Source organism: Podarcis vaucheri, assembly GCF_965113315.1.
Source record: "Podarcis vaucheri genome assembly, chromosome: 17".
NCBI classification, from domain to species: Eukaryota; Metazoa; Chordata; class Lepidosauria; order Squamata; family Lacertidae; genus Podarcis; species Podarcis vaucheri.
Window position 1 is genome coordinate 40,215,486 of NC_138755.1, and position 144,179 is coordinate 40,359,664.

General features: G+C 46.0%; 1 protein-coding gene and 2 long non-coding RNA genes across 3 annotated transcripts; 2 read left to right on the forward strand and 1 right to left on the reverse strand.

The window, feature by feature from the left end:
• The first annotated feature begins 6,656 nt into the window (after nt 1–6,656).
• Nucleotides 6,657–11,369, forward strand: LOC309522712. Its single transcript, XR_014215162.1, has 3 exons — nt 6,657–6,842; nt 7,735–7,985; nt 8,836–11,369. It is a non-coding gene; the product is annotated as an uncharacterized lncRNA (long non-coding RNA).
• Nucleotides 11,370–18,281: 6,912 nt separating this feature from the next.
• On the forward strand, nt 18,282–116,145 carry TBX15 (T-box transcription factor 15). Its single transcript, XM_082206085.1, has 8 exons — nt 18,282–18,781; nt 62,159–62,372; nt 79,060–79,161; nt 82,350–82,521; nt 84,354–84,521; nt 86,693–86,757; nt 98,876–98,973; nt 113,413–116,145. The coding sequence occupies exons 1-8, from the start codon at nt 18,577–18,579 to the stop codon at nt 114,195–114,197; spliced, it is 1,809 nt and encodes a 602-aa protein (XP_082062211.1). The 5' UTR covers nt 18,282–18,576; the 3' UTR covers nt 114,198–116,145.
• LOC309522217 lies at nt 64,093–64,468 on the reverse strand. Its single transcript, XR_014214987.1, has 2 exons — nt 64,196–64,468; nt 64,093–64,154 (listed from the first exon to the last, which is right to left on the reverse strand). It is a non-coding gene; the product is annotated as an uncharacterized lncRNA (long non-coding RNA).
• Nucleotides 116,146–144,179: the final 28,034 nt, after the last annotated feature.

Below are 144,179 nucleotides of genomic sequence, written 5' to 3' on the forward strand. Positions count from 1 at the left end.
TTCCAAGAGCTCTGCGTGCTTAGACTGCTATATGAGTATACAAACTTTCGCCTTAACAAATGGAAACCTCAGCTCTGCAGATACCGACGTCACTGCCTGAGCAGTACCAACCTCTGTCTGTGCGGGAGAAAACCCCACGGAGTCCCTAAGCCATGCACAGGATCGGGCAAGCGAACTCATCTCGAGCGAGAGCCAATGTAAGGGCCGGCCCACCCATGAGGCCAAGTGGGGAGACTGGCTCAGGCGGCAGAATCCACAGGGGCAGCAAATCTCAATGTAGATCTTCACTCACCTCTTCTCCCCTAGTGGAGAGGGGTGCAGTTTTGTGGTTCCCTTCAGGTGCCAAAATGTCTTGGGGCGGCCCTGATGAATAGACATTCCCAGCCAGGAAGGGCTTTCATATCGCATCCCTGAGGTACCCTCAGGGCAGATGCCCAAGCAGAACCCTGCACGTCAGAATGGGAAGCAGACGTGCACGCCACCACCGCAGCCAAGCCGAACCTCCGATTTTGAATCTGAAGCAATATTTACCATCTCAAGGGCGGGGGCTCCATTAAGTCCAGAGTCTAAAATTATCTACTCCCGTCGCAACTCATTCCCACCCACCCCCACAAGGATTTTCACCATCAAAGGCGGAGGAACCAAACCTTTATAACTTGCTCGCCGCGCGGCAGAGCTTGGTTTGATCGCTTTAACCGCAGCGCGCCTTCGGGGCTGCAGCGAAGTTCTCCTGCGCGCCCCGGGCGCCTCCCGGTGGGATCTGCGGCGCTGGCGGGTTAAACGCGGCAGACAAGGCAAGTCGAGGCAATTGCCTGAGCTCTGGGCTTCGGAGAAAGCTGCAGTCCAGGCCTCGGCTTCCAGGGGGAAGGTTCCTTCAATTTATCACACAAACTTATTATTCCGCCCTTTCTCCCAGGGGTTTAGGGCCACATACTGGTATTTTCTCTCTTCCACCACCCAGGTTTCTCCGCAGTCAGCCTCCTCGGCAATTCTAGCAGGGCTCTCTCCACAACCCAATTCTAGCCGCTGCTTCTATTTCCCATTTTTATTCTCTCTTCCTGCGCAATTGCATATTGGCTGAACTTTATATATATATATATACTTCGACACTAAGATGGGCTTTGCACTCCTTCCTGTAGGTCCGAAATGATCCGATCCTGGAATCACCAGCTCTTAAATTTGTGCCACTCCGGCTTTTTCTTAACGAAAATGGCTGGGGGGGGGGCACCTCGAGGGTGTTACCAGCTACGTGCGCCAGGGAAATGTAGGGGGCGATGCAAGATTCCACTAAACCAGAAAAGTGGGGAAGAAAAACCTTGTTTTGTTCTAGACAGCCTTTCCTAACACGACTAGTCGCTGTTTCTCGCCACTAAAAGCGTGGAATTGTGTTGTTGGAGGGCAGGATTCTCCCGTTCTTTCGCCTGCAATGCGCTCTGCAGGGCGCGGATTGGAGTTAAAGGATGGGGACTTTAGGTTTACACTCAGTTACCCCGCAACGATCCTGTTCACGCTCGATACTAAACACGCAATCATAGTCACAGGGACACCGCGCATCTTAGAGTAAGACGGCAACAAACAAACCTGCAGTTTGCGTCTCGTTGAACTTCGTGGCGCACTGAAGACTTCCTAAATTTAAGTGGCCTGGAAGCAAGAGGATTAAAGCGAGCGTGCTTAGTTCGTACTACACACGGTTGCAAATCTAAAAACTTCGAGTGAACTGGATGAGGCTCAAAACTAGCCCGAACCTCGCCTGATTCTTTCACTGGTTTAAAGGACTGTTACTTTAAAGAGTGTGATAAGTTGCCAGACTGTAGGCAACGGCCAAACTCCAGGGATTAGGTATTAAGCGCTTTTAAATCCCATTGTTTCATTGAAATCAACTTTAGATCGCGAGTAACGTAAGCATCGGTTTATTTATTTTTTAATCCAATTTTGGTTGCTCGGCACAGATTAAGGAATTTAGGCGCTGAGCTATATATTCATCCCGCTGCCTTGAAGCAATGTGCAGAAGACAGGACAAAGACACGCGTCTTTCTGCCGCACGCGCTTTGGTCTCGGAAAGAACCAGCAGTTACAGGTAGACACAGGCTCCATCTCGGGGGAAGACCTATGAAAATGGGTGGGAACGGAGCAAAAGAAGCAGCGACTCCCGGGCATTTCGGGGAGCCTGCGCAGGAGAACCTCCTTCCGGATGGTCTCCCCAGTCTGTGCATTTGCTTGGGCAAGAAAGGGGCAAAATTAGCTGCGCAATTCTACCCTAGCAAGATCCATTGGGACTGATTTCAGAGTAATTGCGCGTAGCATTGCGCTTTGAGAGGACGATGGCTGTGCTCATAATACACCTCTAAAGCACATCCCGAAGCGCTTTCTTCCCCTCAAAGAATTCTGGGCATTGTCGTCCCACCGTTACATTTCGCAGCAACCCTGAACAAACTGCTGAACCCAGAATTCTTTGAAGGGAAGAATGGGCTTCAAAGATAGTGCATGGATGGAGAGATGGCTAGAACAGGGTGAAAGGGAAGCACCGAAAGAAACGACACAAGTTGGGCACAAGTGTCGTTAGAGGAGCGCATCAAAGTCCGTCGAGCGGCAGCCAAAGCCCCTGGAGAAACTGTTTCACTGCGATTCCTCGCAGGCGAAGGAGTGTTTCGGGGGGGAGCAGCCCAGAAGCGAGACATTCCCTGGAAGTTGTTGCGCGCCCGCGGCCAAATAGGGATACGCGGACGCGGCCAGCAGCTGCTGCTTTCTCTCGTCGGGGCGGCCTCCTTGCTGGGCTCCCGGCTCCATTTCATCCTTCTTCTGCAGTGGCGGAACAGGCGCGGACGCGGAGGGCAAGGCAGCGCCCTTTTGCGCGCCCTAGGGCCCAAAGGGGGAAGCAATCTCTCCAGCAGCTGGGAGGCGGCGGAGCTCTGCGCCTCTTGCTCCTCCAGCGCAGGGCGCGGAGAGCTCACAGGGAGATGGCGAGGCTGATCTCCCGGGCAAGGGTGCCAACTTGAATAAAATATGGGGGGGGGCAGGTAGGCCCCACCTCTACCTCCAGCACAAGAGGAGGCACACACACACACACCACTTGAATGGCAATGCCCATCAACTGGGGAGGGCTGGCCCCCTCAAATATTTTATTGGCCAGGGGGCGAAGGGACCTCGGCCCCTGGGAGTCCTGTCAAGCTAGCTGCTCCCCCAGTCAATCGGAGTAGGTGGCAGTTATTAATTTCCTGGGTAGGGGAGATCAAAGGGTCGGCACGTAAGTCTATTAATTGAGCCTGTAGGGCTGGTCCAATGGTTTTTGCTGCCTGAGGCAAAACACGTAGGGCGCGCGCGCGCGCACACACACACACACACGGATCCTATCCTCTAGGAACACATCACCCACAGTAAAACGCACGCACACACCTCACAACCGCCTTTTCACCTCTCTGGCTGCTATATAAAAATAAAATAAAAGCGCAACCATAACAAAATAACAGTTCCGCGGTCATTTTATGACGTCCCAAACCAGCTGCCTAAGGCCCCTTCCTAATGGGAGGGCCGGCTCTGTGATGTGGCGTGGCCCTCTTTTAGAGAAGACGGCGCTCTGTTGTTGCGACAGGCTTGTCAGGAGTGCAACCCTCGCTTTTGAGGGTGCCTTATTTTGAGGGCTGCCCAGCCCAAACCGTTCTTGGCATCCTCCTTCCTCCGGAGACAACGGAATGCGCCTCCAAGACGAACTGCTGGAGAATCACAGCGCCTGCTGTGGCTGCAGAGACCAAGATGCAACTGCTGCCTCCCGTGTTTGCTTTTGCTGCGTTTGCCTGCACCGAAGTGACCTGGAGCAAGCCTGGGTGGTGTGTATCGTGTGTATTCAGCCTCTCCGATGGGGGTCCAAAGGAAAGCAGAGCAACTACCTTTGGCACACCAGCTTGGCTGCAGGAGTTGCTGGAAGGAGGCGGCGTCTCCAAGGCGCCTTTGGGACTCCAGCCCCAAAACAAGGAACCAGGCGAAGGGAGCGCCAGAGCCTTGAAGCTGCCCGTGGGCACTGAGCAGCATTCAGACGTTTCCCATTGCATTTCTATATTATAGCTGCTGCTTCTACACTTGCACCCTTGCCTATACATCGCCAGGTGCGATTTTAATGGAAGATGCCACGGGTGTTTGTCTAAGAACGTAGCACATTATGATGTAAATAATGGTATTTTTTGTCGGGAAACTTACCGTATGCATCTACAGTAGTGTCTCCTAGCTCCCCTCCCTCCAATTACGTTCCCATGCTGAATGAAGAGATTTAAATAAGCCTTCATAAATGCTGAAATTTGCTGGTCTGTGCGTGCTTTTTTTTTTGGGGGGGGAGCAAATGCCAAAGACCACCAGGTGGATATCCAGGTTATGCTTCTTACTGCTACCAGCCAGAAACAAAGGCTGTGCAAGTACAGTGGTACCTCGGGTTACAGATGCTTCAGGTTACAGACTCTGCTAACCCAGAAATAGTCCCTCGGGTTAAGAACTTTGCTTCAGGATGAGAACAGAAATCACGCAGTGGCAGCAGCGGGAGGCCTCATTTGCTAAAGCGGTGCTTCAGGTTAAGAACAGTTTCAGGTTAAGAACAGACCTCCGGAACGAATTAAGTTCTTAACCCGAGGTACCACTGTACCTCCACGCTCCCAGATGTCTGGGTCACTTGGCAAGATATTCTTCTCCCCATCAGATGCCCATGTCACCCCTTTCCCTGAAGGGACAGGATACCCAAATCCTGTCTGTGAAATCACCCCAGGCCTCAAAACTGTCCAGAATTCCTTTTGCCTTCTAAAAATCCAAAGCAGCTTTTCTCTGCTCTCCTCTGCTCTATCACAAGATGCTGTGGCAAAAGGCAAAATGTTACTTTTAAAGGCTAATGAATAGACTCTGTCATTGCCAAGAATACTCAGGCCTGAGAAACGAATCTGATCTCCTTCTAGTTGCAACACATCTGAACACGCTGAAGGCAAGGCTCTCATTCCCCTTTCCTGGGAAGGGTGCCAAGAGTCCACAATAGTCCCAAGGCAGCTTTCTGTTCATGCTCAGAGGAACCTCAACATGGGGCAGGACTCCTGAGGGAGGAGAAAGGAGGAACTGGAAAGGGGTATATATGCTTGTGCACATGATTGTGAACTTCGTGCATGCTTTTTGTGACTTATCACACTTGCTCCTTCTACCAGTTCACGGGTGGTAGAAATAAAAGCCTTTTCTCCGAAACTATTCCTTGAGTTACAGATAGGTAGCCGTGTTGGTCTGCCATAGTCAAAATAAAAAAAATTCCTTCCAGTAGCACCTTAAAGACCAACTCAGTTAGTTCTTGGTATGAGCTTTCGTGTGCATGCATCTTGTGTATCTGAAGAAGTGTGCATGCACACGAAAGCTCATACCAAGAACTAACTTAGTTGGTCTTTAAGGTGCTACTGGAAGGAATTTTTTTTTTATTCCTTGAGTGTCTGTTGACTCCCACTTCCCTTTCCCGGGCGCAATATTTTTCCCACCCGAGGGCAAAGCCTCATAAGGCTACACAGTGGCGTAGCGCGGGTTGTCAGCACCCGGGGCAAGGCAAGTAATTCGCGCCCCCTAACCCGTGGATTTGCGCCCCCCACGCTACGCCACTGAGGCTACATCCCGTCAAGATCATTTCAGTCGGAAGCAGCAGCTCCATAATGGAGGCCCCTTTTTTAAAAAAATGCTGCCCGTCCTGGGCCGCCGGGTCCGTGAGGTAACCAGCCGGGGAGAAGGAAATGGCTCCGTGAGGTAGAGGCCGGAGACCTCGGCGCCTGACTCCGGCGCCCCCTCAGTCCCCACCATCCCCGGCGGCCTCGCCCAGAGTCCGCCCAGAGCCGCCGGCCTAGCAAGGCGGGAAAGCCGCGCCGGGAGCAGAGGCCGCGCGGGCCCTTCTTCCTCCTCGCCGCCATTTTGCCTGCTCCCCGCCTTCTCCTCAGGCCTCCTCCGAGGCCTCTTCCTTGCCGCCGCCGCCTGGAGGTTTCCGGGCCTCTCCGAGGGGCAGGCACAGCAAGCCGCCTCTCTGGAACCCCAGGCCTCCTGGCCGCCGCGGCCTCCCGGGGACCGGGGCCGGGTCAGAGAGAGGCCGGCGCGGCCTTGGCTCGGCAAAGGGCCGCGGCGCCAATCTCGGGGCGGCCGGCGGCGAAAGGCGGCCTTCGGGGCCTCCCTGGGCGGCGGGGGCGGCGGCTGCAATGGAGCCCCGGGAGTGTCCGGCTCGGGAGGCCGGAGAAGTTTCCTGCGGAGCTCGGCGCGCTGCGAGGGGGGAAAGCGGGGCTGGAAATGCTCCGGGGCCGGTTTTCGTGGACGTGGAAAGGGCGAGGAGAGGAGACGGATTCACATCCAGGAGGGCCATTTGAAAGCGCTTAGTGGAAGGGAGACAAGGAAGAGGCCAGTTGCTTTTTTGCCATTTTCTGCCCTGCGTCTCTGTGAAGTTTGTTAGGGTGACGCTCGAAATCCGCTTTTCCTCCCTCTTTTTTTTTTAAATAACTTGCACCGATATGTATGCACATCTTTCCTTTCTTAATATATATATATATATATATATATATATATATATATCCCCTTTTCTAGATTCACATTCATCCAAATGAATGTTTATTCAAATGCCCTCTTCGAAGGCATTTGCACGCCAGAGATTTAAATTGGTCCCCCGTCCCCCCAAAAAACCAATTGATATTGCAAAGGTAAAATGCAAACACTGGTCAGAAGACTGAATTTTGAGTTTCTCTTCCTTGGCTTTCCATCTCACAGTTTCATAACTGGTGAAACTAGCGTGAGAGAAGCGCTCTTCAGGGGTCTTGTGTGAAAATGTGTTACAGCACAATTCTTTGTGGACTTACTCAGAGGTCAATTTTAAGTTCAACAAAGTCCCTCCCCCACTCTTTAGAAAACGTCTTGAAGTTTGCAGTTCTGGAGATGCCCAACTTTTGCAGGTGATGATGCATTCCAGGTGAAATATATACTTTATTGGCATTACAGGAAAACAGCCATTTAAGGGAATGGCTAGAATCTCAGTCACAGCTCTCCATAGGCTCAAAGGGGTCAATTCTCCTCTGCCATCCTATCTTCTGCACAACTCTAGGAAATTTTAAGTGGGAGAGCTGCAGGGAGTGTGGACTGTGGAGGAAAACATGTCATTTAGGCCTTTTGATTTCAACATCAATAACTTTTGTTTATACACTTACTCTGAAGCTGTCAATTATAATTGCGTGCTCTCCTCTAGCTCAGCTGCATGGCAGTCCAACAGATCTGGACAGGATACCACCTGATTTAGCTAATCATACACTTTACTAGAGAAATATAGGTCTTTCCCATCTTCTGGTCTATAGTAGGTATAGAGTGGTGAGAGTGGAAATGTAGTCTAACTTCAGGGAGGTCAGAAGAGCTAAAAAATAAAGTGGAGAAGACGGAGTGGTGCAGGAATTCCAACAGTGCAAACCAAAGTGTTTTAACTCAGAAGTAAATCCCACTATACTCAGTGGGATTTGCCTGCTAGTAAAAATGCTTAGTCTTACAGCCCCAATCTTTTATTAAAGGAGTTTAATTACTAAAGTGAGCATCTGAAACTGATCTTTAAAATCACTTGAGGTGGAGGGAAAGAGTGTGCCTCCTCACAGATTTCTACAGCTTCTCACAAGGATAATATCTTCATGATAACAAACTGGGCCCTACATTGTTTGACCCACATCAGTTGTTTTCAATTGCTATGCTCAATAATTACTACTTTTATGCTGGCAGGTTTTTCAGAATAGGATTAATTTTCATGATTCCAATGAATTGTTACTCAGGATGGGAATGGTCTGAATCTGCAGATGCTCTACAGCGTAGACCATTTTCAGAGCCTGGAAACTTGTGCAACATGTGCAAAGGCTTGCAATGTGACACCATCATGCGTGTTTTGCATAGGTTTCTGCCTATGCAGCAGGGCTTGTAGGTCATTGGATGGAGGTCAGTTATAACTGCCTTGGGAAGATCATTCATTTGTTGTTGTTTAGTCGTTTAGTCGTGTCCGACTCTTCGTGACCCCATGGACCAGAGCACGCCAGGCACTTCTGTCCTCCACTGCCTCCCGCAGTTTGATCAAACTCATGCTGGTAGCTTCAAGAACACCATCCAACCATCTCATTCTCTGTCGTCCCCTTCTCCTTGTGCCCTCCATCTTTCCCAACATCAGGGTCTTTTCCAGGGAGTCTTCTCTTCTCATGAGGTGGCCAAAGTATTGGAGCCTCAGGTTCACGATCTGTCCTTCCAGTGAGCGCTCAGGGCTGATTTCCTTCAGAATGGAGAGGTTTGATCTTCTTGCAGTCCATGGGACTCTCAAGAGTCTCCTCCAGCACCATAATTCAAAAGCATCAATTCTTCGGCGATCAGCCTTCTTTATGGTCCAGCTCTCACTTCCATACATCACTACTGGGAAAACCATGGCTTTTACTATACAGACCTTTGTTGGCAAGGTGATGTCTCTGCTTTTTAAGATGTTGTCTAGGTTTGCCATCGCCTTTCTCCCAAGGAGCAGGCGTCTTTTAATTTCGTGACTGCTGTCACCATCTGCACTGATCATGGAGCCCAAGAAGGTAAAATCTCTCACTGCCTCCATTTCTTCCCCTTCTATTTGCCAGGAGGTGATGGGCCCAGTGGCCATGATCTTCGTTTTTTTGATGTTGAGCTTCAGACCATATTTTGCGCTCTCCTCTTTCACCCTCATTAAAAGGTTCTTTAATTCCTCCTCACTTTCTGCCATCAAGGTTGTGTCATCTGCATATCTGAGGTTGTTGATATTTCTTCCGGCAATCTTAATTCCGGCTTGGGATTCATCCAGCCCAGCCTTTCGCATGATAGGTGGCTTTTAAAAAATGCATTTAGAAATAGTTTTTCAATGGACTTAACAGTAACAACTGTACCTCACTGTTAGTCGCCTGGCCCTGTCAAAGCAAAAATGTTAAATATATTTTAGAAAATGGCCTGCTCTGTCACTCTGGTCTGTTGACATACAATGCTGCTGTTTACATGGAATGGTGAGGTTTCTTACTTCAGGACAAAAGTGCCCAAATCAGCTACAGCATTTGCTTAATTTGAAATATGGAATGAAATCTCAAACTCGGATTAAAAACAGAAATGAAATAGTACTTTCAGAATTTGAAATAATCTTTTGACAGCAACATATGAAGGGCAGCAGTCTTATGCATGTCGACTCAAAAGTAAGCCCCATTTTGTGCATTGGAGTGCAGTTCCTATAAGCATGCATAGAATCCAGCTGATAGGCCCCTTTTGCTCTGATGATGTCACATAATGAAATGAATGTGGGAATGTCTGTATATTGAGTATTTCGAGAAACTGGATACCACTTAGAATTAGTTGGCTGAATAGCATAGCAGGAGCCTTGGAATTTCTGGGGGCCAAATTGCAGGTGATACTCATTTGACTTTTGTGACTTCTGAATCCCACAACAGTAAGGGGGAATTTTTGGTGGCCCATAAACTTGGCCAAAGAACAAAAAAAAAAAAAAAAACTTTTTCTCATGCCTACTTAACCATGATCCTTCAAAGACAGATTACCCAAGAAAACATGATGGCATTCAGCCTCAAGCTTTGAAAGCAGGTGCTTTGGAAGCCAGTCTAACTAAAAATAAAAAGTGTGTTGAAAATAATGGAAGAATAAACAAAACAAAACGGCAATACGTTTGCGGGTCGTCCACTGAAAAACGCAGTGTACAAATCTTTGCTACAGGCGTCAGTGCGCAGGGAAGGGTGCTGCTGCTATCCAGACGGTGTCAGAAGTTAATGGTTACCGGTATTTTAATAAAACCGAGATGTGCAGAGCCCAAGCCGTTGAAGGCGGAGAGGGAGACGGGGCACTGTGGGGTGCAGGAGAGAGAATGCACGGAAGAGGGATCTCTCTGCCAAGAGATTTCGTGCAAATGCTGCGCTGTGCTTCCCGCCATGGAGCAGCGTTCGTCAGCTGCAACATTCTCAGAAACACTCGGTCTTAACGGGCCCACTTGGGTGGTACTTCAGCGCAAAAGCAAGGAAAGGCAGTGAATGTCTGGATCTAATGGTTTACCCAGAAGAAAATCCCACTGGTTTTAGCAGGGCTTCCTGGGATCGTAGCCTTTATCTGAACACCCTAGGGAAAGAAGGACGTGGGAGAATTGAGAGATCCAGCATCTGCGTTTGTGAAAGCAACGTGATCACCACCAGAAGTGCGAAGAAGACCGTCGCAACCATTGAAACCAAAGATGAAATTATACATTGCTGTCCCCGCCCCTTGCATGAGCTTTCTTCGCCCTCCAAAAAGCAAGGAGGACATATCCATCATTTGTTTTAAAACAACGGAAAAGAAACCAGTTCGACCTCTGCCTTCTCCCTTTATTCTTAAGAATGCAGCGCTTTGCCTAAGAGAGAAATTACTTCCCGCAAAAATTCAGCCTCAGGGTCCTGGATGCCCAGTTATCCAGCCACTATCTCAGCCGAACTCTTAGTAAATGCGTTGCAGGCGCCAGCCTCTGGGAGGTTCTCCTGCGCCAGCCCCATAGAAACGAACGTCGGTTACCCAAAGGCACCGAGGAGCAAGGGTGCTTCTGCCACTTTCTCTTGTACGCAGCTTAATTCGTTCTTCCAGATCCCCTAAACCAGAGTTCAGCGCCCCGCTGCCCTTTCTCGCTCTGCGCGACGCTGGCCTGGTCTCTCCTCTCCCCAACACTCCTTTCCATAAAAGACGCCGGGGAGACTATCCACTGCGCGGCTTTCCGCTCGAAAACCTCTAAAACTTTACTGCGGGGAAGGATTGAAGGCCTGAGGGGAACGCCGTCGAGATTTCTCACTAAGGCAGCCTGAAGCAGAGGGAGCCGTCGTTGCATTTGATCTAGTCTATAACGGAAAAGTTTCGAAAGCGCGCTGGCGAAGCCTCCGTTCGCACTCTGCGCGGCCCTTGCGCGCCACTTGTGGATCGCGGAGCTTTAGCCTGTGCGCTAGGCCCTCCGAACGAAGCAGCCCTATTGCACTCCACCCTGGCCGAGTCTCGCCTTGCTCTGCCTCCTTCCAAATCCATCCTCGCCCGCGTCTTGCCCAGCTCTCAGGCGGTGACAAAGAGGGGCCGCTTGCCTTTCGCCAGCTGCTTCCACCGGCCTTCGGTTTCGACCACGCCGGACACCCGCTCCTGCCTCCTCGGAAAGCAGGCGCACCTGCCTGCGCACACTGGGTGCCACCCGACTGCGTGGCATCTTCTCTCGCCACGGCGCAAAGCAGAGAGAGAGGTTGCCTTTGGGATGGCGCTGCAGATCGCGCGGATTTCCACCCGTGCCGATGGGGAGCTCGACACAGCTAGAGAGCAAAGTTCAACCTAGAAACAGCCCCCTCCCTCGGGAGGGGTGCGTGCAGGGGGGTAGAAAACTGCGCAAGAGGGTGGCAGTTCCCTGGCCATTGTTTAAACAACCCCCCTCCCTCACCGCTTCTCAGTTAGGAGGTGTGGCTGCTGACAACAAAACGGCCTGCGGCTGACCTCCCCTCTGCGCTTTTTACTCTTCTGCGCAACCCCCTTACCCAAAGGTTCCCTAAGCTTGAATAGGGCTGCCGGGGAGCTTGCCAAGAGGTCGGCTGTTTGTGGGTGAGGATTCAGAGCCCCTTCCCCACACGCCCAGGCGCAGAGTCCCAAAGGGCAAGCGCTCTAGCCTAAGAAAAGCAACCAAGGGCCTGTGGCACCTTGGGTACTGCGGGAGACCTTGATGAAATGGGTCGAGCCCACGAAACCCATTCAGGTCGGGTCGCAGCGCACTATCCTTTCAGGGTGTCTCGGCTGCTTTGACTGCAGGCGGAGAAACGTGAGAATCGGACGCACAAACTGCTCCAATTTGCAAGCAGTTTTAAGCGAAAGCAGCTGCATGTTAAGGCGACTCGGTCCCAGCCAGGTCCATGTAACTAATTGGCCGGAGTCGACCCAGGCTTTGATTCCGGCTGTCCAGTTAAGGAGGAAGTGGGGGGGGGGGAGAGCGGAACAAGAAAAGGCAGGCTGTCTGGTTGCCTCGAAATGAGATGAAGCTCATCGCAGCTTGGTAGGCTCTTTAACCTTTGGGCTGACGGAGACCGAATTAATGCTGCAATCCATCTTTTGGGGAAAATATGGGGAGATTCTGTTTTGGGTCTGTGGAAACAAAAGAAGCCCCCCAACATCTCTCTCCCCCCCGTCTCCCATTTCAGACAATTATGTTTGTCCACAAAAGCGGAAAGACAAAACAAACCCCGGCCAAGTCCTCACCGACGCCTGCTGTTAAACCAGAGGCGGAGGGTGATAAAATCAAAAGGGAACCTGGTGGCTCGGTTTTTCTAAGCGCCCCCCACGCCAACCCCCTTTTCTAGTAACGCACTCAATCGAAGTTCCCCCTTTCCTGGAGAAAAACAGATAAATTTATGAAGGGATAGCTAAGAGAATAATTACAGGGGAAGGCCGTTAAATTTTATTTCGAATCCCCAAAGGCAAAAGCTGACATTTTATTGCAAACATCTGGCGGGCTTAAGGAGGCTGGCATGGCAAACTCTTAATGCCGGTGTGTGTTTTAATTCGGAGCAAAAAAGCAAGCGAAGCCTCGTCAAAACACGTTCCCACTATCCCCCAACCCTATTTGTTCAGTTAACAAAAAAAAGGGGGGAGGGTTAGCAAGAAGTTCTCTTGCGCACGCCTCGCGGAGCTGCCCAGAGTGCTCTTGAGCTGGTGTGGTGGAACGGGGCGCGGGCTATTGACCAATACGGTCTACTTGGGAGTAAGCCAGCCTGAAGAAGCTCAGGCTCCTGCAGTAGATGGAAACGCCAGTCAACGCCTCCCACCCACAACCTCTTAAAATCTCACTCGCTAGCTGTCCTTAAGGGAAGCTATTCCTCGATCCCCACCCCATCCTCTCCCCACTGGGCATAATGGAACTGATCTACTTTTACGGGGCTCTTATAACGAGGACTGCCACAAAATATTATCTGCAACGCCCTTTGAACAACCCGAAGGCGCGACGCAAATAAATGCAGCATTCTTCTTCTTCCCTGCGAGTTGGGAGGGAAGGAAGAGGGCGAGAGAACCTCCATCATAACTAGCTAATAAGAAGGAGGCACTGGGCTTGGGGGTGTCCCATAAAAACTGCAGTCGGAGGCCTGCTCTTTACAGTCCTCGTAAATGCGCCCCTTTGCCAGCCGGCGCGGGGATATCAACGTGCTTGACATTCCGAGGGCAACCAGAGCAATTGGGCTGAAATTAATCTCGCCTCTTAAACTAGCACCGGGCCCGGCTCCTCCACCCCCTTTTAAAGACCATCTAATAAGGTAGTAAAGGACCATAAATCACAAGAACGCCAGCCCACCCCGCCGGCCGGCCCGGCGGAGCGCTCTGCGGCTATTGCGCAAGGTCCCCTTACTTAGCCGAGCCTGGTACAAAGCGGGGGGGGGCAACAAGTCCCCCCCTCTTCGGGATGGGCGAACTAACCCTCCCCTTTGTGGGGATGGGGTAGTTGACGGTGCTACTACTTATAAGCGTTTTAACCGGCTTTAGCGCAAAACCCTCTTCTCCCATCCGTGGTTTTTGAAGTACATTTATTGAACGGTGCGCTTCGCTGCTTCAGCTTGGTTAGGTGGAGGACGCAGCTTTCCCGGGGGCAGCCCCTGCAGGGTCTACTCTGAAGTAAGCCCTGCTAGGCACAAGGTTGAGATGGGAAACATGGATCTGCGCTGCGGCACCTCAGATCGCAGGTGCAGGCCAGTCTGATGGAATTATCCTTCGCACCAAATAAAATAAAAATGCTATGTGCCCACAGCATGCCAAGTGAAGCTCATTATGCGTGCAGCGTTTTCTTCTTGCTTTGTTTTTTTGTGGGACTCGGGAGAAGCACACAGGCAAATGAATCCATTCCTGGGGGCTCTGTGCTGGTACACAGTCCAGACCCAGGCTTACTATCTCAGGGCGAAACGGGTCTAAGGGTGCGTAAGACTGCAACTCTGGACTAGGGCTTCCAGGTTTCAAAATCTAAAGGCATTATCACTCCAGAGAACGTGAAGAGGGAGATAAAGGGAGATATAATCGCTCATCTAATGGGTCCGGGGTGTGTGTGGAGTGAGTGAGGAGCGCTGTGATAGATGTTTCTCCTTTTGCAAGCAAGAAGAAATAGAAAATCCCAGACAGCAAAGGATTCAGGTGGGGAGATGAGAGCGATTGTCAGTAAACAGCTAATTAATCCGAAATTAATCCGAAATGACCGACGGCAGTGTCTACACATAGGCCACCACCTAAAACTTGCGGGGCGGAGGGACGACCTCTGGGGTCCTCCCAATGTCCTGGAACTGACCTCCGTCCTCGCAAAGACTTTCAGGAGGCAGCCCCGCTTGTAGGATGCCGCGCAACCTCGTGGCGGTCTCAAGGCTAGTTTATGCCATAATAAACGTGTTAGGTGCCACGGAGCTCTTACTCTCACTCCCGTGTAAATGTGCTTCGGAGTGGAGGCGGATCTCTCGGAAGTTAAACAAAAGACAGAAAAACCCGAAGGAAGGACAGAGATGGGCTCGGAATCGTGACCTCGGAACAGGTCTTGTAGGTGAGCGAAGTCTAGGAGAGCGGTAGGGGAGGGGGCGGTGAGTTGTCTGCCTGGGTGGGCGCTATCTCACGCACGTTAACTTGCCATCAAATCCCATTTAATTCTATGGGATTTACTTCCGAGTAGAAGAGCTGTTCGCCCCCCGGGTTTTCCTATTCGTTCCAGATTTGCCAGCAATCACTGCGGCCCGCCTTTTCCCTCCGCGGTTGGCTGGTGGATTTTGACTGCATCGTCGGACCACTTAATTTCGGATTAATTTCTGAAGCGCGCGCGCGGAAGTAATGCGGGCAGTGGAGGTCGAGTAAATACAGTATTTGTCACCTCTGGAGCCCGAAGGTAAAATCGACTTAAATATGTTTTCCAAACTGCCAAGAAACACCAAAGGAATTTAGCGCGGTTTTGGCGTCGCCAAATCAGACTGAAAGAGGCGCAGAGTGGCCATAGTCGCTTATCTTCTTATCTTTTCGAAACACCGCGTGCAGATTATTATTATTAAAACAAAATACGCCCAGACTATTTGCACTTAGTTGGACGTCCGTAGCACAGATTCCCGAGGGCCAGTTACCTTGCAGGCCACTTGTTCTGGGACCGTGATGTGGGCGAATTAAGCGCACAGGCCATAAGGCAACATGCAAGAGTAAATGAGATTTGGTTAAACTCATTTTCATTTCTATGCTGGGTTTATCACCAGTCATTAAATGGATAGGTACTCAGTCCCGTTGGTTTCCACTTAACTTGCGTACACATCAGTGTGCTTAGGATGGGGGGCAATTAAGGAGTCTCACACAGCGCCCCCTTCCACTCGAACCCTGTTTATTTACTAGCAAATCAGTCCAGGTGACTACCATTGAATTGACTGGACCCATGTGCGTGCAAAGCATGCTCACGCAAATATAATTGGCTCCAGTGAGCCTTTACTCTCGTGTAAATGTTCTTAGGGTTGCAGCATTGAAGTGTCATGGAAATCGAAAGAACTTGCACCCAAGATTTAAAAAAAAATATTGGCAAAGTGTCACCGCCTCTTCTGAGAGCGCTTAAATTTTCCTCACAAAGCTTTCTGTTACATAAACACTATCAAAATCCGCCGGCTTTACAAGGATTAAAGGTGAGTAGATAATTCTGTCTATTTTAAAGCCAGGATTTTGGTTTTAGAAAGGGTCTCCTAGGATACGAATGAGCGGCTTAAAAAAAAGCTAGTCAAAACGTTAAAAAAATCTTCATCTCCTTTCCCCAGGTAGCTCCTATTTTCCTTCGTTTTTGTTTTAATACAAAAATGAGCTCCTCATCTATTTGCCTCCCCGGCCTCCCCAAGCATCTATTCCTCTCCGAAAGAGCCTTTGAATTGCAGAGTCCGCCCAACTACTGAGAGAATCGCACGCTCTGACGCCCGCCATTCCTTCCCCGACGCACCACGGTTGCTTTTGCGTGGAGGACCCGAGCTTTCGCCCTCCTCCGGCTGCTTTGCCGGAATTTAGCCTCCTGCAAATTTCGTGCGATTCCAAGGCTGGCGAAAGAGGGGATATGAGCGCAAAAGCTGACGAAGAAGCCCCGCTTTCTTGGCATGGTGGGTCACCATAGTCGGGGAAAGTCTAATCGAAAGAAAAAGACGGCGAGAGGGAGAGTTTGGTGCGCGCCCGCGCGTTATTTGCCGCTGTCAACTCCGAGTGGAACAGCCCGTCAAAGCCACCGCGAGGCACCGCGCCCGCCCGCGGGATACCTTACCTGATCTTCGCCAGGCTTTCCCAGCCCCCTCCCCGTCGGTTCTTCGGTCTCAGAGGACCTGAAATCCATGCGAAGAAGGAGGTTTGTGGCTTAGGCTGACTTTGGCCTCAGCAAAAGTCTGGCTCAGCCGTGCCAAGGGACCGCAATGAGACGCTGCCTAGCTTGCCCCGACGTGGCTTTCTAGGTAGCTGGCTGCCTGGATGTCGCCGCGTCCTTTCTGCCGTCCAGAGCAGCAGCCTGCGAGCGTCGGTTATGACAACTTCGCCTTTGTCTGCTATGGATGCAGGAGAGGCTTGGTGCACGATTCGCGCGCTCGGCTGCGTGCCTGCGCTCCCTGCGTCTCTTTCTCTCTCAAAACGCTGCGGGATTATTGGGCAGTTTGTTTCTCTGTTTCTGTGTCTCAACATAGACGGGCGTGTAGGGAGAATGAAATGTAGCAATAAAACAGAGTTGGACATTATAATTAAAAAATGACGTCTCCGCTTCGCTTTTGCCCGGATTTATGAACTGGGAAATTTGGTTAAAATAAAATAAAATAAAATATCTTCTCCATAAAGAGGCCGATTCCAGCCCAAACCCAAAAACCAGGCAGCCCAAGCCTCTACAAGCTTTACTGGCAAATAAATTCTGCGGGAATAATTAGGGATTAATTCGAGGGGAAATGCACAGGATCGCAGCCTGCCTTGATTTCACCGGGACAGATTTTTACTGCCGGCTCCTGTGCGTTGATTTCGTCGGGAGGCATTCCCAAGCTAGAGAGTTTAGAATCGCAGCCTTCTCGAGGTCAACTTAAAAGTGGCTGTTACCTTGGGCTAGATCCTACCCGCGTCTCTTATCGCATCCACCTTTTTGTTGCCGTTTACAGTGCTTCCTCCCCCATCCTCCCCCATCCCCAGTAAACCTCTTTGAGTCCGTGGGAATGTGGCCTGTAAGTCTTGCAGAGCGATAATCAGAATTATGCGAATGGGTTATTAGTATGGTCAATACATGCCATACATTATTAGATGTAAAGAGGCGTAGGAAATATGTTTAGGATAGGATATAGGATAGGAAACATCGAATAGTCGTCGCCGTCATACCGTGATATAGAAATGTATTGTGCCTCTGTTGATTTTTGATTCGGTCGTTGTGATTATGCATTTTGGACGTACACCTGAAAGAGTTTTCTAAGGCCGAAGGTTTTTACGGACAGTCCCTCCTCCCGTCCACACATCAACCTACCGACGTCGAAGTTTGCCTGGATTGAAACCAGTTTAAATCTCATCCAATTACGCCCAAAGAAGCTATTCGCGCGCGCACAAAACTTTGCACTCGGGCGGAATGCCGGCTCAGTTTGCTTAAACAGGACTCCGCCGTGGAACTGCCAAACCCTCATAACGGACTTCATTTTCAAGGAGATATGTATATATATTGGTTAGTACATTTTAGAAACCTCGCTGCTGCTCCCCCAACCCTCGCGACTTTAATTCGTTTGAAGGGGAAAAGGTAGCATTTGCAGAAGTGGAAAACGACCCCTCCTGCATGCGGTCGTCGGCGTTGTCGATTTTTCTCCGAGCAGCTTCGCATATTTGGGGGGGAGCGGGTGGGGGAGAATCTTATGCAAGATGCCAGGGATGAGGGTGGGTAGGTGGGGGCTAGCATCTGGGGCAGGGTGGGGGGCTGGGCGCCCTCTCGGCTTGTTTTTGGAGGGAGAGAAGGGAGAGTGGCTGCGTGCTGGCGGAGGGGAGGGAGTGTTGCTCGGCTGCCGTCCAGCAAAGGGTTAATTCCGCGCGCAGCTGCCCAGGAGGAGCCAAGCTGGGAGAAGCAGCCCGGGCGCTTGGCCCGCCCCCTCCTCATTGGCTCCGGGGCGCCGAAGTCCCTGGCCTGCGCGCCTTTCCATTGGGCAGGGGCTTTGCGGCTCTCTCCTGACAGGCGCGCACAGCCTGGCGGTGTCGTCGGGGGTGTTGGGGGGGGGAGAGAAGAAAGTTCCCCAGAAGTTTGGATCAATCAGAGGGAGGGAAAGGGGGGGGGGGAGAGAAAGGAAAGAATGAAGCGCAGCCTGCAAGCGCCGCGACTCTGAGCGGCGCCGGCGATCCGGGCGGTCGGTGGGTCGTCTGCGCTGCTCCGCGGATCCATGTAGCGTCCAGGCGGGCGCTGGGCGCTCTCACGTCGAGGCGGCCTCTCCGCTTGCCTCTTGCTGGGGCCCAGCCTCGCGAACCAGCCAGCTAGCCAGAGTCGCCCTCCCTCCGGCCAGCGCTTGGGCAGCGCTTGGGCCGCGGGACTCGCCAGGCACGCACTCACCCCGTCGGGCGGCTAAAATGAGCGAGAGGAGGCGCTCGGCAGTGGCCCTCAGCTCGCGAGCGCACGCCTTCTCCGTGGAGGCCCTCATCGGCTCGCACAAGAAGAGGAAGCTCCGCGACTGGGACGACAAAGGCCTGGATTTGTCCATGGACAGCCTCAGCCCCGACGGGCAGCTGCCGGACGCCGACGACCCCGCCCAGTGCCTGGATCTCAACGCCAACGGTGAGTGGCCTGGACGGGGTTGGCTTTGGGGAGGGGGGAGAAGGAAGGAAGGAAGGAAAGGGTCCGCGGACGCGCCTTGGGGCGGCTGGAGAGTCCTCTTGGCACGCGGAAGCCATGGCCAAATGCGAGGCCGGAGCCCCTCCAACGAGACAGGCGTTCGTTGTGGCCTGCGGAGGCTTGACCTTCCGCCGACAGGTGTTGCTGGAGGGGCCCTGGAATAATGGCCGGATTTTTGGAGGTTCCTGGTGGATACCGTTCAGGCTGCAACCGACGGATACATCTTTCGGAAAGGTTAATTTAGCACAGCCTCCCCGCAGAATGGTAGCGTTGGAAGCGACCCACAGGGCCGTCTCGTCCGATCCCCTGAAATGCAGGAATCGCCTCAATGTTGCTTGTGGTTTTTAACAGCCGTCGGGGAAACTGTATCTCTTGAACCCTGGCCCGGGCGTCCCCAGGGACTCGGCCTCCCCACTCCTTGCCTTGCCTTGCCTTCCTCTAGCTGCCAGGCAGCCCCTTCGCCACGCCAGGACAGGAATAGACCGGCTGATGGCTATTAATAGCCAAAGGCATCAAGGCAAACCTCCCCTGGCTTCGAAAGAGCGCCCCCCGAAGGGCCAAGCGGCGCTGGGTGGGCGACGCCGGCTCCTTGCCAGCTCGCCATTGCCGGGCATGGGAGAGATCTGGGAAAGGGGCGCCTCCTCGCGCGCTCCTACCGCGAACATATCCCGGGAGGGAGACTCGGGACTCCGAGCGCGGAGAAGTCGGGGGAAGTTCACTCAGGGACGCAACAGGATCAGGCCTTGGGCCCACGGGCGGGAGCTGGGCTGCGGGTCCTGCGGGAAAGAGGCGCCGCGATTGGCAACCCAGCTTGGAGACTATTTTCGTTCAAGCGGCTCCTCTCCAGAGTCCTTGGCCCGCGGAGCCCGGCAGCGAGGATGGACGGCCGGGCTCCTGCGAGGACCGGATCCGCCTCTCCTTCCCCACGGCTCCAGGGGGCTCGGTGTAGTGTTAGCAAAGACTTATCTACTTCTTCACGTCGGTTCCTCTTCCCCATCCTGGTCTTTCAGGACGCATGCCATATACTGTATCTACTATATTTATTTATAGCTGTATCTATAGCTGTATTTCTGATCCGTATACATATGAGCCTAAGCAGCCTTACTCAGAAGTAAGTCCCATGTAGTTGATGGGGCCTTACGTGTATGCGTGGGATCGCAGCCTCCACAAATAAATTACATGACATCCCAGGTGATCGTTTTGAATTTTCAGCTTTTTAACCGTTTCCCGCTTTGAGCAGTGCTGTAAATTATATTGTGTCTTCCAATGACACTATTGCGAGAAAGGGTTTAAAAACGCCATTTGATGGAAATCCGTTTATTCCCCTGTTTGGCTGTATGTGTCAAATCACTTCAGTTATAATTCGAAAGACGGTTTTTTAATTACTGTAAATATTATTTCTTAAAAAAATAAGGACTCCAAAAGTAGGAAAGAGCTGAAAATCTGTAATTTTCCAAAACGTAATTTTTTCCTGTTGCAGTAAAAGCGAAATCCATTTTCTTTGAGTTAAAACAAGTCAATTCGTGTGCCTAGAAGTATAAATACAGGCCAGAATTACCGGTGGATTGTTTCATGAAACTGCCCGCTCGAAGTCAGTCCCTTGCTGGGAGGATCGAGAGAGCGCCCGATCCAAAGTGCCGTCGAGCCTCCAGCGGGGCTTAGATTTCCACCTAGCCAAGGATCGAAGTTCTTTTGCAAGTCCTTTTCCCGCTTCCTACACTTCCCCTCAAAGCGATGATGATTAAAAAACAAAACAAAATCCCTATTCTGACCTCTTCGCTGTAGCCGAAGCCCCGTCGGGGGACAGCGAGCTTGGATTCGGCATGATTTTTGGATTTTGCCGTCCAGTCTCGGAAAAGCGCAATTCCTTGGGACGTTTTCCAGCCACTTCCTCGAGCAGTCAGTGGAGCTTTGCGCAGGAGAACTGCCCGGTCTATCAGTCTCCGAAATATAGTGGCTTTTAGTCCGATTTGCAGTCCGCGGGCCTTTCCTTCACGGGTGAATTATTTTAACTCAGTGGGATGGGACAAGGCCCGTCTCACAGCCCTGTTCCCCGAGGGCCCCCTCTGCTGTGAATCGAACTTCCCTCTCTTATTACTTCTACTTCAAGTGGGGTGATTTTGTAAAAAAATAAATAAATTGGAGGGCTCGTCTTAATTACAGATGTCTTAGTTATGCTCTGCCTCGGAAATAATTAGAGAATAACGGGTGCGGGCGGGACAGCAACTTCCTTGCTCCTCGTTATAGCCTTCCAAGTCTCCTGGAACCGCATTTAATAGCCCTTCGATAAGCGCTTCTAGGAACCGTCGGAAAGAGACCTTGCGAAGAAAGGCGTTTGGGATTCCGGAGGCGAAAATTGATTTTCTGGAGGGGCAGCGAATCCGGGAATCCAGACTTGGGTTTCGAAAGTTCTTCCACAAAGTAAAGAATATAGGGAGATCTATCTGGGGGATTCCTTCCCCACCCCTCCAAAAAAAAAAACACCCCACCGCTTTACTCCCCCCACACCTCTCGGAGGAGGGCGCGCATTGTTCAACTGTTTGCAGTCCCGTAGAAGCGATATGTTTTTCAATTTAGCAGGACCGACGGCGATCCCTGTTCCACCCCCGCTCCCAGCGGATTCGTTTCGAAGGAATCCCCCGGGCTGAGGGTCGGAAAAGGAGAATAGCGAAGGGAAACGCGAGGTCGAGGCGAGGGGCATTTGCGCAAAGCACCAAACCAGAACAGAAACAGGGACTGGCTGCAGCAAGAAGATAATAGTCACCCCAAAAAATCACAAAAGGCAAATCGTTAGGGGAAAGAGCCATTGCAACAGCCGCCTAGATCCCGAGATTATCGCGATCATGATGGACATTTATTTCTGACGCCAACAATGTGGGCGGCGGGAGGGAAGCACAGTACTTGCTTACTTAAACCAAGAATGGGGGGTGTGGCGGGGATCTCGCTGCAACGATAAAAAGCACAAGGCGAGACCTGGCTGTTGCTTTTTAACGAAACCCGCTTTATACACAAGAAGCGTGGCTGGTTTCCTCCTGTCTCTACGCAGCGGGCCACGATCTGCGCTCTGCGCCAGGCCTCAAATTCAGCGTTCATTATATTTGCAGCCGTCCTCTAAAACACCGGATCATAGTTAAAAGTTCTTAAAGAGCTTTGGTGCTGTTGCCGAGCCGCCCAACCGAAACGCGTCCTTGAAGAAACCTAAAAGACGGCTCTGACTTCGCACCCCGTCTTTTCTCCCGCTACTCCCCGTCATAATATGTATTTCTCCTCCCGCGTGGGCTTTGCCCTAGACCCGTAAGCCTGACAAGTCCTCTGTTTCTCGGCTCTTGCCGCTGCAAAACGAGCGGGGCGTTTGCGCCAAACTTGCGCCCGCCGAGAACTAACACACTCTCTCTTTCTCTCTCTCTGTGTGTGTGGCGGGGGGGGGGCACACACTGGGACGGCGGATGATCCTCTTTACCTAAAAGGGCGAGTCCAGTTTGGAAGAAGTTTGGCTGGCTCCTCGGTTTGTCTGGATTTCTGCCTAACCCAGTCTGCCAGTTTCGCCCCGGACTAGTTTAGCTGAAGCAGAAACCCTTTCGGGTAGCATGAGCCATTCGGTTAATCCGAGGCACAGCCTTGGAAAAAGAGAAAAGTGTTATTGCTTCTCGGGGTCTTTTTCCTTAAAAATAAAATAACACTGGAGAGTCTGGAGGGAATTTTTTTTTTTTTTAATATCGAGACATTTTTAAAGATTCTGACGCGCTAAGCATCTTCCCAGTCGTTCTGTACACAGCCGTCACTGCAAGAAGAGATGCCAGTAGAAACTAAGGGTTCAGGAGTCTTTTCAGAGAACAAACAAACCTGGAAGCAAAACTATATATGATCTTGCGTGTCCTTCCTTGCATTTTTCGGGGTAGTGATGGTGGGAGGGTGGGTACCGTTTTCCACAGCGATTCCACTTTCTTTTAATCTCTCAGCCACATGCCACCTATGTGATGGTGTGTTTTCCCCCGATGAGCTTACGACCTTCTCCTCCTCCTCCCGCCCTCAGCGCCGCACACGTGTCCTAGGTGCAGAGATTTTTTCACACATAGTTTATGCCCTCGACTGGTGTATGTAACGCAGTGGCGTAGCGTGGGGGGTGCAGGGGGGCCCGGCCGCACCGGGAGCAACACCTGGGGGTTAGGGTTAGGGGGCGCAAATCCACGGGTTAGGGGGCGCAAATTACTTGCCTTGCCCCGGGTGCTGACAACCCACGCTACGCCACTGATGCAACGATCTGGGTGGGTTTGGGGACACCGATCTGACAGTGGCAGTAGAACATTGAGTAGAACAGGGTCTCGTCGGCCCCTTCTAAAAGTGGGCGCGCAGGGGAAAAGTTTGTGAAAAGGAAGGAGACGTTCTTCCCGAGTCAGACTGGGATGGTGGGGCAAGTGGAGGAACAGCCCCCCTCCGGGGTCAGCCAGTGGGGGTCCTCTTCGAGAGAGAATTTAGCCCTTTTTAATTGTGGCAGCAGGAGGTCTCCACACACACCTCAGGATTTTCTTTCTCAGGGAGGAACCTGCCCCTTAGTTTAGGATCGGCTCCGATGAATCTGTGGCAATACAGCCCAAACTTACAACCCCCTTCAGGTGAGCAGTTTAGATGCTTTATAGTTGTGCAATCCTCCCCATAATTATCCCGACAGTTTCATTGAAATAATCAACGAGATTTTCTTCCAGACGCATGCAAATTACCAGGCTGCTGGAATGGAAATTGGTGCGATTTCAAACGAATCCCCAAATGCTGTGCTTATTTTCACTAAGCTCAATGAAGGTATGGCTTCGTGCTTGGCCGGCTGACTTGGAAATATCCATCTCTGGACTATGCGCCCCTAAACACATTTAGGTCAGAGGCACAAAATTTGAATCCAAGCATGTTTCCTTAACTGGGTGGATAGTTACTGCTTTCTGTGCCAAGTAACTGTTTGCTAACCTGTTTCCGAGCCCGGCAAAAGTGCCAAAATTTGAGCAGAATTATATTCCCACAACCTTCACCACGCCGTTTTGGAATAAACTCAGTTGGAGTTATTTGGCTGTGCTCGCCAGTTATATGTTGGGGGGGGTCAAAGTTGCCAGCTAGGACCTATAGTTGATCCCATCCATATTTATGGTTCTCGGGTCCCCGTGTTTTTAGTGGGTCTTGCTTCCTAGCGCCTTTGCCTAGGATTACATCTTAATCAGCCGCAGCCCAAGAAACTTCAGTTTATCTGGGTTGCAGAGCAGGCTGTGAGTTTGTTATGCACAGCTGTCCATCATAAAATGTGGACTGTGTAAATGGTGCTGGCCGTCACAGTGTGCATTAAAATAACCCCCCTAGAGGTCAGGGCAAGGCAAACGGGAAGATTTTCTTCCAATATGGTTCCCTTTTATCTCTTTTATGTTGATGATAACTCAGAGAGGGGGTTTACATAAACCAGAGAACTACCAACTAGTCCATCTGTTTTTGTTAATATAGTTTTAGTAGTTGTACTTTTAGGTCCAATAATCAGAAAGAACAGAAGAAAATTAAACTTCCTCTTCTTTGCTCAACAAAGGTTTTACTTATTTATTCATTGTGAGTTCACCCTAATTTTTTGGTTTCTTTAGTGTTCTACTTGCATTTCTCAACTTCATTGTGAAGTTGTTCGATGAAGAGGTCTTATTGCTGGGCAGCATCTCTCTGTGGCATAATGGTTTTCCTGAGAGAGCTGTAGGTCAAGTTTAATTTTATAGTTTAACCAAAAGGTCATAATGATAAAATGTCAAACAAAGGAAGTATGGTTCAAATGAATGTGTCTGCAGTCTAGCAAGAATATGGAGGCTTTTTTTTTGCCCTCAGTTTCTGAGCAGCCATTGCAAATTTTGAGATTCGCTTTGTGGCACATTTCTCCTGATTTTATTTTTTATTTTTTTAAAAAAACCAAACTTTGTAAAATTAAAAAAAATCAGCTAAGGTCTTCAGGTTTAATACAGATGGTGCAATGGAACACATAATGAAACACTGTTTAAATTTCATTGGCCCCACAGATGCATAGTAATAGTAATAGTAATAATAATAATAATAATAATAATAATAATAATAATAATAATTATACCCCGCCCATCTGGCTGGGTTTCCCCAGCCACTCTAGGAAGCTCCCAACAGAATATTAAAACATGATAAAACATGAAACATTAAAAACTTCCCTAAACAGGGCTGCCTTCAGATGTCTTCTAAAAGTCAGATAGATGTTTATTTTCTTAACATCTGATGGGACGGTGTTCCGCAGGGCGGGTGCCACTATGGAGAAGGTCTTCTGCCTGCTTCCCTGTAGCCTTACTTCTCATGGTGAGGGAACCGTCAGAAGGCCCTCGGAGCTGGATCTCAGTGATGGGGTGAATGATGGGGGTGGAGATGCTCCTTCAGGTATATGTTGTTCAACTGGAATTTTCCAAGAACAGTGATCAGGACACTGTTAAGCCATTACTTGGAGCCTGAATGGTGCCTGAATTGGTACCTGAAGCCAGTGGATGCTGGTCCACTATGGTGAATGGGGCCACCAACCTTAATCTGCCTTCAGCCAGCCCTCACCTAACTGCCTTCTTACTTACAACTGGCCTAGAGCATGGCCTTCCCACCAGCTTCCTCCTGGGTAGTCTCAGTGTTGCCCTCAGCAGGAAAGAGACAGGAGTCAAAGCTAGAACTAGGTGGCTCTGCCTCTCATTGGCTGAGCTTGCTCTTGTCATTGGCTCTTGCGCCACCTACTGTTGACATCCCTGCCTTCTGCCCTATCAGTCCCAATGGACACCAGCTCCCACAGCTGGAAGCAGAGCAATAATGGCACCCCTCTCCTCAAGGCGAGGTGCAATATACGGCAAGGCTAACCAAGGTATTCTGGTCCTGAGGCAGGAAAGTTCCACAGATACCTCTCTGCCATTCTAGCAGTAAAAATACAAGAAGAAAAAATAAGTAATGAAGAACTTGCTGCCTTTTTGCTTTGAATTTCTTGGGAAAAGTGAAACAACAACAACGTCGTCGTCTCCACCCCCACGGTCATCAGCTGTGTCTGAGGCTGTCTAATGGTAGGGTCAATCTAAGATGGCAAATTAATAAAGGGACTCAGTAGGTAATGAATGAGACTCTTAATCTCTGGGTTGTTGGTTTGAGCCCTACGCTGGGCAAATGAATGAATGAATCGGTTTATTTCAGTCACTGACCCGATTGTACGCTGGGCAAAAGATTCCTGTATTGCAGAGCGTTTGACTAAATGACCCTCGTGGTCTCTCCCAACTCTGCAATTCTATGATTTTATGAAAATAACTTTCTAAAGCATGACTATGTTTTGTAGGGTGAGGGTATAGTGAAAATGCTGTGGTTTGACTCGACTCCATATCTAAACTAGGGAGAAAACGCTTTAATCTCTTATGTAACCAATGTTTTGATTGATCTAGGCTTCAGTATCTTAAATTCTGGGGGGTTAATGCCCAGTGCCCCTAATTTTAACGCCCCCTTTCCCTATTTGACTTTCCAGTAACTGCTGCTAATATCACTGCCTTGTTCCAGAAAAGTTTAAAATAACATATACAGAAAGACCTAAAAGCGCACCATTTTATCGGCGTGAGTCTCACTTCTCCTCCAATACATGCTGTGGGCGTTCCAGGCAAAGTTGTTAGGAATTTATTTAGTGAGATTTCCAGCAGTTTGGTCTCAATCAAACCCCAAGCCACAGCATCGTAATTGGGGGGAAGAAACCTCTGGTTTGAGCACTCTCAGGGATAGGAGGGTCAGACCACTCCCTTTCCTCTGCCAAACCCAGGAATAGCTTGTGAAGACCGAGTAGCTTTTAGCTTAGCTCACATCATTGCTCCTGTTTCTGCAGATGTCACCCTCGAATCGTCGAAACAACGAACTTGCCCAATAATTTCATTATCTAGGGTCCCTGTTTGACATGCAGTCCAATCCCGAAAAGCAGCCAGTTTTATTTCAGTGTAATTAATATATAACGGCTCTCAGATTGCCTCCCTTCAACCTTTCGAAAGCCTTCTCGGCCCTGTGTGGGAGTTGTAATATAAAAGTGTGTGTGCGCTTGTGTGTAACCCTAGACGACTGTCTAAGCAATCCTCATAATACTACAAGATGTGCCCAAATTAATCTCTCTTGCTCTTCAGCCTGACACCTCAGCTTCAGCAGCTGTGGGAGGGATATTTATAAAGTTGACTGCCATTCTGCTTGGCCTCTGACTCTTCCCCTGATCCCAGGCTGGAGGCTGTTTGAGGCATAGCAGGTGGTTAGGGTGGCTGCCGAACAGTGCTCAGAGCCTATTTGTCTGTTTGTTTATTGCTCCCATGGGGAAGGGAAACAAGGAAGAATCTCCAGCACATTCGATCTGGGAAGTCAAGTTGCCCTCAGCACAGCCCCCCCCCATTGCACACCAATACCCATTTTGGGAGGCTGTAGAGGAATCAGAGCTGAAAGGACTAATTCAATTAATCAGCAGATTAGCCAATTAACTCATGAACTGCAGATCAAGGATATGTTTTAACTGGACTGTCTCCCATGATGATTAGTTAGCGCTGATGACATTATAAGGAATCTATTTGACTTCCTTGGTCTCAAGTACATTTGGCTGATTTTTCCAAAGGTTTTTTTTTATAGGTAAACATCAAACTTATGAGGAGATTGTAATAATCATTTATTAGGTTTCAAATGAAGTTGTGTTAGACGCTTAATATGAATTAAATATCCCTCATGGGCATTGAGATGCACATCTAGTTAAATGATTCGCTCAAAGTAGGGCTGATTCACATAATTTTGGCGGCTTCTTATTTTGAACAGGTTTGCTTTTTTAAAAAAATTTGGGTGACCCATTCTGGAAATAAACCCAAGGAAGGCTGAGCGAGTTAGCTTTTTACTTTCTAAAGAAACATTTAATAGTCTGGGACATATAAGGGGCTTTGTTCGGGGTTTGTACAACCGCCACACAGCGGAACATGTAATCTGGAAATAAGAATCTGGAAAAATAAGAATCTGACCATAAAGACATATAGGAGTTTAAAATATTGCTGCGGTCAGACCTCTCTTTGTCAGAACTGAATGAAATTTGAAGGCAAAGTAGCCCTTTCTGTGGGTAAGAAGCTTATTGAGTCTCAGACAGGTCCAGGGATTTATAGACTAGGTAGGACTTGCCGATCAGAAGGTCGGCGGTTCGAATCTCCGTGATGGGGTGAGCTCCTGTTGCTCGGTCCCTGCTCCTGCTAACCTAGCAGTTTGAAAGCATGTCAAAGTGCAAGTAGATAAATAGGTACCGCTCCGGTGGGAAGGTAAACGGCGTTTCCGTGCGCTGCTCTGGTTCGCCAGAAGTGGCTTAGTCATGCTGGCCACATGACCCGGAAGCTGTACGCCGGCTCCCTCGGCCAATAAAGCGAGATGAGAAAGGGGCCTAGCTTTGAATAATGCTGGGTGGGGACAGAGCCCAGGAGACCCCAGAGGTCAACCCCTGTCATTTCCTCCCTAGGGTGAAAGAGACCAGCAGCGCCTGATATATGCCGAGGGCCCCTGGAGAGGCAGCGTGGACGGGTGATTGCCAAGGAGGCAGCAGCCCTTGTGGATCCTGCTGCCCGAGGCAATAACCTCACCTTGTCTCATGGCTGAACCAGTCCTCCACAAACTCCTTCTGCATCCCTCCCAAAAGCAGAATGATTAGAAGCAGAAAGTGGAGTCCTGATTCTCTGGTTGAAAACTCAAGCTCTTAGCCACAAAACTGCACCCCTTACTTTCCGTTTCTCCTCTCCTGTCATGCTACTAATATGTGGATCTTGGTGTGTGTATCAGTTTATACAGACTCACGTTCTGTGTTTCAGAGTTCCTCTAAATCTGTCCCAAAGGTCCAGGAACAACCCAATTAGCCCTGGAATCCTTTGAAAGACATTCATTTCAGTTCACATGAATCCTGTATCTTTTTTTTGTGTGCCACACTTTAGTCTGGGGTTTGTCTGAAGTGCAAGCACACCTCTAATTCATATGTGATCAACTTATGTCATTATGAAGCCCAACATTCAATAGTAGGTTTCATATGCTTATTTCTCATGCAAAACTGCCTGAGAAGCGACCAAGTGTCACTGAAAGGATCTGAACACATTAACACCAATGCTCTGGGCATGATCCCCAACTGAGTTCTCATGCACAAGTCCCACTGAAATTAATAAAGCTCGTGGAAAAGAACAGTGATGTTCTTAGTGCAAGCCCTGCTCATTTTAATGTGAGATGTTTAGGAGAAAATGCCAGGGGAGTGAGCCTTTTGCCACTTCAGCTCCCTGCAATAGTTCCATTTCCTTTTTGCTACTTGCTACTTATATTTTCAAAGTTCTTTTGTTCAGTAACATTAGCCAATGTTCCAGTTACAGATAGGTAGCCGTGTTGGTCTGCCATAGTCAAAATAAAAAAATTCCTTCCAGTAGCACCTTAAAGACCAACTAAGTTAGTTCTTGCTATGAGCTTTCGTGTGCATGCTTTCAGTTTATCTGAAGAAGTGTGAATGCACACGAAAGCTCATACCAAGAACTAACTTAGTTGGTCTTTAAGGTGCTACTGGAAGGAATTTTTTTAATTAGCCAATGTATTTTCTTTTAAAATCAGCCAGGCCCTTCCAGACTTCTAAAATATATTTTAGATATATTTAGAAATACAAGCTCTCTAAAGGCTTGTCATTAATCTGATCTATTCTTGTTCATTAACCTAATGCATTTGATTATCTGAAGCTGGTTAAACTATCAAATAGGGAAAAGTCGGCCTGTTGGAAATGAAAATGAAACCTCCGCTCTCTGAGGCTACATTATATATATATGGAAGCAAACATTTTCTGTTGCAAATACTACCAGCCAACATCCCATGGTCATTGAAAGGACTGTCAACACCAACTACAGGAACCATTTCCCTAAATGTTAACTAACTAAGGACACAAGCAAATCATTTTCTGTCCCCTTGAAATAACTGGAAATGAAAAGTATTTAAATTTGGCCAAATTACCCCCTAAGTATTACCGTATTTTTCACTCTATAACACGCACCCGACCATAACACGCATGTAGTTTTTAGAGGAGGAAAATCCGTATGCATGCCACCCGTGGGCATTCCCTCCATAACACGCACAGACATTTCCCCTTACTTTTTAGGAGGAAAAAAGTGTGTGTTATGGTGCAAAAAATACGGTAATTCATTTTTGGCTTGTGTGCCCTGTCCTTCCTCTAAGGAACTGAGAGTGACACACATAGCTTTTTCTTCCTGCTTGATTTTCCCAGCAACCCACAGAGGTAGATTGGGCAGAGACTGTGGCTGCTACAAAATTACATGGCAGATAAACACATCTGGAGCTGCCCAGATGTGAATCGGTATAGCGGCCTAGGCATGCGCCCTGGATTTGGTCAGGTTCATTCAACTCTGACCTCTGAGTCTGGAGAATGGAGGGAGCGTGGGGAGGGGGCGGGTTTCTGTTGTGTGTCTCCAAAAGAATCTGCATCTCATTGTCCTGGGGATCCTCACTTCTAGGCCTCTGAAATTCCTTTTATATGGAGGAGAACTAGGCTGTGCATGTAGCAGAATGAGGTGTGAAGCAGGTGAGAATGTGGTTGTAGAATGCTTCCAGCAACACCACCCAGAGGGGGGCCACTTTCCCTGCTTAAAAAAACCTATAAATAATGATAATACACTGGAGTAGCCCAGGATTTTGCCTGCTAAATACCAGATTTCTATTTGCAGCGGGGTTTTATTTCTTTATCATAGTGAAGCGTTAAAAATTGTGATCCACCCCCTCCACCTGCAGTCCATTCTTCTGTTACCTCATTCTGTTGTAGATTTTTGGATTGCCATAAGGATGCAAGTAATAAGTTTTTTGTGTGTGTGTGTGGGAGAATCCTACAAATGCACTCAAGGCTGCAAGATGTGTCAACTGATGTCTTCATTTAGAAAGATTACATGCATTTTAAATACCCCCCCACCAGTTTCTGCACAATATAATTTTATTACATCTGTAGGAGCAGGAAGAAGTGGGATTCAGAAGACATTCCTGTCTGGACTGTGATTTCTAAGCAAATCCAAAGAGGTTTGATTACAAGCAAAAGTCAAAGATTGACTTACAAATCATCTATCACGGCTCCCTTTCCCCACTTGGGCCGGAGTTATTATATCAAATATCAACACAACTTGGCCTCTTCCAGAAGCGGCACCCGGTCCTATTCATATCTGTCTTTGGCGAAACTGATGTTTTTTTCAGATGGAAAAGCTGGGAGGGAGAAAAAGGAGGGGACAGCCTCAAAAACGCCACAAAATGCTTTATTACTTTGCAGCCTGTTCCTGAAACCCCCTAAAGCACTGGTTTGAGTGAGTAAGAATTTATTGCATTAGGAGTTTGAAGAGTTCGGCTCTTTAGGATTTATATTTTAGTCTTTAGGATAGTAACATTTCTCTGTCCCCGTCTTATGTTTACAGGTTTCTGTTCTGCATTAGAAAGTTTATGCTGCTTGATTGTATTCATATTTCTAAGGGTTTGAAACAGCTTACAGTGTAAAACAATTACCACTACTTGTTTTCAGTTGCAAGTTTTCCAATATAGGCCTGCTTCCATAGGTTACTGTAGAATTTGTGCTGGGTTCTCTATTAAGCTGCAAAAACTACAGATTAAGATGAATTTAAGTCGATTCACATTTTTTTCATTTTGTCTGTCTATATGCATGCATAAGTGGTCTTGTGCTAGAATGCAGTATATCGAACTATACCAATGTTTTTCTAATTCTAGTAAATATTTTGGAAGTTGCCACAGTGCAAAGGAAAGGACCGGTTCCATTAGTATCCAAAATGGATTTTTAAAATAAAATAAAATAAAATGTTTTTAGTGCAGATTGCATTCTGGAGTTTATTTTTTAATGTAAGCCAGATAAGTACACCGATTGTGAATTTGAATTTGTGATTTGAATTGGATCATGAATTTTTGTCATTTCTTGACCCCACTCAAATGGCTGCAGAGAGAATATGGCCTTTGGACTGCTATCCATAATCAAACAAGACATGCTTTTACAGAATAATAGAACATATGGTAGTCAACAAGCTGGCACATTTAATACGTAAATTATGTTGTATCTATATTCCTTGGGACCTAGCAATTAACTCAAAGTATATGAAATTATGTTAAGTCAATTCACATGATTAAAAAAAAAAATCACCCCCAAGAGTTGTCTCCAGCTTAGGCTCCATCCACACTTTACATTTAAACAATTATCATGACTTTCTCCGAAGTTTCCTGGGAACTGTAGTTTGTCAAGGACACTGAGAGCTGTTAGGAGACCCCTATTTTCCCCACAGAGCTACAGATCCCAGATTTACCTGGGAACAAGGATTGACTGTAGTTCTTGGAATAAGGGTTTCCTAACAACTCAGTGGACTTAACAAACTCCATTTCCCTGGATTCTTCAGGGGAAGCCACAACTATTTAAACCGGTATAATACTACTTTAAATGTATAGTGCAGATTGTGCCCATCATATTCAGTACAGACCCATTGAAATCAATGGACAACTTACTTAAGTGTATTGATTTCAGTGGTTCTCAGGTAGACTAGATCCAACCCTAAGCACACAATTAAATCCAAATTCTGGCCATGCAGTAAAGCATCCAAACATTTTATTTTATTTTGTGCACTTGATGTAAGGTGGGGTTTTTTAAAAAATAATAATCACCTAATAATAAAATAAATGTCTCCATCTCACAACCAAATCAATGTTTTGCATGTAAGTCGTGATTTTATGAATTTGTGCAATTGCATGGAAATTAATCTGGCCACAAGATGGAGCAAACAGTATCTAGAAGTCTGTGAGGTGAGTAGAAAAAAATTAAGGACCCACCATCGCAAGCACTTAATGTCTCTGTGGGGCAATCAGATATCCCTATTGCATGCAACTATCTTCTCGTAAACCATTACTGGGTTGTGTGTGAATTAGCCCCAGCTCACTCCGCAGCTTGCCTGTCTCATATCATCCTTTCTTTCAGTTGTTTAAATTTGTAGCATGCTACTTTTCAAGGGTTTTGGCAGATAGCAGAACTTAAGTATAGACATAAGGATAACTTCTTGGTGGATTGATCACTTTGCAGTTGTAGGAAATAGATCTCATAGTCAGCTTGCAGCTTACGAATGTTGCAAGATAAGAAATACCTGTGTGCGGCTTTTCGGTCAATGGTCCACAAGTTGTGTCAAGCATCATTGTGGTCCATTTTGCCTTCCATCCTGTCAGCATTTGCCACCTGAGTTCGCTATTAGAAGCAACAATACTATGCTTTATATTGCCTTAAGATAATAATAGAAAATAATAGATAACCCGAAGGACATTGGAATAATAATTAGAAGACAATTTACTAAACGTGAGGGGGTTGGGAAACCCAATCAAAAGAAGATGTATCACCTCGTATGTAAACACCATGAAACTACACATTGCCTTCGAAGATAATAATAATTAAGCAACATTTATATTATTTTCTGGGAACGAAACCCGGCATTCTGGGTTCTGGCCAATAAAATGCCTATTTAATTTCCTACCCAATTAATTTTTTACTGGAGGAATGATCTGTTTTTCAAGCAGCCCGACAGAACAGTGTTTTATGGCATACATTTTCACAGGTCTCTGGAAGAGTCTCTGATTCATCATAGGCTCCTCCTGCTGGGGGGGGGGCATCATTTTTGCAGTTTTCCTTTCCCTCTCCTGTAGCCTCCAGTGCTATCCCACCCCCAGGATGTTCCAGAAGCTCCCCATCACACTCTGAAGTTGCTTTTGCAGAGGGAAGGCGGATTCTGCAACAATAACCTCTCCCTTCCTCCAGTATCCTGTTACTGGAACTTCACTCATAGGAAGCCTGGGTACAGCCCACAGATGCAGTTTTTCCAGACTTGATCACTGAAACTCTCTGCCCATGGAGTCTGGAAAAGCTACATTTGGGTTTATTTCTTTTTAATCAGAACTTATAATGAATCCAGATTCTGGGCATGTAAGCATATTTAGCTGGCATAAGCTGTGTTGGAGTCAGTGGTGCTTTCCTCTGAGTGAACATGCATCCATGCCCTTCTTCAGCCAACCAAAATGCACTTTTTTTTGCATTTTTAACAAAGCTCTTCCAAGGAACTTTTCTCCTTTCAAAATAATTGCCCCTTTCTTCTAAATTGCTACAACTGCTTGCCTGCCTTTCATTACTATGTGGTGTGTGCTTGTGTGGAGGGGAAGACTGCATTGCGGCGTAGAATGACAAAACCTAACCAACATCCCAGACATCTACGGAGAAGTGCAAAGTGTGTTTGTGTGTAGAGTTTCTGCCCTCCCTCAACATCCTGCCTGTTATAACTATAAAATTATTTCTAGAATAGATTTCTATATAAAACCAGGAGTGGACCAATGTGAGCTCTTGTTATTTATAAGTAAATGTTCACCTTTATTACGGAAACATTTTTTCCAGCTACCACAACTTGTAAACCAACTGGGGGCTTGCCTCATGAAGAAAAAATGGGGGACGTAGATTCTTAATTCCCTCTCAATTTCTGCATTGCTCTGCTCCTTCAGCTCCTAAGCCTTCTCTTTATTTAATTATTAACAGGGTTATCTAGTAGACCAGGGATCAGCAAGGTTTACCTCACCTGGGCTGGTTCACTCCAGTGGAGATCCCTCCGTGGGCCGGATCGTGTGTGTGAGTGCGCATGCTCGCAATTTCTGGCATCTGCGTCTGCGCAGACGTGATTTCTGGCTTCTGCGTATGCACAGATGCGATTTCTGGTGCCATGGAAGTGAGCCCATGTGCTGCACCGCACCAGTTTAGTGCAGCAGGCGGGGACTTGCCGAGTGGGTAGCTCAGTTTGGGGGCAGCTCGGGGGCCTGTTAAATGACCCCAATGGGCCGCTTGTGGCCCATGGGCCTTAGGTTGCCGACTCGTGTGGTCTCTCTTGTCTGGATTGCTCATCCATGCAAAATGTTCCCTGCACATAGAAAACCATCCCTTTATTTGTTTATAAATTAAAATAATTAGATACTGCCTGCTATGCAGGCATCTCAAGGTGGCATACATTAATGTCATTAAAACACAATACAAAACACAATTGCATTTAGAAAACACAATACAGATAAATAAAGAAGCAGTCAGTGAATGTTCTAAGAATGTCTGCAATGCCTGTTGTCAGTAGCCAGCAAAGGCTGTTCTTGAAGTTGTTGTTGTTGTTGTTGCTGTTATTGTTATTGTTTTGCATGCACTGGAATTGTATGCTGGCACATGACTTATCTCTAGGGGGAGACTATTCTACTGGCACAGAAAAGACCTTTTCCTAGCTTAGAGAGAAGGCCAAGCCAGTCCTCTTTCCTCTTGCCATGCAAGTTTTTACTGTACAGAAAAGGATATTGATAAGCTGGAATGTGTGCAGAGGATGATAAAGGATCTGAAAACCAGGCTTTATGAGGAACAGTTGAGGGAGTTGGGCATGTTTAGTCTGGAGAAGAGTTGATATGAAAGCCATCTTCCAATATCTGAAGGGCTGTCACATGGAGCAAGCTTGTTTTCTCTTGCTCCAAAGGGAAGAACATCATGACAGTAAGAGCTGTAAGAGCTGTCCAGTAGTGGTATCAGTTTCCTTGGAAGGTGAGGGTTTTCACTGTAGGGTTTAAGATGGGTTGGGTGGCCATTTGTCAGGGATACCTTAATTGTAGGGGGTGGAGCTAGATGATCCCGTGGGGTCCCTTCCAACTCCACTGTTCTCTGCTTCTATGTGAAGCTCCCCCATGTAGTTGTGCAAGCTAGATGCAGGTAGGCTACCTCAGGAAGAACTAGGCATTAACAAGTCTGGAGGGAGAAGCAGATAACAAGAGTTTTGAAGAGAACTGAGTGGAAGAAAGTAGAGCGTCTGATCAATATACTCTGAGCCTGTTCATCCCTGGTCTTGCTGGTATTCTTGCTTGCTGATTGGTGAGGAGACCATTCTTTGCTGCAGGAGAGGTAGAGTTAAGTATTCCATGCTGTTTTCACATTCAGTTTTCACACTGGAGTCTGCTTTCATTCAGCATTGCTAGGAATATCATCAGCATAATAAACCATGCAAATAGGTCTGTTGGCTGTTTCTGAATGTTGGTTTCAACTCTACTGATTCACTTAGTGGGGAGAATGTCTTTTCTGACCGTTTCTAATTAGCAGTGTGTATCCTAAAAGGTAAAACTGAAATGGGTATGAGCATTCGGTACTGTGTGTAATTAGCCACTGCCCATCCCCACTACAGGGTGACCTCCCGTTGCTTGGTCCCTGCTCCTGCCAACCTAGCAGTTCGAAAGCACATCAAAGTGCAAGTAAATAAATAGGTACCACTCCGGCGGGAAGGTAAACAGCATTTCCGTGTGCTGCTCTGGTTTGCCAGAAGCGGCTTAGTCATGCTGGCCACATGACCCGGAAGCTGTACACCGGCTCCCTCGGCCAATAAAGCAAGATGAGTGCCGCAACCCCAGAGTCGGCCACGACTGGACCTAATGGTCAGGGGTCCCTTTACCTTTTATAATGTGATTGCTTTTGGCAGTCTCCTGCTAGCTAAGACTAATAAGGGAAAATTTTGTGCCCCTAACAGTTTTGTGCCTGGGGCAACTGTCCTTGTGGCCCTCCCATGTTACACCACTGGTTACTTGTTCTTCTGACCTGTCAGCTGCTATCTTTCAGAATTGGATTCCTGCCTCCCTTAGTTCATCTTGCCTGTCTCTTGTCCCTTGACTGCCATCTCTCAGACTTGATCTGTGCCTGCACTTGACCACACTTCTCTCCTCTTTTGCCTCACACTGACACCCAGCACCCCATTGGACCTGATCCCCGTCTATTTGCAAGACTGACTCCACTGTGCCCTGGCAGCACTGCATAACTCATTTCTCATTCTCTATGTGTCTTTAGCTTGGCAGTTCAGGTGCATGTGGTGCACTGAGCTCTCCAGCACCAGTTTTATTACAGCGAAGCTTCGCAATATTTTAAACAGGCACAATAACTAGAGTTTTACTCGCAAGTGCTATTAAAGTAAGAAATGAAATAGTCCATGCCTATGTGTCTGACAGATCTGGAAAATTATTAAAATAAGTCATTAAAACAACACATGGGTCTAAATTCTTAAAGCACTTTTAGTTCATTCTATAAGTAGAAATAGCAATCAAAAGGTTTTGGGGTAGGGATTTTCTGTGTGCTAATCTTTCCAGGATATGCAAAAGAATTCTTTTCTGTTTGGCATCAAACAGCTTGGCCAATGCTTCATTCCTCCCAGTTGTACCTCTGTTGTTTCACTCTTTGCATTTCTTTTCTTCTACACTGGGTTCAACAGGACTGGTCTTTATAATGCTTACACAATTCTGAGTGGGTGGTAGGAAGCCTGGGTTCCTAACTCATCTCCATGTACAATTCTGTAATGAAACGTAATAAAATAATAATAAACCAAAGTTAGAAGGTAACAGATTGCACAAGTTTCCAAATAAAGGCTTGAATAACCCATTTTAGTTACAAACTCAGCACTCAGCGTTTTAAGCTATAGTCGCTAATGTTTCTCTCATTTAGTGATTAGTCATGAATTTAAAGTTATGTATACAATGTGTTGTATCACTTCTCTAAATAAGGGACGTCTCTGGAAAATAGGGACACTTTGAGGGTCTGACACATACAAATCCTGGGCAAAAATCCTGACCAGCCAGCCCACCCCCCCCCCCCAGCTACAGCTCTGCCTAACACTGTTTTTTTTGTGTGTGTCACCCTTCACAGTCACAAGAATATCTAATCTGATCCAGTCAGCCTTCCAAATATATTTAGGAATGTGCTTCAGTTTTGGGGTGTGTGTGTGTGTGTGTGTGTGTGTGTGTGAATCCTTTGAATGGCCAGCCTTTTAATAAAACCGTAACAAGGTTATAGGCACAAAGATCCCAGTGAGAATTTCTCTTTTGCTCGACTCATTCAAATGAGTGGGCTCTGTGCAAAAACCTTGTTATTTCCATACGATTTGCAAAGCAGAACTTCCCACCTGCTGATTTTGGTCTTTTTGCTGCCACCAGTAACAAGTTCTCCTTTGCCGGATAACTTCGCAAGATCGTTCAAAAAATGGTTGTGCCAGTGTGGCTGATGGCAGTACAAATGAAAAGTAAATCGTGTGTGTGCCTTTTCTAATTGCTTGTGAAAGTGTTTCACATTCAGATAGGCCATGGAGGAGGAGTCTGGAAGGGCACGAACTAAAAGTTAGAAAACACAGGGTTGTAAAAATATGTTTCTTTGTGAGAAAGCAGTTTTTAAAATAGTTATGTTAGAGCAAACCCTTCACCCTTCTGACACCTTTAAGTTTTCCCCCACTGGGCAAATAGCAGCCATGGGATCCACTTAGATCAGGGAAGAGTTAAATCCATCTTTCTGCAGCCCAGTCCAACCTGCCTCATAAAACTACAGTTAACTCAACCCACCCAACCAATAGGAGGCACATAATATTGCCTAAGGGACGTGGGTGGCGCTGTGGGTTAAACCACAGAGCCTAGGACTTGCCGATCAGAAGGTGGGTGGTTCGAATCCCTGCGACGGGGTGAGCTCCCGTTGCTCAGTCCCTGCTCCTGCCAACCTAGCAGTTCGAAAGCACATAAAAGTGCAAATAGATGAATAGGTACTGCTCTGGCGTTTCCGTGCGCTGCTCTGGTTCGCCAGAAGCGGCTTAGTCCTGCTGGCCACATGACTACATGAGCTGTACGCCGGCTCCCTCGGCCAATAAAGCGAGATGAGTGCCACAACCCCAGAGTCGGTCATGACTGGGCCTAATGGTCAGGGGTCCCTTTACCTTTAATCTTGCCTACTTTGATGCTTCCTGTCTCTGCTGCTTTTATAATACTACAGTAGCCGTCACACTAAGTTATTCTCGGACAAAAAGTCTGCAGTAACATTTCGTTGCAGGAGGTTGTACTAGACGGCTCTCAGAATCACTTCCCATTCCTACAGCTCTATGAAAAGCTGCACATTTTAACAGTGTTTGGAACGTGTGGTGTCACTGAATCCACAAAGGTCTGCATTGGCATAAAACTTCTTCAGACTAGATCCCATTGACAGGAGGAAATGCAACAACAACAACAAGAAGAAGAGTTTGGATTTGATATCCCGCTTTATCACTACCCGAAGGAGTATCAAAGCAGCTAACAATCTCCTTTCCCTTCCTCCCCCACAACAAACACTCTGTGAGGTGAGTGAGGATGAGAGACTTCAGAGAAGTGTGACTAACCCAAGGTCACCCAGCAGCTGCAGGTGGAGGAGCGGAGACGCGAACCCGGTTCCCCAGATTACGAGACTACCGCTCTTAACCACTACACCACACTGGCTCTCTAAGCTTGTGGTCTTCTGAAGAACCCAGGAAATTTCCTTTTGGCCTCTCCCCTTGCTACCTGCCCCCACCTGCACCACTATTTAATGCACGAACAACGGAGAACTGAGAGGAAGTTATGATGTGTTCTGCATCTCTCTCCAGGTTAGGAACAGGGAAAGGTTAAATGACGACGAGATTTGAATGGCAGCAAGCCATCAATTTTGGCTCCTAGGGTTCTTTTCTGTCCTAGCAGTTGTAGCTATTTTATGTGGCGTGCCATTTCAGCAGCACAGAGAGAGACGCTGGCACTGATCTTTAACACATGTGGAAAATACGGCTAGGGAGTGAAGCGTATGGAAAACATATTAATCTTTTTACAACCAGAAGATCCATGTTTGCTTCTTTGCACTCCTCTTGCTGCTTTTGACTCCACTGCACATTTGGAAGCTCACCCCTCCCCTCCACTGTGAAATAAACAAGAGACAAGGGGCCCAATCCACCAAGAAGCTCTTGCCCGACTATTGTTCATTTTCGATGGATTTTGTTTGTTTGCACAGGAGAACTTCCTGGATGATCGTACTCATTCGTATTGTTGAAATGGATCAGAGCAGCATAAGAGGACAGTACAAACATAAACAGCATCGCCAACCCAGATTTACCCCAATTGCATGATTGGCTTGCATTAAAAGAAAAACAACAACCAGAATAACACTGTAAAATGGGCATGGTTAATATGAGTCTTCAGGAAATATAGTGCTTGCATAGTACCCAGGAAGGTTAAAACATCTCTATGTAAGATTTTGGTCTTAAAATGGTTAGATTTTTCACAAAATTATGACCTGGAAATGTTGAGGAAGATGCGTCTTGCTGTGAATTTTTGCTAAAAATATTTCCAGTGAGGTCTTTCTGTAATTTGGGAAACATTTCTTTCCTACTCTGGATTCTCTGATCTGATGCCCGGACACATGAGCAGCTGGGCTGTAAGCGAGAAGCTTCACATTATCCTAACACCCAGTGGGATTTGATAAGACTGATCGGGCAATCCTATAAATGTCTACTCAGAAGTATGTCCCATTGACTTCAGTAAGACTTAGTCCTAGGGGAAATTGTAGTAACTTACTTAGGAGCAAGCCCGAGCTGAGCTTGAGCTTGCTAGTCCTTGATTCTGGTAGGATCGCTCCATATCCCAATCTCAACACCAAATATATCAGATTGTACTGAATAAGAAGAGTCCAGGATACATTTTGCAATGCAAGTGGGAAACGACCATTTCATTTCTAAAGGAGAGTATGTGCAAAGGAAATTATCCAAAAATAAACCAGGGCTATTCACATCAGTGCTGGAAATAGGCTGGAACTAAGGGGGTGGAACCTTGTCCATTACAGTTTGTAAAATCAGGTAGGACTGGACATTTGGATCTTGAAGGTGGCTAATGCCTCTGGGAGTGAAGGTATGAACCCTGATAGCTTGAAGAAACTTAATTCCTATCTCCTGGTTTCTGATAACTACCCCAGCATTTGGGGGCAAGCTATTGGAGTGTGTGGTTCTTCTCAGCTCCAGGTAGTCTGTGATATTGCAGGTGGTTTTGATCCATTCCAGTTCAGCTTCATGCCTGGTTTTGGGATGGAAGCAGCCTTGGCCACCCTGATGAATGACTAGCCCAGCGGAATGGATTTGGGAGAGTGCCACCCTGCTAATTCCCCTGGACTTCTCAGTGGCTTTCTTTATCACCAAGCCTAGTATCTCTCCAGAGCTGGTTCCAGTTTTTGAGGATTTGAAGTCTCAGAATGTGGTGCTATTGCTCTCCAGGTTCCTTTCTGTCTCCCTTCTACATGAAACAGCTTGGGAAACTCGACTGGAGGTTTGGGCTGATGTGAGGATGATGTCTGCTTCTCTGCTTGTTACTGAGCTGTGTTCTGATTTTTTGCTGTTGTAGATATGCATTGAATTTTGGTATTTGTGGATTATTTTTTACCGGCTTCTTTGAAATAAAAAACCTGTTACAACTGTATTAATTGTACTCTGCCTTGGCACCTCTGTCATTGCTCCATTCGGTGAGAGGTGACATAAAAACATTCTAAGCACATAAGTAAATGAATGAATAAATGAATAAATGTCTTTCTGAAGTGGATTTGTTTCTCTTTCTGATCTTTGCTCATTTCCGAGCACAGTTCAAAGTGTTGGCGCTGACCTTTAAAGCCCTAAACGGCCTCAGCCCAGTATACCTGAAGGAGCGTCTCCACCCCCATTGTTCTGCCCGGACACTGAGATCAAGCACTTAGGGCCTTGTGGTGGTTCCCTCCCTGCGAGAAGTGAGGCTACAGGGAACCAGGTACAGGGCCTTCTCGGTAGTGGCTCCCGCAAAAAGGGGAAGTTCCTGGATTCCTTGGGGTCAGCATTTTAACCAAGGCCTTATCCACACTTTCTTTTGTCTCACTGCTTCCCCTGCCTGGGGAAACTGCTCTTTAGTGCTCAGCCAGAGAAAACAGTGATTTGGGATTCCCCCAGTGGCCATTTCTTCTGATCTATGGCTAGAGTGGGGTTTCCCTTGGAAAGGAGCAGGGCAAGGGGAAAACTGCTCAGACCCATGCTTTCTAAGCGTGGCGCAAGCGGAAGTGTAGACGAGCCCTAAAGTGGCAAAGGATTTGGGAATCCTTTTGCCCAAGGGACAGATGACAAAACATTCAACCAAATGTGCTAGAAAACCTAAGCAAGCAGGGAATGACTTTGAATTCCCAAATCTACTATTTAACTGTGCAGTTCAACAGCAGGCAAAATCAGAATGACTAAAAGAGGAACGTAAATTCTGCCAGCTATTATGAAAGCAATAAGCTGTTCTAGCACTTTTAAAGTATTTTTCTTCTTCTGGGCAACATTTAATTGAAGGATGGGTAAAAAAAAATATTGCAATAATGGGGCAGTTCCATTAGTTCCATAATAATAATAATAATAATAATAATAATAATAATAATAATAATAAAAAAAAAAAATTCAACCAGTTTTATAGAAAAGTAATAGCTGGCATGATTGATCAGAGATTTATCCTCCTGATAGGCTGAGGGATATAGCGAATTCTAGCCAATACTTCCCATTGACACAACAGCAGAAGCATGCAATGTAAAGAGACCTGTAGGCCCAGAAAGAGTTTGCATAGCTGGAGAATTCACCTTGTTAAGGACCTTTCCCGCCAGAGCTCAAAGCTGCTTCTAGCATTGTCTTGGCTCCTGCAGGTATTTTTGGCGCACAGTCTTGCCTCATGTAGCTTTATGAGTTGGCTCTTTCCTTAGGCAGGAGAAAGTGGCTTGGCTCAGGCGGTGGTGCAGCGGTCTAAATCACAGTGCCTAGGACTTGCCGATTGGAAGGTTGGTGGTTCGAATCCCCACGACGGGGTGAGCTCCCATTGCTCGGTCCCTGCTCCTGCCAACCTAGCAGTTCAAAAGCACATCAAAGTGCAAGTAGATAAATAGGTACCGCTCCGGCGGGAAGGTAAACGGCATTTCCGTGCGCTGCTCTGGCTCGCCAGAAGTGGCTTAGTCATGCTGGCCACGTGACCCGGAAGCTGTATGCCGGCTCCCTCGGCCAGTAAAGCGAGATGAGCGCCGCAACCCCAGAGTCATCCACGACTGGACCTAATGATCAGGGGTCCCTTTACCTTTAAGGAGTGATACATTATCAATTTATTATATATGCTGTATATATTTATCAATGCAGGGATTTCTTGCCATTTGGATTTTATGCCCAGGCACCAACATTCCTGCTTTTGGGCTGCAGCAGAGCTCATGGGACTCTGAGAATCCCAACGATAATTTGTTGGCGAAGCAACAGCCTGCGACCTAGGGGAGTATTTCCTGTGCTCCTTGCGTGCTCCTGGCATGAGCTCACGTGTATGCAAAAGCCATCATGAGTCACAGATTCCCATAGTAAAATGTTTGTTTTCAAGGTTAAATTTATACTGGGTGTACCACTATAAGCAGTTAAAATTACACTGTGGCCTTAAAATGTTTTTAGTAGAATTAACCTCCATTTAGCTAACGTACCTGAAGCGTTTTAAGAAGAAAATGCATATTTAAACCCCACGCCGAGGGGTCAGCTATGTACCAAGCCGGTTGAGTTTGCCCATGCCTTCCTCTCTGATTGCCCTGTTATTATTTTGCTAGTTCTCCCTTATCTCCCCTCTCTTATAGCTCAACACATCCCTGTCTATGACCCTCCAGTGCCACCGCCCTGAAGCAGAGGCGCCATGTTGCCCCCAAAATTGAGGTGTCCCAGCATGTACTTGATTCAGAGTGGGCCCCTCCCTCTCCCCTGTGATGACCTTTTATTCCCTCCCTTGTTCCCTATGTAGATCTTTATCCAGTGCCGGATTTACATATAAGCTAAAGAAGCGATAGCTTAGGGCACCACTCTCTTGGGGGCCCCCAAAAAAATTTAAAGGAAAAAACCTGGATGTACATTTCCAAAATATAAGATAAAAAACAAATAAAATAAAACCTACGTACAGCAACAGTGTTTTGTGTTGTGTAGGCTCCTATAATGTAAGTAATGCTCATTTTTATATACAGTGGTATCTCTACTTATGTACTTATGTACGTATCCTACGGGATACATACGCGGCAAACCTGGAAGTATTTTTCTGGGTTTCGTCGTGTGCGCATGCGCAGAAGTGGTCTACCACCATGTGTGCATGCGCAGAAACTTTCCTCCGGTTGCAGAAACCTCGGGGTCCAACCGGAGCTCTGGAACAGATCCCGTCTGCAAATGGGATGCATAGGGTGCCTACATTCTGCATGGACTGGTTGCATGCCAAGATGTGCAAATGGCTTTAGATACCTCTTTGGTCCATAAATTACCATATAGCATATATTCAACACACAAAACAGTGACAATTTGTTGTTGACAAGGACAGCTGGACATATAAAGGGCCCCATTACCTTCAGTACGTTTCTGAGCATGATTCAAAGTGTTGGTGCTGACCTTTAAAGCCCTAAACGGCCTCGGTCCTGTATACCTGAAGGAGCGTCTCCACCCCCATCGTTCTGCCTGGACACTGAGATCCAGCGCCGAGGGCCTTCTGGCGGTTCCCTCATTGCGAGAAGTGAGGCTACAGGGAACCAGAAAGAGGGCCTTCTCAGTAGTGGCGCCCACCCTGTGGAACGCTCTCCCATCAGATGTCAAAGAGATAAATAATTACCTGACATTCAGAAGACATCTTAAGGCAACCCTGTTTAGGGAAGTTTTTAATATGTAACGCTGTACTGTTTTTAAGACTGATTGGGAGCCGCCCAGAGTGGCTGGGGAAACTCAGCCAAATGGGCAGGGTATAAATAATAAATTATTATTATTATTATTATTATTATTATTATTATTATTATTATTATTATTATAGTTTAGGGCCTCATCAAACCTATACCCGTCCCTGTCTTTATCCCACTCCCTTGCTCCTAATGTAGGTCTTCAGTCACCCCTTCTTCCCTGGCAGGATGTGTGTGCTATTTTGTGGTTCGCCTCAGGTGCCCAAGTGTCTTGGGCTGGCCCTGATTCAGGTTCCCCCAATGTATCCATAGTTTCTACTCTCTAAAATATAACAGGGATGCTGGTGGCGCTGTGGGTTTAACCACAGAGCCTACGGCTTGCTGATCAGAAGGTCGGCAGTTCAAATCCCCACGACAGGGTGAGCTCCCATTGCTTGGTCCCTGCTCCTGCCAACCTAGCAGTTCGAAAGCACATCAAAGTGCAAGTAGATAAATAGGTACCACTCCGGGGGGAAGGCAAACGGCCTTTCCGTGTGCTGCTCTGGTTTGCCAGAAGTGGCTTAGCCATGCTGGCCACATGACCCGGAAGCTGTACGCCGGCTCCCTCGGCCAATAAAGCGAGATGAGTGCCGCAACCCCAGAGTCAGCCACGATTGGACCTAATGGTCAGGGGTCCCTTTACCTTTAAAATATAACAAGCTGGAAAATGGAGGCTCTCTCCCAGCCACTGAGAGGCCAGGCCATTGGAAATATGTCTTGCCCTTCTAGGACAGGAAATTCATCTTGTGCTCCTCAAATGAGGCAGTCAGATTAGGCTTTATTAACCTAGGACAAGGATTCAAAATTCTCCAGTTTCCCTTTTGTCCATTCCGCATGTGATTCTCACTTATCCAAGTGACCCCAGGGTGTGTGTATTTTCTATTGGCTGGAGCAGAATCACAATTTCCTCTTTCGAGCGTCCAGTGCAACTGATATTTATAGACTTTTTCCTTTCCTCTTCCTGCTGAGCAGCCTCCCAGCTCAGTACTTTGAAGTGTCATCTATGTTTACCCACTTTTTATTGCATGTTATGGCTAACCCCTGCTGCTGCTCCTTTTTTTAAACCTGAGCCAAAACCAGTTTCTGGAGGCTGCAGTTGGAATTGTTATGAGAATATACTGCCCGGCAGATTTCAGACAACAGACTTTGCACCTGTTCGCCCAGTCAGGCTGAAAGCACCTGAAATTTAATGTCACCGCCCTGTGTTACCGGTAAATGTATATGGTAATTTCTTAATTTGGCCTGTACCTCCAAGGAAAAATGACTCCTTTGTGTAAGTGATGAACTATTTTATATTTGAAGCACAAATTAGGGAAGCTTGCATTAATACATGAAGTAAATGAACTCTCTCTTCATCTTGGCCTTTTCTTCTCCAAACCAAGATCTGCAAGGCTCTTGACAAATGCTTTTAAGATTGCACATGGCTACTATATATATTTCAATGCTGGTGATCATAGAATCATAGAATTGTTGAGTTGGAAGGGACTGCAAGGATAATCTAATCCAACTACCTGCAAAGCAGGAATCTTTCGTCCAACGTGGGACTTGTACCCATGACTCCGAGATTAAGAGTCGCATGCTGTACCAGCTGAGCTATCTCTCAGGGGTAATCCGTCTAGTGATTTCATTGTGGTTTCGTTGTCCTATTTATACTGCCCTGGGGCCTTTGGGTAGGGCTGCCGTACGTCTGGAATTTTTTGCACATATATGTGATCCGTCCATCAGAAATAGCGTCCATGCGTAATTTCCGAAAATCGGCAAAACTGTCCAGGGAAACACGGGCATGTGGATATGGTGAATTTCCTAATAAATAGCTCAAAAACTTTGTTTGTTTGTTTGTTGCAAAAGAAGCTCAACAACCCTAGCAAAAAGAAAAAAGGAACGGTCACTTCTGGAAATATGGCAACCCTACCTTTGGGCGACCCCTTCATGGATCACTGCCTTGCTGTGGCGAAGGGGCTTGAATAACTCAGAGAAGCTATGAGCTATGCCGTGCAGGGCACCCATGATGGACAGGTCATAGTGGAGAGTTTTGACCAAATGTGATCCACCTGGAGCAGGAATCGGCAAGCCACTCCAGTATCCCTGCCAAGAAAACTCCATGAACAAAGACAACAGGCATATAAAAGTTATGACACTGGAAGATGAGCCCCTCAGGTTGGAAGGCGTCCAACATGCTACTGAGGAAGAGCGGAGGACAAGTACAAGTAGATTCAGAGCTGATGGAGCAGCCGGGCCAAAGCCGAAAGGACGCTCAGTTGCGGATATGCCTGGAAACGAAAGGAAAGTCCAATGCTGTAAAGAAAAATATGGAGGGCACAAGGAGAAGGGGATGACAGAGGACGAGATGGTTGGACAGTGTTCTCAAAGCTACCAGCATGAGTTTGACCAAACTGCGGGAGGCAGTGGAAGACAGGAGTGCCTGGCGTGCTCTGGTCCAGGGGGTCACGAAGAGGCGGACACGCCTAGACGACTAAACAACAACAACAAACCTTTGGGCGAAGGGGAGGCAATATATCTCACAAATAAATAACTGGTTGGGTGGAAGCCGAGGAGCTCAACCGTAGGAGGAGCCAATGCAAAGGACTGGCGGATCCAGCTAATTCTGTTATTGCCCCCATCCTCCTCCCTCCTGAGTTTTGCAAGGGCAAAACTGAGACTGAAGAGGAGGAGGCAGATTGCCAGGGCAGCTTGCTGGACTGGTTGTCAGAAAGGAGGCAGGTGGCTTTGGAGGTTGCTGGGACAGTGCCCCACTTGCCCTAAATGGGCTGGCCTCCACGGATAGTTCACGCTGGACTTCCCTATGTGTCCCGGGAGACTGTTGTCTTTTCGGTGCCACGTCAAGCCTTTTGATTTGCTCAGGTATTTCGATACCGTTTATTTTATTGGTAGAGATTTTAAGTGGGTTTAACATCGGCGTTGTCACATATTGCTCTGCTGTTTCATCGTTTTCATGAGATGTTTGTGACGTTAGTTTCAGAACGCTGTGGAAATCCTTTAACCCTGAGAGTTAGAGAGGAAGGTACAAATGTTTGTGCCCCCCTCCAAAGATTTAGGAAGGTCTTGGGGACCCTCCCACCCCCCACTGCTAAATGAGTAGGAGCTGTGCCTGTCTGGATCTATGGATCTCTCTACAGTGCTGAGTGGAGGGGCCCCATAATAATAATAATAATAATAATTTTGAGAAGATTCATAAAAAAGCAACTGTAACACAAGGAATTATTGTGAAAATAATAGGGTTTTTTTTGTGTGTGGGGGGGCAATTTTGTCCTTTCTCAGGACACCATATTATTGAAGTCCATACCTGCTCTTTGGATCCATGGGGTGTGTCCCCCAAAACAGACCTCAATGCTGGGTCCAGCTGCCACTCCCATCTCGCAGACAGTATGCAGCCAATATAGCCACCATGCCTAGCAGACACTGATATTCTTTTCCTCCTTGAATTAGGCCTTTGAGATTTAGGGACACCATAGCTGTTCTTTCAGTTTTGCACAAGCCTATTAACAATCACTGTTCAACTTTCTTTTCTTTTTTTGGGGGGGCAGCAGTGGCATCTAAATTGTGTGGCTCTGCTTCCGTATCCTTATGCAGCTGCTGTTCCTACCAATGGGGCTTGGGCAGGAGAAAATAAGTGGTCCCTGCTAGAATCATAGAATCATAGAGTTGGAAGAGACCACAAGGGCCATCGAGTCTGCCAAGCAGGAAACACCATCAGAGCACTCCTGACATATGGTTGTCAAGCCTCTGCTTAAAGACTACCCTGCCAAGCAGGAAACATCATCAGAGCACTCCTGACATATGGTTGTCAAGCCTCTGCTTAAAGACCTCCAAAGTAGGAGACTCCTTGGCAGCAAATTCCACTGTCGAACAGCTCTTACTGTCAGGAAGTTCTTCCTAATGTTTAGGTGGAATCTTCTTTCTTGTTGTTTGGATCCATTGCTCCGTGTCCGCTTCTCTGGAGCAGCAGAAAACAACCTTTCTCCCTCCTCTATGTGACATCCTTTTATATATTGGAACATGGCTATCATATCACCCCTTAACCTCCTCTTCTCCAGGCTGCCCCCTCTGACCTTTGCACAGGGAGAACAGCTAATCAGCCACAAAGAAACACACACACACACACACACACACACACGAAAACCCTTTTTTGCTCCTTCTTCAACTGCTGCCCTGCTAGCTCTAGATGCTTTCTTCCCTAGTAAAATAATAAAAACAAGTCCTCACAATGCGCTCATGGGATTATTTAACTCTTGCAGTTCCACTTGGGTAAACATCAACGCCTAAAAACTGAGTCTGGCCAGGTGCTGTTGATCAGATAAAGGATCTTGGTCTCCACTGCAAAGGCTTTGGGTGGTCACCTTGCTCTGCTCATGCCCCACATGGCTCTCTGGGTAAAAGAGCAAAGGAAGGTGTTTTTGAGCACTGCTGTAGGACTTCCACCATCTCTTTTTCCTGTGGGGGCAAGAGAGGGAGGGAAGTAGGGAGGAAGGGAGCGAGAGAAGCATGAGGCAGAGATCTGTTGCACAGGCAGGAAGCTCGCTGCTTGCTGCTAAGAGTCATATCCTCCAAGAACTCCACATTCCCAAGTGGCAGGAATAGGGGATACTTTGGGAGAAGCCCTTTGAGGTTCAGAGCCGGAGTCTTGGTGGGAAGAAATGTGTTCGAAAGTGGCAGGAACTCCTCCAAAGAGGAAATCACTTCTGATCGCCAGTCTGAAGCTGGTAATTTAATAGGGAAACTCCGCATCTCCTATTGGGTTGGCGTTACTTGCTTGTGTATTGATTTTTTCCACCCCACACCCCCGTGAGCCATTCAAAAAAAAATGCACAAGGATATTGAAAGCAGAAACTTCTGGTGTACGGTTTGGATGAAAGGGAAAAGGGAGGTGGGCGAGTGGATGGGGGGGGGGAATGTGGTGTGTGTGCCCACATCAACTTTTGCTGGAAAAGTCACGTCAAGCCTATAAACACTGCAAGATGCAGAGAAGCCAAGTGCCCTGCTGTGTCTCCTCTGGTCTTTCCATCTGCGCCTGCCGGAGGAGGAGGAGGAGGAGGAGGAGGAAGAGAGGGCAACACGGGCAAGAGCAGAACCCACTTCTCTCGGAAAGATAAAGCAAACTGACAAAGCAGCCAAACCCACAGCTGGGTGCAAAGTCAAAAATCTCCTGCCTATAGAAAACAGAATGAAAATTGAAACACCGCTCCCTTCCCCATTAATAACATTATTTGTTTTGCAATTGTTGTAAGAAAAAACTACTCCTTTCCCTTATGGGGTACCCAAGAACCTGTATAGAGTCCTTAAGTGGATCCCCTATTGGTAAGAGAAAATAACAGAGGCCAACCAGAGAATACTGAGAAGCAAAGCGGCTAGTAAGCCTGATCTTTATTAAACTGTTGCAACAGGGTCCTCACTCACCACACGCAGAGAACCCAGAACAATGGTGTGCAAGCTCTTATATAGACTTTTGAAGTTGCCCCCCTTGTAACCCCCCCAAAAAACATCATACATACATCACAGAAGGAGGCAGTCTACAGCAGAAATCCTGTCTGCCAGGATACCTAATGATGGTCACTGATTGCCTTTACCTGGGCAGCCTGGCCATTCTTTTGTGATGGTTAATACTTTTAATTCCTGAATTCGGGTCATGGACTCACCCTATTCATGCACAAATATGCCCTTAAGACAGGATTTGTGAGTAGAGAGACAATGGGGAGTCTTTCCCGTTTCCTTCCTCACTGAAGAGGAATATATTTCTCCTGTACTATTTCAGACATGTGGTTTATATACTCACAGTGTATATGTGTTTGCCTTGTAAATTTATGAACATGTATTTTATATCTGAGACCTTAGAATTCTTATAACACAATTTTATTGATTCCACTGACACTTTGAACAGTTTGGGGACCGCCAATACCTGTAGGAGTCACAGGAGCCAACTCCTAGGGCCCAAGGTTTCTTTAGCCCCCCAATAAAATATTTTAGGGGGCTGCCCCACTCAAAGTTGATGGGCATTGCCATTCAAATGGTGTGCATGTGGAATGTCTTGTAATCGATTATGCAGGGTGCCACTTACCTGCCCCCCCAATATTTTATTCAAGTTGGCACCCCCGGTAGGAGTGCTGCTTCTTAGTCTGGCTTGCCTGTGTCTTAAGTTCTTCAGAGGAGGCTTCTAGTTGGGTAAACTTCATTAGGTGACAATGTGGGACAGAGTCTTCTCTGGAGTGGCACGACCTCTGTAGGAGACCTTTCCATTAGGGGCGTGTGGGTCTGGAGCCAAGACAACAATCATGTAAGCAGCAGGACAACACACATTTATTTCCCCAGGCATTTTAAAATCCAAAATTGATCAGACTGTGATCTAATCTCATCTAATATCTAATCTAATATGCTCTAGTCTGTTCTGCTTTTGTGCTTTGTAATGGCCTCTGTAGTTTTCATGGGTGGTGCTCCCCCCCCCCCCCCGTGGTCTTATATTGGATTTGTTTGTTTCATTTTTCTCCACCTTTGCATGCTGCAGGGGTATCTCTGTAGATGAAGGGCCATTTAGAAGCCTGCTTTTGCTCCTTTAAGGCTGCCACCTTGCATAAACTTACCTTGGTAAAAGACCCACTCCGTCTAGCAGGCCATATATACTTTCATGTAAGCAAAAATAGGCTTGTGCCGCAGATTTTTCACCAGGTCAAAAGCCCTTTAATTGAGAGAAATGTTTTGCAGTGGTCCCAATAGCTATACTTTAAACAGGTTGCCACTCAGAATAACTTAAATAAATTGCCACCCAACGCCTTTGTGTGAAATAATATAAATAATATACTTCTCACTGCCCAAGTCACCATTGTTCCTGATGTTCAGGAGTGGAGGAACCTTCTGAAAAGCAAGCAGCTACTGTATATGTATACAGATCACCTATAAGCCATAGTCTTCATCTTCCAAAATCACAGATATGAAGTTCTAGGCTTTTAAAAATAGCCTCCACTTTGGGCATTGACGGATTGTGTGATTCCACCAGGGGGCAGTGGTGGCCACCAACTCAGATGGCTTTAAAAGAGGATTAGACAAATTCATGGCGGGGAAGGCTGCCAACAAAGGTCCGTATAGTTAAAGCTATGGTTTCCCCAGTAGTGATGTATGGAAGTGAGAGCTGGACCATAAAGAAGGCTGATCGCCAAAGAATTGATGCTTTTGAATTCTGGTGCTGGAGGAGACTCTTGAGAGTCCCATGGGCTGCAAGAAGATCAAACCTCTCCATTCTGAAGGAAATCAGCCCTGAGTGCTCACTGGAAGGACAGATCCTGAAGCTGAGGCTCCAAGACTTTGGCCACCTCAGGAGAAGAGAAGACTCCCTGGAAAAGACCCTGATGTTGGGAAAGATGGAGGGCACAAGGAGAAGGGGACGACAGAGGACGAGATGGTGGGACAGTGTTCTCGAAGCTACCAGCATGAGTTTGACCAAACTACGGGATGCAGTGGAAGACAGAGGTGCCTGGTGTGCTCTGGTCCAGGAGGTCACGAAGAGTCGGACATGACTAAACGACTAAACAACAACAAGGCTGCCAATGGCTTCTACCCACAATGGATAGGTGCTGCCTCCACCTTAGGAGGTAGCATGTTCCTGACCACCAGTTGTTGAGAATACACAAGTAGAAAAAGTGCCGTTGCACTCAGGTCCTGCCTGCAAGCATCCCATGGGCGTTGGCCATTGTAAGAGAAGAAGGCTGGACTGGATGGGCTGCTGGCCTGACTCTTCTTGTATACTTATGCCCTCCAGATGTTTGGAATGGCAACTCTCAGCCCCAGCCAGCACATCCATGCTGGAGGGTACCAGGTTGGGAAGGCTGTAGTAAGGCATGGTGAAAGGTGAAAGGGTAAAAGGGACAGGGGTGGCGCTGTGGTGTAAACCACTGAGCCTCTTGGGCTTGCTGATCAGAAGGTCAGTGGTTCGAATCCCCGCGACGGGGTGAGTTCCCATTGCTCGGTCCTAGCTCCTGCCAACCTAGCAGTTTGAAAGCACGCCAGTGCAAGTAGATAAATAGGTACCGCTGTGGTGGAAAGGTAAACGGCATTTCCATATGCTCTGGCTTCCGTCACAGTGTTCTGTTGTGCCAGAAGTGGTTTAGTCATGCTGGCCACACGACCCAGAAATCTGTCTGTGGACAAACAGCAGCTCCCTCTGCCTGAAAGCAGAGATGAGTGCCGCACCCCATAGCCACCTTTGACTGGACTTAACCATCCAGGGATCCTTTACCTTTACCTTTAATAAGGCATAAGTCTCCATCATAGTAAGATGGCTCAGGCTTGAGCCATGGCACCCAATGGACCTTTGCTTGTTGGAACTACCTTTGGTAATTCCAAGCAGAGACAAACAACTTGGTTCCACCTTGGTCCCAGTTTTTGCATTCATAGCTGTATTAAGTATCCGATAAAGTTGTGGCCAGTTTAATTCCCACACCCACCTCTCGCTGCCATTCTGCAATGCTAGAGCTTGCAGTCATGGCAGCTATACAAATCAAAACAGTGCAGTCGATGGCAAACTGAGAGATACCTTAAGGGATTTCCAGTCGTTTGTGTTGAAATTTTGCCCACTATGTGTTTGATAGCTTGGAATTTTTAAGGGTAGCATATGAAGTTGTTCCAGCTGTAGAAATTTACTTGGGGTGTGTGTGTGTTTGAGTTTGATGGCAGTTTCCTTCACCCCACCCCCCTTTTAACTTGCTCGGTTTGAAGAAGGAAGAATTTCCCCTGGGATTTGATTGATACGGATTTGGCAGCTGTAAATTGCTCACAGCGTGCTGCAAACCCTGTCCTGCAAGGTCTGTTCAGTTCCATTGAGATTTCATGGTTGGGGAAAGGAAGCTTTGTAAGAGAACAGAGCAGATGTGTCTTTCAGCTGGCTCACGCCTGTGCCTTTTGCAGCAAGCCTTTTCCTGGACTGCATCGATCTCCTGGCAAGCTTGTAGAAAAGATGGCTCTGAAGAATCATATTGAGGATGAACTTTTAACTTGGGGTGTGGGTGGGAATCCAGAGTGCTACAGAAGTGTTAATGCAAGCAGATTCAGTGTTAGAAAACTTCCCAACAGTAGTTGCTCAGAACAGTTGTCCAGAATCTCAATACTCCCCTAGTGGCAATTTTTTAATACATATCTTTACAAGCACAACATTGTGTCGAAGAGTTGAAAGGGAGCTTGTTGTGACTGCAATTTGAAACTCTTTCAAGGCATTGCAGTATTTTGCAGAAGGTCATGCAAGGGCATTGGTAATACATTGTTGTGTGTGACATGAGAGAAACAGCTAGATTTGTAAGATGGTGATGTCCCCGTGATGTGAAATGCAACTGTAGGGGCTAATATCTTTGCTAATAGAACTTGCAAAGCAACCAACACCAAGTTGTGCTCTTGAGTGGGGAGATCATCCCTTTGTGCTTTTGGCATGTGTGTGTGGTGGGAAGGCACTGGTAGTTGAGGTGAACAATCCTTGTCACAATTGTCTTGTCAGCATGTGAGTTGTGGGTTCAGGCTACAGATGCAACACTTTCAGAGCAACCCACCCCCTTTAAATTACACTAGTTGTAGCTGCAATCCTGCTGTGGCAGCAGGGAAAGCTGGACAAATTCAGTGAAGATGAAGGAAGTGTCTTGCTTCAAAGCCACTTCCATCCTGCAGAGGAGGCAGGATTGTGGGCATCAAGGCCCCACCACCCGCACGGAGGCTGGAGCCCAACCCCCGCGCGATTGGGGGAATCCCCGGTTGCGTCACCCCCTGGCCAGCCAATCGGCTGGTTTGGGGGGCGTGGCCCGCCCGATTTAAACGCAGGCGCGGCCAGGGATTTCCCGTATGATTTTTTCCACTTGGCAAATTGGCACCAGCCACTTGGTTTTCACCTACCTCGTAGCAAATTGTCACAACTTTCTTAGTATTGGCGGTTAGGCAGTGGTATTGGTATTGTTCTATAGATGGAAGAGGGGAGGAAGCGCCATTACCTGCCCCGCATACTGAAGGGTAGTCCGATAAAGCAGTGTTCCCCAACCTTGGGCCTCCAGCTGTTTTTGGACTACAATTCCCATCATCCTTGACCGCTGGTCTTGCTAGCGAGGGATGATGGGAGTTGTAGTCCAAAAACAGCTGGAGGCCCAAGGTTGGGGAACACTGCGATAAAGGATTCCGGGGGGCGTGGCCCTGTTTGAAGCCTGTGGAGGTGAGGGCCTAAGGCACGCCCCCAAGCAGTGACCCCGGGGGAGTTCCTAGTTGATGTGCATCAGCAGGACTCCGCCTACTGGTGGTTAACCTTTCCTGGACTTCAAGCGGACTGGCTGAAGCCGGATAGTCTGTTAGGACCAATGCCTAAGCCAATACTGCTCATCACTTGTAACCAGTAAAGTTGTGGCCATATTTAGCCCATTTACCTTAAATAATTGTGTCATGTGTCTTTATTTCCACTGGGGGGAGGACGGGAACTTGCCACTCAATGGTGGGTGCAAGAACTGGTTTGCTCCTTTTTTAAAGGTCGTTTTCATTTTGCTATGTATTATATGTACACAGGTTAAAATAAAGTATGTAGAGTTTAAAAAATCAGGTCCAAGCAGTACCTTAACAGTTATACTGTAGGAGCTTCACTGGTTACCAGTTTATTTTGTGGTGCTGGTTTTTACTTGCAAAGCCTTGACTGGCCTGAGCCCAGAATGGCTGAAGGCTCATCTCCCCCCATGTGCAGATCTGTGACGTCCAGCTGTGGTATGGTACAACTTATACTGCATTTTAGCCCGAAGGTTTCCCCAAAAGTGGTGAACAACCTCAATATTAATACAAAAGAAACACACAAGGAAAGTATGATACATAAAAGACAACAATCAAAACCACATAAAATGGCAGCTGGATTTTCTTTTTCTTTTTTTGAAATCATTTTTATTTGGTTTTACACGTACAAAGTTATACACAAATAAAAAACGAAAAACATATCCATATAAAGAGATTCTTTCGAATCTCCAGACTTACTCCCATCTCCTCCATGGAGTCGCCTTTTAAACATTTATTACTGCATATTCTTCCATACTCCAATTTTTATACCAAATCATATCATCCATGGGAATTGTTACATTACAAGTGAGATCAAAATCCTGCTAATGTTTCTATCTACTTACAGTGGTCTCCTAAACAACTTGTAAAATTTTTCCCATTCTTTTAGTTATTATCCTCTTGATTTCTGAGTTTTCCAGTCAGTTTTGCCATCTCTGCATAGTCCACCAGCGTGGTTTGCCATTCCTCTCTGGTAGGGACTTTGTCTTCTTTCCATCTCTGGGCAAGTAACATCTGGGCGGATGTTGTTCTGTACATAAAACGTCTTTTCTGTTTCTTTGGGATGTTGGCACCTGTAATTCCCAATAGAATAGCTTCTGGTTTCTTAACAAAGATTATTTTAAGCATTTTTTTCATTTCATTATATATCATCTCCCAGAAAGCTTTTATTACCTTACAAGTCCACCACATATGATAAAAGGTCCCAAGGAAGGAGCTTCATAGCAAAAGCAGCCTTTTAACACCCTTTCATTTCTGACATCTAGACTAAATGTGATCCATCTGGAGAAGGAACTGGCAAACCACTCCAGTATTTTGCCAAGAAAACTCCATGGACATAAAAAAGGAGAAGCTTTGAGAAGAAAGTGAGAGTTTCCAAGGCATGCTCTGGTTCATGGGGTCATGGAGAGTCGAACACGACTAAGACGACTAAACAACAAATTTCTGATACAGGGGCTGGTTGGATGAGGAAGACTGGTGGGAGCCACTTGCCTCAGGGAGGGAACAGAAGATGATGGCTTAGAGACTGGATCATGGTGGTGGGACACAGAAGAGCAGTCTGGGGAAGGGGCAAGCTGGGAGGTGCTAGAAGCAGGGGGGTTGAGCAGTCAAGTAGGGTCAAGAGGAGGTGGTCTTCCAGTACAGGGTTAGAGGCTGAGAGTCACAGTATGAGTGAAGACTCAGACAGAGAGAAGTCAGAAGTTGACCCTGCTAAACAGCAGCAGGACAATCCCAGTCTTGCTGGCTCTCCTTTCCCTCTGACACTCTACTCAAGAAGTGTCCTGAACATTGCTGAGCAATGGGCCATACAGGCCCAGAGCTTGCCCCCTCGATGCAGCCTTTGTCCGCTTGGGAGGAATCAAAAGAGGACCTACTATGTTGTTATTTTCTGTTAATGAAAAGCTAATTGTGTTCCATGTCTCCCGTGCTTCCCTGCCCTGTGCTTGACCTGGGCTCACTTGACAGCTCCTTGACATCTGGCAGACTTGGAGAACGAGAGACTCCTGTGCTCTCCTATATTACTCAATCCTGGCGCATCACTGAGGGACTTGCTTTAAGTACCTGAGTGGAAAAGACTGACTGGCTAGCAGCTGGTGGAGAGACATGCAGCTGCTCCCTCCCTTGGATGACTCCTCTTGCAGAAGCCAGATCGCCCTCAACCATAGAGCCATTTTCTGTTTTGGTCTTGCATTGATAGGATTCATTCCCACTCAAGATCTTCTAGATCTTCAGATTCTTGAATCATTTACTAAGATTTTTTTCTTTTGAGCCAGGCTTTTAGCCTTCATAATTTTGAGAGTTCTGCTGGCTTTGCATCATTCTTCCTGCTGTTAAGATAATGCTGCTGATTCCATTTGCCTTTTGCTTTGGGCTGTTTTAATGGGGTTTGGTTTTTCTCCTTGTTGGCCATATTATTATCCACTTTGAATGCTCATTTGAGCTGAAAAGCAAAAGATAAATCCTAAAACCAATTAATAAAAAGCCCTTGCCCGAAGGCTGACTATCTAGGCAAAGATGAGATGCAGGAAAGCACAGGAAGAGATAATGGGAAACAGGAAGTAATGGGAAATTAAAGTTGTGTGCAGTTGTAATGCTTTCAGTAGGCTTTCCTCCTTACCATTATGGAACCTTTATAATTGCTGCTGGAATTGTTGGCATCTGTCAAACCATCATAAGAGTGGAAAATAATGACAAGTTGAGGGAAGTTCCCTCATTTCCTTTATGGAAACATTAAGTTGCCAAATGCCAGGCCACAGAATTAATCTTATCTCCATCCTTGTCTTTGGCAGATGATGGAGGTGGAAGCAGGAGAAGCGATCAACCTTCCACAACGTAGTCTCTTCCAAATGCTTTGAACCACAGCTTCCACCAGCCCCAACCAATATGACTGTGCTGGCTGAGGCTGATGGGAACTGTAGTCCAAAAGATCTGGAAGAAACCAGGTTGGTGGAAGGCTGACCTATCGGTAGAGCCAGGGGTTGTTTGAAAGGACAGATACCAAAGTGCAGGAGCCAACTTTCAGTTCATCTGTAGGGTTTTTGCTTTTTTTTGAGCTTTCACTTATTGATTGAACTGGTTTTTGGCAGCTGTAAATGGCACGCTGCGAAGCCTCTCCGAAGAGATGCCTTCAGCTCCACTGAAGACTTTGAAACCACCCTTCCCCCAAGAGGGACTTTTGGCAAGGGAGAAACACGCTCTGTGCCACTAGACACCTGTTGTGAGGCATATTGCAGTGTGCTCAACATATGTGCCCAGCTGAGGGCTGGCAAAGTGGGAGGGTGGGAAAGGCTCTTTTGACTTCCTATGGGGATTGACATCTGTGTGCATTTAATTCTGTGTGGAGGGCTTGTGCCCTTATTTTGGATGAAGGTTTGCATTGGGAATTCAGTGTAAATTTAACACATGAAGTGCCGTGGGCTTTGCCCTAATACTGCACGGGTTCATGCATCTATAGGAGCCCAAAAGTGTTAGAATGCATAATGTACACATTAGAACAGCCTATATAGAGGGAAGTCTATGTCTTTGACCCAACTGACAGAAATCATTTGTTGAATTCCTTTTCTCATGAGAAACAATATTGGAGTCCATTCTTTCTTAGGCAGAGAGGTTGCTTAAAAATCCAGAATAATTAGGTGATGTTTCATCAGCAGAACATTTTCTGTCAAATGACAAACAAAATTCATTTTGCCTTCTCGAACCCCATGACTTGAAAACAGCTTTTGATAGCAGTTTTTAAGCAAACAACTGTGTAGTATATTTCAGTCACACCCATGTCTGCCTGTGTCTTGTTCAGTCTTCTCTGATCATAGGTTTACTACGGAAAGCTGCTGTTACAAATGAAAACTATTTGATAAATTAGATGTGGCTGAATCATGGCAGTCTTGAGCACATTATAGCTGTGCCTAAGAGATTAAGCTACAAATGAGGGAATCCCCAGCGGAAACTCCATTCATTCTCCCATGAACTTGTAAGGCTGGCATTAGGCAGGCTATAACCTCTCCGTCTTAGTCTCCATTCACAATAATCCTGACCTACCAGCCTGAGCTATTGCAAAGGTTATGGCCTTATAAGCTATCTGAAGTGTTTTGACAATCCAAACAAGTCAGGTGAGTGGCACATAAACCCAACAGAATGCAAAAAGAGAGCAACCAGATCTCCAAAGTGCCAGCGATGGAGGTTTATTGTAGGTTTCTTTCTTCAAATGCAGACTTTGAGCTTCTGAACCAGGCTCCTTTTGGAGCCAGATGGGCAACACGCAGAGTTTGTGTGATCTGCTTCAGAAAGTCTAGGCTTATGGACTGTGCAGAATTAGACAAGATGACTGGAAGGATTCAAAACCTGCAGGATCAGAGATTCTCAAAGGACTGGAGTAAATATGTGAACTATCTGAAAAGCAATTGTAATCAACAGATCACGCTAGTAGGACTGCAAGAAGTTTTGTAAGGAGGACTATGTGAAATATTGCAGAGAAAAGTACGAAGAGAACTATTAGTGAAGGACTATTAAAAGTAATAGTGAAATTAATGAAATGCAGATTAAGTGATAAAGGTTGAAAAATCTTCAGATGTGATTGATGGAAGTCCAAAACACTGAATAAGATGAGAAAATATGTTGTATTTTTTGGGGGGGGAATTTTATGTAAAAATTAATAAAAATATATTTTAAAAAAGAAAGAAGTCTAGGCTTGCTCCTCAGGAAGAAACTTTAGTTCCGAAATGTGTTGAGGTACAATAAACATTAACGGTGTCACTTTTGAGAACTAGCTTCTAACTTTTTGCATTCTTTGTGAAATGTTTTGAATGCTCTATGTCAGGCATGACCAACTCCCAAGAGACTGTGATCTACTCCCAGTATAAAAAAACTGGCAGTGATCTACCCATTGTCTTTGGAGAGGGGGGAGCATGCGGGGGGTGGGTGGATTGCATTGTTGAGCTTTCTGGGGGGAGGATTAGACAGAGGGTTTTTTTAGCTTTCCCCCCATAACTTTTTGTACATGATAAGGATCTACCGGTAGATCGCGATCTACTGGTTGGACATCCCTGCTCTATATAAAAGACAAGTACTATTATTTGGAAGTAAGGCCCACTCTAATCCTTGGGACATCTTCCTTTTTAAATAATAATAATTTTTTAAATTAAGGTTTATAGAGAAAAATACAAAACTTAATATCTTTCCCCTTTTAAAAAACCAAACCAAGGCTTTTATCTAGATACAATAAATACACAAAAAGGGAGGGAGGGAGAGAAAAAATAGAGAAAGAGGAAGAAAGAATGAAGAGTAGAAAAGAGGTTAAAAGAGAAACATAGAAAAATAAGATTGGGAAAATAAAGAACTTCCTATTCTTCATTTGTCCACTATATAAAAACAATATTCACTTTCTATAAACAAACATTATCTTCAATCCTCAAATCCATATATCATCATTTCTTTTTCTTTTTCATGCAAAAAGTCTATGTGAGCTTTCCAGTCTTTAACAAATGTTAAGGAAAATGACCTTTCTCTGATTAAACATGCCAATTTCACTTTTGGGGAAGTTTTTAGTGTGTGACATCTTAGTGTATTTTTGGCCTTTGTGGAAGCTGCCCAGAGTGGCTGGGGAAACCCAGCCAGATGGGCAAGGTACAAATAATAAATTATTATAATATTATTATTATTTTGAAAACTAGCTTCTCATTTTTTGCATTCTTTGTGAAGTGTTTTGAACACTCTATATAAAAGCCAAGTAATATTCTCTAATCCCTGGGACATCTTTCAATTGGTATGAACTGCTTACATTTCCTGCACTTGTGACTCCAATATATTCTGTATGAGAGTCATGCATTTTGGTTGCTTGTATATTTGTATTCTTGTTATAGTGACACGGATAATGCTTGTTAGATGGTTTGTTCTCATGTTTTTCAACACGATCAATAGTTAAGTTAATGAAACATATTAAGCATGCAATATGGGATGGTGTCCTTGATAAATCAGATTTTTGTTTAATGTGTACAAATTCTCTAGGCTGGTGCAAAATCATTTCCTTGCAATATCAATACATTGCTGGAGTTTTCACTTCCTATCTGTGCAAACAACCAATAAAAGGAAAGAAAACTGAATACTGCTTGCCTGTTTTTATTTATAAGTAAAAGGACTGGAGGCTTAACGTTTTATCAAAATGAAAATCCTAGGGAGTGGCCAGTGATATTGCTTAGAGCATATCCTATTTTATTTATTATACTTGCATACCATCCAATAATACTTTCAGCACAGTTTACAAGTATAAAACAATGTACTCCACCTTTCGGTTCACAAGGCAACTCACAATAATAAAAAAGGAAACTGCAAGACAAATGTGGAAAAGATCACATCAAGAAGTAGCAAATAGCACTATAATGGAATCCAATAACATTGTGGAGAGAGAGTGTCACATTATGCCAAATGCTGGGCAAAATAAAACTATCTCTTATGGCTCACTTGGAAGCCTTAATAGAGGGAAGCAGCTGGGCATCTCTGGAAAAGGGATTTACCAACCAGGGGGCCATGACCAAGAGGGCCCTGTGCTGCCTTCCAGCTCACCAAACCTCAGAAGGCCATGGAAATATTCACAACATGGCCATGGCCTCCACAAACATTCGGTGTTTGCAGAGCAGTTTTTGAAAATGGTTGGGCACAAGCCATTTCTTTCGTTCAGCCCCATTGTTCTGTTTCCCCCTCCTTTGTTAGCCAGACTTTTATATCCCAAGACCCCTGTAAAAATCTAGGTGTCCCTTGAAATACCAATTACTTTCCCAATAATTCTTCCCATATGTTCACCATCCTTCCTCCTGCAGCTTTAGTGCAATGTGGTTATTTTCTCAAGGAAAAAAAAAATCATTGTTCCAGAAATTATAATAGAGGAACAAATAACATATATTTGCAAAGAAAGCTCTGCCAAAAAAAACCCAAAACCAAAAGCAACACCCATTATTTCTAAGATACTAAAAAGAAGAAAAACAAGCGTCTTGTCTAAAAATACCTAACTGCAAGAGCAACATATGTGGCAGGACATATGAGTAACCAGAACATTATTTCTCTGGTGTTGAGTGAATTTTCTTTCTTTCTTTTCCTCCCATCTCCAGTTGGAGTGCTCCATTATTGTGCATCCTGAATACATTTCTTGCTATTTATATTTTATATTGTGGGCAATTTCATACAGCTGCTTTAAAACTTAACGAAAATTCCAGATGTCATGTTAGGAATAGAAAACCAGAAACCAGATTGTAAATCACAACAATAGCATGCATATAATAAAAGAGATGCCGTTTCACTCGTCTTTCTTTATTTTATTTATTTAAAAAATCCTTATGCTGACTTTTCTTTATGCCTTCCTTCTGTGGGGAATTTTAGAAACTGATAGTTTGATCTGGTGCGCTCTCTCGTTTGTTTAGATTCAGAGCAGAGTACGGGTTCAGACACTGAAGCATTGGCTGAGAGGACATCCTGCTCTTTTGACACGCACTCTGACCTCACATCCAGCGGCCCCATCTCTCAACCCCCTCCTACCTCATCCATGGAGGAGATCCAGGTGGAATTGCAGTGTGCTGACCTCTGGAAAAGGTTCCATGATATTGGCACAGAAATGATCATCACTAAAGCAGGCAGGTAAGATGAAGGCCTCCCCTCAGCACAAGACTCTGAGCTTCAATGTGAAATTGACCTGATGAAATAGAAAGGTTGTCACGGTATCGTCTGTGCTTTGTCACAAACTCATTTCCCAAGACTGACAAGGGTTGAGGCTTGGAACGGGACTTTCCCCTTACTATAATATCCATGCCTTAGCTTTACATCCATGCTGCTCTGGAGGCAGCCCTGCCTGGCAGTAAGTTTCACAACAGAGATACAGCGGAACCTCAGTTTTCGAACGTAATCCGTTCCGGAAGACTGTTTGAAAAACTGAAAGCGGAAGCCTCAATTCAACAGGGAAACTCTAAACCAGGCATAGGCAAACTCGGCCCTCCAGATGTTTTGGGACCACAACTCCCATCATCCCTGACCACTGGTCCTGTTAGCTAAGGATGATGGGAGTTGTAGTCCCAAAACATCTGGAGGGCCAAGTTTGCCTATGCCTGCTCTAAACAGAAGCTGCATCGCACATTTGGGTTCCGAAAAACGTTTGAAAACCGGAGCATTTACTTCCAGGTTTTCAGAGTTTGGGAACCGAAATGGAGCCATTTGAGAACCGAGGTTTGACTGTATGTAGGAAATATGAGCCATCATTGTACACAAAACCTTTCATATTTCATCTCTTAATCCTAGCTATGGCCATACCAAAGCAACTGTTGCCATATGGGTACATGTTTAGGTGTGTATGCCTGTATATGTATGTGTATTTTCATTCAAAGGGTGATCGTTAAAAAGAATAACACTAAATAATAATATTAATAATAATAATAATTTTGTACTTCCTGCCATCTGTAGATCTCTGGGCAGCTCACAGCCTAAAAACACAAGATAAAAACAAAAAAAGCATAATAAGAACAAGAGCAAAACAATAAGCTGCTCCATCCAAAAATATATATTATTAGTACTGGTGCCTTACCACTGGCCAGCATGAAACCTTTAGTGCTGATTTTAAAGCATTTCCAATGGTAATCTATATATGCAAATACCAAAAAACTCACGACATTTGGAAGCTTATAGAACTTCAGTGTTAAAATAATAATATTAAAAGATCCATTAAAGGCAATTGGGTGGTGATACCTTCAGAGGCACCCAATGGTCTGTTATCTTTCAAACTGGCGTTGCATATTCCAGCCAGTTCCCATTTTAATTCCAATTAATTTTCATTTTTGCAAATAATCAGCACCTTGGACAGAGAAAGGACTCGCCAGGCTGTAATAGTGTTCAGTCACTTAACAGGAAGGAAAGTTGGGGAGAAGAGATTCAGCCTCTTTCCCCCCCCACTGTTTGATTTCCGCTATCTTTTTTCTTTGCTCTCCTTTAATTCCCTGAATTTCATAATAGGAACCAAGGGTAAGATATGTTTGTGGCCTGTATTATGGTCCACGTGACACTGAGCTACTGCTCTAGATGAACCCAATGGGTTTGGAGAAGTTTCAACAATCTAATCTTAGAAGCCAATTCTTACCTGTCTCAAGGCTCTCCTTTTCCCCATGAGTACAGGTAATAATCTAGCTTCTGTCATTTGTTTTAGACCGTACATGGTTCCTAATTACACAGATCACTGGAAACAAACAATGGATGTTTGGTAGCCGCTGTTCTCATGTTTACGGAATCATATCACATTCAGTGAGGAAATACTCCTTCGACTCAGTTGTAGGTTTGCAAATAATAATAATAATAATAATAATAATAATAATAATAATAATAATAATATCTTTATTGTCATTGCCCCCTCTCGGGGACAACGAAATTACTTGGCTGCTCCATCCACCCAGGTAGGGCACTCCACACAAAATCAAAACAACTATAAAAACACTAATTAAAACAATACAGTATAATACAGCAAGGAAGATTAGATGACTTTCAAAGTCCAGGCTTCCCATTCAGGGCCGAGATCGCTCTGGAGAAGAAGCTGTTCTTAAGACGGCTCGTTCTTGTCTTCATCGTCCTGTATCTCCGTCCCGACGGCAGGAGCTCGAAGAGACAGTGACCAGGATGTGATGGATCTTTTACTATGTCCAGTGCCTTCCTATGGCACCTTGTGGCATAAATCTGCTCTAAGGTGGAGAGTGGGCAGCCAAATAGGCTTTAAGAGGTGACTCTGTGCCTGTTTGCTGGCAGAGGGCTTTATGGGATATGCAGATGCTTCAAGCTATCTGAACTATACATTTAAAACAGCATCATACCACTCAGGGCAGTTTGTTAAGGGTGCTGTGAGCTGTTAGGACGCTCCCTATTCCATCCTAGAGCTACAATCCCTCAAGTGGTTTAACAATCAATCCCTTTTCCCAGGGAACTTCTCAACTGTGCTTTTAAAAAAGATGTTGATTTATTTAAACAGCATGACAAATAACACCTAAAAAAATCCCCAACTATATAAGCAATGGGAATGGAGAAAAACAAAACGTGATTCTATATATTCCACTATGAAGCCTATATGCAGGACATCAGGTTCTTAACTTGTTGTGTAAAAAAGTGACCGCTTTGAGGTTTGTTTTTTTTTACAATCAAGTGATATATAACTTTTTTGAAATCACTAAATACAGTATGTACTGGGCAGGGTCTCTTTTAAAATGAAATTGAGCATCAGTGGCTCAGTGAAGCAAAAAAAGTATGTTCTGGTTAAATATAAAGATGAATTAGTATGATCTAGAGAGAGATAATTTCCCTCCTCCCTCTCTTACCCCAAATAAATTGACTGACGGTACATTCAGGACATTTCTCAGCCACACAGGTTTGTTGTGAAGATGGAACAAAAGGGGACAGAGGCTGACATTTACACCCCCACTCTGAGCTCATGGCAGAAATGGTAGAATAGAAATGTCATGGTGTGACTTTAAGCTTAGGGAATTCGTTGCAGCATTTTGGTCTGTCTTTAAAACCTTCACCTCCTGGTCCAATGAGTCTGATCTACACATAAAAGCAAGCTGTTGCACATGTGTGCAATGGATGTGGGTTTTGGGGAGTGCATCTGAATGCAGTTTCATGATGCTCACCCAGGTTCCATTGAATTAGCCGAATGAAACTTTGAGTGTGTCTTGTGTGTAGATGCACATCGCCCTATTGAGTTGCTAGTTGTTGCACAAGACCTACCCACCCAAGACTTGGGGACCTCCCGATGTTTCCGTATAAGAGGCTGTGTTATATTATTGTTGAACGGTGATTTTGGAGTGTGTTATAGTGGCTGCTGTTCTTTTGATTATGATTAAGAATTCCAGTTTAGGAATTTTAATGTCCTTTCCTGTTTGTCTTTGGGATATTGTTGTACGTTGTTGTTTTGTTACTTTGGTTTTCTTTTTTTTCCTAATGAAGAGTAGTCTCTAAATGAGATGAGATATGTAATACTTGAGTACAGGTAGGGTTGTATGAGGCCCTACTCTTTTAAACTCTTTTAACTGCATACTTGTGCTGTGTCCCATTCTGCTAGTCTGGAATGTTTGTGTGTGCTGGGAGCAAAGCCATTGCACGGAACTTGCGCAGTTTTTTCTGTAGACTGCTCACACTGGCTGCATGGAGGTTACCCTGTCTTAGCCTGAAAATCTTAACCAATTGACATCTATGGCAAATCTCCCATGACTTCACTTAGGCCAGGTTTTTTAAAAAACCTGGTTTCCCATCCTTTGAACTATGATTGCAGCTGGCTCCATTCTCCCCTCAGAAATCTGTACTGCAGTGCTTTAAAGTCTCTTGGGATTCTGTATAGTGGCGATCCCAGGCTCCGGGACCAGCTGGCTCCTAGCAGCCCCTTTTGTTGTCCTGCAACTGATGCTTTCTGCATCCACGAAACTCTTTGGCATCTTACCCACTTTCAGGCAAGGCAGGCCTGATGGATTTGTAGGACTTGTTGCATTACTTAGGTTGTATCTCTTGCCGTTTGTAGACACTTTGCAGACACAGGTCTCTGAGCAGGGGAGCTGCTCCTGCGTAGGGAGAGAGGAAATCGGTACCCAAGACTCCATTATGCTTACATGCCATTTCTGTTTCTTATTTCTCGGGTAAAACATTCATGTGAAATGAAGTATTGGAGTCAGGGATTTAGGTTTGATGAGGCCCTAAGCAACTGAAGGTAATGGGACCCTTTATATGCCCAGCTGTCTTTTGTCAACAACAAATTGTCGCTATTTTTTGTGTTGGATATATGCTACATGGTAATTTATGGACCTAATAGGTATCTAAAGCCATTTGCACATAACAAATAGGAGCCTACACAACACAAAACACTGTTGCCGTATGTAGGTTTTATTTTATTTGTTTTTTTATCTTATATTTTGAAAATGCACATCCAGGTTTTTTTCCTTTAAATTTTTTGGGGGGCCCTATAGCTTGTTTAGCTTATACGTAAATCCGGCACTGATTGGAGGGCTCATTTTGGCAAAGCAAATTTCATGAAAACCTCCCAGCCCCAGCAAAATGCATCCAAGGAGCCCCTCACACTGCTGGAGGCCAGTGGAGAAACATTTGTGCACCATCCTGGCATGGGTAATATAAGGGTCTAAACCACTGAGCCCCTTGGGCTTGCCGATCGTAAGGTCAGCGGTTCGAATCCACGCAACAGGGTGAGCTCCTGTTGCTCTGTCTCAGCTTCTGCCAACCTAGCAGTTTGAAAGCACACCAGTGCAAGAAGATAAATAGGTACCACTCCGGCGGGAAGGTAAATGGAGTTTCCATGTGCTCCGGTTTCCGTCACGGTGTCCCGTTGCACCAGAAGCAGTTTAGTCATGCTGGCCACACAACCCGGAAAGCTGTCTGTGGACAAATGCCGGCTCCCTCGACTTGAAAGTGAGATGAGCACCGCAACCCCAGAGTCGTCTTTGGCTGGACTTTACTGTTCAGGGGTCCTTTACCTTTTACCATTTAAAATCTGACAATATTAGGGGCTAACACCACTGAGGACCTGCTGAGGTGTCCACCCCACGCCTGGGCAGCAGCTGCATCTTCCACTAGTTCCCTTGTGCCCCTTGAATTCGACTGGACTTAACCATCCAGGGTTCCCTCACCTTTACCTTTTACCTAGGTAGTCTGAGTTTGAAGTCCGCAAACAATTCTTCTCCCATGAAGGGGTCCTTTGAGCCATGCCTTGACACATGGAGCTATCTGTAGGCAGACGTCCAATGCAGTTACACTGCCCCACTGTAAGGATTTTGGACAGCTGTAAAAGGTTCAGAAAAGGACCACTAATATTATTAAGGGGGCTGGAAAAATTCCTCTATGAGAAAAGGTTATAATGCCCTGGGCTTTTCAGTTTATAAAAAAGGGAAGATTGCTCACATCACTGTGTATAGAGAAAATGGGTAGAGATAAAAACACACTGGAGCTAAGGGTGGGAAGTCAACTTCTAAGGATATATTAAATTGGAAATTAATTTTAATTTTAGAATTGTTAATCTGATATTTGCTAAATTTGTTAATCTGTTTATTTTTTAAAAAAAATAAAAAATTAATTGGCAGAGAGAGAGAGAGAATAGAGAGAAGTCTTTCTCCCTCTTGCTTAATTCTTTTTTAAAAAAATAAAATTTTATTAGATTTTCCACAGTGATAACACAAACCACAAAGCAAAATGATACACAAAAACAGAAAAAAGAAGAAAGGAAAAAAGGAAAAAAAGGGGGGAAACAATAAACAGATAAACAATCACAACAAACTTAATTCTTCACAAATCCAAGCTTTTAAACATCCTGGTTGACTTCCTCAAGTCCCTCCCTTCTGAGTTTCCTTGTAATTAAAGGTAACAGCTTTCCAATATCATTATTAAACTAAAACAATTTCCAATTATAGTCCAACTTATTCACTTTTCTTAACATTCTAAATCCCATTTATTTAATTATAACTTAATTTAATCCTAGGCCTATTTGTTTCTTTCAAGTAATTTCTAATTTTTTGTAATACAATATTTATTCAAATAGTCCTTGAATTTCCTCCAGTCCTCTTGAAACTCCTCTTCTTTCTGGTTGCGGATTCTTCCAGTCAGGTCAGCTAGCTCCAAAAAGTCCATCACCTTTCCTCTTGCTTAATTCTAGCAGCTAGGTCATTCAATAAAGCTGAAAGTGAGACATTGAGGAGAGACAAAATAAAGCGCTTCTTCACAACAGATCGTGGTTAAGATATGGAAATCGTTGCCGCAAGATATAGTTAAGTTGGACAGCTTCAAAAGGCACATTAATGGAGAATAAAACTATCAGTGCCATGATGTCTATATATTACAGTGCTGGAGGATTTTCAGCTGGGCTGCCTCTCATGGCTGAGACCTGTCTGACTCTGCAACCTTCAGTCTTGCTTCACCTTGTCTATTAGGGCTGCTTCTGGATCAGGCCCCGGAAACCTGATACAGCCTTTAGCTGTTCCCCAGCCTCCTCTCTCCAATTAGGGAGACCTTGGCTGTAAATTGCAACTTCCTCTACCCATTTGACTTGGCAGGTTTAACAAGCCGGTGTGGTGGAAATGAGGCAAGGCCCCCAAGCCACTCCATAGTAATTTATCTTGCCTAAAGACTATGTCCGGCTATGAAGCTAACCTCATCAAATAGACAAATCCTCTCCCTCAATATGGGGTTTTGGAAAGGTTCCTCTTCTCTCTCCCCCCCCCCGACAGTTTTATGCTCTTAGCTTTAACTACCCAGAGCCTTTCTGGCCACAGCAAGATTTCCTTGTGCTCCTGCGAATGCTGCTTAAAAAGGAAGGAAGCTGCAAATGCCGCCAGATACCTCATGCTTAAAAAATGCAGACTTTAAGGTGATGAAATGGAAGAAGCGACAGCTAGGTGGAGCAATAGATCGCAAATGTTCCACGGACAATTCCTTGTGTGCCATTCTGAACTGGTTTGGAAAGAACTTTTCCACAGTGCTTATTTCCAACCCACAACCAACCATTTTTAAAGAGCCCAATAGAAAAGACTATTGTGATCAATAGAATGGGAAGAAATTCTGGTGCTGGAGGAGACTCTTGAGAGTCCCATGGACTGCAAGAAGATCAAACCTCTCCATTCTGAAGGAAATCAGCCCCGAGTGCTCACTGGAAGGACAGATCCTGAAGCTGAGGCTCCAAGACTTTGGCCACCTCATGAGAAGAGAAGACTCCCTGGAAAAGACCCTGGTGTTGGGAAAGATGGAGGGCACAAGGAGAAGGGGATGAGATGGTTGGACAGTGTTCTCGAAGCTACCAGCATGAGTTTGACCAAACTGCGGGAGGCAGTGGAAGACAGGAGTGCCTGGTGTGCTCTGGTCCAGGGGGTCACGAAGAGTTGGACATGACTAAACGACTAAATAACAACAACAAATTGTGATCAATGACATCAGAACATATCATTATGTCCTTTAATCATGTCCTTTAAAACTAGTACTGCACATTTTTGGGGGGATAGGGGTCTATACACCTGGTGAAAAAGTGATTTGGAGTGTGGCAAACTTTTTCCTGAACCCCACTCAAATGGTTTGCTGACGACGGTGTTTTGCATCTGTTTCCTGTTATTTGCTGTCCCAATCAGCTATGGCTTCAGTGCATTGGAAACCCCCAGCCACCTTCCCTCTTTAAATACTGAGGTCAGGCGTGCCAACTTGAATAAAATATTTTTTTGAGTGGGCAGGTAAGCCACACCCCCATAATTGATTACGTGATGTGGCACGCACACACTATTTGAATGGCAATGCCCATCAATTTTTGGGCTCCCCGGCCCCCTCAAATATTTTGGGGGGGCAAAGGGACTTGGGCCCCTATGAGTTTGCTCCTATGACTGAGGTTATCATGTAGCCAGTTAGATTTACCTAGGTGCTGAGACCATAGAAGGCAAACAAAGCTTTTGAGGTTACTGCCCATAATCTTTGTTTGTCCACAGGCCCTAGTCAAAGACAACTGGCTATATAAAAATGTTGCTGTTTTGGGGTTGAATGAGATATAAACCATTGGCACCAAAGAGCTGAATCAGGCTGTAAATGAACTAAGAAAGGGATGAGAGGAGGGTATGCATTGTCAAGAAGATGGGAGAAGCAGCTATTGGGGTAAAGGTGGCATTGGGAGGTGATTATACCCCCCCCCCATAAATATAACTCCTGCACATATCTCCCAAGTTACAGATAGGTAGCCGTGTTGGTCTGCCATAGTCAAAATAAAAAAATCCCTTCCAGTAGCACCTTAAAGACCAACTAAGTTAGTTCTTGGTATGAGCTTTCGTGTGCATGCACACTTCTTCAGATACACTGAAACAGAAGTTGCCAGATCCTTCTATATGGTGTGAAGGTGGGGAGGGGTATTACTCAGAAGGGTGGTGGGAATGGGAGATTGGCAGGTAGCTGAGATGAGCCTGTTGATGACTCTTAACGACTGCAATAGGTCATACAGGAAAAGGCAAGGGGTGAGAAGGTGAAAAATGGCTTAGTCATGTATAATGAGATATTCCTTAATTACTTTACAGGACTACCACATGTGGAAAAAGGATCCCCCATTTTCATCGCACTTCCAACATATACCTTTCTGTTTTTCAGACATTTTCGCCAATCTGGTGGGTGTTAAATACCATCTGTGGGTCATTTTCATCATATTTTCTTTTATCGCATAACATGCTGTGAAATTCATATTTCTTTCCCACAACTTTCCCCATAATTCATAATCAATATTGTGACCCACATCTTTTGCCCACTTAATCATGTTTGATTTCACAAATTCCTCTTTAGTTTCCCACTCCAACAGCCGTGTGAACATTTTTTATACTACTTTTATATTTGTATCTAATAGGTCTTTGAGACTTTCGTCCTGCAAAGCCGTTTCCCCTAACTATCTTAAACAATTCATTAATCTGATGTACCTGTAGCCAATCCGTAACCAGGTTTCTTAATTCCTCGAGATTTCTCAGTCTTGGTTCCTGTCCTATAAAATCTAAAATTTCACTGTATGTTAACCACTGCTTATCCATATTTTTTCTTCTCCTGGTCATAGCTTCCACTGTCAGTTTGGTTTTGCTGTCTAGTATCCCTTTAGCGAAAAAGAATCTGCCTCTCTTGTCTTTTAGCACTGTTGTGGCTTTGAAATTCAGGTCTCTACTGTGTATTATAGCTATTCTGTGAGCCGTTCCAGAGTCAGGTGCAAACCATTGTTGACTGAAGCTGGGTTTGCTCAGGAGTTTGCTTCCTTTAGGTGAATTGCGTATTTCTTGTAGGAAGGCAATGTGTGGTTTCATGGTGTTTATATATGAGGTGATGCATTTTCTTTTGATAGGGTTTCCCAACCCCCTCACGTTTAATGTAATTGCTTTTAAGCAAGCCATTCTGCTTGTCTACTTTATAGGATGATTCCCTACCAACCCGTCAGGGTTGTCCTGTGTCTCTCGCCTGTATTGTCTATCCAACCTATATTGTCTATCCAACCTATTTTGTTGTGTTGGCATAAAGTGTGATGGGTGGGGGAAGAGGGGGATTAGAATTAGATTTGGGTTAAAGACTGGGGGGGGGTAGATTACAGAAAGTAGGCTATATGTTGTTATATAAGTGTTTGCTTGGGGTTATTTGGATCATCTGGTTTCCAACCCATTGGTCCTGGGTCTCAGCTGGCATGCAGGGCCTTGTTTAAGAACAGGACATCCTGACTGTCATTTGCGATAGGGGAATGGTCAGTGAGATGGTGTTAAGTGCCTTTGTGACACTTGTGTTGGGTATAAGGTTTATAAGCAATGTTGTCAGTGTTGTTAACAACATTATTGGTTTGTTGGGGTAGGGATATGGGTATTGGCACACTCTGGCACCACCATTGTGGTGGTTGTGTGTCTGATTTTAGCCTGTTTGTTGATTGTTTTATTGAGGTTAGGGGTATTGTTTTAGTTGGTATGGGTTTCTTTCTTTGCTTTTAATTTTCTTTTACCTACTGATTTTGTTTGTTGCCTTTGTGTGGTGAAGGAGGAGATGGAGAGGTTGGTGGGGGAATTCACATCATTTTAATTCTTTTTGTACAGTATTAGAAATAACTATTGTGAACACACTGAGGGAAATTAGGTCACTGGTTTGTCTTCCATTAGTGTTCATTTGCCTTGTTGCTCTGATGTATTGATGTCATAGAATCATAGAGTTGGAAGAGACCACAAGGGCCATCGAGTCCAACCCCCTGCCAAGCAGGAAACACCATCAGAGCACTCCTGACATATGGTTGTCAAGCCTCTGCTTAAAGACCTCCAAAGAAGGAGACGCCACCACACTCCTTGGCAGCAAATTCCACTGTCGAACAGCTCTTACTGTCAGGAAGTTCTTCCTAATGTTTAAGTGGAATCTTCTTTCTTGTAGTTTGGATCCATTGCTCCGTGTCCGCTTCTCTGGAGCAGCAGAAAACAACCTTTCTCCCTCCTCTATGTGACATCCTTTTATATATTTGAACATGGCTATCATATCACCCCTTAACCTCCTCTTCTCCAGGCTAAACATGCCCAGCTCCCTTAACTGTTCCTCATAAGGCATCGTTTCCAGGCCTTTGACCATTTTGGTTGCCCTCCTCTGGACACGTTCCAGTTTGTCAGTGTCCTTCTTGAACTGTGGTGCCCAGAACTGGACACAGTAAATGTGAGGTTGTTCATATGACCCAAGATAGCCCAAGATAGAAGCATGTTGAGCAAATGTTGGTAAGAACACAAGAGGTTTTCTGCATTTGGGCCCCAATGTCCATTGAATCCAATATTAATGTTTCCAACTATAGTCACCAGGAGGCCTTGGGGATGCCTATAAGCAAGGTGTAAATGCAATACATGGTTTTGTCCTGAGTAGCTGTTATTTGGTGGTAGAATGCTTCTGAATTTGGAGGTTCCATCTAGCTAGCATGAGAATGCTGGCTAAGAGTCAAGGCCGCAGCTGAAACCTCACCTCAGCTATAAAGTCACCAGGTGGCCTCAAGTAAGTTGCCATTTTCCTCTTCAGCCCCTCTCCCAATTTACAGCACAGATATATAAATAGTGCAGTGAGGATTCCTGAGGTAATCTTTGTAAAGCACACTAAATGCTATATAAATAGGAAGTATTTTTCCCTCTTATTACATTTGAGCGGAAGGCATTGCGGCCACCACTGAAAATCATTTCTTGCTTCCGTTATATAACAACACTGAATTGGCAGGATTCCAGTGCGGCCGGAGGAGGAGTTATAATCTCTTTGATGACCCCAGAAGCGAATATTCTTTGTTCATAAAACAGAGCTACTGTCTCCATTTGGTAAAATACCAGGGTGGCACTAGGAAAACAATGTCATTATAAATAGAAATTGGTGTCAGGTGGCCATCAGTGGGATGGCACACACACTGAAGAAAATTTGATGCGTGAATTAGACTGGGCGCATCAGTCCTTCAGAGAAAAAGGAATGCTGCACAGCATGTGCCATTTGTTCTCCTAACCCAGGGGGAGGCAAACTCAGGCCCAGGGTCCGGATGCATATTCGATACGTAAGGGGTGGCAGTTGTCCTCGTCAATGGTTGGGGGCAAGTTGTATTTGCAGCACGTGGAGAACACCACGTTAGTTGTCCCTGGTATTATGACATTGTTGTTGTTTAGTCATTTAGCCATGTCCAACTCTTCGTGACCCCCTGGACCAGAGCACGCCAGGCCCTCCTGTTTCCCACTGCCTCCCGCAGTTTGATCAAACTCATGCTAGTGGCTTCAAGAACACCATCCAACCATCTCATTCTCTGTCGTCCCCTTCTCCTTGTGCCCTCCATCTTTCCCAACATCAGGGTCTTTTCCAGGGAGTCCTCTCTTCTCATGAGGTGGCCAAAGTATTGGAGCCTCAGCTTCACGATCTGTCCTTCCAGTGAGCACTCAGGGCTGATTTCCTTCAGAATGGAGAGGTTTGATCTTCTTGCAGTCCATGGGACTCTCAAGAGTCTATTATGACATTAGGGTGTGCCATTTTAGGGAGTGAAACTTAATTTTTGCAAATTTCTTCAGTAAGGGGGGGTCTTGAAAATATGTCGTTAGGTGTGTGGGGTTCAAATCTGCTATCATTTTTTGTATTTAACTTGGTAAGTCTAGATATGAGGAAGAAGCACACAAACTGATTTCGGAAAACCAAAGAATTTTAATTTTGCCTTCTGAAAAGGTCAGGCCAATTCTAAATAACATTAATAAATAAAAATAATATTAATCTATAATATAATTGCAAGTACTTGGCAACCATTTGAAATGATTTCTATGCAATTTTACACACATTTTGTCAGGAAATCTTGCCTCTCAGGAGAAACTGGCCACTCTCCAGGCACCTGGCTTGATCTCCTGTTGACCTCCCTGTCTGCATTCCCGAGCAGGATCCAGGCTAGGTCACGATCGGCGATCCTCCTCAAGCGTGAGAAGAACACACCACTCTTCCCTGCCCCCCCCCCAGGCAGGGGAAAGAGATAGACATAAATGTATTTACATGCCTTTATTTCTGTCTTTGCAGCATTACAGAGAGACACGTCTGCTCTCTTCAAACTCCAACAGCAGAGAGTCAAACTCCACCTCCTGTACTTCCTGTCCAGCTCATATTACACTCTGAGCTAATTTCCGGTGCTTTGCACTGTGAAAAGACTGTCCCTCTGTTTCCCATGAAACAGTCCCAACATTCCCATTGATGTTTTGCTTTCCAGCTAGCAGCTCGCGGCCGCATTGCTTTCATATCGTAACACATTTTCCCTATCAAACAAAACTAAGCTATATTAATTTAACCGAAATATTTTTGAATTCCCAAGTCTCTTACAACATTTTAGCACCCCTCATTTTTTGATTTTGAAATATTCAGCGTGCCCTACTGCAGCATTCCTAGCCACAGGTGTGACCTGAGCTCCCACCTGCAATAACAGATCCCAAATTGTCACTTCTTTGCTTCCCCGTTTCATTCTGGAGATTCTGCAAAAACTTGGAATGGGCGAGTGAGCGGAGGCAAGAGTTTATTGGCATGTTTGCTTGAGGAGTTTTCTATGCCAAGAGTCCCTTTGTGTCCCTTGACGCTGGACGCAGAGCAACAGTTTTCAGTGTTTTAGCAGATTCCTTCCTCTGTCATCTTTACAACCCTGCCTTTCCCCTTCCTTTTTAAATGATGTGCAGATTGATTTTTCAGAGAAATTAAACACTTTTTATTGGTGCTGGGTGGGCGGGGAAGGAAGGATTGCAGCCTCAATTTAATTTAATTTATGGGGAGGGAATGATGTGGTGATTGATGAACAGGGGTAATTATTGGGGGGTGGGGGTGGAACTGATGTTACAGACACAGATGTTCTCATATTATATTTATTATAAAATATATATTAATCAGAGGGTCACCAACCACTGGAGTAGCTGCATGTATGTTTGGGCGAAGAACTGAGGAGAAACACTCTCTCTCTCTCTCTCTCTCTCTCTGTGTGTGTGTGTGTGTGTGTATGGCATGATTCCGGGGGAGAGAAAGAGATGTGGGGTGACTTATTTGCACCAGGGAAATGAATGGACTGTGGGTTAATTTAGGATGAATTCATTTGGACAATGAATTAGGGGAAACGTGGGGGTGTGTTCTTCCCAATAGTCCTTTCCCCCCTGTGAAACACCCTCCCATCGGATGTCAAGGAGATAAAGAACCACACAACTATTAGAAGACTCCTGAAGGAAGCCCTGTATCGGGAAGCTTTTAATCTTCGATGTTTTGTTATGCTTTTTACGTTTCCAAGCACAATTCAAAGTGTTGGTGCTGACCTTTAAAGCCCTAAACGGCCTCGGTCCTGTATACCTGAAGGAGCGTCTCCACCTCCATCGTTCAGCCTGGACACTGAGATCCAGCGCTGAGGACCTTCTGGTGGTTCCCTCATTGTGAGAAGTGAGGTTACAGGGAACCAGGCAGAGGGCCTTCTTGGTAGCGGCGCCTGCCCTGTGGAATGCCCTCCCATCAGATGTCAAGGAAATAAACAAATATCTGATTTTTAGAAGACCCCTGAAGGCAGCCCTGTTTAGGGAAGTTTTTAATGTTTGATGTTTTATTGTGTTTTTAATATTTTCTTGGCAGCTGCCCAAAGTGGCTGGGGAAACCCAGCCAGATTGGTGGGGTATAAATAATAAATTATTATTATTGTAGAACAATAAAATGTCTCCAAATGCCTCTGTAGCTGTTATGTACTGAGTTGAATAGGATCCAAACTGCAGCAGTCTGATTGGTCCTAGAACAATAGGATTCAGAATGCAGCAGTCTGATTGGTCCTAGAACAATGCAGCAGTATGATTGGTTGGCAGGAACCACCCAATCATGCTCCAGATATAAGTGAATCCACAACCTGATGGACTTACAGTAGTATTCCAGAATTAGCCAATCATGTGCAGCCCATTGTGTAAATAATGTATATAAAGCAGATACTTTGAGGGGACTTTCATTCATTCCTCCTCACCACTATGAGCTGAATAAAGAGCATGAAATCACTTTGCGACTCTGAGTATATATCAGTAGCCGTGCCAGCCAAATACCTTTGACATTCTTAAAAGTGGTCGGCGCACAAAGCATCCCCTGTTTGTCCCCAGCGTTTGTTAGGAGAGTGTATGAGTTTTATCGCTGGTTATATGATGCCTGTCTGTGAATGATAGAGAAGGCAATATAAAACCATGTGAATTGTCATTTCAGGCTTGGGTGGTATGTTCCCCCATCTCTAAAATGGGTACAAGTTTTTTCTGAGAGGTTCACATGCAATTCCATCATCACACAAGCGTATCATGTGTGATATGACCTGAAGCCTGTGGTTCACTTTCTTGATGTTTGTTGTGCTCTGTATGAAGATAATTTCCTGCCTTTTGACTGAAGCATGACTAGTCTTGTCTGAGTTATATTGATACCATGTGGGGATAGATGGTTATTATTTAATATGTGGTGGATTTATAAACTCGTAGCTAAGAAAGGCTCTGTGCAGCAAACGGAATATGTTGGGCAGTGTTTCTACAAATTTATATCCACAGTGGAAGACCTTGTTCAGGCTCTGTGTCGCAGAACTTTTTTTAAAATGTGCAACTTGACATAAAACATTCCAGGAGGAAATTAGCCATTCCAAATTCAGGTTAGTTACATTTAGTTACCAAAGAGATAGGTAGCACATTGCCAAAATAGTGCAACACTTTGTCGTGTTGATAAAGAACATAGAAGCTTAGATAGTTACTTTATACCATTTCAGACAACTGGTTCATCTAGCTTTGTATAATTGTCACCGTCTGTTCCTCAAGATTTCTGCAGGAACTTGTGATTTTTTAAAAGAAATCCTCATGAAATTCTTCAGCATTTTAGTGCAAATTTCTCCTAATAAACAAACTTTTGTTGCCAGTTTTGACAGATGTACACTTTTTTTTGCAAGCATTTTCTTCTAATATGATATAATTTTGTACACTATTTTCACCAATATACAGTGGTGCCTCCAGTTGTGGATGGGATGTGTTCCGGAGGTCTGGTCGGATCCTGAGGCTTCCACAACCTGAGGACCGCTTCTGCGCATGTGCGCACGGTGGTAGACCGCTTCTGCGCATGCGCACGTGGCAAAACCCGGAAAATACTTCCAGGTTTGCTGCTTTCGCATCCCAAAGGTTATGTAACCAGAGGGTTACGTAAGCAGAGGCACTACTGTACTAATTTTTCTGCACACTTACCCCCTAGCAAATGCATGTCTGTGATGGGTGCCTTAGTTGAGATTACTGCCTTGCAAGGAATATGACTAGATGATCCTTTGGGTCCCTTTCAACTCTGCAATTCTATGATTAGTTGGGGAACTGCATCACAAAATTTGGATAAATGTGAATTATCAGATGTCAAGGAGATAAAGAACTACACAACTATTAGAAGACATCTAAAGGAAGCCCTGTATCGGGAAGCTTTTAATGTTTGATGTTTTGTTATGCTTTTTACGTTTCCAAGCACAATTCAAAGTGTTGGTGCTGACCTTGAAAGCCCTAAATGGCCTCAAAGGCCCAGTAGACCTGAAGGAGCGTCTCCAATCCCATCGTTCAGCCCAGGCACTTAGGTCCAGCTCCGAGGACCTTCTGGCGGTTCCCTCACTGCGAGAAGTGAGGTTACAGGGAACCAGGCAGAAGGCTTTCTTGGTAGTGGCACCCTCCCTATGGAACATGCTCCCTTCAGATGTCAAGGAAATAAACAACTATCTGACTTTTAGAAGACATCTGAAGGCAGCCCTGTTTAGGGAAGTTTTTAATGTTTGATGTTGGAAGGAACCACAAAGGTCGTCTAGTCAAAGCCCCTGCAATGCCGGAATCATTTGCCCAATGTGGGACTTGAACCCACAAAGCTGAGATTAAGAGTCTCATGGTATTTTGGAATTTGATAGATTCAGTTTTAAATGGATTCCCCCCCCCTCCACCCTGACATGTGCTCTATCAGTGAGCTAAGGACCTCCTTCTTAAGTGTGATGCTTAAATAGAGTGCTCTACTTACCTAACGCTGTCAAGAGTCTCAGTTCTGAGGATTTCCTGCCACTTTCTGTAGGCAGAACTCTCAGCAACTAAGTATGGGCACACAAAAAGACAATGAACATGGAGCAAGTGTGTGAATTAAGAGGCGGGGAATGAACTTCACAGCTTGCTGGTAGAAACTAATACTTTGTTACCAAGCCCAGCCATAATCTGTAGGCCCCTGCACAGTTCTGTCTCAACAGAGTAGCTCTCTTAGGCTCATCAGGATGACTACGTTGACCACTTTCCTCCTTCCTTTTCAACCTTCATATTTCTAGGAGAATGTTTCCTGCAATGAGAGTGAAGATTACTGGACTGGACCCCCATCAGCAGTATTACATCGCGATGGACATTGTGCCTGTGGATAACAAGAGGTACAGGTAAGAGCTGCTAAAGAATGGGAACTATGAACTAAGTGCTCCATTGAGAACCAGAGAGCCTGAGCGAGCAAGAGAGAAAGCTCAGCGCCAGACCCAAAAGGGTCAGAATTGCTTTTTAAAGGAGAAGACAGATGCTTGGATGTGAATTGGAGTGTGCCATAACACACCTGGTTAAAAAATAGTGTGCACACACACGCTCTCTCTCTCACACACATGTATATAAACTCACCACCATCACCAGTGCTTTTTTTCTTTAAAAATGTTTAGCGGTATGTGTACCCCTGCGTCCCCCCAGAAAAAGCAATAATAATAATAATAATATAGTATAATAATAATAGTATATCTGAAGGAGCGTCTCCACCCCCATCATTCTACCCAGACACTGAGGTCCAGCACCGAGGGCCTTCTGGCAGTTCCCTCACTGCGAGAAGCCAAGTTACAGGGAACCAGGCAGAGGGCCTTCTCGGTGGTGGCACCCTCCCTGTGGAACACCCTCCCACCAGATGTCAAAGAGAACAACAACTACCAGGCTTTTAGAAGACACCTGAAGGCAGCCCTGTTTCGGGAAGCTTTTAATGTTTGATGTATTATAGTATTTTAATATTCTTTTGGAAGCCGCCCAGAGTGGCTGGGGAAGCCCAGCCAGATGGGCGGGGTATTAATAATAATAATAATAATAATAATAATAATAATAATAATAGAATAGAATAGATAGATTTACAGCCATATAAATTTGGGCCCATGGGAGCATTAGGTCCAGTAATGTAGACCTGACACACACAATTCTAACTATAGGGAACTGGCAGACCTTAGATTGTCTTAACTTACTGTCAGGATGCTGTCAGCAGCTCCCGGCTGGTTGCCCAGGAAAGTATAAAGACAAGGAAAAGTTTCTTCCAGTCCTTTTTTATTTAAATCTTTACAGAGAGAGGCTGGAGAACCCAGCCTCTTGGATAATGGCGTTGTCCTGAGTGAATCTCCACACGCCCCGTCTCTCCCACCTCCTCATTCATCATCATCATCATCACCTCCTCTGCGGGTGCCACTATTTGCCCTCTGTCTTTGAGCTCTTGGCTCTCCTACTTTTAAGACTCACCAGATTCTGGGAGATGGAGGGTCTGGGATGCTTTCTAATGACAACATGTCACCCAGGTGTTCCTCTGGCTTTCCCATGATTTCCCAACTTTCCCCCTCATCTGCCTCTGAGCTGCAACCTTCTTCAAACCCCTGCTATAAATCTATACTCTCTTCCTCTTCCTCCTCTGACCAGTCCCTGACACTTCAGTGCTTTTTTTCTGGGAGGACACAGGGGTACGCATACCCCTAAACATTCTGTGAATCTAAGTTTGGCCTCATTGAGGGGCAGTATTTCAATATGAGTAGGAAAAGGAGAGTACCCTTAAACATTTTTTTAAAAAGAAAAAAGCACTGCTTACCTTGCTGCAAGTAACTCCTATTTCATTCTCCTCCCCTGTGGCTCTGAGCAAACAGAAACAATTGAACATGCCCCCCCACCCGCCAGTATTATACAAATATATGTGCCAGCTTCATTCCGCCAATAATACACAAATTCCCAGGATACACAGAGCAGTTCTCTATCTCTTTACTGCTCCAAGATGTAAACCCTGATATAACATACGCCGTCGCCAGATATTGTGCTACATATATTGGAGGAAGGTGTGTGCCACACAACTGAAGGTTCACCCCTACAAAGTTTATATTTCGTTTGATTTATGTACCTTACATGCTTTGATTTTATTCTGGACTATCATAATTGAGAGAATGGGAACGTGTACCCCCTACCTCTATAATTGCCCTGTTGCTTATTTAGCATGCTCTCAGGTGGTGCTGTGGGTTAAACCACAGAGCCTAGGACTTGCCGATCAGAAGGTCGGTGGTTCGAAACCCCGCGATGGGGTGAGCTCCCGTTGCTCGGTCCCTGCTCCTGCCAACCTAGCATTCAAAAGCACGTCAAAAGTGCAAGTAGATAAATAGGTACCACTCCAGTGGGAAGGTAAACGGTGTTTCAGTGCACTGCTCTGGTTCGCCAGAAGTGGCTTAGTCATGCTGGCCACATGACCCGGAAGCTGTACCCTGGCTTCCTTGGCCAATAAAGCGAGATGAGCGCAGCAACTCCAGAGTCGGCCACGACTGGACCTAATGTTCAGGGGTCCCTTTACCTTTACCTTTACTTATGTAGGTGCTTTTACCTTATGCTGGCAAAGATTTTGATTTGATTTGATTTCATACTCTGATCAGGAGTATGGGTTTGGAATAGGTGTAACTCTCTCCTGGTCCCATCCCAGCCAGGCCCCCTATTTGGGGAGTTACAGCAGAGTAAGTCATGCTGACTTAAGTTCCATTGGCTGAGTCGTCATTGAGCCAAGTTGTATATTTATACCAGTGTATCTCCGGCACAGCTGGGGTGAGGGTCTCACTCTGGTGTAAGCTTGGCTGAGCTCTGACTCAACTGGGAAAGCCCAAGACCTCCCAATTTCAAACTCTCTCATTCCAGCAGATTTTGGGTGCGGATTCTGATGTTAGTAACTTTCACTGAATAGAAAACTTTCAGCTTGCTATCCTCTTCATCAGTTACATATATTTTTACTCGCCCTTCACCATGAGATCTCAGGGCGGGTTAGAACAATTTAAATATACTATATTAAAAGCAGTTGAAGCAGATTACGATCAAGATAACAGGGTGGACACTAAAATGTTCATGGACAGTGTTGCAGCACACAGAAATGGAGTCTGAACTAAGGATTTTTAGAGATGAAATCATGGGACCTCCGCCGTGTAAACTGAGAAGCAAATGGCATTTGCAGGTGCAGAGTGTGTTAGAAGAGTCATCTGCAAGTAATGAAATATTCCTATTATATCTCTAAAGGCTTTCATCTGTGGATTAGTAGGGTTAACCAATTAGTCTGTCCCATGTGCAACGTTTTCTAGGGACAGTAATTGGAAAAGAGGATTAATAGAGATGCAAAAGGGAGGAACTGGTTCCAGGTATCATCTGGTTTCCATTAAAGATGAAGCACATGGCTTCCTTCCTGTGCACATAATCTGAGCCTGAACGCTGTTGGGTGAGTGCAGAAGGAAAGCTCTTAACGGGAGGGGGACTACAGGTGTTGTCTGTGTCTGCACTTTGAATAATAAAGCCTCCTTTCTCACATCCTCGTCTCTCGCAGGTATGTGTATCACAGCTCCAAGTGGATGGTAGCGGGCAACGCAGACTCCCCTGTGCCTCCAAGGGTTTATATTCACCCCGACTCGCTGGCATCTGGAGACACCTGGATGAGGCAGGTTGTCAGTTTTGATAAACTCAAACTGACCAACAATGAGCTAGACGACCAAGGCCATGTAAGTTATTAAGAAGCACATTCCCTTTTCACCATCCTTTTGCTTCAGACCTGCCCCTTTCAGCTCTGGGCACCACACACGACAGGGATGTATTCCTTAGCTCAAAGCCCTTCCTCCAAGCAGGGGCAGAGGAAGGGGGGGCGGTGGGGGCGGTCAGCCCTGGGTGTCACCACTGAGGGGGGTGACAAAATGCCAGGCGGCACTCACCGTGGGGCCTGCAGCGTGCCTGAGCCATGCGTCTCTCCTGGGAGTGACGCCGTGACTTGGGCGCCTGCAGGCTCCGTGCTGCCCCAACAGTCCCCCCCGCCTCCCCCTCAGCTGTAGGGCGGCTGAGTGGGAGGAGGCAGGCAGAATCCTCGGAAGCCCTGTGGAGCGTCCTGCCCCTCCCTGCGGGCAGTTGGCCCCACCCCTGGGCACAGGGTATATGCGCCGTCCCAGGTGCCCGATCAGTTTGCTCCACCACTGCCTTCAAGGTGCAGTTTCTGCTCTTCCTGCAGGGCCATAGGAAGGCAGGGGCAGTGTGTGTGTGTGTGTGTGTGTGTGTGTGTGTGTGTGTGGTGCCCCCATGCAGGCCTAGCTCAGTGCTCCTTTCCAGCCACCAAGGGTCATGTCAGCTGGTTGGACTCCCCCCTGCATGGGTGGGAAGGCACTCAGGGAAGCCCTGTTTTGCTCCAGTGGGGGTGGGGTCATTCTGGCAGAGAGGACTGGGCTGGGGTTCCCCTGCCCAGTGTGTGCATGCTGTCCCACCCTGGACACTGGCAGCCAACGGTAAGAAGGTTTAGGGACTACAGTCATACCTCGGGATGAATACGCTCCAGGTTAAGCGCTTTCAGGTTGCGCTCCACGGCAACCTGGAAGAAACGGAATGCGTTATTTCTGGGTTTTGCCGCTCGCACATGCACTCAAAATTACGTCAGCGCATGCGCGGAAGTGGCAAAACATGACCCGTGCAGGCGCAGATGTGCAGGCGCATGTTACGTTCATGTCAGGATGTGAACGGGGCTCCGGAACGGATCCTGTTTGCATCCAGAGGTACCACTGTAGCTCCACTGGGGACTGGGAGTGACTGCAGGGAACATAAAACACTGGTTCTAAAAGATCTACGCAGCCTCTCAGTATGTTTCTGAGCACAATTCCAAGTGTTGGTGCTGACCTTTAAAGCGTATCCACCCCCATCATTCAGCCTGGATGCTGAGGTCCACCTCTGAGGGCCTTCTGGAGGTTCTCTCACTGCAAGAAGGCAGAGGGCCTTCTCAGTATTGGTGCCCACCCTGTGGAACGCCCTCCCATCAGATGTCAAGGAAATAAACAACTATCTGACATTTAGAAGACATCTGAAGGTGGCCGTCCTGTATCAGGAAGTTTTTAATGTTTGATATTTTACTATGTTTTTATATGTGTTGGAAGCTGCGTAGAGTGGTTGGGGAAGCCAGCCAGATTGCTCAGGGTATTATTATCATTATTATACAGTACAGTGGTACCTCATGTTAAGTACTTAATTCGTTCCGGAGGTCCGTTCTTAATCTGAAACTGTTCTTAACCTGAAGCACCACTTTAGCTAATGGGGCCTCCTGCTGCCGCCGCACCACCGGAGCCTGATTTCTGTTCTTAACCTGAAGCACTATTTCTAGCTTAGTGGAGTGTGTAACCTGAAGCGTATGTAACCTGAAGCGTATGTAACCCAAGGTACCACTGTAGTATAATTCTATCCTTATCAGGCTACTAGTTTGGGAGTCATTTGTTCAGTACCCATCCCCAAATACCAGCTCTGAAATTTTTAGAATGGCGCATTTCAAATAATTCTCCCTTGCCTTTCCTCTGTTTCCCGAAAGATAATCCTGCACTCAATGCACAAGTATCAGCCCCGCGTCCATGTTATCCGCAAAGACTTCAGCAGTGACCTGTCTCCCACGAAGCCAGTCCCCACAGGTGATGGGGTGAAAACCTTCAACTTCCCAGAGACTGTCTTTACCACCGTCACTGCTTATCAAAACCAGCAGGTAATGAAAAAGATGATCTAGCAGCCCATCTGTTAACCGCCGAACAGGTTTTGATCTGCTCTTAAATGAAAGCTATGCTGTCTGTGCCAAACTAAAAGGTAAAGGTACCCCTGCCCGTACGGGCCAGTCATGTCCGACTCTAGGGTTGTGCGCCCATCTCACTTAAGAGGCCGGGGGCCAGCGCTGTCCGCAGACACTTCCGGGTCACATGGCCAGCGTCACGAAGCTGCTCTGGTGAGCCTGCACCAGCACGGCACACAGAAACACCATTTACCTTCCCACCGGAGCTGTACCTATTTATCTACTTGCACTTTTAAGGGTGCTTTCGAACTGCTAGGTGGGCAGGAGCTGGGACCAAAAGACGGGAGCTCACCCCGCCGCGGGGATTCGAACCGCCGACCATGCGATCGGCAAGCCCAAGGCGCTGAGGTTTTACCCACAGCGCCACCTGCGTCCCTTTGTGCCAAACTATGGCCCACTAAATTAATACATTTATAAACAAATCTATCAGCAAAAGTGTCACAACAAGCCAAGTACTGTTACATTGCAGGAGCAGAGTGGTGGTCTCAGCAATAAGTCAGCAGAGCAAGCGAAAATGACAGCATAAGTTAGCTTTGAAAGAAAAAGACAGGTGGTGTAACCCAACTTGTGGGGGAAAAAAACCCCCACACAAAAATTCCACAGAGGAACAGAATTTGTCATAAATCAGGAACAGAAGGAGATTTGCAACATGGGCAGTTGAGTTTACAGGCTGTTGATATGGAAATATTAAGTCTTTGGAAGAATTCCAGTAGGAACCGACCTAACATTAATGTCAAGATAGCCCAACACCGTTTCGACTACATATGTATATTTCAAATCTCAAAATCGTAAATACACGCTGAATTTTGCAGAAGACAAAGAAACCCTTTCTGCGGCTTTATGACTTTAAGGCTACTTACACAGCTATTAAAAAATTGTTCGCGTTAGGAACTCAGGAAAACACGGAGAAGTGTTCACGGGTTGAGAGCAGGCTTTCCTCATAATGGGTATCTGTTTTCTTTTCCCAAATCCTTCATGAAATCTCTCTCTTGTGAGGTCAGCCAGCTGCGATGTAAGATGCACAGTGTCATTACATAGTATGTATCTTAAAGCATATGAAAGCACAATCTGTTTTCTTTACTCGGTCCCCTGACAAGATCAAAACTCTTTGCCCTGTACTACAGATCCTACAAAGTAATGTATGCTGCTTCCAATTTTAATGCCATCAGGCATTGTTCAGCAAATTCCTGAACAGGACAGGCTAAAGTAGGAATTGCCATCTGTGAACTTTGCCATTCTCCCAGAAACAGCTGACATGCAAAGGACGGAGTGCACTTTGCTGCTTTCTTGAGCTCACTGTAGTTGGAAAAACAAATACCAAGATACGAGAGAGATGGAAATCTAGAAACACCAATTGCAGCTTTGAAGATAGAATGCTTTTCTGAGATTTGCTATTTTTATAGCAACATAACCTCCTAAAAGCCAACACAGCATATCAAGGAGAAATGATAAAAGGAGCGGAGGGAAGGATAAATATGGTTAGGTGTGAGCAAATGCAGTCTTCATTTTAGCTATAGATCAGTGTTTCCCAAACTTGCGTTTCCAGCTGTTTTTGGACTACAGTTCCCATCATCACTGACCACTGGTCCTGCTAGCTAGGGATGATGGGAGTTGTAGTCCAAAAAACAGCTGGAGACCCAAGTTTGGGAAACAGTGCTGTAGATGAAGGTGGCAGGGATGCCTAAAGGTCTCATAGAATAAGCGACATGGGATTTTAGGAAGAGCAAGGGGTATTGATCAGGGATAGCTGATTTACAAGTTGAAGAAACAAATACACAGACACACACACACCACACACAATATACTATACAAGGTGTGTGTGTGTAATTTAATTCTGAATAAAATGCAATTGAATGCAACCCAGAATTTACAGTGACATAGAACTGTTAATTTACCATTTATGGAAGCAATCATTCATTGCGCATGCCCCTAACTCAACTGCAAACTGTTTAACTGGGGGGGGGGGCAGTGTGAAATGGCATGAAGCACCAATGAAAAGAAGAGTAATTGTGGAATGATCAAAGCTATGCAAAGTGTTAAGGAATGAAATATTCTCCATAGAATCTAAGTTAATTTACATTCTGTTACAGATTACACGATTAAAAATTGACCGGAATCCATTTGCAAAAGGGTTCAGGGATTCTGGAAGAAACAGGTAAGATGAATCCCTTTAATCACCCCTGATTTCCTTTATTGTATCATCCTTCTGTGGCCACGGTGCTGGAGCAGCTCCCCAGGCACAATGTGGCACTTTATGTAGTTAAAAGACCCTGGAATCAGCATCTGGGACAGCAGATGGATTCACTTGCATCTTCAAACATGGCTGTGGTCAGTTTTATTTGTACCAGTCACATTCGCTCCTCCCCAAGACGTGACTGATATCAAATCTAATGACACTTACCATCTGCTTTGCTCTGCTCTTTTACAATCAAGCAATATATGAATGTTATGAAATAAATAAATCTGCTGGGCGATTCCCCTCTCAGATCCTTGTTCATAGCCAATGCTATGTGCACGAATCGCTGGACCAGGTTATACGCTTTGGGGAGGGCAATGTACAGAACAGATATAGGCTGCCGTGCTGCTTTAATTGCCCTAGTTTCAGTGGGTGATTTTGATCAGGTTGACCAAGCTTGACAGTTCTAATTCTTCACAACGCTTTTGGAAACAGATGCTGATTTCCTAGCCCAGTGATTGCTTTCCTCTTCACCATGCTATGCCATCCAGCCCACTAGTGGGAGCAGAATGACTGCAGCCTCGCTGCTTAGAATCTTGTAGGCTCCTAAATGTGTGTGGTCTTTCTGCTATTCAAGACCAGAGGATGCCCTTCCCTAACTTCAGACGTTTTGGACTACAACTCCCATAGGCCCTGCCGACTGGGACTGATGTGAACTGCAGACCCAAACATCTGGAGGTTTTCCTCTCTTATTTGGGCAAGTCTGGGTGGTTTGGTAGTTCTTTTGGATTTCTGATCCAGTGAACATTGCAGATGGTGGAAAAGCTTGAAGCGTGTGTGTTGTGGGGGGAAGTCCAACTCTGGGATTTTAGGCATCATCTCCCAGGGATCAATTCTGGACCATAGAATCATAGAATCATAGAGTTGGAATAGACCGCAAGGGCCATCGAGTCCAACCCCCTGCCAAGCAGGAAACACCATCAGAGCACTCCTGACATATGGTTGTCAAGCCTCTGCTTAAAGACTTCCAAAGTAGGAGACTCCACCACACTCCTTGGCAGCAAATTCCACTGTCAAACAGCTCTTACTGTCAGGAAGTTCTTCCTAATGTTTAGGTGGAATCTTCTTTCTTGTAGTTTGGATCCATTGCTCCGTGTCCGCTTCTCTGGAGCAGCAGAAAACAACCTTTCTCCCTCCTCTATGTGACATCCTTTTATATATTTGAACATGGCTATCATATCACCCCTTAACCTCCTCTTCTCCAGGCTAAACATGCCCAGCTCCCTTAGCCGTTCCTCATAAGGCATCATTTCCAGGCCTCTGACCATTTTGGTTGCCCTCCTCTGGACACGTTCCAGTTTGTCAGTGTCCTTCTTGAACTGTGGTGCCCAGAACTGGACACAGTACTCCAGGTGAGGTCTGACCAGAGCAGAATACAGTGGCACTATTACTTCCCTTGATCTAGATGCTATACTCCTATTGATGCAGCCCAGAATTGCACTGGCTTTTTTAGCTGCTGCGTCACACTGCTGGCTCATGTCAAGTTTGTGGTCAACCAAGACTCCTAGATCCTTTTCACATGTACTGCTCTCAAGCCAGGTGTCACCCAACTTGTATTTGTGCCTCTCATTTTTTTTGCCCAAGTGCAATACTTTACATTTCTCCCTGTTAAAATTCATCTTGTTAGTTTTGGCCCAGTTCTCTAATCTGTCAAGGTCGTTTTGAAGTGTGATCCTGTCCTCTGGCGTGTTAGCCACCCCTCCCAGTTTGGTGTCATCTCCAGTTTGGAGACCCTCCAGGCTCCAGGCCCATAAGGCCTCCAGGACTTGGTACACAGTGAAACCCACATTGCCATGGATGCAGCTCTCCTTGCTGCCTTCTAGCAAGTTGTTGTTGTTTAGTCGTTTAGTGGTGTCCGCCTCTTCGTGACCCCCTGGACCAGAGCACGCCAGGCACCCCTGTCTTCCAATGCCTCCCGCAGTTTGGTCAAACTCATATTAGTGGCTTCGAGAGCACTGTCCCACCATCTCGTCCTCTGTCGTCCCCTTCTCCTTGCACCCTCCATCTTCCCCAACATCAGGGTCTTTTCCAGGGAGTCTTCTCTTCTCATGAGGTGGCCAAAGTATTGGAGTCTCAGCTTCAGGATCTGTCCTTCCAGTGAGCACTCAGGGCTGATTTCCTTCAGAATGGCGAGGTTTGATCTTCTTGCAGCCCATGGGACTCTCAAGAGTCTCCTCCAGCACCATAATTCAAAAGCATCAATTCTTCGGCGATCAGCCTTCTTTATGGTCCAGCTCTCACTTCCATACATCACTACTGGGAAAACCAGAGCTTTTACTATACGGACCTTTGTTTGCAAGGTGATGTCTCTGCATTTTAAGATGCTTCTAGCAAGTAGCGCAACACAATATGAGAGGTGGCGTCAAGGAAAGTCATAGTCTGAAGGCCAAGGAAGGCTTCATCAGTTGGTTCTTGTGGGAATGTTCAGGGTGGCAGGAGAGGATATATTGTTTATCAATATCTTTCCTAACTTTGCGCTAGCAAGTTCCTTTACTCAGCAGAGTGCATTCCCCTTTACACGGCAGAAACCTAGTTGCAAACTCCTGTGAGTTTCTTAAGACAATTCAATCTGGCTTGTCCAGACTGAAATGTGTTCTAATAGTTTCCTGGTAAGACCCATTGAATCCCTCCTAAAATAATAAAGACACCACAGTCTTATTCATAAGCAATAAAAAGTAAGTTTACTCACGATCAGGCAGAGCACAGTGTGATCCCGAAGGCAGACCTTAGGCTCAAATTTACAAACCTGTACAAACAGGTTTACCCCATATGGGAGATAACCTGGGGGACTGCTTGGCTGGCAGCCAGCAGTTCATTCCAGGAAGTTGACAGGATGAAAGGAAGATGGAAAAGAGAGAGAGAGAGTGGCAGCATGCCTTGGCCTTTTAACAAGTCTGGAAAGGTCACACCCACCCACTAGTCACATGCAAGGAAGGATGCTCCAGACCAGGAGGAACAGGAAGTTTTGACTGGCTGAACCAAACATTCCCTTGCATGTCCACTCTAGCAAAACAAGGAATGTTGTACTTGACTTCTCCCAGTGGATTACATCCCACAGTTCTGGTGTAAAATGATGATATAATCACTATTAGGCCTAGGAGTCCAATCTGAACTCAGTCTGGAGTTTGGATGAACTTCCCTTGCATCTGGGAAATTAGTCATTTCTGAAAATAATTTCTAGGATGGGCTGGAGGGATTTGTCCCTTCCCTGATGAAGCATGGGTCTCAGGAGGACTGATAGATTCAAGAGTCTTGTTTGGGGAAAATTGGGAAGGGCCAGGGAAGTTTGTGTAAATAAATTAACTGCATCCAGCAGGTCTGAAGGTGCTTGTGAGTGATGAGTGGTCCATGAACATGTGGCTGGGGAGCCGAAGTCCAGCATCTGAATGAGACATCCACAAGGTTTTGGCCTGGTGCGGTTGGACTCCTCCCCCCCCCCCAAAAAAACTCTGGGAATCACAGAAACTTGTGGCTCATTAACATTAGGTATAGGGCAGGAAATTGCTACACGGCTGTGGCTGCGGAGAGCTCAGCGCAGCTTTCTGCTGACGTCAAACGGAACTGAAATCTTTAAGGTATTACACATTTAAGAAAGCTGCCCTGGGGGGCTTATTGCAGGAAAGCCACACAAATAGTTGTGAGCGTTAACGAAGATCCTGCCAAGATTTTGTTGCAGGGTTCAGCCAACGAGATGCTGTAATTCTCGAAGGCCTTCTGCGGAGAAATTGGGTGGAGGGGCTAAAGGGAAAGGCAGAATAAAGCTGTCCTGAAGAGGTTTTCTATTGCATTACATAGACATTAATTTTGTTCAACAGCCATTCCCTCACCTGGAGAATCAGGGGACTATAGTGGGGGAGAATTATTATTATTATGATTTATTGAATTTAAATACCACCCTATACCTAGAGGTCTCAGGGCCGTTCACAGAACAAAATCAAAATATAAAACCACAAAATATATAATTAAACTAAAAACAACAACCCATTACTCCCCTTCCTCCACCACCCCATTTTAAAAAAGCGTAGGATGTCAATCAAATCAGCCAAGAGCATGGAAAGGCACTCAAATGGAGGACATACTACAGTTCCCAGGATTTTGGGAGGCAGTGGGAGAACCATGACAGCTTAATTGCTATAAAATTGATATACATTTCAAGCGTATACAAAACCCCACTGTGTACTTTGAATTATCCTTGTCTTCTTTCTTTCGCCACAATTTCCAGCGTCATAGTTAGCTTTGTACAGTACCAGCAGGGGGCTCTGTGATTATTCTCAATTCACCCAGATTTTTATTTTATTTTACTACTATTATATGTTTCTCACCATCGCCATACAGTGTGTGTATTAGGGTACGTAAAATGACAGTCGTCATAGTGATCCATAGTCAAAAGCAGAAGCCGGCAAATGTGTCCTCCTTTCTGCTCTTCAAAATATGGCAACCCTAGTATGTATGTGTGTACATGCATGTACACACACACTCTCCCTCATTGTAATTATATATATCCGTCCTTTCTGGATACAAATCCTCACAAGGCAGTTTACAAGTAACATGAAAGATACATAAACAGAAAGCCAGTAAACATCAAAAAAGTGATCATAAATATTGTTGTGTGGACAGCAGAAAGAGTTGGGCATTGGTGTATAAACAGTGGTGCCAACTACACAGAAGGCATTGAAAACACAAGTGCCCAAATTACTTGTTCAAGTTCAAGTACTTTATTACGGTCACAGACCAGCATAAGCAAAACATCTAAATAAATAGCATAACAGTATGAATCTAAGCGAATAATTGTTAAATAAATGGGAGCAAGAACCAAACGTAGATTTAAACATATACACAGAATACTTAATTAAGCATAGATAATGGGTGAGTAAAAATTTATAAGAAATTTAAAGATTGATTAACACAGCTATATGGGGTGGGATTCAGAAGTGTGGATCTAACAATATGGGCAAATAGGATTGAATTGCAGCATAGCATTCTTCATTGAATATCTATCATGGCAGCGCAAAATCTGCCGACTGAATATGTGACTTCTGGGCTCTCATCCTGTAATAATAGGGAGATGTAATCATGGAATCATAGAGCTGGAAGGGACTGTGAGGGTCATCTGGTCCAGTTGCCTGCAATGCAGGAATCTTTTGACCAGTTTGCAGCTTGAACCCATGACCTTGAGATTAAGAGCATCATGCTCTACTGACTGAGCCATCTCAGTTTTATACAGCCAGTGTGGTGTAGTGGTTAAGAGCGGTAGTCACGTAATCTGGGAAACCGGGTTCGTGTCTCCGCTCCTCCACCTGCAGCTGCTGGGTGACCTTGGGCCAGTCACACTTCTGTGAAGTCTCTCAGCCCCACTCACCTCACAGAGTGTTTGTTGTGGGGGAGGAAGGGAAAGGAGAATGTTAGCCGCTTTGAGACTCCTGAAGGGGAGTGAAAGGCGGGATATCAAATCCAAACTCTTCTTCTTCTTCTTCTTCTTCTTATAAAAAAAAAATGTTGTTGTTTTTTAAAAACATAGCCACCCGCCCTGTGGAATGCCCTCCCATCAGATGTCAAGGAAATAAACAACTACAGTGGTGCCCTGCAAGACGAATGCCTCGCAAGACGGAAAACTCGCTAGACGAATTTCCTATGGGCTTGCTTCGCAAGACGACAATGTCTTGCGAGTTCCTGCTGGTTTTTTTCCCTCCCCCCCTTTTTCTAAGCCGCTAAGCTGCTTATCAGCTGATCCGATCAGCAGATAAGCCGCTAAAAGCTGCTAAAAGCTGCTAATAGCGCTAATCCGATAATCCTTCAATGGGCTTGCTTCGCAAGACGAAAAAACCGCTAGACGAAGAGAATCACAGAACGGATTCTTTTTGTCTTGCGAGGCACCACTGTATAGTATCTGACTTCTAGAAGACATATGAAAGCAGCCCTGTCTAGAGAAGTTTTTAATGTTTGACGTTTTATCGTGTTTGTAATATTCTGTTGGAAGCCACCCAGAGTGGCTGGGGAAACCAAGCCAGATGGGGAGATATAAATAATATTTTTTTTATTATTATTACTAAAGTTTCAACTGATCAAACACTAAAGCAAATTTTCAACAACCAAAATGCTGGCTGTTAAAATCTCTAGTGTTTGATCAGCTAAGTTACCTCCCAGGGGTTGTTGTTGTGAGGGTAAAATGGGGTTGTGGAGAGCCATGGGTGCCTCCTTGATCACCACAAAGGAAAAGTGGCAATAAATATCCATAATTACAAGGGCAAAAACTATTATTATTATTATTATTATTATTATTATTATTATTATTATTATTATTATTATTATTATTATTATTTGAAGCAAGCAAGCTCGGAATCTGGGGACTGCGTCTCATCTGAGGGGGATCAACAGCTATCCTTCCCCCCTCTGGGGGTGCACCCATGACTTCCATTACAAACTTTCCTTTGTTCAAAACTCCTCCAGGGCTGAAAAACGAGTAGCAAACAATCAAAAAGGATTACAATATTGGTATCCTCTTTCACCAAGCCTTTCCTTTTAGAAACTGTGTCTCTCCCCCACACTTTATCCTGGGATAATTGAGACCTTCTCTCCCCCGCAGTCTCCAGGTTTTGTTTCTTTTTATTAGCTACTGCAGCATTCACACGGTGTAACGTTGCCATTAAAAGCATAGTTTGCTGTCCATTTAGAAAGCTATGGGGCGGGCTCCAACACCGAGTTAGGCATGCCGGTTCCCATTGGTGTCAACGGGCTTAAGCATGCTTAACTGCGCACTGGATTAAAGCCATGGTTTTTATTTGCTCATAAATTCTACCAACCCTCAACCCTCCCCCCTTTTCTGGGTAGAACCCTGCACAACCCTATAAAACCTGGCTGAATTAATTGGTGGCTTGGGAACACCAACCAAAATGTACTACTCCACAAAACAAACTTAACCTAGTGTGGTGTAGTGGTTCGCTGGGGTGCTTGACCTGGAGGGAGGGAGAGAGAACAAGAGAAAACCAGAGGTTCAGATTTCTCTTCTAGCGTATTAAATCCAGCCAAGCTGTGGTATTATCTCTACCAGATATCTCTAGTATAGATAATGTCACAGCTTGGCTGGATTTAATATGCTAGGGGAGAAATTTGAACGAAGGTTCTCGTTAAATGAGTAGTTACAAAATAATGAGGCACTAGGTAGCCAGTGTGAACTACAGGCTACAGTTGTTGAGTAATCAACATGGCACAAGCTAAGTAAGGAAATAATTCTACAAAATGCATTCAATGTGCCTTGAATATTTCATACCCTAATCATCATCATCACCATCACCATCAGTGGTTTTTTTCTGGAGGTACGCATACCCCTAAACATTTTGTGAATCTAAGTTCGGCCTCATTGAGGGGCGGTATTTCAATATGAGTAGGGAAATGAGAGTACCCCTAAACATTTTTTAATAGAAAAAAAGCACTGGTGATAACAATAACAATAATACCCCCTTTTTTGCCTGCGTCTTGAGAAACAGAAATGGAGTTTGTTTTTGTTTTGGGGAGTTTTACACCCCTCATTTGCTCCGATGGATTTTGTTTAATTTCTCTAGAGAGATGAATGTAAAGACCAGAAGAAATAAGGCTCTGGATCCTCACAGAGAATTGTCATTCATCTATCTGGTTTTAAAATACAGTTGTTAGGGTGCTCTTTTCTAGCCCCTTCCCTAACGATGTTCATCTTCTAACCCCACTCCTGCTCAGCTCCCCTAATTTGCTCCACCTCACTGTTGCCTCTGCTGCCATTCCCCCATTAGGGATATTTTGCAAATAAAAGCAGAAAAATATTACACCAGCTAACTTCTCTGTATAAGTGCTTAAAAATAAAGCAGCTCTCTATCCTTGACTTAGGACGCGGGTGGCACTGTGGGTTAAACCACAGAGCCTAGGGCTTACTGATCAGAAGGTAGGCGGTTCGAATCTCCACGACGGGGTGAGCTCCCGTTGCTCGGTCCCTGCTCCTGCCAACCTAGCAGTTCAAAAGCACCTCAAAGTCCAAGTAGATAAATAGGTACCGCTCCAGCGGGAAGGTAAACGGCATTTCCGTGCGCTGCTCTGGTTCGCCAGAAGCAGTTTAGTCCTGCTGGCCACATGACCCGGAAGCTGTACGCTGGCTCCCTCAGCCAATAAAGCAAGATGAGCGCTGCAACCCCAGAGTCGGTCACAACTGGACCTAATGGTCAGGGGTCCCTTTACCTTTACCTTTATCCTTGACTTGCTTCTGTGAGAACCAACCCTTAGCTTAAGCTGAATGCTGGATATTGTGATTATTCAAATGGTATTGTAAGTGTTAAGCTGAAAGGGACAAAGTGTATGTGTGTTTTACCAAAGTGTACTCTCAATTTCATATAAAACCCCAAATTTATTTGGAAAACACTCTAGGACATATGCCAAAACAAAACAAATCCTCCTCAACTTTTGCAACAAATCTTTGACAGATTGCTCTCCTGGCCCCTTTCCCTTGGAGAGACCCTACTTTCCATCAGAGAAGGTTTGGCGTTCTCAAATTAGAAGCGAAATGTTTAGATATGCAGTTGCTTTCTGACAACTGAGATTGGCGGTGTACACTGGGGGTGGGGAAAGCTTTTCAGATCAGCTAGGTGGGGTGGAAAATGCAGCAAGATATTCCAGATGCCAAGGAATGGGCTTCTTGCAAGAACACTCAGAAGACAGCAGAAGCACAGATGGGGTGGGGGGAGGATGGCCATATGGAAAGAGTTACTGAAACAAAGAGATACGTGGAACATCTTTTCCCATTTTGGGGGAACAATGGGGTCATTTAATATATTACCTATTAATAAAATGTAATGGCACTAAAAAAACACACCCTAAAAACCCCACAGAAATTCAAACAAGAGACAGTAAATTCTGAAGACCTATTGAAGAGGCTAGGTTTTTAAAAGATGAAATGGGGCCTATACAGTTTCCCTCTTTCTCCTTCCAGTCCATCATTAATGACAGAAAGAAAAATGAGAGTTTGTGATTGAACAGACAACATTAGTCCGCAATAGGACTGGGGGAAGGGCAGAGAATAGGAAGCCTGAGCTGACAGGCAGGCAGTCCACTTGGACCAGGTCATGCATAAGAGCTTCAGTCTTGGTTAGGAATTCAAATCTGCAACCATTTCATCAAAGTCTGATATCATCTTGTGAAACTTGTTCTCCATGCAGTAGCAGCCCACTTGGCAGGGTAGAGCCATGGAGCCATCTTCCTGAAACCGGTGACACTGGAGCTTGCCAAGGTGGGGCAGCAGTGAGGTCTGGCCTGAGTGGAAGTACCCAGTTGGTTCTGCTGGTGCATCTACTCAGACCCAAACATGCCCTTGCCCTGCTCCATCCCACCACAAGGTTCACTACTGCTTGAGAGTGACAGAGGTCCATGAAAACATGGATGTTGTTGTTTAGTCGCTTAGTCGTGTCCGACTCTTCGTGACCCCCTGGACCAGAGCACGCCAGACACTCCTGTCTTCCACTGCCTCCCACAGTTTGGTCAAACTCATGCTGGTAGCTTCGAGAACACTATCCAACCATCTCATCCTCTGTCGTACCCTTCTCCTTGTGCCCTCCATCTTTCCCAACATCAGGGTCTTTCCCAAGGAGTCTTCTCTTCTCAAGAGGTGGCCAAAGTATTGGAGTCTCAGCTTCATGATCTGTTCTTCCAGTGAGCACTCAGGGCTGATTTCCTTAAGAATGGAGAGGTTTGATCTTCTTGCAGTCCATGGGACTCTCAAGAGTCTCCTCCAGCACCAGAATTCAAAAGCATCAATTCTTCGGCAACCAGCCTTCTTTATGGTCCAGCTTTCACTTCCATACATCACTACTGGGAAAACCATAGCTTTAACTATACGGACCTTTGTGGGCAAGGTGATGTCTCTACTTTTTAAGATGCTGTCTAGGTTTGTCATTGCTTTTCTCCCAAGAAACAGGCGACTTTTAGTTTCGTGACTGTTATCACCATCTGCAGTGATCATGAAACCCAAGAAAGTAAAATCTCTCACTGCCTCCATTTATTCCCCTTCTGTTTGCCAGAAGGTGACGGGACCAGTGGCCATGATCTTCGTTTTTCTGATATTGAGCTTCAGACCATATTTTGCGCTCTCCTCTTTCACCCTCATTAAAAGGTTCTTTAATTCCACCTCACTTTCTGCCATCAAGGTTGTGTCATCTGCATATCTGAGGTTGTTGATATTTCTTCCAGCAATCTTAATTCCGGCTTGGGATTCATCCAGCCCAGCCTTTCGCATGATGAATTCTGCATATAAGTTAAATAAGCAGGGAGACAATATACAGCCTTGTCGCACTCCTTTCCCAATTTTGAACCAATCAGTTGTTCCATATCCAGTTCTAACTGTAGCGTCTTGTCCCACATAGAGATTTCTCAGGAGATATCTACTCAGTCCCAAATGTGCCCTTGCCCTGCTCCATCCCACCACAAGGTCTACTACTGCTTGAGAGTAACTGAGGTCCATGAAAACATGGATACCTGAGGTTAACTTTAAAGTACCCTTGGTGGTAGGGTCTGAAGTGAGTTGTCAAAAAGAGGAGCATTGCTGGATCAGTTCCATCTAGTCCAGAATCCTGTTCTCACAGTGGCCAACTAGATGCTCACAAATAGGTTCTGAGCACAACTGAAAATCCCTTTCTGGAATTTCCAGAAACATTACTGTCTCCAACAGAGGAGACATTTCAGTCCAACATTCCCCGACCTTGTGCTCTTGTCCAAATGTTTTCTTGGACTACATTATATCTGTATGCTTATTCCCTTGCTATAGTTAAGGTTTGGAAATCTGAAGTAAGCCCCTGCCCTGGATCTGAAGCAAAGTGGAGCTTGTTTTAAGTGATCCGAAGCGAAGAGGCCCCTTATCCAAAGGAGGTTCTTAAGCCATATTTTCCCCACACTGCTAATAAACATTATTTCTGGTTTTCAAATGCGTGAAGCAGCTCTGTTTAAAGTTTCTTTCTGGACTGTGTTAGCGTTAACAATGCAAGTTCACATTGTTGTGTCAACTTGAGCCTTGTGCGACTCCTGTGGATTTCACATTAACCAGAAAGGTTTGGGGGTTTTTTGTGATGCTATAGCCTGTGCTGTTGTGAGACTGCAAGGTGGAAACATCTTCTGTTCTTACACTCAGCAGCTTAGCAGCTAATAAACACTGTACAGCAACTTCTCATCGCTCAAACTTGCTATTACAATACAGAGTTTTGCCAGGTGCTATATATTTTAAACATCCACACTTCCGGGGTGACTTTGGAAAGTCAACTGAGCAATGGCATGCATGTTCAGGAAACCTTTTTAGCTGCAGCAACACAAGCTCCCTTAAGAGTCTCTAGGGACCCAAGGGCTGCAGAAATGGAACATGAGCAAATTCTCAAATTTAATGAGCCATAAGAAAGCAGGCCAGCGATAGGAAATAAAACAAAAGAGGGATGAGCAAGTAATGGAGGAAGGTTAACTGGTCTCCCCTGATTCCTCCTCACCTCTCTTGCTGTTTCTTTCCCCAGTCCTCCTTTAGCTTTGCGGAAAATAATGAAGGCTGTTAAGCCAACTCTGAGTTTGGACTCCAGCTCTGCTACAGACCTTGAATGCGGCCTCCGGCTCATCACCTTCTGCCTCATTTTCTGCATGGGCTGTTTAATTTTTATTTATTCATGTCCCTTCCAGAGGTTTTCCCAGTTCAGAGTCTGAGGCACAGCTTGGAAAGATCAGTTTTTCTGATCAAAGAGGCAGTGCCAAATTAATCACTAAAGCCGCTTCTCACAAAGGAGTGGATGATTTAGAAGCCAACAGGAAAATATGAAGGGGAAAACCTGTATCGTTAAAAACATGGGTGATATTAAAAATAAAATAAGAAAGCACAGGTGTGCACAACATAGCAATTCAGAAAGTTTCTGTTGACAGAGAGAACAATAAGGCTGAAATAATCTCATTTATTAAAGTGGCTATACCTGCTCACTGACCTCTCTCTCTCTCTCTCTCTCTCTCTCTCTCTCTCTCTCTCTCTCTCGTCTCTCTCCCTGTTTTCATTTCACAGAACTGGCCTGGAGGCCATTATGGAAACATATGCATTCTGGAGGCCTCCCGTGCGCACGCTCACCTTTGAAGATTTCACCACCATGCAAAAACAGCAAGGTGAGCCATTTTATAATGGGCACCAGAATGGTGGCAATGAAGCAACTGCAGAGCCGCTCTAATGGGCATATGGTATCCAGCTGAATCCCTGATAGTCCTGGGACTCTTGACAGCCGTGCAGAGATATAAACCAGAAAAAGTTCAGCTACTAGTTTCAGAAACAGGGGAGATTTCGTAACAGGGGCACTTTATAGCCATTGCAAAGCCCTCTGTATGGGTAGTTCATATTTGGGCTAACACCCCTCCTGTATGGGAGAGAGAGGCACATGTGCTTTGAGTTTGGAAGATCCCCAGCTGAACCTCCCACTTAAGGAAGCAAGATTTCAGACGCAAGGCCTAGGAAAGGCCTCTTTGCCTGAAAACTTGGGAGAATTGCAGTCAGTTGGAGTAGGACAGGGCTGGGGGAATCTGGATCCCTCCAGATGTTGTTGGGTGCCAACAACACTTTGTTGTTGGCATCCATCTGCCTTGAGAGACAATGAAGTGCTCCTCAAAGGGTGAAGAGAAATTGAAGTGGCCTCCTCAGGGCGCAGGCCTGGGCAGTGTGACAAGACCTTCCTCTCGGCCTCCCTGATGTGGTCCAAAGGAAAGCAGAGCAGTGCGTTTGTCACCAGCTTGGCTGCAGGAGTTGCCGGAAGGAGGCGTACAAGGTGCCTTCCAGCCGTCCACTCTGGATTTGTGTAAGGTTTACTCCTTAGCCTTTTCTTCTCCTGAAGATATCCCACAAGGTTCAAGAAGGACACTGACAAACTGGAACGTGTCCAGAGGAGGGCAACCAAAATGGTCAAAGGCCTGGAAACGATGCCTTATGAGGAACGGCTAAGGGAGCTGGGCATGTTTAGCCTGGAGAAGAGGAGGTTAAGGGGTGATATGATAGCCATGTTCAAATATATAAAAGGATGTCACATAGAGGAGGGAGAAAGGTTGTTTTCTGCTGCTCCAGAGAAGCGGACACGGAGCAATGGATCCAAACTACAAGAAAGAAGATTCCACCTAAACATTAGGAAGAACTTCCTGACAGTAAGAGCTGTTTGACAGTGGAATTTGCTGCCAAGGAGTGGGGTGGAGTCTCCTCCTTTGGAGGTCTTTAAGCAGAGGCTTGACAACCATATGTCAGGAGTGCTCTGATGGTGTTTCCTGCTTGGCAGGGGGTTGGACTCGATGGCCCTTGTGGTCTCTTCCAACTCTATGATTCTATGATTCTAGGTAGCAGAGGTTCAGGGTCCTTTTTCTCCATGGGCTACCTTCCCAGGTTGACGAGCCCCATCTGCCCCCCATTTCCCTCTACAACACGTGCAGAAACTGCCTTCTTGACCATTGGGCCCACTATTGGTTTTGTCTGCTCAATCCGTCAGAGCCCGTCTTTGCATGCAGGGGAAGTCCCTAACTCGCTGAGGGGCTGAGCCCCATTGGCTACCCTCACCTGGTTTATCCGGCCAGTCAAAGCTGTTTCCTGGGGTGTGGCCCCTGTCAAATGCCGACAGCTTTTAGGAGCCACAGGTAAGAGCTGAGTGCAAGTAGGGACCGAAGGTGGGCAAGCTACCCCAGAAGGAGCATGACATGTCCCCCATCAGGTACTACCCCTCCCCTAGCACCCCATACATGGGAGTTGTAGCTTGACAATATCTGGAGGGCCATAGGTTCCCTATGCCTGGAACAGACAATGCTAGGCTGCAGGAGCCCATGGTTTGAATCAATATACGGTTTCTTCTTGATAGAGAAAGAGGATGTCTACTTAAATGAACTTACAATGAAAGGTGTCTGGTCAACGTAATGGTGGTGGTGGGAACGTCAATGCATTTTCAGTTCAGCATTGGGTTTCCTTGTACGTATGTGGCTGACTTCTTTCTCTCTTCTGCCTTCCTTATTTCTTCCCTTGTTCATCTGCCAGTTGAGACAAAGCTCCTCATTTGTAAGTTTACTGTTCCCGCACTGCTTCCCTGCTGCTTTTTCCATCTCCTTGTCCCTGCCAAGGAACATGGAGCCCTGATAGACGATCCCTGCCTTTAGCAAAGGCCAGGGCTGAAATAAACCTCCGCTGTTATTTTTTCCTGGGAAAAGTGGCAACATTTCCAGTGTGCTTGTCACAATATCCCCACTGTGGTTTGCATTCTCCCAGGCAACTATGCCCAAGGGTGGTCTTTTGAGGGATCACCAGGAGGATCTGCCCCAGAGCCAAGGATTGCCTCCTGGGCGGTGACCAAGAAAGCAGGGAGGAGCTGTACTGCTTTGCTGCCTTCCCTTGTCAATAAATATAAGGCATATTTATGCTGTAAACTTCTGTCAGTTCCCTACCAGCCTAATTATCATGGTTTCCCTTGAAGAAATCCCAGAAATGGCAGTTTGATGTAGGCGTTAAGAATTCTCTAGAAGAGAGCCATGGCTCCTTGTATGGAACTAGACCTCTCAGAGTTTGTTTAGATAAAAGATTATGCCCTCACAATTGCACAAAAACCGTTAGCAAAAAAACAAAATGAAAGATCAGCAACCAAAGTCGAACAGTGGCAGTAAACCTCATGGAAACCATGCTTTTAAAAAAACAACAACCCACTCTCTTGTGCTAAATTTCATTGGAAGAATTTACTGGGAGAGAAGGAATGGCTATTAAACCAGTTGGAACTCCCTGCCTATTGATAACAAGCAGGCACCTTCACCGTATGCATTTTTGGCACCTGCTAAAAACATTATTGTTTAGGCAAGCCTCCCCGGGTGCTTAAAAAGTTGAGGTAATTTTAATCTCTTTAAGTATTTTTTAAAAACTTTTGTGTGTTTTAAAGTACCCTTGTAAATTGTTATTGATTTTCTTGTTTTATCTTTTTGTAAACTGCTTTGAATTATTATTTTTTTAAAAATAATAATAATAAAGCGGTGTATAAATTTTATGAAATGAATAAGTAGAATAGCTAGCCCACCGCTTCATCCATAGTGATTGAACTGTGAGGTTTGGGTGGGCAAAGGGGACCATTACATTTTGTGACCTCTTCTTAGCTCCCGTGTTCGAAGGCTATTGGGGGCTGAGGGTGATTCACGATTTGGATAAAATTGGGAGGAGTCAGCAAGTGTTTCTGAGGTACATTAAGTCCCATGGCCCCCACTGTTCTGATATAATTTAACTACTGCTTCCTCAGTCCACAGTTTATTTAAATGTATGACGAGGAAGCTTCTGTATCATTCCGTTTTGTCAGATTTGTGACCTATCCAGTGCTCCCCCCCAAAAAATGTTTAGGGGTACTCTCATTTTGACCCAAGAAAATCTCCATTTTATCATTCAAATCGGGGAAAATAAATACAGTAAATGGACAAAAGTGCAAAGATTCACAAAATGTTTAGGGGTAGGCGTCCCCCTGCACCCCCCCAAAAAAAGCACTGCACCTATCCAAATTTCAGAGGTATTTCCTGGGTGCTGCTGAAAATTCTCTCTCGCCCACTCCAAAGCTCTTTCAAGAATTTAACACCAAACCCAAATACATACAATCTCTGTTGCTGATTATGTTCCATTAATGCTACATGCAAAGACCTCAGGTAGCATGGCTTTTAGTGATTTGCCCCTCTTATGTACTGAGCTGAATCCTAGAACAATAGGATCCAGAATGCAGCAGTCTGATTGGTCCGCAGGAGCCACCCAATCCAGCTCCTGTTGGAAGTGAATCAGCAACCTGATTGGCCTGCATGAGCAGCCAATCAGGCTTCTGGAGGAAGTGAATCCACAACCTGATTGGCCTACAGGAGCAGCCCGTAATTAGCCAATCACGCGGGGCCCACTGGGTAAATAATGTATATATAGCAGACGTTTTGGGGAAAGTTTCATTCATTGCTACTACGAGTTGAATAAAGCGCATGAAATTCAAACTCAACTCCGAGTATATTTCAACTGCCTAGGACTGGAATATCTGTTCTGTTCTGTTTGATTGATACCCTGGGTCAAAACATTGTAGGTAAATAGTACTTTCTACAACTTACATGTGTGGCCAGGCTAATAGCAGTCTCCCCCCCCTTTCCCCCCCTTTTTCTAGTGGTGGTGTCAATATAGAACTTTATAATGCCTTGGGAGTAAAAAGTTGACACCCCCTCCTCAATATATTTGCTCTGATCAAATTCAGAATGCCCCAGAGCTGTTTTTAAAATAAAATGTTGGGAGATCAGATCACATGTCTCCCTCATCCCATGTAGCTACTACAAGACTGTGAAAGGTAGCCCTGTGCCTAAAGGCTTTGACTCGGAGCCTGGGGCATGTTTTAGCTGCACATTTGCTTGTGAGCATCCTTGGATTATCAGGCCAAGTGTGGCATTTTCTGCTACAGTGATTAAATGGACCACCAGGCCTTGAATCCATAGCTGCACTGATAACCTTCTGCCCCAGTGGCTATCAAATGACATGTTCATATCGGCCGCAGCAACTGCTGACACAGTCAAGTAATATAAGGAAAGGAAAATATTTCATGTATTTTTAGCTTCTTTAAATGCAATTTGGCAGCTGAAAAACCAGGAAGCAAGCCAAGACCATGTGACCGGTGAGCTCCCTGCAGACTTACTACCAACTGTTGCCTTGGCTGCTCATTCAGGATGGCATCAACTAAAATTTGTCCCTAGTTCAGGACCCATTTGCCAAAGTCATAAATGACTTTACACCTACAGCTTTTATGGTCTTCATTTTGTGTGCAGCTTTCCGAAGAGACCCTCAAGGATAGCTAAGCTCAAGCAAAACGGGAAGTTTTAAAGGCATAAGGATTTGACACCCTGGAAGAGACGGGCGGCTTTGCATTTTTCCAGCTATGTAAAACATTGAACCCAGTAGAACCAACAGCTAAGAGCAATTTAATAATGCTGCCTATGCTAGCCCAAGGGACATGGGTGGTGCTGTGGGTTAAACCACAGAGCCTAGGACTTGCTGATCAGAAGGTCGGCTATTCGAATCCCTGCGACGGGGTGAGCTCCCGTTGCTCGGTCCCAGCTCCTGCCAACCTATCAGTTCGAAAGCACATCAAAGTGCAAGTAGATAAATAGGTACCGCTCCGGCGGGAAGGTAAACGGCATTTCCGTGTGCTGCTCTGGTTCACCAGAAGTGGCTTAGTCATGCTGGCCACATGACCCGGAAGCTGTACGCCGGCTCCTTCGGCCAGTAAAGCGAGATGAGCGCCGCAACCCCAGAGTCGGTCACAACTGGACCTAATGGTCAGGGGTCCCTTTACCTTTACCCTTTAGCCACGTTGCTAGCCCTGGAAACAACCATCTGAATCTTATATGGAACCGACTGAAGACCTGTGGCCCATTGCTAAACAACTAGAATCAGGCTCAACACAATGTTTGCCCCCTGGACTCCTGCTCATGTGTGGAAGATTATGTTCTTTGTAACTAACTTCCTTACGATTCAGCTGGACTTTTATGACCACCGTGCAAAACATGGACTCAGTGCTTTCTGAGTTGCTGAACAAGAGAGGTTCAGGGCTGATCTGTGGACTCGTCAGCATTTTACAGGCTTTTGACATATATAAATTATGATTATTAATTACATTTATATACCTCCCTTCACCCAAGGATCACAGGGCAGTTTACAATATGAAAACACAAAAATGCATAACATGGTAACAAACGGAAAAAAATAGCCCTCCCCCAGTTTAAAAGGCCATTTAAAAGAATAAAATGTATTTCATTGGTTTTCAGTTACAAATGGTTGTTTAATCAGCCAAAGGCCTGGGAGAAGAGGAACATTTTTGTCTGGTGCCCAAATATATGTAATGAAGGCACCAGGCGAGGCTTCCTGGGGAGAGCATTCCACAAGCAGGGAACCACAGCAGAAAAGGCCCGATCTCATGTTGTCATTCTCCAGACCTCCTGCAGAGGAGGCACACTTAAGGCCTGGGGTGATGATCACAGGGTCTAGGTCAGCGTATGGGGATAGGTTGTCCAAAGTATTCCCTACAAGTAGCTTGTAAATAATTGTTGTTTTCCATTTATGTCACTTTCCTTTAGGAGAATTAGGTCAGAAAGTCAAAACTGATTCCAATAAACAAAAACAAGCAAGCTGTTGCCAAATAAATAAATAAATGAGATTAACTCAACCAACCTTCCTTCCTTCCTTCCTTCCTTCCTTCCTTCCTTCCTTCCTTCCTTCCTTCCTTCCTTCCTTCCTTCCTCTGTGCTTTTTACATAACTGAAAGTCCCAGCCCACAAAGATCTCAGTCATTATAAATGTTTTGTAGTTGGCTTCTTTCTTTCTAGAGGGGCTTAGGAGGACATTAGCAGGATTAGGTCGTGAAACAATGTGAGAAGCACAGCCCAGACGACAGATTTCGGCACGTCCGTTTCACTAAGAAATTCTTCTGTGCAAGCCTTTATTTATTTTTTATTGTCTATATTTTTCTCATCTTCTAGAAGCGCTCAGAGTGGCAGACAAAGTAATTGTAAGATTCAGCAAACAGTTTCTTGAAACAGTAAGAAACACAACCGCCACTTTAAAAGCAACAACTGTGAAACTCCTAAAGCCTATTACTGTAACAGCAAAGCGTAAGAAATGATACATATTAAAACTGGCTACAGTAAAGCTATTTGTGTCACACATTAGAAAGTCCCTTTGGTGGAAGAGACTCCAGAATCAGTTCTAGGAGGACCCCAAAACACCACTGATGTTCCTTCACAGGGAGTGCTGCTCCTCTCCATCCATGTTTTTGTAGTTACCGTATTTTTCGTCCTATAGGGCGCACCAGCCCATAGGATGCACCTCGTGTGTTTTTTTTTTGGGGGGGATGAATAAATAAATTTATTCCCCCCCAGCCCCCCTCCAGAGGGCGCCCCGTGCTTTGGGCTGCAGGCTGCTGCCCGCAAGCCTTGTGAGCCCGCGGGAACTCCCGCCGGGCTTGCAAGGCTTGCGGATAGCTTCCTGAAGCCTGTAGAGATAGAGGCATCGGTGCGCACCGACCCCTCTAACTCTCCAGGCTTCAGCGAAAGCCTGCATTCGCCCCATAGGATGCACACACATTTCCCCTTCATTTTTGGAGGGGGAAAAGTGCGCCCTATGGGGCGAAAAATTGGTACCTGCAAACACAGGTAACTACAAAAGGGCTGAAAATTAATGCTAGGCCTACTCAGATTATACCAATGACTAAATTAGGTCTACTAATTTCAATAGATTTTCTCTGAGTAAAAGTTAGCTCCACCCACAATAAATGTGTCCCCATACTCAGATCTGTTACGGGGGGGGGGGGGCTAAAAATCTGAAAAACTTCCTTGGCTATATTAACAGACATTTTGAAAGGCATCCTAATATCTCCTCTGAAGGCAAAATGGGGAGAAAATTTGGGCAGTGATTTACCAAGGACAGATGCCAGAATATAGGTTTTTCCTCAGGATGAATAAGAGTTGGACTGAATGCAGGCTTAGTCCCAGTGCATGGTACTGGTGCCTAAATTTTCGGGTGTCCAGCTCCTTCATGGAGAATTTTGTGGGTGCCTGGGCACCCAGGGCCCCAGGGAGTTGGCACCTATGACTGAATGCATCTGTTGGGACCCATATACTGTGGAACCAAAAGGGGCGTGGGTGGCGCTGTGGTCTAAACCACTGAGCCTCTTGGGCTGGCGCTGTGGTCTAAAGCACTGAGCCTCTTGGGCTTGCCGATCAGCAGGTCAGCGGTTCAAATCCCTGTGACAGAGTGAGCTCCCATTGCTCTGTCCAACCTCCTGCCAACCTAGCAGTTCGAAAGCACGCCAGTGCAAGTAGATAAATAGGTACCACTGTGGCGGGAAGGTAAACAGCATTTCCGTGCGCTCTGGTTTCCATCACGGTGTTTTGTTGCACCAGAAGTGGTTTAGTCATGCTGTCCACATGAACCTGAAAGTTGTCTGTGGACAAATGCCGGCTCCCTCAGCCTGAAAGAGAGATGAGCCCCACAACCCCATAGTCGCCTTTGACTAGACTTAACCATCCAGGGGTCCTTTACCTTTACCTTGTACCTTACTGTGGAACCCCACCCTGCAGAGCACTGCAGAGGATTCTGGACATTCTTGGATTTTCCAGAGCGATGCCAAAATTTCTTGGACCTCACAGTTTCTCTGTGTGAAATAAGAATGTGACTTATGTAGAACGTATCTAAAAATCTCCAGTGGCTGCACACAGGAAGGGAAGGATGATGGTGGTGAGGAAGTGGCATGTGGGTATAGCTTGTCCATTATTATTTTTTAAAATGATTTTATTGTCCACACTTTTTGAAACAAAGAGGTAAATTTGGGACAACCAGGGAATTTGATAATAGATTAAATGTCGTTGCAGCAGGGGACTAAATCAGAACCAAGTAATACTTAATACTTAGTATTTCTAAGCCCTAAACACAACCAGAACCTTGTTTCTAAGATGCCAATATGCCTACCCTATGACTACAGGAGAGGACTATTTTGCAGAGGGGTTCCATTTCAGCCCTGTTCTGCCCCCATTCTGTCTTCTTCCCGGTCAAAAAGCACCTCCACATTGGCGATTGCTCATCAGTTGGATGTGTCTAAATATTGCTGCCTGTACTAAAATTGATTGTAACATCAGCTCCTTGATGATATTCTCATTATGGCATCTCTAAAAACCTTCCAAGGAATGCTGAGGTTCCCTGAGCAATGGTTTTAACTTGTGTACAACAGCACATCATGTTCTGTGTGCGACTGCTTGTTTGATTTTTAAAGGCTTGCTCATCAATAACATTACTGAGCAAGTAAGTGGCATTTTGCCAGACCAGGGCATCGCGTCTTTCTCCTAAGAAAGCTGTCATCTCTCTGGCCAAAAGAGATCAGGAAAATGACAGGTGCAAAAGACCTTCTGTAGAATCCTGTTTGTTTTACAGAAAAAGAAGCATCTAGCTGGTTTAAACCAATAACCTGGCTCTACCCAGCTTTAAGGGACGCGGGTGGCGCTGTGGGCTAAAGCCTCAACGCCTAGGGCTTGCCGATCGAAAGGTCGGCGGTTCGAATCCCCGCGGCGGGGTGCGCTCCCGCTGCTCGGTCCCAGCGCCTGCCCACCTAGCAGTTCGAAAGCACCCCCGGGGGCAAGTAGATAAATAGGTACCGCTTACCAGCGGGAAGGTAAACGGCGTTCCGTGTGCGGCTCTGGCTCGCCAGAGCAGCGTTGTCACGCTGGCCACGTGACCCGGAAGTGTCTCCGGACAGCGCTGGCCCCCGGCCAATAGATGTGAGATGGGCGCACAAACCCCAGAGTCTGTCAAGACTGGCCCGTTCGGGCAGGGGTACCTTTACCTTTACCTTTACCCAGCTTTAAAAAAAGCGGCCAAAATAATAGAGATACACTTCAAAACATAAGGGCTCTGGAAGAGCTGAACATTTTACGAATGACGTCACCGACACTGAGCTTGGGACGAAGCAGGTTTGAGATTAATTAAATGCACATGGCAATGAGATGTTATGGACTGGGGAGAGCCAAAAAACTATTAAACACTTTAAATGTTTTGGGGGTATTTTTGAAACCAAGTTGAACCCGATCCAGGTTCTCATTATTAAAAATATTTGGCTCTGCTTCTTGACTTTAATGAAGAACATTTAGGGAGGGAGAAGAGTTCCAGTAACTCTGTACTATGTCATTTTCCAAGAGTGCAGAAGCTGTTGCTGGCTCCTAGACACAATTCTTTTTCTCAGACAACACAGATAGGAGATGCTAGCAATGGCTCTGCGGGCAGAGGGTTTGCCAAAACTCATTAACCCCAGCCCCAGCCTTACAAATGTGTAGCAACTGGTTTAGAATCCTTCACTTTGAAGCACAAACGATTGAGAAAAATTACTATCCTCAGGTAATTCTCAGCTTGTGCCAAGCAGGTTTAGTTCTCCAGTGCTGTGTCATCCATGAGTGCATTGAGCCCTTTTCACACTGCGATGGGAGTAGGACCAAGACATTGGGTAGTTTTGCCTCCAGCAGGGGATCTTCATCTGTCACATTTGTATCCTGCTCTTCCTGCAAGGAGCCCAAATCAATGCACCTTAAGGCTTGCCCAAATTTTATCCTCTTATCAACCCAGGCTGAGAAAACCATGGCTGGCTCACGTTTACACTGTGGGCTTCATGGACTGAGCAATGATGATGATGATGATTTATTATTTATACCCCACCCATCTGGCTAGGTTTCCCCCCCAGCTACTCTGGGCAGCTCCCAACAGAATAATAATAATAATAATAATAATAATAATAATAATAATGCGATAAAACATCTAAAAACTTCCCTAAACAGGGCTGCCTTCAGATTACTTCTAAAAGTCAGATAGTTATTTCCTTGGCATCTGATGAGAGGGCATTCCACAGGGCAGGTGCCACCACTGGGAAGGCCCTCTGCCTGGCTCCCTGTAGCTTCACTTCTTGCAGTGAGGGAACTGCCAGAAGGCCCTTGTAGCTGGACCTCAGTGTCTGGGCTGAATGATGGGGGTGGAAGTGCTCCTTCAGGTATACTGGGTTGAGGTATACTGGGCCGAGCAAGGACTTGGAGCCACGTATCTTTAGCCAAAGTCTAATTCTTTTGCCCTTCTGGCTCTCCAAAGCCCATTGCTGGCCTTCCTTCTGCACATACATATGCCTGTCACAGTGATGGGTATTTCTCAAGTGTTTTATAATTCCCAGGTTATATGTGTAATAGCTCCAATTTGTGACCTTCTGTAATCATCTGGTGGAAAATTCCATGGACGGTGTGTACAGGAAATGTGGGGGCTGAATGCCAGCGACTTCCAAATCCAATACTCAGCATTCTGTGGATAATTGATGGAGGAATGTCAGCCTGAAGGGAACTGATAAGCATCAGCTACTGCTATTGTGAACCTTGCTGATTCCTCTGGTCACATGGGGTTGCACCTGCTGCGTTTGATGAGGTTAGAGGAAAAGGCATGGATGGTTGCAGTGTAATTTCTTGCACTTCCACTGGTGTGCGGAAGGACAGGGAAAACTCTGTCTCTTGCTCTTCTTAGAGGTTCTCTAGCATTGTCCAGAATGGGACTCCCCATTGTGAAGTTCCCTTTCCTGGATCTCAGGTTTGACATAGACAATAACTTGGAAGTGGTACCATCAGACACAGCATCCTCCCTAGTGTACATGCCTCTTTCTTTTGTACTTCTGCTTTCCTTCTGACATATATAATTTTCATGATTTGAAATGCTAAAAACCCAGCAGCCTAGCATCCCTGAACCCCACAAACTCTTGTGAACACAGGCAACAGTGGTTTGAGTGTATGCCCCATGCAGTTGTTGTTGTTGAGTCGTTTAGTCGTGTCCGACTCTTCGTGACCCCCTGGACCAGAGCACGCCAGGCACTCCTGTCTTCCACTGCCTCCCGCAGTTTGGTCAGACTCATGTTTGTAGCTTCAAGAACACTGTCCAACCATCTCGTCCTCTGTCGTCCCCTTCTCCTTGTGCCCTCCATCTTTCCCAACATCAGGGTCTTTCCCAGGGAGTCTTCTCTTCTCACGAGTCGGCCAGAGTATTGGAGTCTCAGCTTCAGGATCTGTCCTTCCAGTGAGCACTCAGGGCTGATTTCCTTAAGAATGGATAAGTTTGATCTTCTTGCAGTCCATGGGACTCTCAAGAGTCTCCTCTAGCACCATAATTCAAAAGCATCCATTCTTCGGCGATCAGCCTTCTTTATGGTCCAGCTCTCACTTCCATCCCCCATGTAGTAGAACATTCTAAAAATGTTGGTTTCTTTCAGTCCCCCCCCCCAATATTAAGCTCGGTTTGCCACATTTCCACATCAGTTTGTGATTTTTATTTTATTTTTTTAAAAAACCAATTCCTTGTGAAAAATGCAGTCGACATATTAGTACGCATTTCCCCAAATATACACATTTTTCTATGCAAGTTTCTACGGAACCGAGTTGTGGCAAGTCCAGCTGAAAAAAGTCTTGGATAGTTGTTTTTCGGTTCAAGTATTGTTTTAGGTACTGTGAATTACATTAGCTCACATTAAAATGTGAACAGATTCAAGTTTCTCCTCCATCCTTCACCATGAGTAACTCTTAGTCTTTCCTATAACTTTCAGAAACTAGTTCAGCTCAAGAATACCTTGCTCACTGAATAAATGATCTGTGGCCAACACTTCACAGAGCACCTTAGTATGGATTCATTTTTTGATGCTCCTGAACAGACATGTCACTTTCCATTTTCAATTTGCTTCTTCAGGGCTTAATCCTGTGCGGTGTAGTGGTTAAGAGCGGTGGACTCGTAATCTGGTGAACCGGGTTCGCTTCCCCGCTCCTCCACATGCAGCTGCTGGGTGACCTTGGGCCAGTCACACTTCTCTGAAGTCTCTCAGCCCCACTCACCTCACAGAGTGTTTGTTGTGGGGAAGGAAGGGAAAGGAGAATGTTAGCCGCTTTGAGACTCCTTCGGGTAGTGATAAAGCGGGATATCAAATCCTCCTGCTCCTCCTCTTCTTCTTCTTCTTTATTTTTGACAGGTTAACAGGACAACAAGTCACAAGGTTCAGAAATTCAGAGATACTAGAAGTATCTTAGGTGCAAGTGTTTTGAATAGAAAGCTAGCTGGGTCTTGTATGCAAGATAATATACCGGAGACTTTATTAGAGGCAGAAAACATTTCACTTACCTCCGTGCAGTAATCTGGTTCTCATCCATGTCTTTGATCTGCCAGAGTCATCTGCAAAATATTTTTAACAAACATCATTATGAAGCCAATTTTCCCCTGCCATTATGTCAAAAGCCAGATACAACATAAATATGCTGGGGGGGGGGGAATTGACATGTCACTAACAAAACATGTAGTAGAATCCTATCAGTGGCGTGTGGTGAATATTACAGTCAAAGACCAGCTCAAAAAGCACAACTGGGACAGCTTTCACAAGAATAAAATATACATGTAAAGCAGTGTACAACAACAGCTTAAAGATGAAAATCTAAGATAAGCGCATATACACCTAAAGACCTATAAATTTGGGCTCCCATACAAACTGGTTCTGCCACCCTAGAGGCCGACTTCAACTGTTTTCCTAGCGAACTACTGTATTTTTCGCTCTATAAGACACACCAGACCACAAGACGCACCTAGTTTTTGGAGGAGGAAAACAAGAAAAAAAATATTCTGAATCCCAGAAGTCAGAACAGCAAGAGCGATCGCTGCGCAGCGAAAGCAACGATCCCTCTTGCTGTTCTGGCTTCTGGGATAGCTGCGCATCCTGCATTCACTCCATAAGACGCACACAAATTTCCCCTTATTTTTTAGGAGGGAAAAGGTGAGTCTTATAGAGCAAAAAATACGGTAATTTGTTTCGGGGTCGTCTTGTGGGCTTTGCCTAAGAGGAGAAAATTGAGTTTAGACTTATCCGGAAGGTCAGCAAGCCTCACCAGCTGGGGGTCAATGGTATCTCTGCATTCCTCATCATAAAAGGGACATCTAAAAAACAAATGTTTGGGGCCTCCTAATGGGCAGGTGCAAAGTCTCTGAGCATACGGGACTTTTCCAAATGCTCCTTCCAAAACCGGCGAGGGCAAGGCTGAGCTTCTGGCTAGAGTAAAGGCCCTTCTTATGTTTCTTGATATGAGAAAATAGAGGGATGCTCCTGGGACCGCAACATACCCCTCATTTCCTACGATTACATAATCGGGGGGCTTCAAGCAGCCCTGTTGTCTCCCTGTGTTTTTCACTTGCAGATAGCACATATTTGGCAAAAGACCCCAGAGATTGTAAACAAAAGTAGGATAGAAACAGTGTTGGATTTACGTATAAGCTAAACAAGCTATAGGTTAGGGCCCCACTCTCTTGGGGGCCCAAAAAAAAATTAAAGGAAAAAAACTGGATTACATTTCCAAAATATAAGATAAAAAACAAATAAAATAAAACCTTCATACAGCAACCGTGTTTTGTGTTGTGTAGGCTCCTGTGATGTAAGTCTGCTAGCCTGCTCCATAAAATATCACTGGTTTGCTCATTTCTATATATAGGGTGACTACATTCTGCATGTACTGGCTGCATGGCAACATGTGCAAATGGCTTTAGATACCCATGAGGTCCATAAATTGCCATACAGCATATATTCAACACAAAAAAGCAGTGACAATTTGTTGTTGACAAAGGAAAGTTGGACATATAAAGGGCCCCATTGCCTTCAGTAGCATAAGGCGACATCAAACCTGTCAGGTGCTGGCGTGGTTGCTCAAGAGCAAGACTCCAACCAGTCTTTCCCGGGGGAGGGGGAGGGAAGGAAGGAAGGGGAATAGCTCTGTCTTACAGGCCCTGCGGAAGGAAGTTAAATCCTGCAGGGCCCTGGTCTCATGGGACAGAGCATTCCACCAGGTCGGAGCCATCACTGAAAAGGCCCTGGCCCTGGTGGAGGATAGTCTGACTTCCTTAGGGCCCGGGACCTCTAAACTATGATTATTCATAGACCTTATTCATGATGATGACGCTTGGTGGTTGTTCTGCATTCTGCCTCAGAAATGTTTGTTGTCGCTTTTGTTTTCCAGGGGGCAGCACAGGCACTTCTCCAACCACATCCAGCACAGGAACACCTTCCCCTTCTGCATCCTCTCACCTTCTCTCTCCATCATGCTCACCGCCGGCCTTCCACTTGGCCCCCAACTCTTTCAATGTCGGCTGCCGGGAGAGCCAGCTGTGCAACCTTAACCTCTCTGATTATCCCCCATGTGCAAGAAGCAACATGGCTGCCCTGCAGAGCTACCCAGGGTTGGGCGACAGTGGATACAACCGGCTGCAGAGTGGCGGTGCGTCTGCCACTCAGCCCTCTGAAAACTTCATGCCTCAGCGGACTCCATCTTTGATCTCAGGGATGCCGGCTCCTCCTTCGCTGCCCAGCAATGGCAAGATGGAAGCTTACGGCGGCCAGCTGGGGTCATTCCCGACTTCGCAGTTCCAGTACGTCATGCAAGCTGGCAACCCTGCCTCCACTTCATCTTCCTCACATATGTTTAGCGGCGGCCACATGCAACAGAGCTCCTACAACGCCTTTTCCCTTCACAACCCTTACAACTTGTATGGATACAATTTCCCAGCTTCTCCGAGGTTGGCAGGAAGCCCCGAGAAACTGGCCAACACCCAAAGCACTTTACTCTGCTCTTCGCCTTCCAACGGGGCCTTTGGAGAGAGGCCATATCTGTCGACGGGAATGGATCATGGGATGCATGTGATCAGCCCTCCCGGCAACAGCCAACCCCCAGCCAATGCTTGCGATAATAGACAGTACGGGGCTGTACCAGGGTCCTCTTCACAAATGTCAGTGCACATGGTTTAACTGGTGCTTGGAGCCACCATCCTGGTCGACAGTGAGCGAGGATCTCGTCATTTCTATGGGAGATCTCATCCCTGTTTCTTTTCAGCTTTTGAAAAAGGACTTGTTTGTGAACAATGAATGGAAACACAAGCCATCCTTAGCTAGATCCCAAAGAACCTGATAGCAGCAGACTGGAGTCAAGACCGTCATGTAACTGAGTGGCTTCTGTTCCTAATGGATTTAAAAAATAATAATAAACAAAGAAAATGGCATTGTTTGCGGAAAACCTGGGGTGGGGTGGGGAGACCTATATAGTATATGCATTAACTATCTGAACTTGGTGCGAACTGTTCACAACAGAGGAAGTCCAGTGTGGGTGTGCTGTTCCTTCTGTTTCCCAGCTGCAAGCAACAAGACTTCGTTTCCTAGATCTGCACTGCCAGTAAGAGGCTCTTGTTGTAACATCACCATCTTTCCCTATCTTGTCATCTACAGTCATTAAGTTGAATCTACGGCTTTCTCTCACCCACTGTAGGAAAAGAACATTGTGTTTGAAGTGACCATTCTCTTCCTTGAGTAAATTTTTTTGGTGTTCTTGCTGTTGGGGGCCTTTCGCTCTCCCTAGACGACAATAATTTTCCTAATGAAAGCGTGCCATCGAAAAGAGGGCGAGGGGGGATTTAAACCATTAAAAAAGGGTTTATTTAACTTTGCAAGGAAAGGCCTCTGTTAAACATGCTTGGTAGCAAAAAAAGAGGATCTCTGCTGCACAAGATTCTGTGTTGAAAATGTTGCGTAAGGGGAAAACGGAGTTTACCGTATTTTTTCGTGTATAAGACACCCCCATGTATAAGACAGCCCCTATTTTTTTTAACCCAAAATTAAGAAATTAAGTTGTTTAGCTTTTTTGGGGGGGGAGGTCACTTCTGCCAATCGCTCACCTGCCTGCCTGCTACTGCCGATCGCTTGCCACAGCCACTGCCGATTGCACACCTCGCCGCAGCCGCCAATTTTCTGCCCTCTCGCCGCCACCACCACCAGTCCACCCGCCCACTTGCTGCAGCTGCCAATCGCCTGCCCAATTGCCACAGCCAATCGATAGCAGGCCTTGCTGCAGCCATCAATCACCCTCCCAATCGCTGCTGCCAATCTCCTACTTGCTGCTGCCATTAATCGCACGTCCCCCCCCCCTGCATTCACTATCTGTGTATAAGACGACACCCAATTTTTGCCTATTTTTTAAAGCAAAAGGCACCGTCTTATACACGGAAAAAATACGGTAATTGTACGTACGTTCAGTGCCTTTGAGCTATTGATAGCCTAAGTAACATTAGCAAAGCCATAGCAAGGCATGCTTAAAATATATATCACTCAGAGGAGTCAACTGGAAGGGAAGGAAGTCTCCAGACTGTGATAATGTCAAATGACAGGTTCTGTAAGGGGCTAGGCCTGTTCTGTGAAAGTATGCAGCCTGCAGCCTAACCCCAGCCATCTTGCATGTACCAGGGGAGTGGTGAAAGCTACTTATTAACATCAGGGGAAAGTCTTCTTATCCCCTGTCCAGCTTGACAATTGGACCATCAAGTCATGGCCAATTTTCTTTCTTTCTAAAGTACTGTTCTCTTCTGGTTTTACTTTTCCTTCAGCTCTTTTAAAAGTAAGCAAACAAGTGATTCAGAGCACGTGCTAAGAAGTTTTAAAGTCGTGTGGAAGTCCAAGCACCGAGCAACAGAATACAGAAATTGCAGTATAGAGATTTGTTTTGATGTGTTGTAGATAAATGTATTTATGTCTCTAGTGTGTGGGGGAGGGAGGGGAATCAATATTATGAATATTAAAAGAGGGTAATAAATGGGTATGTAAAATATATATTAAGAAAGAAAATGTATAAAGATTTGCCCTCTGCAGGGGACTCTGTTTGTAGGTGCCAAGCACATAACTAATGCAAAATAAACCTTTGTTCCTTTTGTGTTTTGTCCGTCTGGAAATCATGCAGGCGTCCAGTTCCAGAGTGCTGGGATGGTTTTGCCTAATTCATCCTCTCTTCCCTTTTTATTTTTTTAAAAGACAGCTTTTAAATACAGCTGTCAAACACCTCTATGGTTGGGTGGGTTTCATAACATTCAAATGGACCTTCTCTGGGCATAAAAGGTAAAAGGACCCCTGACCGTTAGGTCCAGTCGTGGCCGACTCTGGGGTTGCGGCGCTCATTTCACTTTATTGGCCAAGGGAGCCGGTGTACAGCTTCCGGGTCATGTGGCCAGCATGACTAAGCTGCTTCTTGCAAACTAGAGCAGCGCACGGAAACGCCGTTTACCTTCCCGCCTGAGCGGTACCTATTTATCTACTTACACTTTGACATGCTTTCGAACTGCTAGGTTGGCAGGACCGAGCAACGGGAGCTCACCCTGTTGCGGGGGGGTTGAACCGCCGACCTTCTGATTGGCAAGTCCTAGGCTCTGTGGTTTAACCCACAGTGCCACCATTCCAGCCATAAAGCAGAATTATCTTCGTAACAGAACATCAGATCAGAGCAATTTACAGGGTTGGCAAAGGCCATTAAAATGATATTTTCTCTTCCGGGACAATCTTCTGCATGAAGAATGGAAGCTGTGCGTTAGCAGATGTGCAGTTACACAGCTCCTATTAATTTCACAGTACAGGTGGATTGACAGTGTACCTATTCTTCCTATGACTGGGTGGGTGGACCAGTAGATAGGCCAAATTCATAGTCAATTGTCTGAAAAAGTACAGGGAAGCTGGCGTTGGGGTGGGCAATCAGGAAACCAGTTAAGGCAACTGCTTTCAAAGAAATAAGAGCAGCATCTAAATTGAAATAATTTGTAAGAGAGAAGATTGCTGAATATTTGGATTTGAAGATCTATACAGTGGAAGCCTGGTTCTTGAACGGCTTAGTTGACAAACAAATTGGCTCTCGAACACTGAAAACCCAGAAGTGTGTGTTCTGGTTTTTGAACATTTTTCAGAAGCTGAATGTCCAACACGGCTTCCGCTTGAGTCAGGAAGCTCCTGCAGCCAATCGGAAGCCGTGCCTTGGTTTCTGAACGTTTCGGAAGTCGAACGGACGTCCAGAATGGATTACGTTCAAGAACCAAGGCACCACTGTATTATAATTGACTGAGCACTTGGTAATAAGGTCTAAGTTTATAACATGCACTTTTTATATTTTAAAGTACTTATCCATACTGTTTAGAAAATTGCAAAGTGGTGTACAGAAATCATAAAGCAACAGGTGACATTTAAAACAGCATAAAGCCAAAATATAAACATGTATAACAAGACAATATCCACTGCAGCAGAGCATCCTCTATAGCTGGTGATTTGTGCCAATTCAATGTAAATGGCCCAGAGATGCTTGAGCAAACAGATATGCTGAAAGCACAGAACAGTCAGTTCATATTTCCAAGGGAAGGTTGTTCCACATGGTGGGTGCCACCACCTTAAAGGCCCTCTTCCAAATAGTTGCAAAATGGGTTTCTGATTGCTGTGGCACTTCCAAGAGGTTCTGAGAATATGACTGGCTAACATGAGAAAGAGAGCACGCACAAATCCAGCCACCAGGAATTAAGGAGAGGAATGGAAGGTTTTGGTGCTATGACAACATGTCTCCAGCCCCATAGGAACCTCTCTTTGGGAATCTATTCCATGTCCGGGAAGCTGTGTCTGTGAAGGATGCAACAGAAGGGTTAAAATGTTAGGAAAAAAGGGTGAAAATAAAATAATCGACACACACGCTGTCTTGTTGTGGTGCTGATTCTGGGATGGAAATCTAGACTGGTGAACCTTGCCATGTGTTTGCACCAGTTACCGTATTTTTTGCACCATAACACTCACTTTTTTCCTCCTAGAAGGTAAGGGGAAATGTCTGTGCGTGTTATGGAGCGAATGCCTACGGGTGGCGGGGGAGATCTGCTGCAGTCGTGAGCAGAGGATCCATGGTTCCCCTTCCTTCCCTCCTCCGTGGTTACAAAGCATGGATCCACATGGATGCTCAGGATTTTTGCATTGGGCTACTCCAAACTCACTGTCAGAATCACATGTCTGTGGCCACAGCATGAACCACAAAAATCATATATCCACTATTTTGTTTAGAATATTTTTTTTCTTGTTTTCCTCCTCTAAAAACTACGCGCGTGTTATGGTCTGGTGCGTGTTATAGAGTGAAAAATACGGTATATGAAGCCCACACCTACATGGTCCCCCATAATCTCACTTCCCCCAGCGAGGGAAACTGCCAGGAGGCCCTGGGAGCTGGACCTCAGTGGATGTCATGTCAGAGCACCACATAGAAGCATTTAGTGAGTGTCACCGAGAACGGTGGGTGGGTGGGTGGAGGAGAAGACATTAGATCATTCTCCAGTTGGGAGGGGAACTTGTCCTGGTGGGATTCATTCAAAGAAGGCTGGAGTAGTTGAACCTTAATTGAACTAGTTGATTCACTCAGTATCACTCAGTACTTACTAGCTCATGCTTTGACTGTTTGGAGATACTGAGTCCGCATTCTGCTTTATCTATTTTAAATAAGCCATTGGATCACAGGGATTCCAGCAAAAAAGAAAGTAGACCAAGTGAAGGCGGAATCAACGCACCTGAAACTAGGAGTTAAAATGGCAAGTGCCCAAAGAGATCCTTCAAGCCCAACTTTTGTTACAGAGCTACCCGCAGTAGCTTCACACAGTAGATGGAAATGAAAGTAGTGGCTAGAGATGAATTCAAGGGGCTACTTGGTGCATCATTGCTCATAAGAAGGGTTGTGAACAAACTCATCGTGACAAAGGGATGGATATAAAGATAACTTCTCTGTGCTAATATTTGGTTCTGCCTTCTCATGCTACTTATTCAATCAATCAATCAATCAATCAATCAATCATCAATCAATCTATGTAACAGCCGCCATGTTTAAGTTATCCAAAGTCTTCATCAGTTACTCAGTGACGCTGCACACACCCTGCCCCTCCCAGTCACTGCCAGTCAGCCCCTGCTTGGATCCCAGTTTGACATTTCTCATCTCACAGGTCCTGGACACTGGATCCCAAAGGACAGCTGCTAATGTTCTCACTCAAACACACGTCGTCCTTTCGCCCTCTGCAATGCTAACCATGTCTCGCAGCAACTGCCACGGGAATACTGCCACCCCAACAATAGACTTACTGGGTTTTGAATGACACACATCAACCTGCTCTCTCTGTGTGATTTTAGCAGCAAAAAACAAGTCCACGAGGAAAGGGTTAATCGTTCCTCCCCCTGCTACCGCTGCTTGCAACTTCAGTGCCAGCTCCTGGATGGTAACACTGACTAGACTTCATTGCAGGGTGGTGTACGCCATCCTTTTTTTATTTTGAGACGTTTTTATACTGCTTAATCATTTCTAAGCATTGTGCATTTGCAAAAAGAGAAAATGAAACAATAAATGATCACAGGGCTGTTTGCACCATAAAAATACAAAACAAGCACACAAAACGCATAATAAAATCAAAAAGAAAACAATACCTTCCCTCTCACAAACACATTTAAAAGGACGTAGAATAGCCCATAAGCCAAAGACTTGGCTATAGAGAAACATTTTCGCCCGACACCTAAAGATATGCAATGAAGGGGCCAGGTGTGATGGCCTGGGATTCCGATTCAGAGGGTGAACTGGAGGAATCCCAGTGGGCACAGGAGTCCCCGCCTCCAGGGCCGGCTGAACTGGGGCAGGGCCTTGATTCTGAGGCGCCTGCACCTGTGCCGGATCCTCAGGAGCAGACACCAGGTGAATCCACTCTGGCTCCAGAGGTGGTTGAGGACTCAGTGCCTACAGGTGAGTCTCCCCCTGAGCCCAGTAACCCTTCAGCCTCTCCTGAACTGCAGAGGCTCAGGGCAGAGAGGCGAAGGGAACTGGTTTCTCCCAGGAGGAGTGCTCGCCTTAAGGCCAGGAGAGGCGGGGCTCCTGGGGGCCGGGACCGCCCCTGGCCTCAGAGAAGATAAAGGCCAGTCAGCCCGGTCCCAGGTTGCGGGAGCAACATCGTCGTTGAGTACCTGTTCCTGCCCGGACCCAGACCTGACCCTCCAGTGTTCCTGTCCCCGCCCGGCTTCCTGCTTCGGACCTCGCCCCACTCCTTGTGAACTATTTCCAGGCTAGTGACCTAGGACTGGACTTTGACTACGACAACGGTAACCTTCCCCCCGGGACTAGCACACCAGGTGAGCCTTCATGGGGAGAGCATTCCACAAGCAGGGAGCCACCACAGAAAAGACCCCTTCTCATGATCCTACCCTCCTCCAGGCCTCTTGCAGAGGAGGCACACAAAGAAGGGGCTCAAATGATGATGATGTTGGTCATAGGGTCTGGGTTGGCTCCTATGGGGGGAGGCGGTCCTTGAGATATTGCGGTCTATGAGTCCTGAACCAGGTCTTCTATTTTTCACTAATATTCTCTAAGAATGCAGAATGACAGACAGCAGGGTAGGAAAGTCCTTAAACTAGTTTCAGCAACAAACGGGCTTTTCAAATGGTGTGGCTGGCATCGCTGAAACTTGTTGACTGCAGTGGCTAGGGGTCAATATCAGCTTGTGATTCGATGACCCGATCCCCGCTTGGGGGAATGAAGACACGTGGACACAGTATATTAGGTTAATGGGCAAGAAAAGGCCACAACTTTATTGATTACAGCATGTGAGAAGGTATTGGCTTAGGCATTGGACCACGGGGATTAGACTCCACCCACTCAGTGAGGGGTGAGTCTGAAGAGGGTTTAACCACCAGTCGGGGGAGCCTGTTGATGCTAATACAACTATAAGCTCTCCCCTGATGTCACCGAGGGTCGTGCCATAGCCCCCCGCCACACAGGCATCGGACAGGATCCACGACCGCCGGATTCCTTTAACAGAATACCCAAAATTTAAGGGTAGGCGATGGTCACACCTAGCCCTCCCAAGCACCAATGACATATTCCAATGCCTAGCCGCCACCCGAGCCCAAACGGCTCGCCGCCAATACCCTCACAGTTGCAATCAATTCCTAAGACTATTGGTTATGTTAGGAAGCCAAATATTGTTTCCCCGATCTGAGAGATGAACGCCGTCATCCCGGAATAGGCTCTGGTTGCCAATCCAGATATCATCATGCAGATATCGTCAGGGCTTTTCAAATGGTGTGGCTGGCATCGCTGAAACTTGTTGACTGCAGTGACTGAGTGTCAATATCAGCTTCCAATGTGTGAACCCATCAGCAGAACAACTATAAGCTCAATTCCAGGGGGAAACTCCATAGCAACAAAGTTTATTAGTCTGTTGGATAGTTAATTTCCTAATTTCACCGGGGAGTTCGAACTATGTTGTTCTAAATCCTGGAAAGTGTTCTCAAGGGACCAATTCTGTATGTGCAGGGAAATGGCCGGGGGGGTCTCTCTTCAATTGTTCCATGACAAGGCAACATGACTAAAGACTCCATTGAGCCTCACTGTATATGTCAGTGTATATCTTCAGTTGCAGTTCAATTGAAGTTGAGTGTAATGCCCAGAAATATTCTCCATTCACCCAGCTGTAATATCTATATTTCCCCTTCATCAGTTGCTGCTACAATTGCACCGCTGGGAGATTCTTAAATTCAGTTTTCTGCTACTATTATTCATTTCCCCCCGCATTTTAACAGCTAAAATAGAACATGATTATTTATGATGTCTAAATATCTTGCTCTAATGCTTCTCCCAGGCTAGGAAAGGAAACGGGAGCCATGAAAATTTCAGTGAACCACAGCTGCCTATGGCGCTCCCACCAAGCTCCATACATCTAGGTGAACTCTGCCTTCACAAGCAGCTCGGCCATTTTCTCTAAACATAGGCACAGATTTTAGGATAAAGAAGAAGAAAAAAGCATCAGCGGCAGCATTGACTGTCTCCATTATATCTTAATATATAAACGTTTATAGTACTGCAATACCCTTTGATAAATGGTGCCCCGCAAGACGAATGCCTCGCAAGACGGAAAACTCGCTAGACGAAAGAGTTTTCTGTTTTGGAGGTGCTTTGCAAAACGAATCTCCTATGGGCTTGCTTCGCAAGACGAAAATGTCTTGCGAGTTCCTGCGGGTTCCCCCCCTCCTTTTTCTAAGCCGCTAAGCCGCTTATCAGCTGATCCGATAAGCTGATAAACCACTAAAAGCCACTAAAAGCCGCTAATAGCGCTAATAGCACTAATCCACTAATCTGTCAATGGGCTTGCTTCGCAAGACGAAAAAACCGCTAGACGAAGAGAATCACAGAACGGATTATTTTTGTCTTGCGAGGCACCACTGTACCCAGTTTTACTTCCCCTTTAACATTCAGTGTTTTGTCACATCAACTGATGACAAAGCAACTCTACAAGATAAGGGACTCAGGTGGTGCTGTGGTCTAGACCACTGAGCCTCTTGGGCTTGCCAATTGGAAGGTCGGTGGTTCAAATCCCCACGATGGAGCGAGCTCCCGTCGCTCTGTCCCAGCTCCTGCCAACCTAGCAGTTCGAAAGCACGCCAATGCAAGTAGATAAATTGGTACCGCTGTGGTGGGAAGGTAAATGGCGTTTCCGTGCGCTCTGGTTTCTGTCATGGTGTTGCGTTGTGCCAGAAGTGGTTTAGTCCTGCTGGCCACATGACCCAGAAACCTGTTCGTGGACAAACGCCGGCTCCCTCGGCCTGAAAGCGAGATGAGCGCTGCAACCCCATAGTCGCCTTTGACTGGACCTAACCATCCAGGGGTCCTTTGCCTTTGCCTTTTTTTTTTTTTTTACAATACAAGAACAGAAGGGAAAAGGAAGAAACGCAACTGTATGTCAAACAGAGCGGAGCTGAACCTAGTTACTAAATTCTGTGTTCATTCTCATGTGTCCGTGTGTGTGTGTGGTATTTTCAGCCATTTTTTAACACTTGCAGACATAGTGTTCAGTTGGTTAGAGCGTGGTACTGATAATGCCAAGGTTGCAGGTACAATCCCTGCAGGGGACAGCTGCATAGCAGGGGGTTGGACTAGATGACCCTCAGGGTCATTTCCAACTCTACAGTTCTATGATACTCATTCAAATGGGTTCTGTTGGCTTCTGCTGCTCACCCGCACTATACATTTAAACCAAACAGTCATGGCTTCCCCCAAAGAATATTGGGAAGTGTAGCTTGTAAAGGGTTGTTAGGAGACTCCCATTCCTCTCACAGGGATGCTGTTCTCAGAGTGGTTCAATAATTCATTTGCATGAGAAGCTGCTGTCCTGAAATATATCAGGGTAACTCAGTTGGATTAAACTGGGTTTGTTGTTGTTGTTTGGTCGTTTAGTTGTGTCCGCCTCTTCGTGACCCCCTGGACCAGAGCACGCCAGGCACTTCTGTCTTCCACCGCCTCCTGCGGCTTAGTCAAACTCATGCAGGTAGCTTCGAGAACACTGTCCCACCATCTCGTCCTCTGCCGTCCCCTTCTCCTTGTGCCCTCCATCTTTCCCAACATCAGGGTCTTTTCCAGGGAGTCTTCTCTTCTCATGAGATGGCCAAAGTCTTGGAGCCTCAGCTTCAGGATCTGTCCTTCCAGTGAGCACTCAGGGCTGATTTCCTTCAGAATGGAGAGGTTTGATCTTCTTGCAGTCCATGGGACTCTCAAGAGTCTCCTCCAGCACCAGATTTCAAAAGCATCAATTCTTTGGCGATCAGCCTTCTTTATGGTCCAGTTCTTACTTCCATACATCACTACTGGGAAGACCATAGCTTTAACTATACGGACCTTTGTTGGCAAGGTGATGTTTCTGCTTTTTAAGATGCTGTCTAGGTTTGTCATTGCTTTTCTCCCAAGGAGCAGGCGTCTGTTAATTTCGTGGCTGCTGTCACCATCTGCAGTGATCATGGAGCCCAAGACAGTAAAATCTCTCACTGGGTTACACTGATATATTTGAGGATGGCAGCTTCACATACAGTGGTACCTCTGGTTAAGAACTTAATTCAGTGTGAAGGGCCATTCTTAACCTGAAACTGTTCTTAACCTGAGGTACCGCTTTAGCTAATGGGACCTCCTGCTGCTGCCACACAATTTCTGTTCTCGGCTTGAAGCAAAGTTCTTAACCTGAGGTACTATTTCTGGGTTAGCAGAGCCTGTAACCTGATGCGTCTGTAACCCGAGGTACCACTGTACAAGGAGGCATCTGCTGCAGGTCAAGGTACCACAGGAATTTTCAATTCTTCCTTATTTACAAGTATTTACATGTAACTTCCTTAGTTACAAGTTGTTGCTTAATAGAATCTTTGTGAAGATAAGCGAAAGAGTCGCCGTTGACTCTGCCCAGGCTGCACAGTATTCTTTTCATACAGCTGTTGCTTTGCTAGCTTGCTATGCAGTGTCAAAGCCACAGCAGCACAGCCTACTACATTATTGGCACCATGGCAACATTTCCGAACCACCTGCTGCTCAGTTGCTTCCCCATTCAGACTGCCAATGGACACCCAGTGGGGAATAATCTGCTGATTGGTTCTGCTCTGGAAATACAGTAATTATGAAGTTGCTAGTTATTAAGAGATCATGAGAAATGAATGCCAATTCTACATTAAAACATCACCATTAAATATATATATATATATATATATATTTGCTTTCGTAGATTTTCACGGGTACAGGAATGCAGGTTTTGGTGTCTTCGGGTGTCTTCCTGTGTAAGAGTCGGGGTGTCTGTGCGACGTTTCGACGAGGTCTCACTCGTCATCTTCAGGCTGGTGCTTTCGGCTTCTTGTTACTTGTCACTAACATGCTTGTTTATTCTTAAATGATTTAGGCTACAACCCTAGAAATACATACCTGGGAGTAAGTCCAAGGTGAGAACTGGGCTCTGAAATTTATGCTACGTATGTATTGTTGTATTTATTATGTATTAATACATATGTTGTATGTATTAAAAAGTAGAGATATCACCTTGCCAACAAAGGTCCATATAGTAAAAGCTATGGTTTTCCCAGTAGCGACGTATGGAAGTGAGAGCTGGACCATCAAGAAGGCTGATCGCCAAAGAATTGATGCTTTTGAATTATGGTGCTGGAGGAGACTCTTGAGAGTCCCATGGACTGCAAGAAGATCCAACCTCTCCATTCTGAAGGAAATCAGCCCTGAGTGCTCACTGAAAGGACAGATCCTGAAGCTGAGGCTCCAAGACTTTGGCCGCCTCATGAGAAGAGAAGACTCCCTGGAAAATACCCTGATGTTGGGAAAGATGGAGGGCACAAGGAGAAGGGGACGACAGAGAACGAGATGGTGGGACAGTGTTCTCATAGCTACCAGCATGAGTTTGACCCAACTGCGGGAGGCAGTGGAAGACAGGAGTGCCTGACGTGCTCTGCTCCATGGGGTCACGAAGAGGCGGACACGATTAAATGGCTAAACAACAACAAATGTATTGTAGTTGTCACCTGTCTATCTCGGGAGACAAGGGAGGAGTGCGCCTTTGAGGTTGGAATCAAATTGTTGGGAAGTTACAGTGCCTGCTGTGGCTGTAGAGACAGATAGAGGAGAGACAGCTGGGGCAGATGAAGGCATTTGTGTTGCTGCAGCTGCCCCATGGCATTTCTTCTCTCTGCACTCCTCCCGGCGGTCATTCCTCTTCTTGGTCACTGCTAGGCATGCACAACCTGACTATCTGTCTCCAGGCACCGCGGTCATCTGCAAGGAATTCCCACACTGCAGGGTTGATGTTATCAACTTTCATGTTATGTTTGTAGGCATCTTTGTAACGCAGAGTTGGTCTGCTAAAGGAATCTGGTGCCTGAAGCCAGTTCTTTGCAGAGCACATCCCTAGGGTATCCAGCCATCTTCCATTCCGTGGACATGGACCAAGCCAGTGTAAACATTGCTCAGACAGGAGTGCGAACATGTTGGAATGTAGGCTTGAGAGATGCCCCAAAAGTCCGATTTGGCAAATCTCCGCTGGAAAGGCTAATGTTTGATGCAACCTGTCTGGGAAAATTAATGAGCAAATGCCTAGATTTGATTTCATCAGAACTGAGAGAAGATGGCGTCTGCCAGCAGCGAAATGACTTTTGGATTGATTCGGCATAAACACCAGTGTGTGAGGATATACTGCAACGATAGGCTTACAAGCTGTAACAATAGGAGAGTCAAGCATACAAAATTCACACAGAAGGACATCATTGCTTACTTCAACTCGCCTGTGGAAACAGCTCAGAGGCCATGAAAGAAGGAAGGTTAACAACAGGAAGATTTAAAGGAATTATTGGAAACTCAAGACAGTAGAGATATAAGATGATCAGAGCCCCCGCCACCCCCCGAACTTGAAGTATGGGAAGTCCCAATAAAAATTTATAATTTGGCAGTATATTCGGACTATATGATATGTATTTGTATAATTTGGAATATTTAATGTGATTTGATTGGATTGTTAAAATGAAAAAATTAAAAAAAATTAAAAAAAAGAGAGATGCCCAAAATTGTCCTGATACTCATGACTGCCATGCATATGTGGATATGAAGTATATAAACAGAACTGGAGGTGGTACTGAAAGGTACTTAGATAACTGGCAACATAAATACCATATCTTTCACTCCATAAGACACACCTGTCCATAAGACGCACCTAGTTTTTAGAGGAGGAAAACACGAAAAAAAATTATTCTGAATCAAATGCTGTACTAAACTATTTAAAGCAGCAAAGCAGGCGACTCCTGTCCACTTTGCTGCTTTAAAGCGAGCCGCGGAGGAGGGACGGACGGGATCCATGGCTCCCCTACCTTTCCCTCCTCTGTGGCTCACTTTAAAGCAGCAAAGTGGAGAGGAGCCATTCACACGCCCCTCCTCCGTGCAGCATTCGCTTCATAAGATGCACAGACATTTCCCCTTACTTTTCAGGAGGAAAAAAGTGTGTCTTATGGAGTGAAAAATACGGTACTTCTACCAAAAGAGCAGCTTGGGTTTTTTTGTGGGAGGGGAATTAATCTGAAGGCGTGAGGGATTCAGGAAAAGGCAAATGATAAAACAGTCTCTCGAGAACTGTCAGTCTGGGCATGGGAAATAGTTTGGTGGTCCCCATTGTTGGTTTTAGTCACATCGTCATAAGTTGTCCCATTAATGTCTTGTTTAAATTGGCCCTCAAATGGATGTTTCTTTTCTAATACGACTGTGTTACTCACACCTTTCTTCACCATGGTGACTGTTGCCGATGTCGTATTTTTGTGTTTTGAAAAAGCAACACCGAAAGGAGGCAAAATTTCCTTTATTGTGAAGATCAGCAGGAAACATCGGGTTATAGAAAACTAAGCCATACTCAAAGCAGGGGAGTCCTAGCGGGGCCCCTCCAGATTGGGAGGGGTGGGGCTCAGCCCCGACCCTGCATATATTTGGTGTGGGGGGGGGAGTCCGGAGCTGTCCTCAGCCCCATAGAGTTGGCATCTATGCTCAGGAGTCTTGCTGAGGATCTTTCTCAAATGCTTTTTGAAAGTTCAAGTACAGTGGTACCCCGGGTTAAGTACTTAATTCGTTCCGGAGGTCTGTTCTTAACCTGAAACTGTTCTTAACCTGAAGAACCACTTTAGCTAATGGAGCCTCCTGCTGCTGCCGTGCCGCCGGAGCACGATTTCTGTTCTCATCCTGAAGCAAAGTTCTTAACCCGAGGTAATGTTTCTGGGTTAGCGGAGTCTGTAACCTGAAGCGTATATAACCTGAGGTACCACTGTACTAACAAGTTTCTATTGGATCACCGTTATCCACATGCTTAATGATATTCTCATAGAACTTTAAAAGGTTAATGAGAACCTTTCGAGAATGCAATATATATATATATATATATATATATATATATATATATATATTTGCTTTCGTAGATTTTCACGGGTACAGGAATGCAGGTTTTGGTGTCTTCGGGTGTCTTCCCGTGTAAGAGTCGGGGTGTCTGTGCGACGTTTCGACGAGGTCTCACTCGTCATCTTCAGGCTGGTGCTTTCGGCTTCTTGTTACTGGAACAGAGCAGAATCTGGTGTTTGAGTTCCTATAAATACTGTTGAGGGGTGTGGTGTATAGCCTCCAACGTTCTGGGCAGAGAGGAAGTTCCTAGATTAGTGTGCCTCTTCTTCTTTTGTTCCTTAATTACTTGAGGGATATCTTGAGTGATTTCATGAGTGATATTCTGAATACCACTGGGTGGGTCATTAAGTGTAGATTAGTTGCTAAAGCTTTTGTGTCTTGACCTCTTGAGCTTGTGAAGAGTTTTTCTGAGAAGATGGCTGTGCTGCATTTAGTTGTGCTCTGGCTTGGCTTCGTGTATAGGGGCGAGCTGTGGTTTTGTGCCTTGTGCCAGCCAGATCTGTGTAGGGATTGCAGGGGGGTGCAGCATCCGGAGGTGCCACTATAGTTTGGCTACTGGATGGAGTCTGTAATATGTCTGTGGAGAGGGTCTGGGTTTGGGTCTGGTGTGGTTGATTGGTGACGGCGTTCTGTGTGCCTCTGGTTCTGGTGTCGGTTTTTGTGGGGAGGGCTAATTTCCAGATGTCTGGCAGGCGGGACGTGTCGTCACGCTTGTTCATGTTGTGAGGGTGTTTCTCTATCTCGATGGCTTCCATGATTATTCTCTTGTGGTGATGTTCCATGTTAAAGAGCAATTTGGAATCTGCAAAATTAATTTCGTGTCCTGTTTCTTTCATGTGTTGGAAAAGAGAGGAAGTTTTTTCTTCTTTTTTGACGGCATTCTTGTGTTCTGCGATACGTGCATTTATTCGTCTGTTTGTTTGTCCAATGTACGTGGCTGGGCAGACTTTGCAGGGTATTTCATAGACCCCTTGGTTTTCCAGCTGGATTTTGTCTTTTGGGTTTCTGAGGATATTGGCTATTTTTTGGTTGGTGCAGAAGGCTGTTTTGATATTGTGTTTATGGAGGATTTTGCTGATTTTGTCTGTAGTGCCCTTGATATAAGGAAGGAGGGCCATGCCATTGTTTTCTTCTGTGTCTTGGTTTTTGGGGGGTGTTTCTTTTTGGATTAGCTTCGTAACCCTGTTTTTCTGGTATCCATTGGCGATTAACACATTTGAGAGATTCTGTAACTCAGTTGTCAAGTGGTCTTTGTCAGCCAGGCGTTTGGTTCTGGAGATGAGAGTCTTGGCTACGGAGTTTATTTGTGCAGGGTGGTGGTGTGATTGTGCATGTAAGTAGCGGTTGGTGTGTGTTTTTTTCTGGTAGATAGTGTGTCCTAGGGAGCCATCAGGTTTTTTGTAGATTAGGACGTCAAGAAAGGGGAGTTGGTTGTTGTCTTCTACCACCCAGTGGTATTCAGAATATCACTCATGAAATCACTCAAGATATCCCTCAAGTAATTAAGGAACAAAAGAAGAAGAGGCACACTAATCTAGGAACTTCCTCTCTGCCCAGAACGTTGGAGGCTATACACCACACCCCTCAACAGTATTTATAGGAACTCAAACACCAGATTCTGCTCTGTTCCAGTAACAAGAAGCCGAAAGCACCAGCCTGAAGATGACGAGTGAGACCTCGTCGAAACGTCGCACAGACACCCCGACTCTTACACGGGAAGACACCCGAAGACACCAAAACCTGCATTCCTGTACCCGTGAAAATCTACGAAAGCATATATATATATATATATATATATATATATATATATATATATATATTGTGCTAATAAATTTTGGATAGATCTTGGGCAAGCTGCAATTAACAAAAAGGAAAAATGCTGTGGGGACCTTGTAGGGCAGTAACCTAGGCAAATGTAACCACTTAGGGAGGGTCAAATTCCAATGATGAAATGTGTTTCACATTTTGAAAATATGTGCTGTTGTGATACATGAAGTAGTAAATAGGGCATTTGAGATGTTTCCAGATTGGCCACTTGTTAATGAGGCAGAAGTAAAATGCCTTCCTAAGAGACTTATCTCACAAAACCCCAGGGACAACCAGTGTGGTGTACTGGCCAGAAAGCTAGACTAGAACCTAGGAGACCAGGGTTCAAATCTCTACTTAGCCATGAAACTCAGCTGGTGACCTTGGGCCAGTCACCATTCTCAGACCGAGGGCTTTTCCAGGCATGATCTGTACTTTAAACCTCATGTCTCTACAAAAAAACCCGCTCTTTAAAGCTGATTTGGAGCAAATGGCCATTTGAGTTTCCCACAAAAAATTGACTTTTCCCCTTTAAAGGGGCAATTTGAGTTTTCCCCTGTAAAGAGTGGGTTTTCATGGAGAAAGCTCCAGAGTGGGGGGGGGGGGAAGGCACCCAGACATTGAGCTTTTTTTGGGGGGGGAAATACATTTTATTAGGGTTTATAGAGAAAAATGCAAAACTTAATATCAAATTTCTTTTTTTGCCATTTTCTATAAACAAGGATTATGTTCACTCCTCAAATCCAAATGTTACTATTTCTTTTTCCTGCAAAAAGTCCATGAAAGACTTCCAATGAATTTTCTCTGATTAAACATGTCAGCTTCGCCATCTCAGCTAAGTCCATTAGTTGTAACAGCCATTCTTCCATTGTTGGCAGTAATGGCTCCTTCCATCTTTGTGAATATAAAAGTCTTGCTGCCACAATCACATATCACAACAAAGTTCCATAGACCCGAGACACTGAGTTTTAAAGTGGAGACCATACCTGAATAGAGAGGAGGAAAGGTCAGTGTGGATGAACCCTTTGTTAGACTTCCTAGCTCAACAGGTACCCTAGAAACAGAAAACGTGTTGCTATAAATCAGTTGCCAACAAAGGTCCGTATAGTAAAAGCTATGGTTTTCCCAGTAGTGATGTATGGAAGTGAGAACTGGACCATCAAGAAGGCTGATCGCCGAAGAATTGATGCTTTTGAATTACGGTGCTGGAGGAGACTCTTGAGAGTCCCATGGACTGCAAGAAGATCAAACCTCTCCATTCTTAAGGAAATCAGCCCTGAGTGCTCACTGGAAGGACAGATCCTGAAGCTGAGGCTCCAAGACTTTGGCCACCTCAGGAGAAGAGAAGACTCCCTGGAAAAGACCCTGATGTTGGGAAAGATGGAGGGCACAAGGAGAAGGGGACGACAGAGGACGAGATGGTGGGACAGTGTTCTCGAAGCTACGAGCATGAGTTTGACCAAACTGCGGGAGGCAGTGGAAGACAGGAGTGCCTGGCGCGCTCTGGTCCAGGGGGCATGAAGAGGCGGACATGACTAAACGACTAAACAACAACAACAAACAGGAATGATGCGGCTATCAAAATACACAAGTGAAAATCTGGAGGAGAAATTGAGGGGGATGTGAAACTAGCTTCCTCTCTATTTCAAAACCAGCTGGTGGTAATATTTAGCTAAATGTATACCATTTCCAAATATCCAAAGCACTCCACATGCATTTATTGAATGACTAAGTGCCTCACAGGGTTGTTGTCTACCAGGTCTGCATCAGGACCCTCATGTTGTAGGGGGAGGGACTGAATCTGAGAGAGGGAGTTGTTTGCTTCAGAGAAGCTAAGTGAGTTCAGAGCCAAGGCAAGATTCAAAGCTCCAGCAATGTGCTGATTTATAGCCTCCACTGCACCAGTTGACGCTTCTTACAGTGGGCAGTTCAATAGGCCGTGTGTTGAGTTAGATGGAAGAGTGAGCAGTCTGCCTGGGGATGGCTTTCTGCCATGAAATGGCTATCTGTATTTTACCTGAGGGTTCCCTCTGGCCATTATTAGGGATATATAAAGAGAAGCTGAGCATCTGGTTCTGACACTGACAGATTCACACGCTGTTTCAAGCTAAAATGCCCAAATGTTACAAAGATAAACCATATGGAAATCTCCAACGTTCAGGGCCATTAATGGGTTTTTTTAAGGCAACTGTGATTGATGGAGCAGCTCTCACAAGTCCAACATCAATGAAAATGCAACTTGATCTTTTGAACTTAAGAGATTTTTCTTGGTTTTTTTGCTTCTTTCTTTTTTTAAAGTCACATACAAACGATTTTTGTTCAGACAAAAGCTGTCTGGAATGCACGGCCTTGTCATACACATTTTAGTCAAAATCTTTCCTTCCCTGCTTTCTTCCTATTCAGACAATCAAGCTTCTTTTAAAGTTTTTGGATCTTTAATTCTCACCGGAACCCAAGCACCTGTGGTTTCTTATGGTATAGCGACAGCCTACAGTCTGAATTGGGAATATTTGTGCTGCAGCTTCTGTGCCCTGGTTCACAAGGGATACAATTCTGGCTTTCTGTCTGGGGAAAATGGAGCACAGTTTCAGCTCAGTTCCACACCGGTTGAACCTCACAGAGGGAATCTTTGCCATGAGTATTCTGTTTAAAAATAAGTTGCAGAAGAACCAGAAATAGTTGCATGCGAATGGGGTGCACTAGTAAAGTGCAGAGCATTTCAGACCCTTCAAGTACCCTATTTTCCAGTGAGAGTTCCAGATTTACAGAAGCCATCTGGGTTTCTGTAAATGACACCTGTCCATTTATTCCTAAATTTCCTGCAACAACCAATTCCTGATCCAGGAGAGGGCCTCTCCAGACCCTCCAACATTCTCTGATGGAAATAGGGATTTCCTATTCTAATTATTCTGATTCTTATTCTTCTTATTATTTATACCCCACCCATCTAACTAGGTTGCCATTATATAAAAACATACTAAAACACTAAACATTAAAAAAACTCTATACAGGGCTGCCTTCGGATGTCTTCTAAAGCTTGTAGTGTAACTTATCTCCTTGACTCGGGGGGGGGGGGGTCACATAACTCCATACCCTCCAACATTTCTCTTATGAAAATAGGTTTGTCCTAAGGAAGGCTGATCGCCGAAGAATCGAAGCTTTTGAATTCTGGTGCTGGAGGAGACTCTTGAGAGTCCCATGGACTGCAAGAAGATCAAACCTCTCCATTCTGAAGGAAATCAGCCCTGAGTGCTCACTGGAAGGACAGATCCTGAAGCTGAGGCTCCAAGACTTTGGCCACCTCATGAGAAGAGAAGACTCCCTGGAAAAGACCCTGATGTTGGGAAAGATGGAGGGCACAAGGAGAAGGGGACGACAGAGGACGAGATGGTTGGACAGTGTTCCCGAAGCTACAAACATGAGTTTGACCAAACTGCGGGAGGCAGTGGAAGACAGGAGGGCCTGGCGTGCTCTGGTCCAGGGGGTCACGAAGAGGCGGACACGACTAAACAGCTAAACAACAATAACAAGGAAAAGCAGGACATTCTGGGATCAAATCAGAAACCTGTAAATCCAGGACTGTCCCTGGAAAATAGGGACGCTTGGAGGGTCTGCCTCTCTTCTTATTCATTGACTGGTAAACTTTCTGGGGAGCCTTTGGTACTTTGAAAGCCCTTTGAAAGTTCAAGCGCAGCATGCCAACCAGGTCACCTCTATCTATATGCTTGCTGACACTCTCAAAGAACTTGAATATGTTTGTGAGACAGGTCTTGCCCTTGCAGGAATGACTATGGCAAGGCGGCGGGGGGTGGAGGGCAGGGAATATGACAGAGAACTTCGACAGACTTGAGATGGATGCTGGCAGTTTCCTCTCTGGGAGCTGCTGTCCTGCTGCCCGCTTCAAGAGCTGCTCTTGCAAATGCACACATGGGTGAGTTGGCGAGGCCACCAGCCCTTTCTCGCCAGCTGCTTTCCCTAGCTGAGAAGTATGCATTCAATTAGAGGACTTTAATTAAAATTCTTTTTCTGGAGCATCCTGTTTCCAGTCCCTGCTGTAAATTCAAGATGACATTCTCGGGTCTAACAGGTGGATGAGATTATTCTGAAAGCCACCAGATGAGGGGAAATGGAAGCAGATCCGGAGGTACAGCTACAGGAACGTAGAGACAGGGTAATGGGCAGAAGGGATGGGTATGTGTGTGTGAGGAAGGGATGTTGTTCGTGCTTTCTAAATAGTCCCCAGCAGCTATATAGCCTGCATTTTCCACAATTCTCCTTTCAGAGCAAAGAGAGTTTTGAGAATATACCCCCCCCCCCATGATTTTCTAGAACATAAGAAGATCTCTATTGGATTGGGCCGGGGATCCATCAGTTCAGCAGGGAGTGGCCAGAGACTCCTACTGAGATGGCAAACAGGGAATGAAGAAAGCAGTACAGTCGTACTTTGGCTCCCAAACACCTTGGTACTCGAGACATTTTGGCTCCCAAATGCCACAAACCCAAAGTGAGTGTTCCGGTTTGTGAACGTTCTTTGGAACCCAAAGGTCCGATGGGGCTTACGTGGCTTCTGATTGGCTGCAGGAGCTTCCTGCAGCCAATCAGAAGCCGTGCTTCGGTTTCCGAAACATTTTGGCAGTCAACTGTTATTTGTGGGGCATAGGAATTTGTTCGTTCCCCCCCTTCAAAGTTTAGTCCGACCCCCACATGGTCTGAGGGACAGTGGACCGGCCCACGGCTGAAAAAGGTTGCTGACCCCTGGGTTGGAGGGAGGGGGGGAGAAAAGGCGGGGAGTAATGATCTTTCATTCTTTGGCATAGTGTAGGATAGGTTCTTTATTTGTCTATTTTAGGGGTCAGCAAACTTTTTCAGCAGTCCATTGTCCCTCAGATGTTGTGGGGGGCCGGACTATATTTTGGAAAAAAAGAAAGAAGAAAGAACAAATTCCTATGCCCCACAAATAACCCTGAGATGCATTTTAAATAAAAGCACACATTCTACTCATGTAAAAACAGGCTGATTCCTGGACCGCCCATGGGCCGGATTTAGATGGCGATTGGGCTGGATCCGGCCCCTGGGCCTTAGTTTGCCTACCCATAGACTCTATTTCCTCGTTTTTGTTGGCAGTGTGGGAGGTCTAGAGCCCAGAGCATGGCTGGTTGCATTCAGTTCTCTGCATCGAGTTTTGTGGGAGAAGGTGGGGTGAGGGTTGTCGAATTAGCTATGCCGATTTGTATGCTGTCGGGGGGTTATGTTGTTGTATGATTTAAGGCTTGTTGTTGTTTAGTCGTTTAGTCGTGTCCGACTCTTCGTGACCCCATGGACCAAAGCACGCCAGGCACTCCTGTCTTCCACTGCCTCCCGCAGTTTGGTCAGACTCATGCTGGTAGCTTCGAGAACACTGTCCCACCATCTCATCCTCTGTCGTCCCCTTCTCCTTGCGCCCTCCATCTTTCCCAACATCAGGGTCTTTCCCAGGGAGTCTTCTCTTCTCATGAGGTGGCCAAAGTCTTGGAGCCTCAGCTTCACAGTGTGCTGAGGGCCTCAACAGTCCCATATCCTTTAAAAAGACCCTAATCCTTTAAAAAGCCACAGCGCCAGGGAACATCATCACCATACTGTGCGGCAGAAAATTTCCCGTTCATTATGCCTTGGGTGAACAAGCACTTCCTTTTGTCTGTTTTCATCTCACACGTATTTCATACATCTAAGGCACACCTGTGCGTAATCAGGCGCTCCAGCCAACCTTTGCTACCTAATGTGAATGCCATAGGTAGTGGCAGAGTGAGCCCTGTGGTTACTTAAAGGAAGAGATTTTCCTGTATTATCCTCAGCCAGTGTAAACACAGTTTCCCAAGGGCTCACTCCTGTCTTTTGGAACAAGAAGCACCCACTTCCCAGCACCCATTTCTGGCTCACATCACCCTTTCTTTTGTGGAAGACTTTGATCGTGGGGAGCACCCTCTAAACGCCCTTTAAACGCCCTCTCTGCTGCTCTCTCTCCAGCCGAGATAAAAAATACTGTACCAAAACTATCCACAATTGGAATGGATGCTCTGTGGCCGGCTGGAGGATGCACCGGAAATTGGCTGCTCCTGCTAGGCTACCCCACACATCAGATGTAGTGATCAGGTGGGATTGCTATGAGGAATTATAACAAATATAGAGTAAGCCATCTGTGTCAGCAATGAAAGCATTTTGTTGACTGGGTTTAAACTATTTTGATATGATTCTTGATCAATCTATACCTCTGCATCCCTGTTCCATTTCTCTTTCTTGACCAGTCACGTACACTGCCAGTTGCTTCGCCAGGCAGGCATCCTGGGTCATCAAAGACAGTGGGCAGTTTCTTTGATGTAGCTTTTCTGATATGTTAATCTTAGGATGTTAATCTTAGGGCCAGGAAACAGGTCTCACATAAAGGTGATAATGATCGCTGTCCTCCTGGCCATCCTCCTTATCATGTGTATTGATTGTTTATGACCTCTGGGGTTGCTGAATGCACCCTTTTGTAGTTTTCAATCATTTACCCCAAAAGTATGCATGCTTAACTAGTGTTTGTAGTTTAACTTTCTCCCCACGTGGGTTTGTTGAAATGCTCAGAAGAAATCTGATTGGTTCTTACGAACACTCTGTAAAAAGCTCTTTTGTGAATAAAACGACCTGGGCCAGGGGCTGGAGGCAGAGATTATTATACGCACCCTTCCCAGAGTCTTGCTGGTTCAAGCCTCTGTGTGTATTCTTATTAATCAGAGTTCAGTCCTTCCTTTACTTTGGGAACTCCTCATGAGATCTCCCCAGCTCTCTTCTTCCATTTCCTGGTATGCATTAAATCATTTAATTATTTGCCAGTGATGCATGTATACATCATTGCTCACAAGTCGATTGTGCACAAGTGGGCGGGGGAAATGCCTGTACTTTTTTAAAAAATAAAATAAAATGAATATCATTAAGGTTTATAGAGAAAAATACAAAATTGAATATCTCTCCCCGTTTTTTAAACCAAAGCAAAACTTATCTAGATACAATAGAAACGCAAAAGGGGAAGGAGGGAGAGAAAGAAGAAATAGAGAAATAAAAAGAAATATAAAAAGAGTTTTAAAAAAGAGGTTAAAAGAGAAAGATAGAAAAATACGATTCAGAAAGTAAAGAACTTCTGATTCTTCATCTGTCTGCTGTATAAAAACAATACTCACTTCATCAAACCTGACAAAGCCACTTTCTATAAGCAAACATAATCTTCAGTCCTCAAATCCAAATATCATTATTTCTTTTTCTTTCTTTTTTACGCAAAATGTTTATGAGAGGCTTCCAACCTGTTATGTACTGAGGTGAATAGGATCCAAAATGCAGCAGTCTAAGTGGTCCTAGAACAATAGGATTCAGAATGCAGCAGTCTGATTGGTCCTAGAACAATGCAGCAGTATGATTGGTCCGCAGGAGCCACCCAATCCAGCTCCAAGTGGAAGTGAGTCCGCAACCTGATTGGCCTACAGGAGAATCCTGGAATTAGCCAATCACATGCAATCCATTGTGTAAATAATGTATATAAAGCAGACATTGTGGGGGAACTCCCATTCCTCCTCACTACTATGAGCTGAATAAAGAGCATGAAATCCACTCTCAACTCCGAGTATATTTAACATCATGACTTTTCTCCGATTGAACATGTCAGTTTCACCTGTACTTTTATAGATGTGAATTCATTGTCGATACCACCGTGGTATTTTTCTTAATATTGGTGGCATGGAAATTTTAGCAAATAAAGATTTTGATTGAACCGTGTGAGAAACTGAAAACTAAGGAGTCTGGTGGAATCTGAAATTTGGACGGATCCCCATGGGGATCTGCACCTCTGTTTCAGAGGACAGTGTGACTATAAATCCTCTGAAGGGGGTGCAAAGCCATTGACACTATTTATTTCCTGTCTCTGCGACAGATCATCAGTAGCCAGTGTGGCCGACTGCAGGAGAGCAAGCGTGACAGTCTGGTTGGTCAGACGCGCCTCATGTCAGCAGCCCCATTAAAAGATGAGAGGATCAGATGCTCAATTTTCATTCCAAGTCGAGCGGCCTATTTGCAAATATAATGGTGGAAGTCAAGTTGAGAGGCATTCCTTTTAAGGCTTAATCTTCTGAAATGGAAGAGTCTGCATTTCTCAGCTTGCAAAAAACAAAATACTGTTTTCATTGGGCTAGAGGTCATAAAAGACACAGAGGCTACCTGAAACGACCGTTGCTTCAAGCACCCCCCCCTCCCCTTGTAATCATTAATATTTCTGCTAAGACCTTTTCCATGACAATTTTCTCCTTGAGAAACTGCAAAGCCCTGCATCTCGTTTGTAGCGGTCTGGCAGGCAGCCTTGGCTAAAACCTGCAGAGGAAAACAACGACAGCTGTTGCCATGGTGAAACCGATAAGGATTCCAGACATGATAATACATTGCGTGCCGTTGGCAGAGCAATCCTACGGTCGAATTTCCATGGGTGGAAACTGTCGGGGGGAGGGGGGGAAAGGCAAGAGAATATGCTGTAGTTATGTCTGTGGAACACCTGCTGCATTCAAACCATGAAGGTGAGGGAACATGGAAAAAGCGTGGCAGGACAGAGAGGCAGCGATCTTAATTTTATCCTGTTTTGTCCCAGGAAAGTTACTCCCACTAGGTTCTGTCCTAGTACAGTTCCCCTTCACATCTGTGGGCATGCTGGAGGAGAAGGAGAAGGAGACGGAGAAGGAGAAGAAGAAGAAGAAGAAGAAGAAGAAGAAGAAGAAGAAGAAGAAGAAGAAGAAGAAGAAGAGTAGTAGTAGTAGTAGTAGTAGTAGTAGTAGTAGTTTGGATTTGATATCCCACTTTCTCACTACCCGAAGGAGTCTCAAAGCGGCTAACATTCTCCTTTTCCTTCCTCCCCCACAACAAACACTCTGTGAGGTGAGTGGGGCTGAGAGACTTCAGAGAAGGGTGACTGGCCCAAGGTCACCCAGCAGCTGCATGTGGAGGAGCGGAGACGCAAACCCGGTTCACCAGATTATGAGTCCACCGCTCTTAACCACTACACCACAATGGCTCTCTTAAGATTTGGGCTTGATCTACACTGACCTCTCTAACATTATTTCCCCCTATTAGAAGGATATTAGATCTGTCGTTCTAAAACAACAGGGCACACTTGTTAATTAAAACCTTTTTTATCTTGGTTTTTTCCGTCAAATGTAAGTAACACCCGGCCACACCATTTTCTGAAACGCTGTTTGTTACGCTACTCCTGGTCACTGGTTGCTCTGCTCCACCCTTGGGTGCCACATTTTAATTTTCCCTCCCTCCCATCGTGTCCTTTATTATCTGCCCCTTGAATATCGTGTGTGTGTGTGTGTGTGTGTGTGTGTGAGAGAGAGAGAGAGAGAGAGAGAGAGAGAGAGAGAGAGAGTCTGAATGCAGTAAAAAAAGGCAAAACACTACATAGGGACATATGAGCAGTGTTTCACCAATATAGCAGCAGATAATGATTGGCGCTGTGGGTTAAACCACAGAGCCTAGGACTTGCCAATCAGAAGGTTGGTGGTTCGAATCCCCGCAACGGGGTGAGCTCCCGTTGCTCGGTCCCTGCTCCTGCCAACCTAGCAGTTCGAAAGCACATCAAAGTGCAAGTAGATAAATAGGTACCACTCCGGCGGGAAGGAAAACGCCATTTCCGTGCACTGCTCTGGTTCACCAGAAGCGGCTTAGTCCTGCTGGCCACATGACCCAGAAGCTGTATGCCGGCTCCCTTGGCCAGTAAAGCGAGATGAGCGCCGCAACCCCAGAGTTGGCTATGACTGGACCTAATGGTCAGGAGTCCCTTTACCCTTTAACGATTAAAAATTAAGCGATAAAAAGACAAGGTAATAACACATTATGAATGTAAAAAGAAGGAAGTCGTGTGTCCATCGACTCTATCAAAACCATTCCTTAAGCCTTCGTTAATGTTAAAAAGCATGAGTGTAGATCTGCCCCTGGAGTAGATTCTGTACCCACATCTCTACGCTGTTTGGGGGACCAGCGGCATAGCATGGGTTGTCAGCACCCGGGGCAAGGCAGGTAATTTGCGCCCCCTAACCCAGGGCAAGGCAAGTAATTTGCGCCCCCTAACCCCTAACCTGCCGCCGCTGCCAGCTTCTTCTTGCTGCTGCCTGGTCTGGTCTGGTGTGGTTCTCTCCCGCGCTCAGCGCTGTGCTGGGCGGCCGCTGCACTGTCCCTCCCCCAGATAGTCCCTCGCTCTCTCTCCGCACAGCACGCCTGGCACCCCCCCTCCACAGTGGGCGGCGACCCAGCGGCTCGGATCGGATTCGCACAGCCAGCACTGCAGTGAGAGAGAGTGAGTGAGCCAGGTAGGGGCAGAGAGCTGCGAGTGCGAGCGCGCGCCCCCCAGATGTTGCGCCCAGTGCAGCTGGCCCCCCCTGCACCCCCCACGCTACGCCACTGTGGGGGACCGAGTGGATTAGCTGGCAAGGGCTTTCCAAGGTTCCCAGATGCATTTCTGTGGGAGTCTTTGGCAAAAGTAACAGTACCGCAGTTCTGGCGGCATCAGGAGTTTTGTGCCTCACGCTGACGCCCTTCGGCAGACGAACCAGTGAGTACCAGATTGTACTTCAATGATATAAAAGAATTTGAAAATAGACAAGGCCATATACCCATTTAAACACAGAGGCATTTTGATTTTGATTGCTTGTTTATTTCATAAGATTTATACACTGCTTGATTCGTTGGTTTATGAAAAAATAAAAGATCGAGGAAAATCCACAGCCGTACTTTTTAAAACACACAAAAGTTAAAACACTAAAACAGATTAAAATTACCTCAACTTTCTAAGCATCCAGGTAGGCATGTCTAAGCAAGAATGTTTTTTGCAGGTGCTGAAAAGAGTACAGGGAAGGCGTCTGCTGGGTCTCAATATGCAGGGAGTTCAAAGTTCAGGTGCTGCCACAGTAAAGCCTCAAATTCCTAAAAATGTGAAATGCGTATTGTGCGGCCCCTGTAGTAGTGCCAGTTCTGCCAATCAAAGTGGTTGAGTGGGTACATTTCCTCTAGAAATTGTGTTTCGCTCATACAGGGAGATCTCCTTGCTTCTTTTCTGTTTTCCAAATAAAGCCATGTCTGAGAAACCCCTCCTTGCACAGGAATTACCGTATTTTTTGCTCTATAAGACTCATTTTTTCCCTCCTAAAAAGTAAGGGGAAATGTGTGTGCGTCTTATGGGGCGAATGCAGGCTGCGCAGCTATCCCAGAAGCCGGAACAGCAAGAGGGATGGCTGCTTTCACTTGTGCAGCGATCCCTCTTGCTGTTCTGGCTTCTGAGATTCAGAATATTTTTTTTCTTGTTTTCCTCCTCGTCTTGTGGTCTGGTGCGTCTTATAGAGCGAAAAATATGGTATTCCTTTCTTCCTATTGAATCCTGCCAAAACAGTAACTTGAATTTGTGAGCTGAAATGGGCTGTGGTTGAAAACCCATTAACACATCTGTCAGGGTTACTTCCAGATCCTAGCTCACAGAGGATCACGCTAGCCAGCGATGGTTAAATAAAAGTCTTTATTGAGTTACAGTCTCCATTCTCGAGCTGCTGCGTGCAACCCTACGTCTTATGCTTAGATCGGCGAAGCTCCGTCTGAGTCTCCGCCCCTTGCGCACCAACTTAATATCCTAGCCCTGCTCCACCTTTTCCGCCTGACAGTTCTCCTCTGGGTCCCTCTGCCCCCCTGGGTCTCTTCCTTCCGGGATTCTTCTGACGCTGACCCCCCTGACTCTCCTGTCTCCTTGCGCCGGGCTTTAGGACCTGGCTCCCTTTCCGGGCTGCCAACTGCGCCACCTTCCTGTGCGTTTGAACTTGGCGCGCGCGCCCAACCTTCCACTTTCCGTCTAACCGTCACTTCGCTCCCCGATGAAGGTGTGGCCACTCCTGACTCGTGCCCTCCCTCCTGTTGCGAGCTGCCAGCGCTTGATCCCTGGCGCTCTTCCTCTTTCCTACTCTCTGGCGGTGACACTGGTCCCGATTTCCAACTGCTCCCCTCTGAGTCCCCTCTGGCTCTATCTTCCTGGGGTGTCCCCCTAGTCTCCCCCCTTGCCCTGGCCACCGGTGCTCCTTTTTGTGAATCTTCTGATTCACTGGAAAGGCTCGGAGATCTCGGGTCGTCGTCATCACTCATCCTTTCTTCTGCCTCCTCCCCCTCGCTCTCTGTTTCCTCCCTTGCCCTCGCCTCTGCTCCTGAACCCCTGACATCCATCCCCCCTCGAAGCCCCCTCTTCCCCCCTCCCCTCCTTCCGGTGCGGGAGCTGGGTGCTGCAGAGTCAAGGGGACGAATGTCAGGTACAGTTCGCTTCCCGTGGCGGGCCTCCATCCGAAGTCTTCCGGTTCTTCCTCCCTGCTCTCGTCGACGACGGTCACCTCTGCTTCCATCTCTGTGCCGCCGTGCTCGAAACCCTGGTCGTCCCCGAAAACGTCCATGTCTGTCTCTCCCTCGCTTCCTTCTGGAGGCGTTGCTCGTCCTGGACCCTCCAGCCACTGTCTGCGCCACTGCTCCTCTGGTCGATCATCCCACCAATACGAGGGTTCTGAAGCAGATCCCGAGGGTGACCCCTCCGGGGAACGGGCGTCTTGTGACGGTTCCTCATCCGAGTCGAACCCCCGGAACGTGCTGGCTGAAAGCGTGGGCGTGAAAAGCCAGTCGTCGAAAAAGTCCGCTGGCATTGGCCTATGGGGAAAAAGGGCATGAAACTCTTCCTTGAGCAGAGGTTCATCTAAAGCGTAGCCCGGCACCCAGCTGTTGGCACTGGCCGGGGTGCCCTCCTTAGCGAGAAGGTATTCTACCCCCTCTTCCCCCCATCTGGAGTCCAAAATCTCCGTGACTTCGTTGAGGCGCACCTCCTGTGCCACTCCCCGTTGCCTGGTTCCCTCTCGGAGCGGACTCGGCGCCGTTCCGGGTTCCTGAAACCTGTGCGGTGCCTTGTAAGGAGTGAGCACCGATCTGTGGAACACCGGATGCATTCTGGAACCCTCCGGAAGCGCCAGCCTGAAAGCCACCGGGTTGACCTGCTCTTCGACTTGGTAGGGCCCCAGTTGCTTATGCCCTAGTTTCTTCTTGGCCAACGACCTGGCCGGCACTGCGTGGGCTGCTAACCAGACCCAGTCTCCCACATGGATCTCTTCGCCAACCCTTCTGTGTTTGTCTGCCTGCACCTTGTATGCGTGTTTGGCCAGCTCCAGGTGCCGCCGCAGCTGATCGTGGACTTCCTGCAACTCCGACGCGAACGCATCTGCTGTCTGCGGCTCCCCCTCCACCAGTCTTTCCAGTCCCGGGAAGGTTCTGGGGTGCCTCCCGTTGTTGGTGAAGAACGGCGTGACCCCCGTGGACACGTGCTTCGTGTCGTTGTAGGCGAACTCGGCGAGCGGCAGGTAATCCACCCACGTCGCCGGCTGTTGATTCGCATAGCATCTCAGGTACTGCTGCATGATGGCATTGACCCGCTCCGCTTGCCCGTTGGTCTGCGGGTGTCTTGCCGACGCCAGGTTGATCTTGACGTTTAGGAAGCCCATCAGCTTCTGCCAGAAGTTCGAGATGAACTGCCGCCCGCGGTCGGACAGAATAGACCGTGGCAGACCGTGAACCTTGAACACGTGGTCTATGAACAGTTTGGCGGTTTGTTCCGCCGTGGCCACCTTCGCACACGGGATGAAATGTGCCATCTTGGAGAACAAGTCCACCACCACCAGCACGGCCGTCTTGCCCCTCGAGCTGGGCAGATCCGTGACGAAGTCCAGGGCGACTCTCTCCCATGGCTCGACCGGAGTTTGCAGCGGTTCCAACAGTCCGGCCGGCGGTCTGTGCACTGGTTTGGCCCTCTGGCAGGTGTCGCACCTCGCCACGTAGTCCGCGACCTCCCCTCTCATTCCGGGCCACCAGAAGTCTCTGGCGACTAATTCCACCGTCTTCTCCTTGCCAAAGTGCCCGGCAGTGGGCGCGTCGTGCAGCTGATGCAGTACCTTGGCGCGAAGTTCGTCTCCCGGCACGTAGATGGCCCCTTTGCGGATGAGCAATCCATCTCTCAGCTGGAACCCGTCGGTCGCTGCCGTGCCCCTTTGCATCTCTGCCATCTTTGCTTGCGCGAAGGAGTCATTCTGCAACGCTCGTCGCACCGCCTCCAGGTCAACTGTTGCCGCAGCGCACGCCCACACTGTTGGTGCGAAGATGTGCATGGCGGCCGCTGGCGTGGCGTCCTCCAGATACTGTGGCTTACGGGAGAGTGCGTCCGCCATGATGTTGGTGTCCCCCGGGACATACTCTATTCGGAAGTCGAAGTTCGCAAAGAACTCAGCCCAACGTATCTGCCTCTGGTTCAGGAACTGTGCCGTGCGCCAGTG

Coding starts and splice junctions, on each gene's coding strand:
- TBX15 (XM_082206085.1), top strand. CDS start 18,577: ATGAGCGAGAGGAGGCGCTCGGCAGTGGCCCTCAGCTCGCGAGCGCAC. Junction 79,162..82,349: donor GTGGATAACAAGAGGTACAG/GTAAGAGCTGCT, acceptor CGTCTCTCGCAG/GTATGTGTATCACAGCTCCA. Junction 84,522..86,692: donor CTGCTTATCAAAACCAGCAG/GTAATGAAAAAG, acceptor ATTCTGTTACAG/ATTACACGATTAAAAATTGA.